The sequence below is a fragment of the Pteronotus mesoamericanus genome, unplaced genomic scaffold (genome assembly GCF_021234165.1).
Source record: "Pteronotus mesoamericanus isolate MK-2021 breed Mesoamerican mustached bat unplaced genomic scaffold, CSHL_Meso_final contig_68, whole genome shotgun sequence".
Taxonomy (NCBI): domain Eukaryota; kingdom Metazoa; phylum Chordata; class Mammalia; order Chiroptera; family Mormoopidae; genus Pteronotus; species Pteronotus mesoamericanus.
Genome location: NW_026555234.1, coordinates 24488240 through 24632418, shown reverse-complemented (window position 1 = coordinate 24632418; position 144179 = coordinate 24488240). Strand labels below are relative to the sequence as shown.

The window sequence follows — 144179 nt, the reverse complement described above, 5'->3', positions numbered from 1 at the left end:
ATGCCACCTTCCCCAAGAGGCCTTCCAGAAACTCCCAGTAAGCATCATTTTTCTCCCTTATCTGAGCTCACGTGTGATCTTTAAATGTTTCTATGTTTACTTTGTTGAATAGTTAATACATACCTACAGTAAAACTCGCAGTGTCCAGAGTGAAACCTATGTCTCCTTCCTATGCAGCTGCCCTCCAGGGTCCCAGGCCATTTCCCAGAAGCCACTATTGTATTAGGTTTCTTAGGCATTTTTCCAAAGCTATTAATTGACATGTATTCCCATGCATATATGTATGAATGCATATGAGTAATTATCATACACACACACACACACTTCTTTTTATATATAAACCACAGCATACTATGCTGCACTCCCTGATGCTTTTCTCACTTAATAATTTATCATGAAACTTTTTCCTTAGCTGCAGATATTGAGTTGCCTGATTCTAACTTCCTGTAGTACAGGGCTAAGCAATTTCTTCTCCATTATAGATAAATCTGAAAATGCAAATATAATACTAAATACAAATGAAAAGTCAGTGTTGCATGGAGAGGCAGCTTGCAGTGGACAGAGGCCTGGACTGAGAGTCAGGTTCGAATCCTAGCTCTACCATGGGACCTTGCTCACGCCTTTTAGCCTCTCTAGACTCCAATGTTCGCATCTGTAAGATTAGGCATTGAACTCGATTGGATCAAAGGGCCCCTCTAGTGCTAATATTTCATGTTTCTATGAAAGCAGTGATATCACAAGGGGCTTTGAGAGTGGGTGTTAACAGAGAAGAGGGCGAGGGGCCAGACAGCTCAGACCTCCTGCCACAAGTGATCTTTCCCAACTCCCAGGCCTTTGCTTTTACTCTTGCCTTGCTTAGCTTGTCCTTCCTTCCCCACCCCCGCCGCCATGACCCAGCGGCACACGCACTAAAACACCCTCAGCAGGGGCTCATCAGCCAAGCTAAACACAAGGAGCCCCCCACGTCTGTGTGCAAGACTATGCTCCATGGCAACCATCCTAGATGTACACCAGATAGAAACAGAATTTGGACCTCTATTCCTGAAAACCTGTCCCAGTCCAATTTAGACTCCACTGGCATAACTTGTTACAGAGAACAGCGTGCCTTGGAGTCTTCAGAGACTGAGTGGAGAAAATACCAGCCCATTTACAGACCTGAGCAGCAGAACAACCAGATGGCCACGGTGGCTAAGGGGCACACAGGTGATTGTCATTTAAGGCCCATAAAATCCCTCCATTCTCTAAGGCACCCTCATGGCTTTTCTGGACCAAAAAAAAAAGGCAACTGTTGTGCATATCATTCATTTGCCTCCCAAATGCTCATACCACAGACAAAAGTTCTCAGGCCTGGTGGAAGCCTCTCCCACAACCTCCAAGCAACTGAAAAAAATCACTGACCAGATATCCAAGGAGGGGCAACTAGGGCCGGTCCCGGCACGGAGGGCTGCAGAATAGCCACCTGCTCTCGGCAGCGTGACTTGCGGCTCTCCCAAGATGACCCACAGCTCCTACCGGAAGTCATCCTTTATGTCAAGTTTCATGGTTCCCCCTGAACAGCTATTATCAACATGTTTGAAAACAGGACGAATGGACTTGCCATCGTTTTATTTTTGCCTTCATTTGTTTTTCACTTTTTAAATACAAGACAGCTTGCCACACAGGGTAAGTTTTCAAAGGAGACAAAAACACCCACCTCCTTTTTCACTGAATTCCTTATCTTAGGAAATATTCAATAATGTAGGAAAAAGTACATGACAACAAATTTACATGAAAAAAAGCCCAAGTTCACAATAGTATCTGTAACATGATCTTGATTTTCAATAAAAAATAGAGGAGTAAGGAAATATATCAGGATATTAATGTTTTCATTGGTGCGATTACATACTTTTTCCCCTTTTTTTGTGCTTAGGTATATTTTCCAAATTTCCTTTATAGACATATACTGCTTTTATAACAAAAAAAATGTTGTAAATAACTCATGATTCTTTGTAAAAGGAAATATAAATATGGCCTGCCATTCCTTCCTGGGTATAAGAAGCATTTTCTGTTATCACCAGATAGTCACTTTCAAGACACCGCGGCACAGGAACCCAGGATCCTGGGCCAGGCTCAACTTCTGACTGACAGAATGACCCTGGACATGTCCAGGACCTCCCTGCTGCCGCAGTCACCTCCGCTCTTAGGGAGAAGGTCTCACTGGATCTGTAAGTCCCTCTCTTATTCAGTCTGATACTCCTCACAGCAGGCCACTGCTCAAGTAAAAAAAAAAAAAAATTAAAAGGAAAAAAATTGGAATACTCCAGTGATTAGGATTGTGCTCAGAATGTTAGAAAAAAAGTCCTTGGGGAGAACTAAGATCCTAAGATAATAAGTTTCTTGAGCAGTAGAGATGGGTGCCAATAATAGGAGTTGTGGGAACTCCTCTCCCCTTGTCACTGAGTACCAGAATGGTCAAGAATGTGCTGAGGTTCACTGGTTCACTTCCTCCCTATGGTCTTGTGAATGAGATCAGAATACAGGAAGTACATTAGCCACCATTCTCTCTCCACTGACAACGCCTGGATAAACACTGCACAAGCGTGATTCTCAGACTTGCTTGTTTCCTCTTCCATGGATGACCATCCCTCTTCTTTCTGATTAACACCACTTCATAAAAATCTAGCTTCTCAAGAAATGCCTCTCCAGTCATCTTCATGTATTAGGCTACCCTAGTCCTGCCTTAGTGGTACAAGCCCACCTGCAATTACTTTCAAAATACGATAGCAAGACTCCAAAAGGAATGACCCTGGGCATCAGCATTAGCTGACCTTCTTAAGTCCACACTCCCAAAGTGAACTGAAATGTACCAGAAAATAATCCCCTCACCTCACTCCATGTCCCTCTAACCACTTGTTCACCATACCCATATCTTGTAACACTCACATAAGCCATGCTGACATCACCAGAAAGCTTCCATCTGCTTTATCATTGCCATAAAGCAGATGGAAGATTACCTGGTAAGATTAAATTTGAAAACCTCCCAGTAAACGCTCCAGTGTTCCATTTCCCACAAGGCTTCACTAGTCCGTGTGTGTAATCAGGCACTAAAAAAGTGAGACAGATGCTTGCTATTTTTCTAAAGTAAGGACCCAGAAAACTTCCCTGTCATAGAGTCAACTATCAAGGGGTGAACGATGCCCCCTCCTTTTTGCACCTCTGGACACACAATGAGATAAATAAAGGGCTTCCTTGCTCTATCACATGTAAGTCTGTTATCTCGTCTTCTTCCAGCAATGATACTCTCTGGGCTGAATTACAGTGCCTTCGCAAGTATGAGTCATCATCACTGCTACTTGTGCACAGAACTGGGTGTTCTGGGCTCCGCATTTTGAGGAAGAGCTGCAGTTCAAAATCATCTGATCAGATCCCCACTGCACGATTTTTGATCTGGGATAATCAAGAGGCCCAGCTCAGGGAAAGGCCGCCTCAGGGAGGTGGCCAAGGAGACAACGCCCCAGCCCAGCAGCAGCAGCCACCATGCCTACTGGTGAGGATCCCTGCACAAAAGTCTGTCCCCCAGCCTTTCCAGCCAGCTGGCATAGCAAGCACCCAGCACGTCCCCTTGAAGGTATCCGCCTACATGGGGTGACATCAGGGTGATGGGAAGTCCCCTCTCTACTGAACATCTCTCCCACCATCAGAACAGCCCTATCTCTAGAGGCTTGGGCCTTTGTTGAAATACGAATGGCCCTGGCAGACCAAGCCCTTTTTGCTGTTTCCACACTTACGTGTATGTGCTCCCAGTCTCACACTTTCCTCAAAGCCAATTTTGATTGGAAGGGGAAGTTTCACAAAAAGCAAATATGTGTACAAAGAGAGGTGAGACGTTGGGAGATCTATTCTATTGGGCATTCATCCCATTCTCTGGGCTGTTTGCAGCTAAGTCTGTGCCCCTCCTAAATTAGCCTACCAGTTTCCTGTACTGTCTGTGGATTGATACTCTGAAGAGTCATTGATCTGACTTCTCAATAATACCATTCATGTGCTCATTTCTCCGGTCTGTACTGCATGCTACATGTCAGGCACTGTACTCAAAGGTGCCCAGGAGACAAAGTAAGCTGAGGAATTCTAATCCATCCCAAAGTCAAGTGTCCAACGAAGGGATAAGGATCACTTGTGCTTATGTCTATGGTGTGTATCATTATTAAGGTGTTAAGGAAGCATTTAGTGTTTATTCACTGCATTTGGTACCTGCCCCACAGTGTTGTGAAGTGCCATTAGCCCTGGGAAGTATCATTATTCACAACTTAAGATAAAGCAGTCGAGGTCCAGGGGGGTGAAGTTGCTGATCCCCAAATGTGAGCGTCATCAAAATTACCCTGGGAGGCTGTTTCAAATGTTTTCCTGGGCCCCCCCATGGGGACATTCTCGTGCAGTGGGTCTAGGAAGAACCAGAGAAACTATTTTTAAAGCTCTGAGATGACTCAGAAGCACAGTCAGATGGGAGGAACACTGTGATACAGCTTTCTCAGACAGCTTTTCATTCTCAGACAGCATTTGGGAAGCAAGTCTTATAATATCATTATTCTCATTTTACATGTGAAGCAGCTTCAGCACAAAAGAAAAAAAAAGTCAGCTCAAAAAACAAAATAAAAAAAAATCTCTGTCCATTTTCTTTTTCATCTAACATAAACAAAGCAATAGAACTGCCATAATTGATCAGCTCATAAACAATCATTTATGACAACGCTGTTTCCAAAACCTCTTTTGGTCTTTGCGTTGCCAATATAAGAGCAAACAAACATCTTGCTTTGAAACTAATAAACCTTCCCCATGACATCGACCAATGTCTTTCTTCATCACTTCATTTTTGCCATTAAAAATAACATTAAAGATACTTTAAGAGACATAACAACCCTACAATGGATGGACTTTGGATACTGAATTCAATGGTAAAAGATATTTTTGAGACAATCAGGGAAATATGATTTTGGATTGGGTATTTGAAGATTCCAAAGGGTTACTGCCAATTCTGTTAGGTGAAATAATGGCAGCACGGCAGTGAAAGAAAATAGTCCTGATTTTAGAGGTGCATTGTGTATATGGGTAAAGTGACATGATGTCTGGGATTTACATTAAACCATTTCAGTGAAAGAAAAAATCCACATGAAACAAATATGGCTATATCTTGACAATTGGTCAATTTGGATGATGGGCATATGGGGACTTCTAGATGTGTTCATAATTTTTATTATAAAAACTTCCTAAAATATCAACTAACTCACTTTCCCCAAAGTACCATTTTCCCCTTGTAAAGGCAAGTTCTCAGTGCTTATAAAAACAGCTTGTGAGTAAGCATAATTATGTATCAGGTTTACCCTGTACACCTGTTTTTTCTAATCTGTTATTCAAATAGGTGTGTTTTTTTTCCTTCACTTAATGATCGTGGAATACACTTGTAATAAAAAAATATTTGTTTATCTGAAATTCAATATCTAAATGGCATTCTGTTTTTTTGTTTTGTTTTATTTTGTTTTTGCTACATCTGGCAACCCTAGACATGGAAAGAAAAAAAGAAAAAGCCCTAATCAGGAGTCAGGGTATCTGGGTTTGATTTCATCTCTGCCACTGGCCTTGGAACCAGGAGCGAGCCGCTCACCTTCCCTGAGGGTGCCTTTCATCATTCATAAAACTACAGGGTTTCATTCCAGCTCAAAAATGTGGATACTACTCTTAGTCCAAGTCTGCGTATAGAAATACCTTTTAAACAAGTACATCTAAGCAACCGCCTCTCTTCAAGGGAATGTTAAGAGGGAAATGCAGTAAAGCAAAGGCATATTGCCGCCCAGAGATCAGGGTGATAAGACAAGCAATCCACAGCGCCATTCACTGAGTGCCGACCGGTTACCAGGTCCTGCAGCAGGCACTAGCATTTTATCCTCACAACAGTCCCACATGGTAGAGAATATTATTCCCATGCTATAGATATGATGACTGAGGCCATCAAATAACTTGTTCCTGGTTAACTTCAGAGCCCTGAGCTTTACATGCAGAGAGGATCAGGCATTGGAAGGCAGAATGAAACAGGGGCATGGCTTCTTGCTCTTAAGTCAGGCCTTTCAATTTTTCTCTTGTGAGTGAATCCCCATCATGTTTGGGTATATTTATGTTAAAATACAAATACAGTAGATTTTAGAACTGCAAAGAAAACAGAATTTCCAACTACTTATTGGCTCTCATTTCATCTATTGATATTTATCTATTTACTCTATTAATAAACCAGTTTTTAGTCATTGTTTCCTAGATGCACAATTACATTGGACAATGTAAAAGATTCCCTGCTCTCCTGGAACTGAGTCTATTCTGGAAACAAGATACAGATGCTTGAGTCAGAAACTGACAAGTAAAGACACTAGGTACACGCAATTACTTAATTAGATACACCAAAGAATGAAAACCAACTAGAAACAATAGAAAGAGGCTGGAGGTATGCAGGGGCTGGGGGCCCTGCAAATAACTTGTGGAGGGCGCAGGACACATCTAGGCTGTGAAGGGAGGGATTGAAAAGGTTGGAGAAGAAGGAAAAGGTCTTCTTGACAGGTGGAACCACCTAATAATTCCCAGAGGAAGTGACTTTGAACAGAGTCTCGAGGGGAAAAGAGTTCAAAGGGTAACAATAGAGGGGACTGAATACACAAAGGCCAGAAGACTGAGTCCAAAGATCTGTTTAGGGCCCAAGTAGATGACTGTGCCTGGGCCCCAACTATATACAGTTGAGGAAGCAGTAGGAAATGAGAATGAGAAGCTGGACCTGTGTCTATGGAATTGGAAATACCAAAGGCTTTGGTGTTGGGTAATGTGCTCAAATTGATATTTGAGGGTAATTGGTCTAGCTGTTAAACATGTTAGGTACAATATAGTCTGTTCCATTAAATCTACAAAATATAAATGTTGAGAGCCTAGTGTACTAATACACAAAGATGAATGGAACATAGTTCCTACTCTTAAGAAGTTTATAGTCCAATAAAGAAAAGACCAATGTTACAGGAGAGTATGAGTTGTTCATTAATTTAATTTATGACATTCTCTATAGCAGACATTGTTAGTTTTCTACTCAATATTTGTCATCGGTAATAGAATCCAATTTTCTTTGTAAGACAATGTTCAAAACCTCAGGAAAAGGATCATGCTTGGGCTAGGTCACGATTTCTCAACTTTTTTTTCTCATTATCACACCCCTAAGAGCATTTTTAGACACCTTTTTCCTAATCACTCCACCCATGAAATTTTAATACCATAGATATACTATATAAGTCTGTTCATGGATCGCATGTGTTATCTGTGCCTTATACATAAAAATAGCCAGAGTTTCTTCTGCACACCTCCTCCCAAATACTATTCTCCCCCTCAGGAATGACAGCAGCACCACCCCACCCTCACCCACCACCCTCCTGCACCCCATCCCCACTACATTCCTCACCCTCCCTCCTGTTAAAAATGTACAGTCTAAGGAAATTGTAACAATTCTATTTCCTGTTTCCCTACCTTCCTCAAAGCCGGGGTGGCCGTATAACCCAGTGCTAGCAATGACACAGGAGCTGGTAACTGCTTTGGAGGTCTCTGGGAAAACCTTGTTTTCCTAGAAAAAGCTACAGCCACTGCCAGGTCAGCCTCCTTTCCACCTTTACCCGACTCTACACCTCTCGATGGAGGCATAGGCTCGAAGCTGCTGCAGCCATCTTGCAACCATCATAAAAGACCAGAGAACTGCAGAGACGGTATCATTGACAGACTGAACCAGTGACAGAAACACAGACCTTCACACTGCTTGTTGTGCGGGAGAAATGAATCTGGAATTTTTTAAGTTACTGTTAGCCAGGTATTGTATAACTTGCATCTGAAAGCATTGGTAACTGATATGATGTCAGTCACATGAACAATAGCTGTCTGTCCTGACTTATTGTGAGTTATTGTGAAAGCGAAGCCAGACAGAAGCATGCACAAAAACAACAGAAAATGTAACTGGGGATATTACACAAATCAAAGATAAAATTTTACTCATGTCTAACAGGAAAACTTTCTCCTTCACTAAACTAACCAACTTTTCAAATAATTTTAAAGTACTCCAATATTTGGCATTTGAAACTAATAAACTTTTAGGTCTTTGATATTACTCTGTAGAAAGATGGCCACATGAAAGCCTACAAGATGATTTTCTACTTTATATCAAAATGAATACCTTTATGATTTGTATAGTAGATATGTCTTTTAAACTATTTGAAAGTCAATTATTTCTAAATTAAATATTTAAGATGCATAAGGAATACATGCTTCTTAAAGGATCCCTTCAGGAATCTTTTCACCTTAAAATTTTTGAAGTAATCATCTATATTCATAACTTGAATGTTTTATATTTTACTTAAATTCTGATACCAGCTAAAGCTAATTCTCTCTTATTTTAAAAACATAACCCATTCAGATACTATTTAATAATTCCAGTACATCTCATTAGAAGTGATTTTCTATGGCTTACCAAGGTTCAAGATAAAAGAAACTCCAGATCTGTCTAAAGCTGAAGATCCTCTAAATCTTAAAAGACAAAATTTAATTATCGGCTTAGGGCTTTCAAAGCATTAATTTTCCTTCAAAATGTCAAAATAATCCTCATAGCAAAATCATTTTACTAATTTCATTATTAACCTCACACCATAAAATGGCTTTCTTTTGAGAAGGATTTTGGCCTTTTTAATTATAAAAAATAATATATGCTACATAGAGAAAATATAGGAAAAATAAAAATCATTTTAAAATCACATGTAATCTTATGTACTAGAAGATAGCTTTCAACAGTGGCTTATCTATCTTCATATTATAAATTTATGTATAAAATATATATAGATCTTTTAAAACAAAAATATACAATTGTATACTCTGATCTTTTACTTGTAATTAAATATTTTTAAAAATATTTTATGAATATTTAATAAGCTGACATATAACTTATTTAATTATACCTTTCTATTAGACATTTTAGGTAGTTTTTAGGTTTCTCTATTATAAAAGAAAACCACTATTGTTGAAAAGCTTTGCTTTTATAATAAAATACCTCATTGTTTTCTTAGGAATAATTCTCATTCAGTCATATGTGGACTATAAAGCAAAAGCAACAAATGAACAAACAAACTCATAGATACAGACAACAGAAGGGTGTTCACAGGGGAAAGGGGGGTGAGAGGAGGACAAGAGAGAAAAGGGGATCAAATACATGGTGACGGAAGGAGCCAGGCTTGGGGCGGGCACGTGCCGACGTATGCAGACGTTGTATTATAAAGTGTACACTTGAAATTCATGTAATGTGATTAACCAATGCTACTCCAGTAAATTTAATTTTTAAAAACTGTATACGATGTCAACTTTAAAACACACACAAACAGTAGGGATAATACATATATAAAATCCATTGTTCATCATCCAGTTTCAAAAGTTATCACCTCAGGTCTAATCTTGTTTTACCTCTTTCCACTCAATTCCTCCATCTTACCTCTTCTCAGCTCCTGATTATATTGAAGAAAGTCCCATGTATTGTATCATTTAATCTGTCAATATTTTAATTGTATATCTAAAATACAAAGGCTATCCTTTTTTCAACATAGCCTCAAAACACTATAGTTTATGGTATAAAATAGAGAAATTATATCTTTAATCTTTTCCTTATTTTATTTCATAAAAATTCACTGATTTTGTTCTAGGATTTTAGTACAGTCTTTGTAGAAAGTTTTAAAAATACAAATGAAGAAGAATGCAGTTGAATCTTGTAACTCATTCATATCACACTCTATAGTATAAAATATATGCTGAAAATATGTAAAATTTAGTTTTACAAAATTAAATCATGTAAATTTGTAACTCGATACTTTATTGTAAAAGTCAGTTCATTTCAATAAATATTGACTGACATTATTTTCCAAAGGTATACAATAAATCATAGTTTATTTTACTCAACACCTTAATGCTAGATATTTAGATTGAGTGAAATCTTTTCCCAATGTAGTGATTAATTAAATATTAAATCCCTACAGTATTTGGCACCAAAGACACAAAGGTGAAAGACACACACACACACGTGCGTAAAGAGTAATTCTTAGAAGTAGTCAAAGAATACGAACATTTTAAGGTTATTCATTCATACTACCCAGGTACTTGCAATTTTTCTGAAAAAAGGCCTTCCTACAGCCATCTAAAAATAATTTAAAATAATAATTTAGAATAGAGCATATTAAATGGTGAGAACAAGGGATCATTGAACTCTTTTTCTGACTGGCTGGTGATACTCTTTATAAATTGTACTTTGGCTAATACTTTATACAAAAGGAAAAAACATGATAATAGTTTTAAAGATCCTGATAAGACGCTAAAAGGCCTTGAAGGTAACTGAATTTGTTTTGTTATTTATCCTGTATTTTATCTTAGTAATTTGTTAAAGATCTAGTGTTTAAGAATTGTTAAGCACTCTCAAAATTGGCAAAGAAATGAAAAGTAATTACAATTAGTACATAAAATAATGAGCTACATACCTGTTGAGAAATAAAACCAGTCACGATCAAATATAGAAAGGAAGAAACACTAACATGTAAATTCCAAATAGCATGTATAAGTGCAGGAATCTTCTAAAAGTCTGATCATTTCAGTTCTTTAAAGAAAGGACCGGTAAATCAGAGGAAACTTTAAGATAATATAACGTTATAAGATTGGTTGGTCACAGGTCAAAAAAAAGGTGAGCAGGAACTTAGCCGAAAAGGCTGGTAATTTTCTTTTTACATGACTACAATTGCACAATCTAGTTTTTAAACTGAAAACCACAGGAGTCTGGCCACTGCTGGCAGAGGAACTTTCATTCCTCCTTCGATGTGTGTCCACTGGATGTGCCCTGCGTGGCATGTCAATGGGCAGCCCTGGGGGAAACCCACGCCTGTTGGTTGGGCTTTGAACTTTTGATCCAAGTTTTACGTAGAATTCTTCTGCTGCCATGAAGGGAAAAAAAAGTCCATGTTTTCATGGCTCTAGAATTTAATAGAATCATCGCCTCAATCCACATTTTGAAATTGCTTTTCCTGAGATGTAGATGATGAAAAAAAAGGGAAGATAGCTATAGATACTCAGAAGAGATACCATGGTTGCCCTTTGTTAATCAAGTGATCCTCTGAAGCATCAGGAAGCCTTAGGAAACAATGTCTAAGCTTCTTTCTATAGATTTTGCACCTTTTGGAGGGCAAGCACTAAGATGATGGCATTTTTAATACATAAAAACTTAATTACACATAAATAAAATGTATACTTAATTTAAAAGCCATTTGCCACATTTGCTACAGTGTACATGTATTACTATTATACTTTTAAATTCAATTATTACAGATATTTATCTGCTCTTACCAGGTATTCTGTGTATAGGAATACAGTGACAATATTATTTTAGCAGATGTAGGAAATTGTGGTACTGTCAACATGTAAGTGTTCTCTACCTTTTCCCCTCCTATTTCCTGTATATATGTCCAACACTCCCTTCTAATCTCTCATCGCAACCAGAGGAAGAAAGAGAGAGAGGCTATCAATATAAATTTCAGCAAGCTACTACTATCCAAAGGTATTGGAGCTTGAGGAAAGTCAGGTTTCACAGAAAAGAACATATATACCAAACAGGATTTCTAGACCTTTTACAGTCTTTTGCCATTGATGGCAGTAGATTTACATTATTTAAATTTGAGTCAAAATACATGGCTTTCCTTTAACTTGTTAGAATAATCGTTGGCATTCTTACACCTCTCTAGCATGGCTGAGATCATTTTGAGCTCACATTGGATTATAGACAGGCAGAATTTTTTTGTGGCAACTGAGAAAAAGGCTCTTGAGGAGAGGTGTGTATTTAGAAGTGCTCAGGAACAACCGGGGGGAAAGCAAAGGAAAAATAGAGATCCTGCCCAGAAGAAAGGATCTTCTGAAACGAAATGAAACACATCAAGGGAGAGAAATGTGCCAGTCCATTCCCTGCATTACAACTAGATTATATGGTGTAATGACAAAGCAGGAGAAGCTGTCTCCAGGAGACAAGAGGGGTAGATTGTTTGCTCTTGGTTTGGTGGACACAGACTATTTCTTTGTGGACTGTAACTGAAAATAATATGATATAATATTATTATTGAAATGTGTGGAAAAATACATTAAACTGAAATTTGCAAGAGACCTAGTCATGGGTGTACAATAATTAAAATAGGTGTAGAAGTTGAGGTGTACTGTTACTTGAGTATGTCTGTTATAGATTTTCCTTTTCAGCCTCAAAGGTTTATAATTCTTACATTATGCCAGACCAAGAGAATCATATTTCACAGTTTATTTAGCCAATTGCACACACTTTCTCTCTGGAGGGTTACGATGGAGTGCAACTCCATCCTGCATCTCCCCACTCTCTGACCATGACAGGGTAACACCATCTTATCAATTTCAACACAGTTGGCCAATATAAACAGATGGGTTTGGGGTAACTCATACTTTGCCTGAGCCCCTATCACAGTACGAGTGGACAGGAGATTAACAAGGCATGAGCTTTCAGCCCTAAATACCCAGTTTCCCAGTTGCAAGTAAGGTACCCACTAACGGAAGATGGCTAACTGGGCTTCTGTGGTCTAAAGGCTACACAGGAAAAGGACTATCTTCATAGTCATCAGAGCCCAACCAGATGTTCAGCTTCAGATAGGAAGGCCTACATTTTACACACAGAAGCAAACATATTACACACTCTCTAAAGCCTTTCGCCTCTACAAGCAGCCTGCTGGGTGCCCAGCACTGGCTGAGGGTGAGGCAGCCCCGTGCCGCTCACCACACTCTGCAGTTGGCCAAACCGGTATTTACAACCCGCCTGCATTCTTTGCATTGTCCAGGTACCTCAGGACAATAAGACATTAAAGTAGAATCTTGAGAGACGGCTTCCCCAAATAGGAATTGACCCTGGCTTAACATGAGAGAATTCAGAATTAAGGACTTAAACCAGCCACATGCTCTCTGAAAAAGAGCAACTCTAGCCTCCTGTTTACTTGCCTTCAGGATCCAGCGCTATAAACGACACACACATCTGCCATCTTGTTTTCATTTTAGTCCTCAGTTGAAGAGTCAGCATTTCTCTTAAGTGGCTAAATCCAACACCAGCAATAACGAGAACTTTCTCAACTTCTTCAAGGCCTCCTCGGCTACATTGATAGCCTCTGTGCGGGAGTTATTTCATACGAGGCCTCTGAACTCGGGGAGCCCGTAGGTGGGCTTTAGAGGGCTCCCGTCTTCTAAAAATTCTAAATGTGCATGTTCCTGTGTATGCGCTTCTTCTCAAGGAGAAGGTCTTTGGTTCTCATCGGATTCTCCAAGGAATTTGTGACCAAAAAGCAATTAGGAAACCCTGCTCTAAGTGTAAGTCAATCAATTCATGAACACCCCTGTTAGGTGGGGACTAGGGCAGTAGCGGGTGCTTGTGGAAGGTGTCAGACCCTTGTCCATCTAAGAGACCCTGAGGTGCACCTCGAGGGCTATGGAAGGGTTGTCGATTTATCATGCTATGTCCCAAGAGACGAGTGACCCTGAGGATAGAAAATGTGAAAACTTTTTTTTTTGTAAGTAAAAGAATCATCTTCAATGTAAAGTTAGAACAACTCAAGATGTTAAAGGCTATTTGAGAGCTTATTGCTATCACTGAAGTTCTTCTGACGCCAGGTGAAGTCGGCACCTCACTACCAAGGCTTCTGCGGCGGCCGTGTCGTTACTCTCAATGTTTATTTTGTGATACTGTTGTTGCCATGGCATGTGTCTAATCACTAAAGGTCTATGTATCAAGTATATTTCATCAACAATTAGACTTTATTTCCTTCCCAAAATGTTTTCTGGACAAAGCACTGCATATTCTACCCAAGTTCATTCTGGATTGCCACCTCCCAGTGGTTTGCAACAGAATGGTTGTGGGTCCTAGACTCTCCTTATGGCCATTTCTCAATGCTAACCGCTGGCCATTCCCCTGTCCACAACTACCTACAGTTCGTCCAAACGCCTGTAAAACTGTGTAAGGGAATTTTGTGATACAAATGATATTCCTTTAAGAAGTGTAAGTACAACCTCCTGTTTTTAGTTTGTTTCTGTAGATTTTACCAATAACTTGTCCCTTCTGGACTTTCTCTATTGTCACACCCCTTTTACATTATAAACCCTCAGATCCTAAGCCTCAAGGTAACAGCTTCATCCCCAGAACGTGCGTGCGAGCACCCACACACATGCAGAGATATACATTCCCTGGGCCAAACCAACCTCTTACCTTCAACATTTCTCAAAGTGTGACCTGCAGACCATCTGTAACAGAATCTTTATGGAGTGGGAGGACTTGTTAAAAACGTATATTCCTGCCAACCCACAGACCAATTGGATCAGAATCCATGGAGGTGGAATTTAGCAAGTTGCATTTGTTAACACGTCCCCCATCTATGCAGATAATTGTTAAATATACTAAAATTTGAGAACCTTGATTTAAAAGAACCATTTCCTCTCTGTTTGAGCCCTATTGTCTTCGGGAATCTAAGTGAAACTATTTTCACATCCATCTTGCTCAACTCTGAGATCAGCATCTCCCTGTTTCTTCCTAAGAAATGTTCTCTTCTCTGTCTCTCTGTCTCTGGCCTTTGCCAGTGGCTCTTTTGTATGCTATTCCTCAGCTTCTGCAGTCCACCTTGGCAAGTCCTTAGTGCCCAACCGGTCACTTCTTCCTTCTCCCTGAGCTGCCCTAAGGAAGCCCCTTAGCATCTATGACCTCAGACTGCTGGGACCCACACTCCCTTCACTATACCTTGCCCAGGGATTCACAGAACATATTTGCTTATAAAAGGCGGGCCCCAGTCTGGTCCATAGTATTCCTCGTAGCTTTCTTTTTAAGTATTAAAACTACTTCAGATCATTTATATACAGGCTTTCTCCACATTTTTTAAAGCACATGCACCACTACTACAATAAATGAAGTAAAAACAAAATTCTACTATTTTACCATTCTAACGTACCAAATTCTCACATTTAATCCTCATTCATAATGAAACCAGAATGTAAGTGAAATTGTTAACCCTGATTTTCTAATTTAGCACCATACAAAAATATTTTTATAACTACCATAACTATGACTTTCTATCACTACAAAATATTCTTTGAAATTAATACTGGCAGAATCACTATTGCTTATTTAGGTTATTCTCAGATTTTGCTGTTATAAATGATAATAAGTGAATGTGTTCACACAGATTATTTTCTCCTTCTTTGAATTATTCATTTAGAGTAAATTCCCAGAGATAGATTTAATGGATCAAAGTGTATGAGTATTTTAATGGCTCTTGACACATATTGCCAAGTTGCCGTATTTGTATTTTACACAGTTCCTTGCTGATAAATGTTTAATAGTCTCTCCTCCAAAAACAAACAAAAAAAAGTGTGAAGAGCCTGATTTAGAGTGTTTGCCAATTTCTATGGTATAGATACTCCTACCATGACCAGTTTCAAGCTACCAACAAAACATCACTGAATGCAAGTTGGAAAGAGAAGCTCAGTAGCACACTATTATATAATATGTCTATCCTACAAATAAAATGGAGTAAATAACTTCAAGAGCAGAATAGTAAAATGGAGTAAATAATTAGGAAGTAATGAGTTTTGAGTATTTATTACCTTTATTTTTAATAAAACTTATTTAACTGTGTTATATAATTTAATTTTAATGGTGGATGTGTTTAACAGCTAGCTTGCAAATTTTCTGGAAATATTACAATCAGCTCTTGCAAGCAAGGACAGGCAGGCGCCTGCACACCACTGCCAATATCTCACTTGATATTTTGCAAGAGCACGTCTTATTTATTTATTTATTTATTTCATTTAAGCCACTGAAATTTCACCTTATTCCCATCTGTATCACAAGCAATAACCACACTTTTAGGGAAGCAGACTATGCAAATACAGAATGAATAAGACATAGTGTAAATAAAAGATAGAGAAGTTCTAGCTGGGTCAATTAATTAGGTCCACCGCCCCCTATACTTTCTTCATGCATTCATCTTCCTAGCATTTTCCCATGAGGTCACTTACAAAAACTACATCGCCGTTTATTTACCTGAAGAATGGCTAAATAGATGACTATACGTAGTTGTCATGGCAAATGTCATGAGAACCCTATTACATGTTACTTAACCACTGTCTTCCTGGGTGTTCTTTTCTATGAAATGGGGAAGAGGCCACTGCTGACTTCATTTTTGCAAGAAACTAAGTGTAGAGATAAGAAGGCTCTAAGAAGCAACTGAGCATTCTGTAATGTTTTGAAATTCTCTCCTGAAATTAATTCATTAGTATTCTGTTTTACTAGAAAAGAGAAATTTTAAGGGTGATTTGGCACTTTCTCCATTGAGAGCAAATTCCTTTCTTTGGGCTCTCTCTGTGTAATAATGAAGAACCTCATACACGTAAAACACTTTAGAATTTTTTAAGTGGCATCCCACCTGAGTGTGTTAAAACATAAATATGGCCGACAGAAACTCTACACATGCTCACACCCTTGACTCAGCCGTCCCACTCCCAGGAGCTCTCCTAAGAAATCAGTTCAAAACAAAGGAAAATACTTTCAAGTGACCATTCAGTCGCAATAGAGGGAAAATTATCCTGCCTCATCTCAGCACTTACTCAACTTACCATCTCTGCTTGCGGCCGTGGGAGGAGGGTTCTGGATTAAAGACTCTTGATTGCTCATCTGTGGAACAGCTGCCTCTAAGTCACCTGGAGGGAAAGAGTTTGTACTTGTTATCACACGGATTCCTGGACCTCACTCCAGGGCTGGGATGTGATACATGAGAATCGCCAGTTTTTAAAAGCTGCCTGGGTGGTTTTAGGAATGACGATTCTGGGCCAGAGCCAGACAAATCAAATGATCTCTGAACAACTGTCCACATCAGGAGAACAGAATGACATCTTATACAAAGCGTCAAGAAGTTGCTCAGGGGATTTGAGCAGCTGCTAGAGTCAAATGTCTGAAGCGCTAGGAGGAGGCTTTGTTTCTGGTACCCTCCCACCTCCCTGTATTCACCCTGCCCGTCTCTCACTGCACCCGTCCCCCGCCCCAGCACCCAGTACTGCCATCCTGCCTGTCGGCATGCTCCACTTTGGCACCCATCCTGACTCGGGGCCATCCCTTTCCATACACAAAGCCCCAAACTTCCCTCTCTTATGTTATCAGTGGGGCTCTAGAGGGGAAACAGTATTACTACTTGACTAAAGTAGCATGTGCATATAAATGAGAATCTCCTGCATCATGAACATACAGGCCGTATTTGAATTTTTTAAAAAGGGGCTTACTAACCCAAAAGAATCTCTAACCTGGAAAAGCAGGATGCTTCTTAACCTTGGCTTTCAGTCAGACCCCAAGCATCTAGAAACCAAACACACTCTCTAGGCACTTGTCAAAATGGCCCCCACTCTTGAATAGCAATGGATATTTAACCATGCGTTGCTAGCACTAAAATTACAATTGAATTCAATAGTTTAACTTAAGCTGACCAAGGAAGGAGAGTCATCCTTTCTGCCTCTAATTCCAAGCCCCTCTGAAATTCTACCCAAAGCCTTCAGAGAGACAGCTCAGCCCCAGATGGCCAAGGTAACACCAAAGTCACTCAGAGTGTTGTCTTACAGTCCAAGACTCTGACACGGAAAGGCTCAAAATACCAGTTTCTAATCTCTTCTCTTTTTCATGTGCATTCTCCCTACTAAACACCCAAACTTGTGCCTGTTCCATGCCTGGTGCTCAAAAGATATTAATTCCCAGCCTCTGCCCATCAGCCCCATTTACTTTATAGGTATCTTATTCCAAGGCCAGGGACCCAATCATTCCAGTGTCCCCAGCTACGTCTTTAATGAGAATCATAATAGCTACATCTATTGAGAGTTAATTTTATGCCTGGCACTAGGCTAAATGCTTTATATATTTTTATTTCATTTTATTCAAAAAACAACCCTCTGACATAGATATTTTCAGTTATTATTACAACTACTTTATAGGGTTTTTTTTCATCTGAGGATTTAAGAAGTAATGTATCCAAGTTTCCCGTAGCTCAGAAGTGACAGACCCAGGCTTCAACACAACGCAATCTGGCTCCAAAGTGTGAGTTTTTGCTCACCATACTATGTTTTTGTTATTATGAGGCCCTAGAGATTTCATGGCCCAGGAAGATAAAGTGCTCCAAATCATTAGGAAAAGAGTAGCAACATGTCCACAACATCTCCTTCAGATATGCAAAGGAAATAACACTTATTTCATGGAATTTTTGGACTGGCTTTTTTTTTTTTTATCCTCTCCTGAGGACAGTTTTTCATTGCTTTTAGAGAGAGGGGAAGGGAAAGAGAAAGAACATTGATGCAAGAGAGAAACATCGATCAGTTGCCTCCCATAAGCGTCAGGACGGAGGATTATACATGCCCAGACAAGGGATCAAACCCACAATCTAGGTATGTGCCCTGGCTGAAAATCGAAACCACAGTCTCTTGGTTACCAGATGATGCTCCAACCAGCTGAGCCACACCAGCCAGGGCTGGACTGCCTTTTAAAGAATAGAGATTTTCTTGTAATTGGCCAATCCACTTGCCCTCCCAAGAGGATGGCTACTTTAATTATCAGATGATTGAAGGGTCTCCTTAAAATGTAGTAACCAGAAATGGAGGTCTTACATGTACCCCAAGCCACACAACCCCTCTCTACATAAATGGCACACTAAAGGAAGACAGTAGAGGGGACCGCAGATGTGGAGATGCTTTATGCATCTCCACAGATGAAGAAGCAAGCATCTCAGGTCTCCCTCCCACGCCGAATGCCGTATGAGCGTGAAAGCTGACAGAGAGGAGCCTGAGGACTGGAGAACACTGGAAAAGGCCGAATGGACTCTGCTCCCCTCAGCAGCCTCTGGCGACTCTCCATAACCTGTCTGCATGCTCATTTCCCAAACTTATTTCTGGCCAGTGTGTAACACAGACTCTCTGCTTTTCTTGGGCCAGTCTCCTCACAACTGGACAGTCATCTCTTCCTGGGTCTCCCCTTCGTGCCTTTGCGCACACGGTCCCCCCTGCTGTGAATTAACCTTCTTCCCCTACTCAAAGCTTATATCTTTCCAAGCCCGTGTCTGCCAGACGACGCCAAATTCAATTCCCCTTCTTGGAACTCCTATAATCTCACAGCTGTGCCGTCCCATTCATCACTTCATTCCCATCTCATACGGCTTCCTGAATTTCACTACTTACATGACTACAAAACAGTAAGGTCCTTCAAATATAAAGAATATAGAAATTCTTTGTATTTATCTTATATCCTTTGCAGCACCAGCTTTGAATTTATAATTATCGACTACTTGTTGTTAACCTTAATGGCAGTTTTAATGAAGTGCCTACAACTAGTGATTTCCCAAATTTTATTTACTTACAACCTAGGCTACTGACTGGCGCCTCACAGCAATATGTGAAACAGAAAAGCCAGAAATTCCAGATCCAAATCTACACCATTTGGATTTTGGTTCTGTTTCTTTTCTGAATTAGAAAATTTTAAAACTCCTATTTGGACAACTGTAGGAATCTTTAGATTTACTTCATCAAATGTAAGGTGATATTTATACTACCAATTTTAAAACTTTTAAAATTACAATTGACATACAATATTGTATTAGTTTCCGTATACAATATAGTGACTAAACATTTATATACCTTACAAAATGATCACCCCAATGAGTCCATCCGGCAGTATACTAACCTACCCAAATACCTGAACTCAGTCAGAGTCGATCACAAGCATATCAGTTCTCTAGGAGAATATCTGAAAAACCAAAGTCCAACTACTATAACATTTGTTGTTTCAAAGGCGATAGGCATTTATTGTTAGGACCTGGTTGGGGAATACTTGGATATCAGAGCAACCCCAGTTCTTCCCATAAAGTCATTCCATGCTTTACAACAGGTACAACAGGATAATTAGTATGTTTACCCTAGAGTAAAAGCTAAATAAAATTAGGAAGATTTCTTTTTATACCAAAGAAATATTTTTAAAGAAGCAAAAGTCTTACCTGCTGTAGAATGCCAAAGATATTCTTGACACCAAAATGACTGACTCCGGAAGTCAAAGTTGTTCAGGGCAGGTAACTAAAAATAAAAGCAGCCAAGCCCTCTCGCTGCGATGATTTCCTTCTAAGATCCACCTTTCCTTCCTCCCCAAGAATATAGCTGATTCACACTGGAAAAAACAAAAAATGTAAGAGCTAAGAGGGAAAAATTCCAACCTAAGACAGTTGGGCCAATGTGCGTGGTGACCAGGGCAGCAGGAACTATTCGAATGTGACAAAAGAGGTTAGCAAGTTCCTGTGCATAAGTCAATTTCCTGTAGCTGGCTTCTCCAAAGAAGGGGTTTCATTTGTGTGGGGTTTCATGGTGCGTGTGTGTGTGTGTGTGTGTGTGTGTGCAGGCGCAAGCGCACATATGCGTTTCCCTCCATGACAACATGAAAATTCCCCAGATAAGAAGCAGCCTAAAACCTTTGCTGTGTGGTTGGATTTGTATTTAATATAGCAGCCCTCCTGGGACATTTCTCCTCCCCCATCTCTCCATTTCCCACCAGCAAATCACCCACATAAAACAGGAAAGAAAGAGTGAGAAACCAAAACAATTTCTTGAGGATGTGAAATGAAGCAAAAAGAAAAGAAAAGTCCACTCCACTGACTGGTCTTGGTTAATTTAAGCCGAGGGAAAAGCACCTTAGAACTTATAACTCAGCCTGATGAACATACTAGGGAGGGAAACCAGTAGGTGGGTGGTTTGCTTTGCTTTCCTTTATTAACAACTACCAAATAATAATTTAGAAAAAACAGGCTACGCCATAGCAAGAGCTCAAGCAGCCCTACCACACATTCACCCTTTTATAGACCAGCACCTGTGTTGTGAGGGACTTGACTATGAGCTGTTTTCAGATTCCTCAGAGTTTCGTTATTTGCCTTCAAACACAAATTTACTTATTTTGTCCTCCAGTGCAATCCAGGTGTAGAGACATCTGCATTCAGATTATGGCTAAATTGCCTAACCCAACAAATTTAACTTTCAGGATGTGTTCACAATGCCCCATGCCTCGAACCCCTGAATAATCACAACTGCTATTGCCCAGGGTGAAATCGTGGTCAAAATACCTACGTGCCTTGAGGATCAAGTCAACTCCATTCAAGTCAGCAAACATTTATAGAGTCCCTACTATGTGCAAAATCCAGTCCTGGGGTGGGATGGGGTCACAAAGATAAAGGAGATGTAATTTCTCACTCATAATGGTCAAAATCAAGTGAAGGAGAAAGACATGGACATAAAGGAGATGCTGTGAGTCAGGATCTCTTTCAGCCGTCGTCACAAAGAATCCTGGGACACAAGAGCCGGGTGAAAGGAAAAGCGTATGAAACCATTTTCCCAGTTAAAATAGCCATTGGACATTTACATGAATTCTCTAATAACTTTCCAAGGAGACTTGGCTGGCTTCCAGGAGGCCCCAAAGACTGTTATTTGTGGGCCATGTTCACTGTCACAGACTCATTTGTTATGCACCCGGTACTGCGCACTGAAGAAAAACACAAAGACCCAAACAGACATATTTCCTGTCTTCGCAGTACCTATCTCCTAGAGTGGGGGAGATAAATAAAAAACACCCAAGTAAATTCAGTAATTATAAAGTGTAGTGACTAGTACAAAGGAATCAAGGAGAAGCTGATTTGGAGAACAAGAAAAAATCTACATCCCAGAGGGGTTAGGAGGGCCTCTTTGAGCAACTGACACATTGAGACCTAAAGCTGTGATGTGTAGACTGGTGTAATGATTAAAATGATCACAGAGGCTTTTAAAAGATACCAGTAACTAGCCCTGACCAGTGTGGCTCAGTTGGTTGGGCATTCTCCCACAAAACAAAAGATCACTGGTTCAATTATGGGTTCAGTCCACATCAGGTGTGTAAGAGAGGCATCTGATCAATGTTTCTCACATCTATGTTCTCTCCCTGTCTTTCTGTCTCCCTTCCTCTCTCGTAGTTGGTTGGAGCACTGTCCCATAACCAAAGAGTTCGATTCGTGGTCAGGGCACGCTTCTGGGTTGTAGGGTCAATCCTCAGCCTGGGTGCTAACGTTCCCCAGCCTGGGTGCATGGGAGAGGCAACCACGCAATGATCCTTGCTCACATCAACGTTCCTCTCTCTCCTTTCCTCTGTCTCTAAAAAGCAATGAAGAAGTGTCTCTGGGTAAGGATAAAAAATTAACTAAAATAAATTGTAAAAAATAAAATAAGTATAAATAAAAATACCAGTACCTAAACTCCACCCTCTCCCAAGACTTTAGTTTAATTTGTCTGGGTTGGGGCCTGGGCATCAATGCAAACTCCCCCAATCATTGTTATCTGTCACTACCACTCTGATAATGAGAAAGAGAAGCCTAGGGAGAGTAGAAGAAAGGACAGTCCAAACAGAGGCAACAGTATGTGCAAAGGCCCTGAGGTAGGGAAGAGCTCGGATTGTTCAAGGGGGTGAATGAGGATTAATGTGTCTGGTGTGTAGCTCTGGCAGGAAAAAACGGTGCAAGACGAACATTCTCAGAGACGAACATTCTCAGAGAAGAACATTCTCAGAGATGGACATTCTCAGAGATGAACACAAAATTACTAAGCCCATGAGAGACTCTTAACGTGAGCCCAAGTGTCAGTTTGTTAATGTGCAGGGAGAACTCAATCTGCCAGGTGAGATCTTTGAGCCCACTGATTAGCACATCATCTTCTTCTAGAAAATTCCCTGTGGAAAGCCAGATCACCACCATGATATTATTAGGTAAGAAGAACACATGGCTGGTGGATACTTTATTTACCTCTAGTTTTGGTCATCAAAAGATTTAAGATAGCTGATAAGAATACATATACCTTGGTAAGATAAACATTTTTTTAAAAAAGAAATGAAAAGATGAGGCTGAAAGAAATAAAAACAAGAAAAATTAAGCTAAAACCAACAGCTAGGTTGATACAGAAAAGGTATGCCCTGTGGTCCCTAAGCCCTTAAGCAACTGACATGAAACTGCAAACACTGCCACATAAAAATCTGAGTATCCACTGGACAGAAGTGAGTGTAGTGTTCAGGATGTTGGGGTCTTCCTGGCTTCCCGGCGCTGAGGCCAAAGAAGAACTGCATTCTCATACAGAGAACATGACCATTGATGTGAAACACCGCCCTTAGACTAAACGCAGCCCACAACAAGCCTTGCGAGGTGGTTCCTTATATTCTCCCTCAGTGCAGGCCGATTTTCTCTCACCAAGGAGTCGAGTTAAAAGAATTCAAGGAATGTGTAGGGGAGGGTGTACCCAGGGATTAATACAGTGTTTTCTAACCCAGGAAGAGGCTTTGATGGGCCAATTTAATGCAGAGATGAAGGGTTGACTTCACATATGCTTCGGTAAATTCAGAATAAAAGAGTTTTTGCATCTGAGCTTCTAAAAGATTGGGGACGGCAAAGGGTTCGAAGTTGGTTGTACTTCCAGCGGGAGATCCAGAGGCTTCCCTGTGCCCAGAGCCCCTGCAGAGAGCAGAGGCGTCAGGCAAGGGCCTTGCCTGCCCGCACAGCCCTCCACCTCCAGCAGGAAGTGTCCTTTGGGAAACAAAGCGAAAGGCACCGCAAGCCTGGCCTCTAAGTCCAGGGCTTGGGCCTTACACATTTTCTTCACAAAAGGCCACGCGTATGCCAGGACCAGGACAGATGGGGGGTGTCTGCAGGTCCACGCACCCGGGATGGTGCTGGGAAGGGCACCGCCACGTCTGCCTGCAGGTCTCCCCTTCCTGTCTTGGCTCCCCGCTGACCACCTCCTCTTCTGACGGCCTGGCTCTCTCCGTGTGTGGATCCGTGACTTTAGCTGTCCTCGCAGAGTCAGGCTTTGTGCTTCCTCCTGCTCCTCACGGCGAGAAACGGTTTCTCTTCACCCATAATTTAGTCTCAGAGTGGCGTGGGAGAGGGCTGGGGACAGCTTGCTACCTTTCTTCCTTACATGGAAATCTCTCTTTTTGCCTCTCTCTCTCTCCACTCGCCCCTCCCTCTGTCCCCCTCATTCTTTCAACAGACAGGAGTAATAGCGAGGGGAAGAAGCAAATGACTTGAAAAATACATGGAGACACTATAGGCCTACACACACACACACACACACACACACACACACACACCCTTGGGTTATTGAGTCCAGCATAACACACACACCCCACGCACGACCCCAAAAAATTGGCGTTCGTCGATCCCCAACCCCACCCCCAAATATTTTGGCGTGTCAGTTCTGATGCCACACAGTCCAGCCTCGGGACGGAGGTGGGGAGAATCCTGGGGAATTCAGAGTGACGGGAAGGAAGGAGCCTTTAGGACGGAGTTCCTAGCAGGAAGCGGACCTTGTTAAAAGCCACATTCCCGGAAGCCTTCCGTGACCACCACCCTCCCCCACTGCAAGCAGGGTCAGGTACCCTCCCTGGAGCTCCCACAACGTCTGTGAGCCCTCGTCCAACAGCCCTGTAACATCCACTTGGGACGCCCTCACGGCCCAGGGCCTGCCTTGCTCACTGGTGCATCTCAAGCAGTAAACAGTCACTTAAGAACCATTTGCTGGGCAAAGGCAGTAGGGGGTGGGGGGGAATTGGGACACCTGTAATAGTGTTAATGATAAAAATAGAAAATAAAAGAACCATTTGCTGAACAATAGATTGATTTTCTCATCTAATCTTCATAATAGCCTTCTGTGGTAAACATTTTTAAGTATATTTTACAGCCAAGAGACCTCAGCTGGTTAAATGAAACTCTTCTCTAACCTAAGGAAAGCAAAATAAAGATTGGCCCTGTCCATCTGTCCTGGCTCTTCACACCACCGTCTCCCAGGGGAGAGGGCTGGGCCGCTGCGGGGAAGGCGAGGCAGCCTGAGCCCAGAGGCCAAGGGTCCATTTCTCTCTCCCGGGTGCCTGTCCTGAGATTCCCAGGCAAACGCAATCTGCTCCAGGTAGACACTTGCTTTCTCAAACCACCTTTGTTTGAAATGTCCTCTGATGAGGCAGAACAGCTGATTTTTTTTCTTTAACAGTCCCCTAAGAACAAGGACCTCCTTTACTGAGGATTTTTAAATAATATGACAACTATCTGTGTACCCCAAACTCATACCTAAGTGGCATCCTTGCTCATTGGAAAGGCTCTGTGCCCCTTGTACCAGAGAGAACTCAATGGCAGTGATCATTGTAATGAATAGGGAATCTTGGGAACCTTGCCATATCAACTATTGACTAAACTATTTCTGTCCTGGGTTAGTAAGATGCCTGCCTTCTTCTTACTATTAGCTTCTTAATTGAAATGACTTAGATTTAGTGGATAGCTTTTAATGTTTACACAGACCCTCACTTATGACATGTCAACTAATGAAATGAAATATTTCAGTGGGTACTCAAGATGGAAAGTATGTACTAAAGCCTTGTCTGAAGGCTTGGAGTTTTATACCCGGAGCATTAGTCATACTGTAATTGTTCTTACCCAGCTCCCCACTAAGTGACGAACAACTGTATTAAACCAAAACATGCATTCCTTGTGAAGGGGAGATATCATGATTGTAAAATGTTAGCTCTTCATAAAAGAAAGCACTTAACTCTGACATATAATACATCAGTGTAAAATGCATTCTTATAAAATGCCCTTGAAAATTCTAAATGTGAAAATATCTTAGAAATGCCACCAGCTAGAAATCACATGAATGATTTCCTCCTTATGCATTTTAATTCATTATGAACAACAGCCTCCAAACCAGACAATATCGTTTCAAACATCGTCTACCTTCCTCTTCCAGCCATAACCATAAAAACATCATTTCCCCTGCTGTTATTCTCAACATCTATTTTCTCTTTAACTGTTTTAACGTAACATAACATACTGCTTTTTGTTTCAGTGAATGTTAGGTTCTCAGGATTCTCAACTGCCATTTGGTCTGCCCTGTGTAACTATATTTATCTAGCAAACATTTACATCCTGGTTCATTTTATTACAGAGCTATAATTCATAACAATGCAGGGTATTGTTGCAGAAGATGATAGCACCCAAAGTAATCATTCAAGCTGTGACTCTAAAGTTAAGGTACAACTCTTTCTTTTTATCTGTCAAAGCACAATTAATGTAGCCAAATGACCATTCCCCTTGGTGGCTGGTGCACTTTTTCAACACTGAAGACACTACTCAGAGCACCTCTAGAACCTTTTTATAACTCCCTTCAGACACAATTTAATATGCTACAAAAGAAAACCAGTTTCACTGCATTCTATGCACAACTTATTTTTGACTCAAAATATAATCTGGCTTGGTCACCCACCTTATTCGCTGGATGGAGCTCCCAGGGGCTGCCTCCCAAAATCAAATCCACCAGAAAAGGACAAAGATTTGCTATTATTGAAGAAATTTAAAAGAATGTTCCTTGGGCCCTGAGAACAAATCCAGAAGAGGAGTTTGAAACATGATGTAAGTAAGAGCAGTATCTTTGGGTCACATGCACGAACTCCCAGGGGACTCCTGCAAAACCAACTCCATTCACTCTGATATAGAAATTCTGCTTCTTCTAAAAAAGAAGCGGGAGGAGGCCTTCACCGCTTCTGCTCACATTCAGGTTTTACCCGTTGCCTTGATAGGGATCTTCGGTTTGGGCTCAAACATCACAGAGTAACTGCAACTCAGCGCACCTGCTCAGAGGGGAGCTTGCAAGTGTTTCAGTTACAAGGCAAAGCCAAGTGAGTGTTAACTTGTCATCTTTTCAAAAGCACAGATCCTCCACACAGCTCCAGAGGGAACAGGTTGGCCCTTGTACCCAAAGACAATCTGAAATTCCAAAGAAGGATTCAACGGGGATTCAGACAAAGTAAGATTCAAATCCCAGCTCCACTGACGAGCAAGGATGAGGCTCTGATCTTCCTATCTGGAAAAGGGGTTATAATAAGGTCTGTCTGAGAGCGGTTTTATAAAAAAGCTGTATAGTCCTTGGAATATAGTAGACAATACACAGTGGCTGTTATTAGCACCCGCGTTTTGGGCTTCAGCCTTCTGGAGTTTTTTCCCTCCGTCCCTATCCCCCTTTGAATAACAACCATTGAATTTCAGGATTTGAGAAGCTTTGCCAGTGCCCGAATTCTCACTGAGTTTGCACATCATGCATAGGATTCTAACGCTAAGGCCTCAGCAGTTTAAAAGGATCTAGAAATTTTTAAATCAAGTTGTTAATGGTACTTCATTCCTTATGCATAATCTGAACAACCACAGGTGCTGTAGAAGTACCTCCTGAAGTCATCTGCTCGCCACACTACAAACACCTTAACGTGAGAATTTATCCTTTCTCTCTTCCTTCAACAAATATTTATTGAATGCTTGCTATAATATGTATTGAGCGCGGTGCTAGGCTCTAGGGAGACAGCAATGAACAGTAACTACAAAAATAAAATAACCTTCTCTCTTGAGTTCACATCTACTGGAGAGATGAGCAGCAAACATGATGCCTTAGTAATACAGTATGTGACACTATGCTGATTACTAAAAGGAAAATAAAGCAAGGACGAGGGATTGGAAGGGGAGTGGACATGTTGCATATTTAAATAGAGCAGCCAGGAAAGTCTTCAGTGAGATAAGAAAGGTAGGTCTTTTTTAAAAAAAACATCCAGCAGCCATTTTAATGTTGAATGGTCCTTAACATCAGCATCCATCCTAGGTTTAGTGAGGGTTTGACTTCGCACTGCTGAGAGCTGTTTTCTCTTCTGGCCGTGCCTGGGCGAGAGAGGAGCTGACCACCAGCTCTGTGTGCAGCATCTCCCGCCTGCGAAGCTCACCGCGGAGCCCCAGCCCTCCACTGACGGCCCATTTCCCCACCTTCTGATCCTTCCTGAGCTCACGGAATCCTTGTAAGTCATTTTCATGATGGATTACTGACATGTAGAGAGAAATATTACCAGAGCTATGTACCGACTAGAAAATTCCAGGATAGTAGAAGCTTTTTAAGGCACAATGTCACAGTGCTGTCCCATCCTTTAGCTAGTCTCATCTCCCTTGATCTTTTTCACCAAGTCACAATAATAACAATAACAATAGTCCTACTGGCTACCATTTTTGAGCATGTCACATGGGCTAGTTAAGCACTTTTCATTTTCTTAACCACCCCAACAAGTATGAGGTAGGTACCATTGTTACCTCTTTTTGCAGAGGAGGAAACTGAGGCACAGAGAGCTCATGTATCTTGCTCAAGATCACACAGGCAATAAATAATGCAGCTTGATTCGATAGTCCATCTTTACATTTCTTTACAACAGTAGCCAGCTGAACTTGGCCAATATCTTCACTACCGTTGACTACAGAATACAACTATATCATTATAATATTATTTGTTAGGTAGGTACCCAGCATCCCAAGCCTGTTTGCCTGATCCTGAATTCCACATGGTTCACTGACAAAGATTAATTTTAAACTTCAACAGCTGCCATTATTCTTGTCCAAAAAAAATATTTTCCTTCTCATTTTTTAAAGAATGGTTCTTTGTTCCCCTTTGTCTTTTTTTCCTAAGCGGCCTCCCATTTCCTGCTTTAGGGTATAGACATGAATTTTAGACACATTCGTTTTTAGATGCTGTTTTTATTATCTATGGCTACCATAAGATAAGCAAGAGGAACTGCTGCATATGTGCTGGACATGAGCGTGAAGGACATGTGTAAAAATAGTTTCATGTGCACTCCTGAGTAAAGCTCTAGATGCTATTACAGATATATACTGATTTACAGAAAAGGCATGGCACTGTCTTCTGAAAATCACAGAAACTAGAATTGGTAGGGCTCGTCAGTTCATAATCTCAACATACATTTTGTAGGGACATATAACTAACACAAAGAAGCTGAAAAGAAGTTGACCAGTGGCGTTTTAATTACATATAGCAGTTTTAAATATTTGTTTTTGCACAAATGCCCAGAATATATGTAGATTTTTGGCCTTGGATGAATGTAGTTTTTTTAAGATTCCATTCACAATACTAAAAATGGCGAAGGATGCTGGGGATCTCTTTAAGCTTACCAGGAAATGGCATAGTCTTTATGCTGCTGTTTATTTTACTTCAAGAGAAAATTTATATTTGACTTGCTGGTAAAGCTGAAATAATTTGGCCTGAGCTTTGGGAAGCCAGATTCAGATTACCAGATCCCTGCTTCCTTACCAATTACTTCTAGCCTTGGAAATACCCACTTGCTCAAATGATAAATGTTGAGTCAACTAAGTAAAACTGTGAATTCCATTCAGCTTAATACTGATGCAGCCTTCATGGAGAGAACTTACTTGAAACATCTGTGCAAACGTTTGTACTTATTTATAAATTGCAATTAGGCTCATAGGTTAAAAAACAAAATCATGTCATCTAGCTGAGACTTGACACCAGTTAGCATTGCTTATCAGGAAAAATAGTTATGAGCTCAATGAAAGAGACAGGTTTGACAGCAGAGGAAATTTTTCTTCTAGAAGGCACTGATTTTATTTCTGTGTTGCTGGTGCCTCAGTCCTTAAACTGAGCCCTCAGTTCACTATAAATCCAAAAATATTTCATGATATAAGAACATGCTCACAATACACTACTGTTAAGTGAAAAATAAACAAGATACAAAACTTGAATTTGAATTCAACTTGTTATTATATACATATATGCAAATGTTAATAGAGGTAACCTCTGGGTAACAGGATATACTTGATTTTTATGTTTTCCTTTTTCTTGCTTTGTACTTCCCAAAGTTTCTTTTTTAAAATTAAATTTGTTTAGGTAACATTAGTTAATAACATTATATAATTTTCAGGTATATAAAATTATAATTCAATATCTGCATACTCCATTGGGTATTTACCACCCCAAGTCTAGCTTCCTTCTGTTACAATATATGTGCCCCCCTTTACCCAACTGTCTCTCCCCCAACCTACCTTCCCCTCTGGTAACCACCATTCTGTTGTCCATATCTATGAGTTTGTTTTTGTTTGTTTTTTGTTTTATATTCCACATGAGTCAAACCACATGGTTATTGTCCTTTTCCATGACTGATTTCACTTTGTATAATACCCACAAGATCTGTTCATGTTGTCAAAAAGAATAAAATACCTAGTTATAAACTTAACAAAAGAGGTGAAGGACCTATACACTACAAGTTATAAGATATTATTCAAAGAAATTGAAAAAGATACAAAGAAATGGAAAAATATTCCATGTTCACATTTTGGAAGGATTAGCATTGTTAAAATGTCCACATAACCTAAAGCAACCTACAGATTCAATGCAATCCCTCTATATCCCACTGGTATTTTTCATAGAAGTTGAACAAAAGATTCTTAAATTGGTATGGCACCATAAAAACCTTGAATATCCAGACCAATCCTGAGGGGGGGAAAAAAAACAAAGCTGGAGGTATCACACTCCTTGATTTCAAACTATACTATGAAGAGATAGTAATCAAAACAACATGGTATTGTCAGAAAAACAGAACAATGAAACAATTGAGAGCCCAGAAATAAACCCACACTTATATGAGTAACTAATTTACAACAGAGGAGCCAAAAACACACAATAAAGAAAGTTTCTTCAATAGATGGTGAACAGCCAATTGCAAAAGAATGGAACTTGACTTTTATCTGACACCATGCACAAAAATTAACTCAAAATGGATTGAGGACTTGAATGTAAGACTTTAAACAATAAATGCATAGAAGAAAACATAGGCACTAAGCCTCTGGGCATTGGTCTCAGGGGTGTTTTTGTGAATTTTAACTCCAAAGGCAGGAGAAATTTATTATAGCAAAAATAAACAAATGGGACTACATCTAACTAAAAAGCTTCTGTATTGCAAAAGAAACCAGATTTCCTACAATAAGCACATATTATTTTTTTAAGCCAGAAGGAAAAATTACTGTTTTTTTTAACTGCATTAAGCAAGTTTACCTAAATTTTCTTCATAAACCCTTGTCGTGGCTTCAACATGTTTTATGTAACAACCCGTGATTTTATAGTAGCTGATTCTGAGGAGATTCAATGAACCACAGCTGAACCTTGCAAAGTCATCTTCTTCTACAGGGTCATATTTAGATGATTCCAACCAGATGCAAATTCCACTGCCACATAGACTCCAAAACAAGAAATGACAGAGGTTTTTGCATTAAACCTCCTTAAGTCCTGTCTTAAATTTCACGTAACATGGAAATCTTAGCTGGGAGATATATCCTAGGTTATCTAGTAGCCATGTCTTCTCACGGGAAAGATAAGGGGGTACTCAGAAATAGAAGAGTAAGGTTTCTGGGAAATTTGTTCAGTGTATGAGCTCAAAAAGAAAGAGGTAGTAGGAAATGCTTGATGCTCATTAGAAGAAAACATGTTTGTGACAAGTGCAGTCAACGATTGCAAGATTTGGTTTCACACTAAAACTGCTGTTTTCTTGTTATTATCACATACATTATTATAGCTGTGTATTTTTTAATCATTTAGGAGAAAGGGGAGTATTTTATTAATTCTCCTTAATGAATCCTTTCTGTTTAAATGACATATAAAATTATACATAAAATTTCAAGGTTAATCAGAAACAAATATCTATTCTTTTTAACCTCATTAGCCTTTTAAAAAAGCAAAATTTCTATTAAAACATTTTTCCAAATAAAAATTTACAGTTCTCAAATTTTTAACCAAAAACAAAAGTGTTCTTATAATTTTTAGCAAAACTCTATGGTGTTTATTATTCAAAATATAAAATAATATTGTTTTTGCTCTCTGTAAATCCTGTTTTTTAAATTAATGAGATTTTAAAGAAATGTTTCAGAAGGGAAATAGTAAATCACCAAGTTTACTTTTAACTTTGAATTTTTGTTTTTTGCAATTAATTTGCAACTTACAAAGTACTTTTTTGTATATTATCATATTTGTTCCTTACAAGATCACTGTAAAATAACAAAAACCACTATTGTTATCATTCTCAGCAGTCTCATTTTATGAGAAAACAGAAACTCAAAAAGGTTAAGCAATTTATATAAGGCCACACAGCCAGTGAATGAGAGAACTCTCTAGATCAATTTACTTCTACAGCATTTTTCCCACCAGAAAACAAATTACTTTTCCCAATTTATTTCTTAAAACATAGTAAGAGGTACACATTGACTTAAAGAAAGATAAGCAAAAATCAAGAAAAATCTATTATTTTAAAAGGATCATAGATTTATTAATATAAAGAGTAAAATATAAAATTAAAGCACCTGTACAATAAAACTCTAATTTCACATGAAAAAATTGTACTATATCTGAAAGACAAAAAATAATTATATAAATAATAGTGATCATCTATGAATGACAAAATTAGAAATAATTTTTCAGTTACTTTTCTTTAATATTTTCACACTGAAAATTTTTCACTATCAATAAATATTAACTCTAAAATCAGAAAAATAAACATTACATGTTATTATTATTGTTTAATCCTCACCCGAGGGCATGTTTCTATTCATTTTAGAGAGAGAGGAAAGAAAAGAGAGAGAAACATCAATTGGTTGCCTCCTGTATGTGCCCCAACCAGGGATCAAACCTGCAAATTAGGCATGTGCCCTAACCAGGAATCAAACTAGCAAACTTCTGGTTCACAAAATGATGCTCCAACCAACTGAGACATGCAGTCATGGCACAAGTTATTTTTAATAAAGTGCTATAAACATACAGTTTATTCTCTTCAGTGATTCTCTAATGCATTGTTTCGCTTCAGTTTTTTGGTGTGCTGGGAATTTTTTATTCAAAAAAAAAGGCAGATGTGGTTTAAATGTTAAAAAAAAAGTATTGTGAAATCACAGTGATGTATTTTGAAGATTTGTTTCTCTATTCTATTCTATGTAGCAATACAGGGCAGGTTTTGAGACCTTAACCTGAAAAACCATTTCTGTGGTTTTCTTTGTCTCCACCATAAGTCCCAGTGTTTAACTGTTGGACGACTACCTGCCCAATAGTCATTTCTTTTTCCTTACTAAAAAACCTCTATTTTGGGATGGACAATATGTCCCAAATCAGGGGATAAATCATGATGTCCAGTCTAAGACACTGAAAAAGAATCTTCTGGTTCCTGGCTTCCCAGCTTCCCTTGCAGCTATTGGTATCCATGTGACATGGTTATAATCAATTAAATGTTCAAGAATATCTTTTGGATGTTCCCAGGAAAAGTGTTCTTAATCAGTTAGATCAGGGAGACACAGTCAGAAAGCACCTGTCTTCCTTTCATGCTTTGGGCATTATCTTATGAGAAAGTGATACTCTGAGAGCTACAGCAGACGTCTTAACATAAGTGGAAATGCCAAGAAAACCATAGAGATGCAGAGATAAAAGCTTGACATTGTAGACCCACTTACCACCTCTTAATTTTTATTATGTGAGATAATTAAATGCCTGTATTATTTAAATGCCTGTGCTATATAAATAAGTTATTTTATTAGAATAACTGACTGTGGCTTAGATAATAAAAGCCATGAATTGAGATTGGAGGAACAAGATAGCAGAAGGTGCTGGGTCCCTGATCAGCTGCTGCCGCACCAGCCCTGGACTACCTGCCTTTGTGTTCCATCTGCATAGAAGAAAGATCTAGACTCCTATCTTGCATATTCCACATATTGTTTTGGGTTTTCTATCACACACAATCTAACATAATCGTACCTGATATATTACTTCACAAGATAAGTGTAAATAATATTTTCCTATATTTTATGATCTACCATTCTTTATAAATCACATGGCAATAATGGAATAGTTAAGGGTATATTCTTCTAGCACCACCCTGCCCGAGTTCAATTCTTGACTACACTGTGTAACCTCAACAAAGTTATTTAGCTTCTTTGTGCCTTGATTTTCTCAACTGTTAAATGGGGGTAATAATAACACCTTCACCTTGTAGGACTGTTGTGAGGACTAGATGAGGTAGCACACACCAGGTGTTTGGAATACCCCAGGCAACACAGTTTCCATACCATCAGTTACTATTATTTTACTGTGTCTTACTGACAGTAATTTTCCAAAATGTTTTCATATCTGATATGGCCCATAAATAAACATTCCAGAAATGCATCTAATCTTCATAAATGGTCTTAACATTTCTGCCACCTGCCCATAACCATAAAAATGAAACTCTGCAACTGAAGGCAGACAGAAAACTGAAGACTGCAAATGAGAAGGGCGGGATGCTACACAGCTGCAAAAACTCAACAAGTAATAAGCAAATAGAAAAAGCATAAGACAAAAATGATGTGTTTCCACTATGAGTCTTGTCCCAATAGGGCTCTCAAGCAGCAGCTGCACAAACCTGTCTTATCCCATATGAGGCAAATGTGCTGCTCGTACTTGAAGGCAGCTCATTTCCTATACAGTTAACCAATACATTTAGCAAGTCCCACTGGACAACGCTTTGTTCAGACCTTTCAAAAACTTTGGTTAGTCCTGGAAACTTCCCATTGTTATCTAAAAAGCCTGATCATTGTCCTCACTGAGTACTGCAGCTGGAAGACCAAGATTGTGCATTGTTTTTACAAGGATGAAATATGCCAGTTTTGTTAATCACTGAAATCTACCCAGAAGGCGCATGCTGCCCTCCATACTGTTAGTTCTTCTTATAGTTCTTTAATCTCTTCCATATCTGTGTGTTTTTTGTGCCTAAAGCTGAATGTGTTTTTCTTTTCTCGGTGAGTCTTGCAAGTTTTCTCTATAACATTTATATATCTTGAGGAACTGCTTTTGATTTTACTTACCAATACTTGTTATACTTTCCTCCTTCGTTCATTTTTTATTTTATCTTTCATTTGTGTTGACACTGACAGGTGACAGAAAGGTAAAGACTGCTTTTAGATTGTGCTCATTTCTGAGCAAAAAATTCATCCTGTTATTTTCTCTGATTTATTTGGTTGCTTGTTTTCTAGTTGCTTAAGTTAAATGCTCAGTCATTTTCTTTTCAGTCACTCTCATTTCATAATAAAAACATTTAGTTGTGGCAATTTTATTTGCATTTCAAAGGACAGGATGACCCCCCGCTTATGTCCAGGTTACACATGAGATAAAAGTAGAGTTGCTCTCTCAAAGTAAGGCCTGCGTGCCTGGTGACTGCGGAGAAAATGGTAGAACGTAGAACTGAGAGCGCCTGGAAGGAGAACCAAAGTCCTGCCCTCTACAAATGAGGGATCTGAGGACGGAGAATGAGATCATTTGTCTGACATTAAGAAATCTCATGTCCTCTCACTGAATCTGGGCTCTAGTTGAGCAAGAAGTATTAAAAAGCAAACCAACAAAGCACTACCTCCTTCCCTCCCATCCCTCCCCATGGTCCCAGATCACCCAACGTCCCACAGAGAGCCTAGTTAACCTTTCACAATTAGCCCAAATTCGGAACAGTGTGGGAATCATGTTTTCAAAGCTGAGCTTCAGCTAGGCACTGCTCCAGCCCGCCTCCTCCGCCCCCCTCCCAGCACCCCCCCCCCGCCCCGGGGGAAATCCTGGAAGGGAGAAAAAGCAAGGCCAGCCCTCGCTGTCGGTGACATCTGCTTTGACTGCGAATTCTAGCGGCAAGCCCATGGAGCTTGAGTAATTGAAGTTCATGCAGTGAAAAAAGATATATCACAATTATTTGGGCCTTTTGTATGGTTCCCAGTCTCATATTCTCTCCCAGTCATGACAGAGCGATTTCACTGCCTTAATCCGAGCTGGGGCAGGGGAAGGGCGGCCGTGAGAGTGGTCATGGGAGTGTTTCCGTTGAAATGGTACACTCTCCACTCCCTGAGAAGTGAGCAATGATCTAATCGAAGAAGAGGGGCAATGACAAAAGATCAAAAGGAATCTAGGAATTTGTTTTGGAAGTGATTAGAAATGGGGACAGATGTTCACCCCATGAACAATGATGAAAACTTTGACCAGCATGACTGTTCAACAACAGAAAAATAATTATGTTACAGTAATCCATATTCTGGAGTATGTGTATAACTATGATAATTACTTTTAATAACATGAGAAAAGATGCATGGTTTAACTTTCATTGCAAGGTGCAGAATACAAATATATATATATATATATATATATATATATGTAAATATTATCTCAACTGTTTGCTCAATTTACATACACAGCAAAAAGTTTAGACAGGAAAATCACCAAAACGTTAGCAGATTTTCGTTTCGAATGGGATAATGGAGGGTTTTTAAAGTCTTTTCTCTTTCTACTTTTTGGTATTTTCAGTGTTTTTCTCACAGGCATTGTTACTTTTAAATTCAGAAATAAATCAAGAAACGTTTGTGGGTAAAAATTTCAAATCTGTGCCTTTTTTCTTGTATCATCAGTTCTGGAGGAACAAAAGAAATAGAGAAGACAGAAAAGGAGAATGGAAGGAAAGGGGAGGGAAGAAGAAAGTTACAACTCAGAGAAAAGGAAATATTGGTGGTTTACCAGTAAGAGTGATATTCAAAATATTTAATAAGAGTCTGACCCAGGCTCTACACAGTGAGAGCACAATCTGACTGTAACTAATTTGGAACATCATAGATTCACTATAATCACTCACTCATTTGGTCAACAAACATTGATGTTGTCGTGGTCAGGCCATGTGCTGGCTATTGAGAGACTGTAATATGTGACAACACATGTGGTTGGGAAGGTTGCAGTGACGACGTTGTCACTCTCAGACTTCAACACCCACAGCTGGAATTAACCCAACCCCACTGCACTGGTCTGCTAGGACCACCATAACAGAGCACGGCCGGCCCGGTGACTCCAACCACAGGAATTTATCATCTCACAGTTCTGGGGGCTAAAAGTCCAAGGTCAAAGTAACAGCAGGGCTGGTCTCTTCCGAGGCTGTGAGGAAAGGATCTGTTCCAGGCCATTCTCCTTGGTTTGTAGCTGGTCATCTTCTCCCCTAGTCTCCTCACATTATCTTCCTTCTATGCGTGTCTCTATGTGCAAATTTCTCTTTTTCATAAGGACACCAGTATATATGGATTAGGGCCCACCCAAAATAACCCCATTTTTACTTCATTATCTCTATAAAGACCCTACCTCCAATAAGGTCACGTTCTGCAGTACTTGGGGTTATGAATTTTGGGAGGACACAATTCAACCCATAATGCCCACCCACATCTTAGTGGATAATCCAAAGCTAAACCTAAATGTCATCAGACAGCCTTGAACTGCTCTCTGGCCGTGTTGCACGAGGACTGCCACCCAGTAATCCCTGGGAGCAAAGGCAGCAGGGACACCAGTCATGGCAGCAACAGGTGCGGTACAAGATGGCACTCATCCTGCTGAAGGGGTGGCAGGCTTGTCCTGGGGCTCAGCTCCTATTTTCCTGTCTAGTTCCTGGCAGCAGGGATAGGCCCACAGCAAACAATGAAGGCGATGGCATGTTCTGGCCTTTCCCCGGCAGGGGCTTGCGAAGGGCAGCAGACAGCCGAGAAAAGCAGAACCCGGGAAAACATGCAACCCAGCGAAACAGGCTACACGTATCTAAACACTTCTACCAACTCCCCAAATAACTGATAAAATCATTAAACTGCACACCACTAAAAAAAAAAAAAGTGCCTATCTGCTTTCAGATTGCCAATCTGAAAGATTAAAACTGAATTCTCAAACAAGTTCCAAAAATTAGTTAAATCTCTCCATTGTAAAAAATATATATATCATATCACTTATTCCCTAGTTTTAATCCCTTTCCAAGACACAAAAGAGGAACTAAAGTAGAAAAGACATAACTGAAGAAAATTAGGGTATTTGAAATACAGTTGTACCGCCTTAAATGGCTCATGACACATTAACTCAATATTTAAGTTAATGCATAACTTGATACAGCTATTGAATGGGAAATGATCTCATTTGGTAGCATCTGGCCAAAAAGATAACAGTTGAAAAAAATATGCAGTCAACAATTTCTAATTAGAACACAAAAATGGATGAGGTCTGCTGAGCTCATGCATGTATTCTTATTAAAAGTCAACCTAGTGCATTTTCTGTTTTCTTGGTGATCTTTAAATATATTACCACCATGAGCTTAATATTGGGGTAGTGAGTGTATAAAGTGTGTACGATGAGTTAAGAAGACAAAAAAATTTTTTGAGGTTAATGATTGAGGGTGGATTAGAGTGAAGAATCCAAGTAATCCAGTTGCTAAAATTTGTTGTAAAAAAAAAAAAAATACAGGGGCTCCCTTTAGATCTCAAAGGCATCTGGTTAGTATTCTGAACCTCATGAGAAGTGAGAACCAAATGAAAAACTCATCAAGTGTTATCTACTCTCCTGATGTTGTGCAGGGTTCATGGGCTAATTTCTGACCTCTAGTGGTCAAGTTGTAATAAGGCCCTCAAATCTCTAAAGGTCTAAAAGGAAGACAGTCACCCACAATGTCAGAGGACATTGGTGTTTTTGACCCTGGATCTTTCTGGGATATTAGTGAATTCCTTGGCTGGCTTCCGCTTAAATCTGACCTCAACCATCATGCAAGCAAGCCTTATCCAAGAACTCCATACAGAGCAATAGTCCTTGGGTTTGCATCCAGACCCTTTTCTCTTCCTTTCCCCAACCTCTTCAGAGTATTAATTATTAGAAGAAAACCCCAAAAACAAGCAGGCAAAAAGAGGAAAGAAAGGTGTGGATAGCTGGTACCCATAAAAGTGCTGACAAGTGCAAATATATCACTTAATCACACATAATAAAGCGTTTCCCAAAACAATAAGCAATACTGATGCACCTAAATGAATGTGACATTTAGACATCTGAAAGTAGTCCTTCTACTACCATTTATAATTAATTGAACTTAAATTTTTGAAACCACAAAGTAAACGTAGCCCTTCATACATTGGTACCAAAGGTCAGAAATTACCCCACTAAAGAGAAAGACTACCAACACAATATTCTCTGTAAAATAATAGCAGACCAAATATAAAGTTTGGGAAGGAGTGTCTTTTTCAAGAAAAACAAAACTATCTCCCCAAATGACAATAGGGTCATCATTTTGCCTCGAATCTATTTGTTAACATAGGTAATGAAACTGGAAATTCCCCAATCTCAATTAATTACGAGCGCTCCACAGACAGAATGCCACTTGCGAGGCTCACTGTATCTGGTCCACGTCACATCTCTTTCCATTGTCCTAAATTTTGTCCTTTCAAATCCACATACACACACAACACGGCCACACCGATGCTCTGCGTTTTTCTTTCCACGGCTAGCACTTTCTTATATTTGTGTCTATGTAGGTAGGCATGCTATACTTTTCTTGTTTACCTCTGCCCTCCACCTAGCCCCTCAACCAAAGTCAACTTCCTGCTTTCTGTCTTCCAGAACCTTGCCACTGGGGAATAAAAATGTGCAATCTATTTCTCGATCTTTGTCCCAGTCCCACCTCGCCCCCCACCCCCAGCTACCACGAGGGAAGCCCATGTGTAAAAGTCCTAGCAGACAGATCCAGCAAAGGTCTCGGTTAACACCCAGACTGCCAGACGTATGAGTGAATGAGCCTTCAGATAATTCCAGATTCCTCCCAGAGTCTCCCCCAGCTCCCACCTCTTCCAAATGAGGCCTCGGACACCATGGGAAACACACCAACACCTTCTCCATGCTCGTAGTCTCTGCTGCTCTCTGTCCAACTTCCGAACTCCCAGAACTCACAAGCATAATGCAATTGTTATTCTATGTCAGTTTGGGGGAATTTTATTACCCAGAAATAGATAACTGGAAAAGGATTAATTCATCCTTTCCAGTGGCTGTATGGGGTCTCACAGGATGGCTATAACATATGTTGTTCCATCATTTCCTTCACAATGGACCTCGTTTCCAGGTTTTGCCCCTACAAACATTACTACAATCAATGTCCTTGAATGTATGTATGTCCTCAGACTTATGCTTTTATTTCCATGAGAATTGTAGGTACAATTGCTGGATTAAATGTGTTTTAATTTTTACTAGATTTTTTTAACCTGCTGATTCATAATGAGTTTATTTTCAGGAGGGGCTTTAGATTTATCTTTTCTACTATTTTCTACATTTCATTAATATAATAAGCCTTTCAAAATAAATTTCCTTTTCTACTTTCTTATATGAGTTTTTTTTCTAATTTTTTAAAGATGAACACTGAGTTCTTATATTTCTGATCATTGTGTACAGCATTGCTGGGTCTTGTAGATTTGATTATGTTAGGTTTTCCTTTTGTGCATTAAAAAGCTTACAATTTTAATTTGAGTTTCTCATTTGACCCAAAGATTATTTAAGGTGGTGGTTTTCTTGAGTTTCAAATAAATTAAATGGTTATATTATTTTTATCTTTTACATTTTTATTCTAATTTCACTAATTTCCTTGAATTTCATTGGATAATGCAACCTGTAAAAATCTTTTAAATTTTGTTTTTTATGGCAAAATTTATGATAAATTTTTATAAATAGTCATTGGCTACTTAGAAATGTATGTATTCTCTGTTTAAAGAGTTTAAGATTCTGTATATATTTCTGCTGATTATATTAGTCTTTGTATGGTCTTTCTTATTTTTTCCTCTGTTCGATCTAGTTCTACAAGAGGTATAGTGAAATCTACTTTAATTTCATGTTTATGAAGTTAACTTACATTGCTAATAATCCTTTGGCTGAAATATATTTAGCTATTTTATGATGTTTGATGTCTCCATATGTTATGTCTTTTACAGGCAATGTTCTTCTTCCTGTTTATCAACAGGTCCACCTTGCCTGATGTTAATATTGCTTCTCATAGTTTAAATGTTTGTTTTCATTTATGTGATACTGCTCTTCCAACCTCTTTTTTAAAATACTTCATGATGTTACATGTGCTTACAATACATAACTGGCTTTGTTTTTAACCTAATGTGACAGTCTGTCTTTTGATAGGGAAATTGAGCTAATTTACATTTACTACAATCACTGATATTTTTTATAGTCTCTCTTATAATTATTAAACTTATTTCATTAATTTTTTTCCTTTCATTCATATTTACTAACAATAAGTTGTAATTTTTTCCTTTGAACTTTTCTATTTTTTCTTTCCATTTTGAATGCATTGTTATGATTTATCCCCTTTCCTATTACTAACTTCAAAATATTATACTTTTCCATTTCACTAGTGGTTACTTTCTTTTTTTAACATGCATCATCAAACATAATTTATTACTATTATATGAAAAGATATTTCCTCACATTTGTCTATTTCCTGATACTTTCCCTCCATTTCAATTAGATATTTTGGAATGTTTTTACTTTCCACTTCCCTCCCTCCAACTCTACCTTTTGGGTTTTGCTGAGAAATTTGCTTTCATTAGGTAAGTCTCATTTATCTCAAGAGTCTTTATTTTAACTTGTAGAGTACACAGTCCTGGTCATTCTATCATTATCCATGTACATTACAAAGCTCATTGCTCACACAGCACTTTCTCCTTTCTGCTTCACCTTCTCCTTTCTCAAGATCTCTGGTCTCATTACTTTGTTGTTCAGTTGGAACGCTCTTTTCATAGTTCCCTCAGGTGAGGCATATCAGTGACCTATTCTTGGGATCCTTACATTTCTGCATCCTGTTCACCCTGGCAGGTGAATGATGCTTGGCTAGGAAGAGTCCTCTTGGGCTACATTCCTTTTCTCTCACTAGGTATAGGTGTTGGTCCAACGTCAGATGGCCATCTGATTTTTTTCCCTTTGTAAATAATTTCTTCTGTCTAGAAGCCTATGATTTTTATATTTGGGATTCAGGAACACTTTCAGAATAGGTTTAAATGTGCGCCTTTTCTCATCAATCCTGCCAAGAATTTAGTGAGCCTTTTAACTGCAGATACAACCTTCACTTAGCTCAGGAAAATGTGTACCTATTAAATTTGTCTTTTTCTTTGCAATTCGTTCTGGAACTCCTACTACTCACATATTAGATGGCCTGGATCTGTCCTCCCTTCTTCCAGCAGTTCAAGTATCCATTTAAGAATTTGAAAAAGTATATTTATTCTTTTTCTGATAATAATTGGGTCACATATCAGCTAAATTATCTGATTATAACATTTGGTACTAGAAAGCAGCGTAAAGTGGAATATAGTAATATACATAAAATTTATACACTAGATAATTCTAGATAATATATTCTAGATAATATAACTAAATTATTCTAGATAATACTAGATAATTCTATCAAGTATATTTTCACCATATCTTTTTAAAAAATGAATCCATTATATCTAGTTTTTAAAAAATAATATTCTAAAAGCAATACAATTTTTAAAAAGTCTGCTCAATGTAAGTAAAATATCCCTCTCCTGCCTCTGACTCCCTAGATCCACCCCTATTCAGTTTCTTATAAGACTGTTCAGAAATTCTTGATGTGTAACACAAAAAATATTACCATGGGTGTATTCATAGCTTCTTTATGCCCTCCTACCTACAAACAAAAAATTCTGACATATACACACTGACTCCTTCCCACCTCCCATATTCCTACCTCCCACTGCCTTATTCTGCAGGTAAGACAAACAGGGAGGCGGCTTACGAGTGAAAAAGCAAAGCTGAGGTAGGAGATTTATATCCAAAAGGCCCATGCCTATTCACTAGAGAGAGAGAGAGAGAGAAAATAAAAGAAATGGAAAGAAAGAGGGAGGGGTGGTAGGTGAGGCCCAGCACTGGCTGAGGCAGCAGGGAGGGTTTTGATGGATGGAAGGGAGTGAGAAAGATGAGAGAGGCTTTGAGGTTTCTACAGGACATGAGAGAGTGGAAGACAGGGAGGCTGTGGGAATGCAGACTTACAGAGGTGTTCGTACAAATTATATAAAAGGATTTAGATAAGACCTTGGAGGACTATAAATAAAGATTAGAATTACTTTTACCATCTTCTGAACATGATACCCCCTGAGGCTGAGTCACTGGGACCCAGGATCTGTTCTTCTCACCGTCAGCGTGGGTTTGCATTTGTGCATGTGTATGTAGAAAGAGATGTGTGGTATATAAGTGCATTTATCTACATACATCTTTTTAAAAAAATACACATGGGATTATACTGTAAGTGTCCTTATGTACCTGGTTTCTTTTCCCCTTAAATGTATAGGTTGATTGATTTATATCCTGCCTACTTACTAAAAAGATCTGAGTTATTTTACAGTGAAGTCACAGGCACAGGACCTAACCTCATTAACCCGACTTCAAGTACAGAAACCAAACAGTGTAACGGCCAAGGGAGAAACTATATTCAGATATTCTAGCTAATCATTTCATGAGCATAATAAAAAATTAATAACATGCTTTAAAAATAGATTCCTAAGAAACCAAATGTCAGACATTATTTTTGGAGGGCAGAAATTAATTTTACCTAAGTCAAGACAGAACAATGGCGGGGGCGGGAGGAAAGCCCAGAGCTTAAAAAGACAGAGCACTTCTTACTATACATCTCCATCCATGTCAGAGTTACCAAAGAGATTCAGGAGCGTGCCATCAATTCTTGTTTACATAAATAGTGGGTAATTTTTAAAGGATATCTCATAGGTTTTCATATATTCAGATGGACTGGAAAGAAGTGACTTCACACAAAACAGGCAAGTACCACTGCAAGGAATTATTTCAGAAAAAGAGCTGAGAAACAGTCTATTTCCTGAATGCTCCATCCATCTCATTCTCATCCCGCCACTGGATGCAAAACAGTTGATTACAGCAGAATAATTCTTACAAATCTTTACTCAAAGCGGGGCTGTGTGAATCAGATCCTGTCATTGTGAAGGATGGGGCTAAGCATATTTTTTAAAAAGAACATTTTTTAATCCATCAATACTTTCAGCAGATTTTCAATCTTTCTTTCCACTCAATTGCCTGTCACCATCCTGGGCAATATGTACATAAATGGATGGTCCAGAAATTTGGTATCAATTCTGTGACTTTCTCCGCTCTGATAACCATCAGCAACAAATCAAACTGTTGAGAACAAACAGCCGCATCCCTAATATCTTGCACTCTGAAGTTCTCTCCCTTCCTACAACCTCCTTCCACTTTCCCTCTCCCTCACACTTTCTCAATCTGTTCTTGACCTGCATACCTTCACTATTTACCTCCATTTCTACCAGCCCCTCTAGATTCCACTTGACTTCTGACTCACAATTAGCCATTTCAACTTTATACACACAGCACCCTAACTTCCTTCTCACTTCCTTCCCACACTGACCCTCTACTATAGCTGTTTGCTAATCACTCACCCTGCTTAACCCAGCTGATGACTTGGTGTCTCTTCTCTGACTTCTGAGACTTGCCAGAGAAAGGTCACTAGATACAACAAACAAGTACCAGGTATTGAGGATATGCAGATCTCAGTCTGAAATGTAGTTCTATTGTTTATTAGCTGGGAAAAGTTTGGGAAAGTGACATAATCTCTCTGAACATCTGTTCCCTAATGTGTAAAATGGGATATTTCCATTAGCATGCTTCCAGCTACAACAGAAAACCCAACGAAAAGTAACTTACTGTCTCCTGTAACAAGGTGACTAAAGATTGGTTCCAGAGTTAATTCAGGGGCCCAATGATGTCATCAAGAACAAACGTTCTTTTCTTTTTATGCTCCATCATCCTTAGCACATTGGCTTGGGTCTTAGGTTTATCTTTTCATAGTTAGAACATTGGCAACTACACTTCCAGGCATTACAAACAGATATAAAGTCTTGAGGGAAAAGAGTGAACTTCCAGGTGCCTCGCTACATTAGGGAGAAAAACCTTTCCTAGAACCCTCCTAGTAGAATTCTCCTGAAGTCCTTTTGGCTTCATTGTACAGCCACCCTTTACCCAATTACTGGCAAAGGGAAATGGGACTGCCAGATTGCCTTTTGGATCAATCACAATTCACCCTCTGGGGCTGGAGAGGGTCAATCTCTCCTGAGCCCACTGTCATTAGACACCTGAACAAAAGTAGTTGTGACAGTGAGAAAGAATGCCTGTTGGGTAGGCCAACCACCTGTGCCACACGGTTATAATGATTATATAATTCACTCATCTACTGATGGACACCTGGGCTGCTTCCAGATCTTGGTGACTGTAAATAATGCTGCAATGAACAAAAGGCATGCTTACATTCTTTCAAATTTGGGTCCCAGAAGTGGTATCACTGGGTCATAAGACAGCTCCATTTTTAATTTTTTGAGGTATCTCCATACTGCTTTCCACAAGGCTGCACCAGTCTGCATTCCCATCAACAGTGCAGAAGCGCTCCCCTTTCTCCACATCCTCACTAGCCCTTGTTGTTGTTGATTTATTGATGACAGCCATTCTGATAGGTGTGAGGTGGTATCTCATTGTGGTTTTAATTCACATTTCTCTGACAATTAGTGATGTTGAACATCTTTTCTGACATTTATTGGCCATCTGTATGTCCTCTTTGTAGAAGTGTCTATTCAAGTTCTCTGCCCATTTTTGTCCATCAGTAGATAAGTGGATAAAACTGATACATATACACAATGGAATACTATTTGGCCATAAAAAAGGCGGGGGGAAGAAAATTTTGCTCTTTGTGACAGCATGGGTGGACCTGGAGAACATTACGCTAAGTGAAATAAGCCAGTCAGAGAGACAAATACCATATCATTCCACTCATATGTGAACTCTAGCGAACAAATTGAACTAACAAGCAAAATAGAGACAGACTCCAAGAACAGGATGACAGCTAATGGTTAGCGGGGAGAGGAGGTGGAGGAGGGTTTGAACAAGAAGGAAAAGGGACTCATGCGCATGGACAACAATGTGGTGCCTGTGGGAGGACTATCAGGGAGATAAATGGTAATAGAAAAAACAAACAAAAAAAATTAGACATATTTGCAAAGTACCTAGCGGTGTCTGGCACATTTAGAAATGATGGTTTTTAAATACATCCACCAATCTTTGACCCTTTTTCTTTTATAAGGTAAAGTTAACTTCCCTATCCTTGAATGTGGACTGAACTTAGTGACTTGCTTCTAACAGAGAATTTGGCAGAAATATTGGCGTGCGGCTTTTCAGACTAGGTCATCAAAGGCATTGCAGCTTCTGCTCTGCCCTCATGGACTGCCCACTCAGGAAAGCTGCCACGTTGTAGGGACATGCGAGCAGTCCGTGGGGAGGTCCACAGGGGGAGAAACTGGGGGTTCCCATCAACAACCAGCCCCAACTTACAAGCCATGTGAGTGAACTCCACCTTGGAAGTTGCCCCAGCCCCAGGCAAAGCCTTCAAATGACTGATAGCCCAGGTGATGCGTTGTCTGCAATTTCATGATATTCCAACCCAGAAGCCCTCAGCTGGGCCACTCCCAGAATCCTGGGCAACTCTGAGGATAATGAAGTTAATGTTGTTTTAAGCCTCTAAAATTTGAGCAATTTTTTACACAGCAAGATACCTAATACAGATTTTAGCACCAAAAGAGGATTCTGCTATAAAAACCTGAAAATGTGGGAGTAGCTTTGGAACTTAGCAGAGGGACAGAAGCTGGAAAAACCTTGAGGAGAGATTTAGTGAAAACTTCACGCGCCTTGAAGAAACTGTTGGTGAGGGCAAATGGGTGTTGAGAAGCCTGCCAGGGAGGACAGTTGGGGTTCATCAGCTTACTTTCCCAGTCCTGGTCAACTGGACCTCGGCTTTGTCCTCGATAAATTGGAAGTTTGGGCTGCTTAGACCACTGCTGAGGTAATGTGCATTATGGTTACGTGCATAGGCTGCAGAGCCGGCTGCCTCAACTTCAATTCCTTCCATCACCTCTTATGTATGCAATCTTGGGTAAGCTGCTAAACCTCTTTGTGCCTCAATTTCCCTCATCAGATTGTTAGGAGAATTAAATAAGTTCCTGAATGTAAGCTTAAAATAGTGTATTTCTTCCTGTGTCCCATGGCAGAATTGATTACAGTTGAGGACCTGCAAACCATTGAGGACCTGCAAACCAGGATTGGGGCGGAAGCTTAGGAATGATCATCACCTTGAATAGCTGAAACCTACCTTGAACAGCTAAGGAAAGAATAAGGTCTTTGTGGTGGGTTGCCCCAACAGGGTGGCATTTCTTAACGTGTGGCACACCTCAATTATCTGGGGTATTAATTTATAATCCAGGGTCCAACTTCTGAGAGTGATTCAGGAAGCCTGAAGGAAGACAGAAAGCTGCATGCTGAGCCTTTTAGGGATAATTTATTGTATACACTTAAATTTGAGAACCAGTACTCTGGGGAAAGGGGAAATGGCCTGGAGATTGTCTTTGAACCCAACTGTGTTATCTCACAAATTAAGGCAAAGCCTTCCATTTATCACAATTTATCCATTTTTTAAATATATAGATAAGCTACATTAAATAATAATTTTACCTTAATTGCCATTGAGTAACATTAATGTTCTGAAAGATATGCTAAATTTATCCTGGACTGTGGTACCTGTGGCATAGCTCTACATACACCACTGTTGACATGCAAGGCTTTTGTGATGAATAAACACATTAACCAATTTTATTTCTAGTACCTGGATGACAAGCCCCATTGGTGTAATAAATGCAAACGGTTGGTAATCCACCCTCTAGCTCCACTTTCTTCTAATGAGCCTTTTTGTACTGCTGGAAAGTTGAAAAGCACATTTCCTAGACTCCTCTTACAGGTAAAAATCTGGATATAAAATAGTTTCTACCAATTAGATACACTCTTAGGCGACATGGGAGGCCGGAGTTAAGTTGGAGGTCATGCATCTGCTGCCACGGCTCACTCTACTCAATAAAAAGCCAAGGTACAGAGATGTCAGGTTTCTCTGCAGCCTTCTCTGGTGTCCAGTCACCACCTCTGGGGATGCTGAGGGCAAGTCGTGCGACGGTGCCAAGGTGGCCTCCTGATTCCTCACCTCATGATGGCAGAGGTGGCGGCTACTGTGGCAGGTCTATTCTGCAGTGTCTTGGAAATCATTACCAAGTTCAAGTCTAGGGCCTGCTACTCCAGCTCTTCTACCAGCTTTTTAAAAATATTGATTAGTTTTAAATATATTCAAAAGTAGAAATTATAGAATGATGAACGCCAGCTTCAACATTTAGCAACTTAAGCCAATCTAATTTAGTAAGTGCCCCCACCTACCTCATCTTATTTTCCAGTAAATCCCAGGTATCATACCATTTTTATGTTAAATATTTCAGGATGCATCTTTTTCAAAAAATAGACTCTTTAAAAAATAGAACCACTATGAAATAACAGAAAACACAGTGTTGGGGCAAAAGTAGGTTTACAGCTGTGAGTACTCAAAACACGTTTATTCTTGTATTATTATTTATTAATCATTGCATTATTTTCCATACAAACAACTGTAAACCTACTTTTACCCTGCCCTGCATATTGGTCTCTGCCCCCAGGTTCCAGCACAGCGTCCTGAAACCCTTGCAATGATTTGAAACTTGGACTTTGCAGCCCCACCCTCATCCTTCAAAGAAGGGAGAAAGGATGGAAACATTAATAATTGATCACACCTACATGAGGAAGCCTTCATAAAATCCTAGTAGTATGCGATTTTAGTATGCCATAAAACACCTAGAAGAAAACATATATAGGAGCTAAGTTCCTTGACATTGGTCTTGGTAGCAAATCTTTAGATATTACACCAAAAGCACAAGCAACAAAAGCAGAAGTCAACAAGTGGGACTACACCAACTAAAAAAAAATTCTGCACAGCAAAGGAAACCACTGACGAAATGAAAGGACAACCTATGAAATGGGACAAAATATTTGGAAATCATGCATCTGATAAGGGATTAATATCCAAAATACACAAGGAACTCATGCAACTCAAGAGCAAAAAAGAAAAAAAAGACATTTAAAAATGAGTAAAAGACTTGAATAGACATTTCTCCAAAGATGACATATACTATGGCCAAAAGCTGTGTTAAAAAAACTGGTCAACGTGTCAAATAATCAGAAAATGTGATCAAAACCACAATGAGACATCATCTCACACCTGTTATAATGGCTATTCTAACAAAGACAAGAGGTAACAAATGCTGGTGGGTATGGGGAGGAAAGGGAACCCTGACACACTATTGGTGTGAATGTAAATTTGATACAGGCACTACAGAAAACAGTACAGACATTTCTCAAAAGCCTAAAAATAGAACTACCATGTGATCTAGCAATCCGATTTCTGGGTATATATCCAAAGGAAACACAATCAGTATTTCAAAGAGGTATTTGTACTCCCGTGTTTATTGCGGCATTACTCACAGTAGCCAAGACATGGAAATAGCCTAAGTGTCTGTCAACGGATGAATGGATAGAAAATGTGGTATGTATGTACACAATGAAATATTATTTGGCCAGAAGAAAAAAAAAAGAAAATCCTGCCATTTGCAACAACAAAGGACACATGATCTCAGTTATGCGTGGAATCTAAAAATGTGGAACTCTTTAAGAAACAGACAGTAGAATGGTGGGTGCCAGGAGCTGGGAGGTGGGGAAATGGGAAGAGTTGGTCAAAGGGAACAAACTTTCAAGAATAACTTCCAGGGATCTAAGATACAGCATAGTAACTAGAGTTAACAAAACTGTAGTGCATACTTAAAAGTTACTATAATGTAGAGCTTTAACAACAAAATGGTAATTATGTGAGATGAAGGATACATTAACTAATCTTATTGCGGTAACCATTTCACAATATATACACGTATCAAATCATCACACTGTACACCTTAAACTTATGTAATGTTCTATGTCAATTATACATCAATAAAACTGGAAAATAAAAGTGAGAACTCCATCACCTCATTTCTTTACCCCACCTCCATACCCTACAGCTGCTCCTGCACCTGACTGGAAACAGAAGTGCCAATTGATCATGCTGTTATTTCGCTACACCAAAATGGTCATTTCTTGTGTTAAGGAATTTGTTTACATTTTAAAATTCTTTGACATTAAAATTAAATAAACAAATTAACACATAAATAGATTACTCAGAGAAGTGCTCCAGAACCTACTGAAAGGTACAACTTTATAGTTATATGAAGTCTGTCCAGGAAAAGTCCAACCATTGTTAATATAGTGGGAATGGTTTGCGTGACATCCATGTAACCTGGTCAAGGAGAGTGGACTGAAATGCACAGGCTTGAACAACGACAACTTCACTGTACTAGTCAATGGAGGTGGTAGATGCCAATGAGTGAGCACATGTACTCTGTGGCTGTAGCGTTCAAAATGGCTGAGTGAGCAGAACAATCAATGCACCTCAGATTCTGTGTTGAGCTTGAACACTCCTCTGCGGAAACTATTCGGATGATTCAGGAGCCGCAGCTCTGGGCAGTGGTGACTGGCAGCTTCCTCACGACAACACACCCGCTCATGCATCACTTCTAGGCGGAGTTTTTTAGAAAAATATCAAATCACCCAGGTGACTCAGCCCTCCTACAGCGCAGATTTGGCGCCTTGTGACTTCTGGATTTTCCCAAAACTAAAATCACCTTTAAAAGGGAAGGTATTTCAGACCCTCAATGAGATTGAGAAAAATATTATGGGGCAGCTTATGGTGACTGGGAGAAATGTGAGGTCCCAAGGTGCCTACTGGGAAAGGGACTGAGACATCATTGTCCTGTGTACAATGTTTTTTGTATCTTCAATAAATGTCTCTATTTTTCATAGTACATAGCTGGATACTTTTTGGACAGACCTCATATATGTATAAAAACCATAACTTTGAAGTGTTTAAGCTTTTTTTTATGGAAAATCATTTAAACATTTCAATCAGAAAAGCAAAGTTCAAATTTACTGCCTCCAAAAAAAATTACTTATTTCCCCCAGTGCTTCCACAGCTCTTTTCTGTGCAGTGCCTAGTCCTTAAAGACATACAAATATTTACATTTCCCTATCCCGCTTCACTTAGCTTTAAATCACTTATCCAAGAATTAAGCTTATTATACATTGATGTGATGGATGTTTAACAAAACACAAAGAAATATGCAAATACATTAACAAAGCAGAAATCACTAGAAATAACTTACATACCTAATCTAGTTGCCACAACTGAGTAATCAGATTAAAAGTGATCCCATTAGCAAATTACATCATCAACTGGAAACCCATTCCATCTGCCATGCTGGTTACTAATATCAACTGGATATTAAGTTAGAAATTAGTAACTTAATAAAACTGTGATTACCTTTTTATTATTCCTAGCACATAATAGTCATCAACAAAGATCTGTTGAAGAAATGTATCAAGAAGTAATTTTTACATTATTTGTATTCAGTGATCAAAAAATGATGTAGCAAAGACTGCTTGCTATTCATTCCTACAAGAGAATGCTAAATTTCAGCTGACTATACAGCAGTCTGAAATAAGGAAAATTGCCTAGCCTCTCTAGCAACTAGGCATAACCACGTGACTAGGTTATGGCCAATAAGACGTAAGTATTAGCGTCCTAAGACAGCTTCCAAAAATTTTGTATGAAAAATTGCTGGCACTTGCCCATTGCTCCCTTCTTTGTCCTTCCTCCAACAGGATGTAGATGTGCAATGATTACAGCTCTAGACATTCACCCTGGGTTAGAAAAATGGGGACCACACCTTGAGTATGGCAGGGTAATGGACTAAAAGGATCTTAGATCCCTCAAAACTTATGTAAAAAAGCACAGTCATCAGTCCTAGATTCTATACCTCTGGAATTTTATATTGAGAGAGATGAATTTTCTCATTGCCATTGGGAAAATCCGTAATACCAGCTTCCTTTGGATAAAGGAGTAAGGCAGATTTTCACAGACACTGTGAAAATACACTGTGGAGCCATATCTCTTTCAGTTGGAAATAAGATATCTCTTTAAGTATAAATTCTTACCCTTATGATAAGGTGCAATTGCTTTATGCTAGGAATCAGAAAACCTAGGTTCAAGCTGTACCTTTGCCACTAACTAGCAAATCCATCAACTTCTCTAAGCCTTTGTGAGACACCCACATAAAACAATTCTTGAGTCTTAAAGTATGATGTATATGAAAGTGTTCCATTGTATATATCACTATACACAAAATAATTGCTGAGAATAATTGAGATAACTGTGGACAGAAACTCTGCCTCACATTATATCCCCCGTAATGAGTATTCAATAACCACTCATCAAATAAATATTTTTAAGTTGTTAAATGTGTAAGTTTTTTTGCTTTGAAGTTCAAGTTCAAAGGTCTTTACTATTAACTAAAGTATTATTTGAGTCAAAGTTTTTGAGAAACAAATCTTAATTTTAGACATATGTCAAAAGATAAAAGGGTTTGAAGAGATAAATCTAGCTAATTCATTGATCTTGTTCAAAAGCAGACCCCCCTCCCCCCCAAAAAAAACAAAAGAAAGAAGAAAAATGTGGACCCCATATTTGTTATAGCAAAATAATTTAAACTAGAATAAAAGTTGTGGTACAGAAATGAATACTTTTCCCTTAAGATTACAAAGGTACACGTAAAAATATGTTTTTTAATATTTAAAACACAAACCATACCACATCAAATAAAAGATTTTCTCACACTGTATGTGGCTAAAGTATTTTATTAAATTAAGTATGTAATTTGCAAATGGTTTCATAAGAAATTCTTTAAAGTAAAGTTATAAAACATTTTCAATAAAAAAGTAGAGTTAACAGCAAAATTACATTTTCTTTATAGTACAAATAAAAACATTTCGTTTCTGATACACTGTCTGAAAATTTTATTATATATTTTCCAACTGATAGCTGCAGTGTTGTACTTTAATGAGAAGTCTCACGGTTAATTCAGTCATTTGTTAATAACAGGTTCGTCATTTGGGCCATTAAAGTCAACTGCTCAACTTCATGGAAAATAATAAAATCTTTCATCATACAATGTGAAGTTCTAAAAGGCTCTTCTGGATATAGATGTATTCAAGCCTTGTTTCCCTATTAAACTGTCTAAAGAGGCATTAATTACTGTAAACTTGAATTACATTTTAAAAATAAGCACCATTAACAAACATTCTACATAAACTTAGTTTACTTTTTTGGCCACACAAACATTTAAATTTGTTTCTTTAACATGTAAATAAAAATAAACAATATTTAACCACTACACAGTAAAATTATCAAACTTCACCTCATTGCACAATGGGAAAGCACTTAGAAAAAGCACTTGGAAAAAAACAGCAAACATTATTTTTGTATCTTTTTTATACATTTTGTCATTTTCTTAAATTGAGAGCAGTTAAGACATTGTCAGAGCAATTTCCTGAGTTTCTAACTTTCCAATTTCCAGCTCAAAGCCAATCTTGTTAATGTGTCCTTTTTCTAAGCATACAAAACACTTGAATTTAAAAAGAAAAAGAACAAAAATAAAGAATCAAAAACAATCTAACACAATTATTTAGCTTTTCTTCTCAAAATGTGTTATAATACACAAGATACTTTAAAATACAAGTTAGGATTTCTACCATATACTATGTCCTGTATTTAAAGGCCACAGAATTGCAAATAAGATGGAAACACTAATAAATTGGAGAAAAACCTCAATTTGAAAATAATATACGAATATAGGAACAACTAATAAACATGAGACAACATGCTTCTATTTCTCAAGTTCAAGTAAGGAAGTGGATAGATTGAAAATACTGTTAAGGGTCCCCTCAGTCCAACTGTCTCCTGTGGTTTCCACATTAGTTCTCTTTTTCCCCCATGACAGACACTGGTAGAGACACTGAAAGATATAATTGTTACTAAAACCTTCCAAACTACAGAAGTGTTGCAGTTTTTAAATATTAATACGTCTGCAAAGAGCCATTTTAATGAATCATGTGCTAACACAAATAAACCAGTATATAAAAACTTTGAAAATCTCCACACTATCTTTACTTTCAACACACAGGATTTAGAAATGGGCAAAACAATAAAGGAGCAATGATAAAAAATTGTTTTAATAATTATGTGTTGCTTAAACTATGGTGGATAGCGGGGTAGGTGGCAGTTTAGGATTTAACAGCTTCATAAAAACACATATGATGTTTAAAATGGGCCTAGACATTTATGAATGAAGATTAAGGAGAAATACCCTAGATTTACCAAAATAAAGCATGTAATTAAAGTTGATGCAATATAAACATAGCTTCTTTCATTTGGTTTCTGCCTCAAAAACCTCACCTCTTGTTCGTTTTTCACTGCTCCCACATTAGTCATAATTATAACAACATTAAAATAAGTCTAGTTGAAGTGCTCAAAAGCAATTTTTAAATGGGATGAGGAAATATAAAAACACAGAAAATGAATATGCAGTTGCACACTCAAATAACTGTAGATTTTAGTGTTGTCACATTTCTTACATCTTACTAATTTTTACATAAAAATATTTTATATCATTAACAACTGTAGTTTTAGAAGCTGTTGAAAGGAACTGTTTTATTTATAATGTATACAACTGTTCTAGTCATTATTAAAAAACATGTCAAACTGTTGGCATTTTTTCTTTTAACAAAGTATTACAAACATAGAATATGAACGCTACTTAAATACTAGTCACTAATCATTTCTAAATAATAAACATTTTTGTTTTTGTGGAAATAAATTCAACAAGACAGCTCTTCTTTTAAAAGCATGCTTTCATAATATATAAAATGTTTTTGAGTTTTATTTTCATTAAAATGTCTGTTATTTTAGGAAATCATTCTGTAATTCAGGATTCTTTCAGTAATGGCTCAATCCTATAATTCCTGATCCAAATTATTTTTTAAGCAACACAACTGTTTGTTAAAATTATATATGTTGAAAGTATTCTCCATATCCAAAGTCAAATTTATTTAACCATTGTCTCCTCCTGGAAAATTACACTTTACCATATTAAATTTGTGTAAAGGAAATTTTAATTGACATACTAACAGAACTTTCTCACTGACCAAAAACCAGAAGTCAGCAAAGGCTTTCTTTCAGAAGTTGGCTCTTTTTAAAAGTAAAGATAAAAAACTTTTAAACAGTAAGGATTCTTTTTATAATTATATAAAAAATGTTTTCTATGTTTGTTTTTAAGTTTACAGAATTTTGACCTCACTGCAGTTTAGCAATGGCAGGCCTCAATATAAAAGATAGCTCTTCAGGACTATCTTAAATCCCACTCACAGAGGCAGTTCCCGGCGCAGTTCAATAAGATGGAAACATCTGGTAGATATTTAACCATTTCTCCTTCTCTGAAAACTTTTCTGCCTATGGAAGGTATAAAACTGCAATAAAATCTCAGACCCCAACTTTCCTCCTACAAAATGCACACACACAGAAAAAAGAAACAAAAGGTTGAAGATCAAGATCATATAGAAATACAAGGCAGAAGAAAGTGCAACAGCATATCTCCCTCCAGGATATGGCAGAATAAAATCATTTCTTTGTAGTTAGTTTTGATCAAAAAGCATTCAAGTGTTTTTGTTAGCTCTCCTTTCTTCCATTACTACTACTATTTCTTTTTTTAACAACAGCCTTTGAAAGGCATGAACCAGGTCTCTAAGCACTTTAAATACCTCTAGTAGATAAACACCATTAGATCTTCACTAAATGTCGAACAACAAGTAATAGAAATGTAACGTTTTCTCTCTCAGAAAGAATTAGCACACTTTCAAACTTTAAAATTGGATCTGGTAATTTTCTTAAGACATTTTGTAATCAATAAAAGTTATCTTTAATATTTTTAATGAACATATTTGGCATTTAATTCAATAAAAATTTTAACTTCTCTTGAATTTTGGAAAACGTAATGTTTTTGTTTTATAACTGGACATTATTTCTAGTAAAATACATGTTGACAGAAAAATTGACTAAATTACTGCACATAAAACTAATTTTAACCTACAAACCTTCACATTTCTAAGTCAAGGACGTTTATTTTACTTTAGCATGACTTTCAAGCACCCTGGTTTAATTTCAGAGAACCTGCAGAAACGAGAAAAGAATCATTTCAAAGACAAAAATTTCAAACTGGTTAGGAAATATATCTTATAATCAATTCCAAATGCCTATGCTAAATATATTTACTATTTAAGTACTCTCCATTATTAAGTCAATATCCAGGACCAATATCTGTACTTATGTTCCTTTTACTCTATTGTCAAAATAAATACATTCCTAAGGCTAGGGTTTACCCCTAACTTAATAGTTATTACAATTTAAGATTTACCAAAACTCTCAAGCCTGAATTTGACTTTCATGAAGAAGGGTATGCTGTTATCAAGGATAAGATAACATCTGAATTACATTATTTCTATGCGTTAAGAAACTGTCAGAAAACAGGTAAATCTGATTTATGAGGCCATGAAATGGTTTCAACACCCTCAGTGTGAAACATTTTTTTAAAAACTAGTATCTAAAATAGATCATTAATCCCAACATGATAATGCTTCAGTCTAAGTACTCCTTTTATAAAAATAACTGAAATGTCATCTGTATTCATGCTCAGAACTAACACTATCATTTTCTACAATGTAGCCAAACAACATATTATTACATGACAAACAAAATATGCTATACTAATTGAAACAAGTAGTAGGGGAGGAGGATACTTAATGATACACATCCTCGGGTGATCTATCCATCAACAGATCTTTATTCTTGGACTTTTCTTGTTGTTTTCTGTTATTTGAATAATAATCACTTATTTTTAAAAAGGCATTTCCTATTTGTCAGCTAAAATCATTAATGGCATTTAACTTTTGAAGATGTACACATTCACAGTGGCTACAGTGTTTCTGCTGAAGTTTAAACAATCCAAATTATAACCATATTTCAGCAGAAGCTCCCTAATTCTTTCCAAAATCCAGATACATATTTCCGTTCAAATGAATAATTAAACAGCAATTTTAAACTATGATATGTATAATCAAATTATTTTGAATAATGTTATCAAAGAAATACAAACATGCTTGCTTTCTTTTAGATTTTAAATTTATGATAGAAATAATCTTGTCAGATGATTACTTCAACACTTTTTTTTCTTTCATTTCTGGTGTGCTGGACCTCATAAATCCAGCAGGGAATGTGAATAAGCATGACTTTGTGGCTAAAATTAGATGATTAAATGTAGTTAGCTACTGTAACAAATAGTTCCGAGCACACTCTTAATGTTTACTATCCATATACATGGGCAGCTGCCATCACTGATAACAGCAATCTGTACGCACCTGAAGCTATGGCTTGTGAGGTATTTAATGACGGCTGGTTTGATGCGAGCCACCCCTCCCTGGCTGTGGGTTCCTCTCCCGGTGATCACAGACAGGTAGGGCTTGCCACCACTCTGCTTAAATTCTGTTATAAGAGGAATTGCAACAGTTAAAACTCACTTAAATTACATTCTCAACAGAAAACAAACCTGAACTACTACTCAAAACACATATAAATTATTTCCATGGGAATTTAGAGATTTATTACATTAAAAGGCCCCCACATTGATGTTTTTAAATGTATATTTCATCTACACTGTTTAAGTATGGAGCCCTCATAGCAATTCATCTGCCTAAAATTTAAGTGGAACTTCATTCCCTGTGGAGGAGATTTCCTTGTGTTATCAGAGTTTCTCTCTGAAGTATTGATAATTACAATATTGATACCTCAAAATTATTACACATATAGAATCAGCTGTTGCTTTAAGTGACTTATATTTATTAACTAAGAATCTTCAAAAGAACTCTATTAGTTAAATACTCTAAAGCCAGACAACTTTGGTCTAATTAGCAGCTCTGCCACTAAATGACTGTATGTTATGACTATGGACAAGTTACTTAGTCTATCTACGCTTGTTTCATAATTGGCAAAATGGAATATAAAGAGACTACTTTATAGACTATCTCCCTCAGGCCCTTACCAGCATGGCTCAATTGGTTGGCCATGGTTCTGCAAAGCAAAAGGTTGCCAGTTCAATTACCAGTCAAGGCACATGCCTGGGTTGTGGGTTTGGTCCCAGGGTGCGGCACCCTCAAGAGGCAGCTGATCGATGTTTCTCTCTTACACTGATGTTTCTCTCCCTTTCTTTCTCACTCCCTTCCCCTTTCTTTAAAAGTAAATAAATTTTAAAAAAAAATTTTTTTAAAGAATGGCTTCAGGAATGGCTACGGCAAATCCACTAATTATAGCACAGACTGCCATCCTTCTGTTAAAGATAATCAATTATTAATTTAAGAAATTCTTCCAAATACTTACTTTTATGAGAAGAAAAAGAATGGAGAAAGAGAGGGAGAGAAACATTGATGTGAGAGAAAACCATCTATCATTGCCTCTAGCATGTGGCCCAATCAGGGACAGAACTTGCAACCCAGGCATGTGCTCTGACCAGGAATCGAACTGGCAACCTCTTGCTTTGCAGGACAATGCCCAACCAACTGAGCCATCTTGAGCAGGGCTGATTTTTAAATTTGAATGAAACTGAGCCTCTTAAAAGACTACATGTAGCTCCTATTCTGGTGATATCCTTGAGAAAATCAAATCTATAAATCCTGAGAGTCAATAATATCTGCAATAAAATTCTAAAAACCTGTCAACAGTAAGAGCTGATTTAATGAATTTAATAAATAATTGTTCCTCAATTACAAATAGCACAAGTTTTGACCTTTAAGCATAAAATACACATACATATAATAAAAACGTTCCATCTTTCTTCTGCTCAATAAGTTGCCCTAAAACTACAGCAGATCTACATACAGATGGTTTTTCAGGTCTCTTATCTCCAGGGCAATATTTAGCCTGGAATTTTAAGAGGATATACTGCTCTTGAGTTTTTATTCCTTCCTTGCTTAAGATCTCCATTTCTACTCTAATCCATATCCAATATTTCATTCAAAATTCAACTGGGCTGGGTGCTGGATACACAAGGGTGTCCACTTTGTAAAAAGTTTTTACCCTATACAAGTATTATTTGTGCATTGTTATTTATGGATGTGGTATTGCAAATAAAAGTTTGCTTTAAGAAAACTTAAACTTCTTGGCTAAGTGTAACCCCTCATCACTCCCTTACCTCTGCTCCTCTGCCAGTTAGGTCCACCATTTATAGTTCCTGCTCTGAAAACGTTCTCTAGTTGAATCACATGCCTTGAATAAAGTAGGCATTCAAAGAATGCTTGTTGATGAATTAATGTATATGTTTATGTTAAAAAATTTCAGGTTATTCCTGCTGTTTAACACCTTTTAAAAAAACTAATCCACTTTTAAGCATATCCTAAATATCTTATAATTTCAACTACAAATATTTCTGTATGTATTTTAAAAAGTACTCTTTAAAAAACACTTATCTTGAGAAATTAAAAATAGTTCCTTAATATATTTCTAAAAATGACTCCTCCAAATAGTCTCAAAAATTGTTTTCAGTGACTTGTTTCAATCAGACTTAAAACAAGTCCCCACATGGCATTTGGTTGATACACTTCTTAAGTAACTTTTAATCTAAAGATTCTCCCTCTCCCTTTGTTTTTCTTTACAATTTGTTGAAAAAATTAGATCATTTATCCTAGATTTCCAAAGTCTGGATTTTACTGACTGTGTCCCCAAGGTGCCATGTAACACGTTCCTCAGTTCCCTGTAAATCCCTAAAAAGTAGTCATGAGATCTAAAGCTTTATGTTTCTGGTTTATTTGGGGGCAAAAATACTTCGTAAGTGGTGGTGGTGGTGTATATTTCAATCATAAAGCACAGAAATATCAAATATCTTTTTTTTCTTTCTTTCTTTCTTTCCTTTGTTTTTGTTACTTCATCCCCAATTTTAACAATCATCTTTTATGACAAAGCAATTCAGGGCAGGGCCACCGATTTTCCCCTGGACACATTTCTATTTAACATTACTACCACCTGGTGGTGACTGATAGTAACTACAGGCCACCACAGGCAGCGGCAAAATGGGCCTTGGCTTCCAGAAGAGATTTCTATCTTGGGTCTGACCAAGTATCTACCACCTTACACAAATTATTTAACTTTTTTTCTTGTAGTTTTTGTATTGCTATAAAATTCACATAACATAAAATTTATAATTTTAAAATGTACAATTTAGCGGTTTTTAGTAATGTTATAATGTGTAACCATCAACACACTCTATTTCCAGAACATTCCACCATCTCAAAAAGAAATTCTATACATGTTAGCAGTCACTTCACATTCCCCCTTTTCCAGCCCTTCCCCCTTTTCTAGCAATCACCAATGTACTTTCTGATCCTGTGGATTTGCCTATTTTAGACATTTCATACAAATATAAAAGGTCACTTATTATATGATTTGCATCTGTCTTTTATCACACAGCACAATGTTTATAAGGGTCATCCATGTTGTGGTGTGTATTCATTTACTTCATTTTTATGGCTGAATAATATTCCACTGTGTGGATATACCACATTTGTCCATTCATCAGTTCATGGACATCTGGGTTGTTTTCACTTTTTGGTTAACATGAACATCCATGTAAAAGCTTTTGTGTAAATGGATTTTTTCAGTTCTCTAAGAGCAGAACTGCTGGGTCATATGGTAACTCTTATGTTTAACCTTTCAAGAGATGCTAACCTTTTCCGTAAGTTGCACTGTTTAACATACCCACTAGCAATATATGAGGGTTGCAATTCTGCACATCCCTATCAACACTTATTATTTTTCACTTCATTAAACTTTTAAAACCAGTTTCCCTACCTACAAAATGAGAGGAATACCTACCCTTTATTTAGTCATTTATTCAAAAGTTTTTTTGAATGTTGAAAAGGCTCTATACATATAAATATAAATGATTCAATCATCACTAACTCGATTTTAGGCCAGAAAGACACTTTTTTAAAATTCTCACCCAAGGATATATTTATTGATTTAGAGAGAGAGGAAAAGAGAGAAAGAGAAAGAGAAAGAGAAAGAGAAAGAGAAAGAGAAAGAGAGAAAGAGAAAGAGAAAGGGAAAGGCGGGAAGAAAAAGAGAAAAAGAAAGAGAAAGGGGGGAAGGGAGGGGAAACATTGATCATTGCCCCCCATACACACCCTGATCAGGGCTCAAACCTGTAACCTAGGTATGTACCTTGACCAGGGATTTAACCTGTAACCTTTTGGTGTATGGGACAACACTCCAACCATTTTAGCCACCTGGCCAGGGCAAGACAGACATTTAATAATCAATTATACAGCAAGCTTTCTTTATAAATATATAGGAGTACTCTGAGAAGCTATTAATACACAGCCTAACTTAGTCTGCAGGTCATGACATGGCAGTGTAAACAAAAAGAAAAGGAGGAGAAAAACATGAGTTGAGAATGGAGAAGCAGGCAAGGAACAAGTTATGTAGGGATGTGGAAATTCATGTTAAATGAAACATGACAACTTGTACTTTCTTATCACATTGCTAATTTTTTGTCCACTGTCATCTACCCTAATAGGTGGCAAACTCCATAGAGAGAGACTGTGTGTCAATTTTTCAGTTTTATTTTTGATGCCTATGATATAAAAAGATAATCAAATTTATTGAGTAAAGCTTTATTCATCCTCTACAGGCAGAAATCTCTTACAATATTGCCACATGACAGTCTGTCTTTTCTCCAGATTAAATCATGTACTAAAAAGGCTCTAAAATTTTCTTTCCTAATATTTATTACTATTGTTTTCTAGATTTTCTCCAAAATCTCAAAATTTCTATTAAAAAAAAAACCCAAAAAACACTGGAGAGGACTTCCGGTCAAGGTGGCAGCACAGGCAGACATGGCTCACCTCTCCACACAACCACATCAAAAATACAACTAAAATATAGAACCATCATCACTCAGAACTGCCAGAAATCGAACTGAATGGAAGTCTGACAACTACAGAATTAAAGAAACCACATCCACCCAGACTGGTAGGAGGGGTGCAGACGCAGAAGGGGCTGGTCCCTCACCCACATGTGGTGGATAAAAATTCGAGAGGAATATCTTCGGAACACGGAGTCCCAGCCACACACCAGGCGCCCCAGACCAGGGTTCCAGTGCCAGGAAGATAAGTACCCCCAATTTATGACTGCAAAAACCAGCCGGGATTGAACTGGTGGAAGAAACTTCTAGAGCCCAAAGGAGTTCCTCTTAAAAAACACACACATACACTCACCTACTCAGACTCACTCCCTCTGAGCTCCAGCAGCAGGGTAGCAGCTTGAAAGGCACCAGTGGCATAAAGGGAGGAACTGAAGTATCTGGCATCAAAGCAAGCAGAGGCCATTGTCCCTCTTCTAAACTCTCCCCCAACAAAGCAACACAGTCAACAAGCTGGTGCCATATCTGAGACTCCATCAACCTGGCTAACACTGACCCTACCTTGGGTATCCTCAGAAACTCTCCCCCACCCAACTACATCCACCCAGACCCAGCTAAACTGCTTTTCCATATGAATGGTTGGTCTTGGCTCATGCGTCACAACTTCCTAAATCCTCTCAAACAAGCAACACTGGCCTCAGTGAGCCCCAGGACCAGCACTAGCAGCAGCCAGTTTGGATTCACGCCTGGGAATCTCCAAGTCTAACACAAGTAGCAGCCATCTCAGACTGCTTTCTAGCTCAGGCAGAGCAGCCCTGGGCAAAACAAAGACGAAGGGTGACCTTGGCCTGCACCACGTGGGCAATCCCAGGACCAGCACACCCAGTGGACAACTACAAACAATGTTGGAGCACCACCACCCTGCCCTGCACTGCTGGTCCTCCATGGATGGTGGAGGTTGGTGGTCAGTGATCACAGCCAATCCCTACAGCTGACTGGCCTGGGTAAATCCCTCCCATTGTTCTGCCAATAACCACCAAGGCTCAACTACAAGAGGCGGGTATACTCAGCACACACAAAGGGTGCACCTCGAGTACCCAGCTTGGGTGATAGGGGAGGCTGTGCCACTGGACCCTACAGGACACCTACTACATTAGGCCACATACCAAGACACGGAGTCAAAGCAACTCTACCTAATACATAGAAGTAAACACAGGGAGGCTGCCAAAATAAGGAGAAAAAGAAACATGACCCAAATGAACAGAAAGGTCAAAACTCCAGAAAAAGAGCTAAACAAAATGGAGATAAGCAATCTATCAGATGCATTGTTTAAAACACTGGTTATTGGGATGTTCAAGGAACTTAGGGAGGACCACAACAGCATAAAAAAAAAATCCAGTCAGAAACTAAGGATACACTAATTGGAATAAAGAACAGTTTACAGGAAAATAACAGTAGAATGGATGAAGTCAAGAATCAAATCAATGATTTGGAACACAAGGAAGCAAAAAACCACCAATCAGAACACGAAGAAAAATAAAATGAGGATAGTATAAGCAGCCTCTAGGACAACTTCAGGCAGTCCAACATTCCCAGCATAAAGTTGCCAAAAGGAAAAGAGAAAGAGCAAGAAATAGGAAGTCTATGTGAAAAAAATAATGAAAGAAAACTTCCCTAATTTGGTGAAGGAAATAGACATTCAAGTCCAGGAAGCACAGAGAGGCCCAAACAAGATGGATGCAAAAAGGCCCACTCTAAGACACATCATAATTAAAGTGCCAAGGGTTAAAGATAAAGAGAGAATCTTAAAAGTAGCAAGAGAAAAGAAGTTAGTTACCTACAGGAGAGTTTCCATAAGACTTCCAGCTGATTTCTCAAAAGAAACTGTAAATTAGAAGGGATAGTCAAGAAGTATTCAAAGTCATAAAGAGCAAGGACCTACAGCCAAGACTGCTATATCCAGCAAAGTTATCATTTAAAATGGAAGGGCAGATAAAGAGCTCCGTAGACAAGAAAAAACTAAAGGAGTGCATCATCACCAAACCAGTATTATATAAAATGTTAAAGGGACTTATTTAAGAAAAAGATCAAAACTATGAATAATAAAAGAGCAAAAAATACATGTCTATCAACAACTGAATCTAAAAAACAAACTAAGGAAACAAGAAGAACAGAGACAGAATCATGGGTACAGAAGGCATTGTGAAGGCTGCCAGGTGGGAGGTGGGTGATGGGTGAAGAGGTAGGAGGATTAAGACATACAAATTGGTAGTTACAGAAAAGCCACGGGGAAGTAAAGAGCAGCATAGGAAACGGAGCAGCCAAAGAACTTATCGGCATGCCCCATGGACGTGAACAATGGCCGGGGCACCGCCTGAGGCAGTAGGGGTGCTAGGTGGAAGGGGACAAAGGGGGAAAAAAATCGGGATAACTGTAATAGCATAATCAATAAAATACAATTTAAAAATATAAAAACAAATGGAGGAGTGGCATCCTATCCTTCATCAAAGAATGTCTGCTAATAAACAGAGAATGGGCGCAAACTATAAAACACCATATGCAACCACCAGTAAAATAACTGATTTAGCCAAGGATTATCAATGGATGCTGAATATGGCCTGTATATGAGACAATATTATTACAACAATGTTAAATGCCTTAAAAGTGAGAATGGTATTGTGATTATGTAGGACAATGAATTTATTCTCAAGATATAAACAAGCTGAGATATTTAGAGGTAAAGTACCACAAAGCTTAACAACTTTTTTTAAATGGTTCAGTAAAAAGCAGTTTTGGAGAGATTAAGCAAATGTGGCCAATGTTAACAACTAATCAATCGAGGTAAAGAACAGATGGGTCTTTATTGTACAGTTCAATTTCTCTGTAGGTTTTAATTTTTCAATATAAAAAGCTAGGAAAAAAGACAGTACCAAGAGTACTCGTACATGTTTACGTACAAAATAAAGCTCACGACCACATTAAAACTAAACATCCACCAACAGAGGAATCACACATTATTGTGCATCCAAAGAATACTAACAGCAGTTAAAACCAGATTGATCAAGCTAAGCAACCTTGAAAGGTCCCACTTACAAGACTCAGAATTCCTAGATTACACCATGCACTTTCTTTAACAAACACATCAAAGGGATACAAATATAACTAAAACAGGGAAATAAAGAAACTGTTACTGGCCATGCCAGTGACAACTCTTTTCCAAGATGGTTCCCTGGAGGAATAAGCCTAATACAAACATCTATAAATGTGGCACAGATATCCCCAGCCTGCACATTCAGGCTCTCCGGAATTTGTAATTTATACCAATATAAGCAAAGACGTATTTTGTATTGAAAATTTGTCATTTTCATGGTCATACCTTCAGTTTTCTGCTGTAAAACTGCCATCAAATGTTCTATAGCTTCATCCACATGCAGTCCATGGAGGTCTAAAACATTCTGGGGCAGCAGGGAGGCATTGACTTTCTCAAAGATCTCCACAGCAGCAAGGTGATTGGCTTCTTTCATCTTCTGCTCATGGAGACTACCCTTTAATTATAAACATATCACCAATAAACACTTGTGATATCTGCTACTTGTTAGGCAAAGAGGAAACAAATAGTGGCTCGCATAAAAAGTAGAACAAAAAAAGAAAACAATTTACAAATTTTTTAAATGCAATAAGACTAATAATATGTAAGAATGCACCAAAATTTTTGGTGAATTGATAAGAGAGTTCTCAAACTACTGAATCATTTCTAACTTATTTTCTGGTCCAAAAGTCAAGAAAACAGAAACTTAAATACCACCCATCTCAAGAAGGAATCCACTGGTTTTATAATACCGAGTCTCACCCTCCTTTTTTTTCTTTTATTGATTTGAGAGAGAGGGAAAGTGAGGGAGAAAGAGGAGGAGAGAAACATCGATGTGACAGAAACTCCACTGGGAACCAAACCCACAACCCAGGTATGTGAATAGAATCTGCAATCTTTTGGTTTGCAGGGCAACCCAACAACTGAGCCACATGGGCTGGGGCCAGAATACCATCCCTTTCAACACTGTCAAAGTTTGCTATTAGGGCTCACAGGGTTATACCAGCTTGATACCTTTCTCTGTGCAATCACAAAAAATAAGCCATGTGGAACCACAAAAATAAAAAGTAAATCAGGCAGGTTTCCTGTAATACTATGCCAAACGAACTCCGGTGGATATTTTACTTCTGTGAAAGATATTAATGTAACTTTCTTTTTCTGCCTATAAAAGCAGTACTTTACTAAAAATTCAAACATGATATAAAGCACAAGACCCCTATAATCTCACCCTGAGATGGACAATATTAACATTCTGCTGTCTTTCACCCAGAAGACTATCTGTTTAAAAGTAGTACTGAATGAGAGAATCTAACCTAAAAGAAAATATGGACTGTCAAACTGCAATTCACATAAACTATAAATGCAAAAGCAACCACAGAAATGGAGCATTTAATTTCAAAGGAGATGAAATTTTCAGAGCCATGAATTTCTTATATATCAAGATACCTTATGTCACTTATATAATCTACATTCCCCAGAATAACTTAATCTAGTCACAGTACAAGCACTATCTGCGCTTCAAGATTATTCAGACATCGTTAAGAGACAAAGGGAAAAACAATAACCAGTTTTCCTCCTTACCTGCTGGGCATAAAATGTGGCAACGTGTTTCTTCCCCATTCGATAAGCTTCTTTTGCCTTGCTGTAGCATTCCATCCTCTTCTGCTGGTGCAGGAAAGCCTCCGCCCTGTAGTCATCGTACTCTGGGTACTCGAAATCCTGGAAGGGTGATTCACTTGGTGTATCTTCAGTCTCTTTCAATTTCTTTGCCTTTAAGGTATCATCCAATAAGTACAATACAGAGAAAGTAAGAATACAGGTTTTACCTTCAGAAAACTATATACAACAACTAGGCTCCACTATTTTTCACCTTTTGTCTCAGAAAAGAGACATATCTCCCCAGTGTCTATATAGTTAAGTCATGTAGTGACTAATGCAAAATTTTTCAAACTTTAGTTTGTAAACCCATTCAAAGGGTCCAGTCACTGAAGGTAATAATGGCATACTTCTTTTCACTCTCTCTTTTTTTTAGTGAGAGCATATTTCTTCTTTTTCTTTTGGAAAGATTTTATTTACTTATTTTTAGGAGAGAGAGAGAGAGAAACATCAACAACATTGATCAGTTGCCTCTCACTCACGCCCTGACCAGGGACCAAACCTGCAACCCAGGCATGTGCTCTTAGTGGGAAATGATCCAGTGACCCCTTATTTTGCATGATGACAACCAACCAACTGAGCCACACCGGTCAGGGCTAGTGATAGCATATATCAATTTATAGTTTTTTATACAACTCAACAACAAAATAATCCACTTAAAAAAATGGGCAGAGGACCTAAAATGACACTTCCCCAAAGAAAACAAATGGCCAACAGATATATGAAAAGATGCACAATTTCCCTAGCTATTAGAGATATGTAAATCAAAATACGAGACACCTTCTCACACCTGTTAGAACAACTAATATCAACAAGACGCTTGTAATAACAAATGTTGGAAAGATTGTGGAGAAAAAGGAAACTTCATTCACTGCTGGTGGGAGTATGAACTGATAACAGACACTAAGGAACAGTATGCAGGTTCCTCAAAAGATTAAGAATAGAGGTACCATATGACCCAGCAACCCCTCTTCTTGGTATCCACCAAAAAATTTTGAAAACTTTTATTTGTAAAGATATATTTACCCTTATGTTCATTGCAGCATTATGCACAGTGGCCAAGAAATGGAAACAACCAAACTGTTCTTTGATAGATAACTGGACAAAGATATATATATATATATATACACACACAATGAATACTACTCAGCCATAAGAAAACATGTAATGCTACCACTTTTGACAACATGGACGGATCTTGAGATTATCACTCTAAGCAAAATAAGTCAGATGAAAAACGGTAAAACCTTATGATTTCACTCATATATGGGATGCAAAACTGAAAGCAACAAATGAAGAAATAAGACAATCAAAAGCTCATGAACAGACAATAGTATAGTCGTTACCAGAGGGAAAGAGGGGTTGGGGAAGGTATAAAGTGGGTCAAATATATGGTGATGGAAGATTTGACTTTGGGTGGTAAACACCCAATGCAATTTACAGATGACATATTACAGAATTGTAACTTGAAATGTGCATAATTTTAGTAACCAATATCACCTGAACATATTTTAAAAAACAATCAATAAAATAATTGAATAATATTCTTTTTACACCAAAAGGATATGTGTAGCAACCATGTCTGGTAGGTAGTAAAAACTGTAAGTGGGTTCATAGGACTTCTCAATCAGCTTCCCACCAACTAGCTACTATGGTAGTGTTGACTCTCTGAACTTTTAGAAAATTATCTTTTAAGCAATTGTTATCCAGAATAGACCCTTACATTAATGAAGCAAAAGTAACTCTAGCTTAAAACACAAGGTAATAGAAATAATAATGCAAATTTGCCTCAATGCTCTCCACCAAATGGAAAATTCCATTTTTCTGAAGAAAATTCTTATATAGTACATCCAGATGTCTCTAAAATACCAAAAGCCAATATTTAAAAAAAAACAGTAAAACATAATAACTTCTATATCCAATTTGGCTTTCATTTATCCCAACCCTCCAAAATGTTATTTGCAAGCAGCAATCTAAGGCTTCTTAGCATGTCCACTGGGGGAGAGGGTGTGGGGTGGAATAAATCAACATGATTTGAGTTGATTTTCTTTTTCATTTTTTAATATTCTATTTGTTTATTTTTAGAGAGACAGGAAGAGAGGGAGAGAAATATCGATCCTCCCAGCACTCAATCCACTGAGCCACACCAGCCAGGGCTTGAGTTGATTTTCTTAAAAGCTTAAAAGAATTCCAAGTATCGGGTGCTATACCAAGTAATTTAATGAACTTTTTATGAACACTCAAATACAAAATCCCCTCAAAAAAATATAATTTTCAATTTCTTACACAAATCATGCTTTTCTGATATAATTAATTGAAAGTAAATTAAATAGTGTAAGTTACTTGTTAAATTTCTAAAAGCTGAAAATTGTCATTACATCAGAAATATTATCAAGGGTTATAATTATAATTTAATATAATCTATCGTACAATCATTAATAAAATTGTCAATTAAAATTTTCATAATTTAACATATTAAATATTATAGAACATTATGTGTATTATATAATATACATTGCTAACTGATAAAAAATACTTTTTTCAAATTTCCTGCCTGTGAATAGAGTTTAGAACCCAAGAAGTAATGGGGAAAAATATGTCTAATATGTAACAGTAGTTGGTTGTATAATTTTTCACTCATTACATTTTGCTTACTTGACCCCAAGGATTCTTTTAATTTTGTATTTATTTATTTATTTTTAGAGACAGGGAAAGTGAGGGAGAAAAAGAGGGAGAGAAACATCGATGTCCAAGAGATACATCAATTGGCTGGGAGAGAAACATCGATGTCCAAGAGATACATCAATTGGCTGCCTCTCACAACCAGGGACCTGGCCTGCAACCCAGGCATGAAAGAGTTAAAGAAAAATTTTTTAAAGAGAGAAGAATAAAATAAATGCATCACCGTACTCCTAACTCATTACCAGAGTCAAAAATCTATAAATATACGATTTATTTTTGTAACAAATATCCAGCTTACTTTATGGAAGAACACAAGGCTCGCTCTGACACAGAATATTCATAGAGCCTACATCCTTATGTCACTCCCGCCAATACTTAATCACAAGCTTGTTTCATATTAATGTTTAAATATTCTACAAGTATACGGCTTGCATTCCAGGGAGGGGATTATAAAAACACTTTTTATGACCTTTGAAAAGCCCACAGTGACCAACACTATGAACATAAATATTTCATTGCAATATAGTCTCTGTTGGTGTTCAGAGTGAAAAATGCAAATCACATCTGGATTTCTGGGAAGAGACCCTTCATTTATTTTTAAAAATAAAAAACAGTATATAAAGAGAAATATTTTCTCTAATAGCTACTCTCTTAAAATAAAACTAAGATTTATTTTTATATCCCTTTCATAGTGATGTGGTTTACTGAAACTTCATTAACCAGGGCCAAGTGAAATACATGCTTCCTAAGAATTCGCCTAATTAGTGCCACTTATTCTACTGAAACCATGATGTCATATAACAACAAAATCATTTCCTATGGTAACAAAATCATAAACTGTCTTAGAGACTAAAGAGAAAAAGCAGTAGTATTAATTAAACACAAATTTAAATGTTAGTTTCTTGAAAACAGATAAACCAAAACATTACTGATTCTATGATACTTCTGTCAAGTATCTGTGTGGTCCCTTACGGTCCCGGGACATCAAAGACAGGCTATTCTCCTCACAAATCTAAGACAGTTTTTATCAGTGTGGTAAGATCTGACTACATTTTGTAAGAAAGGCTAAGAATAATCTCCAAAATAACTTAAAGTTTACATTTTAGCCAACAGTTCCATTAACTCACAAATTCTCCTTTTCTGATTCCAACATTTCCAACCATCTACAACTTGGAGCAAGTACACCTTTTCCCCATCACCTCCTCTAACCGTAGTGACTCACAGGTCATTGCTCTGTTATCAGGAAAGAAAAGAAGTCATCTTCATTCCCAGTTTGGCCTTCAACACCTCATCACCATCTTATACACTCTCTGCATCTTACAATATACGGCACGTATCTATCCATGATTAACACAGGCATCAGTAGTATGGCTTGGTTCCTGCTCCGTGTACAGCACTACCAGGTCACATGAATATCAAAATTACCTATCTCCTACATATCAACTAAGTGATGGTGAAATATGCAAAGAAAAAATGGAGCACACATTACTCTCGAGTGGTCTTATTAAGAAGTAAAAATAGGAGAATGACAGATCTGTAAACACAATTTTTTTTAAAACTCTAAAGCTAATTACAAGATGACTATACAAAACCATTTGTATTTATATGCACTTATAAATCCCAAAAATAAAATTAAAAAAAATTCCATTTATAATAGCTTCGAAAAGAATATTTAAAAATAAATTTTAAAAAATGCACAACTTAATACTCAAAATTACAATACCTTGCTGAATGAAATTAAGACGACCTAAATAAATGGAAAGATATTCCATGTTCACAGACTGGAAGACAGTATTATTAGGATGGCAACACAACTCAAACTGAACTGCAGATTCAACACGATCCCCATAAAAATTCCAGCTGGCTTCTTTGAGGAAATTGACAAGCTGATGCTAAAGTTCACATGAAAATGCAAATGGACCATAACAGCCAAAACAGTCTTGAAAAAAGAACAAAGGTGGAAACTTAACACTTCCCAATTTCAAAACTTACACAAAGCTGTAGTAATCAAGACAGTAGTAATGACATAATGATAAACATACAGATCACTGAAATAGAATTAAGAGTCTAGCAATAAACTTACAGTCACTGCATTGTCAACAAGGGTGATAAGCAAAGTTCACTGGGAAAAAAATAGTCTTTGCAAGAAGTGGTGGTACGACAACTGGATATGCACGCGTAGAAGAATGAACTTGGTTCCCCCCATCTCTCACCATGTACAAATTTAACTCAAAACAGACCAAAGATCTATTTTGTAAGCAATAAGACTTTTAGGAAAAAATAAGGTGTAAATCATGACCTTGTCTTGGACAATGGTTTCTTCAATATGACAACAAAAGTACAAGCAACAAAATAAAAAACATAATTGCACATCATCAAAATTTACAATTTTTGTGCTTCAAAGGACAGCATTTAAAAAAGTAAAGACAACCCTCCAAATGGGAGAAAATTTTGTAAATTGCATATCTGATAAGAGACTAGAATCTAATATAAATAGCTCCTACAACTCAAAAAAGATTTTTTAATGGACAAAGGATACAAATAGACATTTCTTCAAAGATAAAACGAATGGCCAATTAGCACATGAAAAGATGTTCAACATCCCCAGTCATCAAGGAAATCAAAATCAGAACAAGATATCACTTATGTATTAACCATTTCTTTTATTTCCTGAATTCTGATTCTTTGACATCTGAGCCTTGCTAACAACCCCTGGAGAAACAGCATGCCACCCTCGCCCTGGTGGTAATGAATTCCTACAGACAGCAAACAGGGCACCTGCTAGTGCATCTTACATATGCAAAACAACCAATCTAGAGCCCATAATACTTTTGAGGTTCTCACCCTCTGGGCCACCACCATCAACATACTCTAGTCACCTCTGCTAGGTACCAGAAAACTAAAGACAAAACTGTTTGTTCCCATGCTCCAAAGCCTACTGAAATTATTCAAATTAGCCAATCCTAAACCTACTCACCCTGCCTCACCCATTTCTTCACACAAAAACCACAAAAGTCTCTTGCCCACATTTCTTCCCTACTCCAGCTGGCTCCTGACCAACCGTGGTGCTTCCCCATGTAGCCTGGGTGGCAGGCCAGGTCTCCTGCTACCAGGGATCTGTGCATATAATAAACTTCTTCCTTCATGGCATTTCCATGTCTTAGTGTCTTACCATTCCTGATTAAAACAAATCCCAGGTACTCTTACAACAACATCACATCCTCTAGGATGGCTATAATCAAGAAGACTGGTAAATGTCAGGACATGGACAAATTGTAACCTTCATACACTGCTGATGGGAATATAAAATCATGCAGCCACTTTGGAAGAAAGTTTGGCAGTTTCTCAAAGAGTTAAATATTTCTGTCCACATATTTATAGCCAAAGACCCATCCTATTACAACCCCACTGCTATTCAATTAAGCCTCATACTATTGTGTAAAGTCTACACAGAGAAAGTTACAGAAATTCAAGTGCTTGTACAGAATGACAATGACATTGAAGGAAAAAACAATCAGCTATAAATTCACTATTTTGAGTAAACAGACATTCTAAACCAAATATGCTGTTGATGGTTAAATTTCCAATCTAGTCAAAATGGTAAGAAACAATTATTAAATTATCTCAATAAATCAATTATACTTTCATATTTAATTAATATTATAGGAAAAAAATCAGTAATTCTATACCTTTTTCTCTTTAGACTTCTGTGCAGTATAAGAAGTGACATTCTCATTTTGGTGAACAAATTCTTGCGCTACAACTGTTTTTACAGGGTCTCCTTCAAGAACACAGTTTAAAAATTGCACTGTGTGTTCTAATGAATAGCTGTAGAGAGATTAAGTACAAATACAATGTCAATAAATGAAACTAAAAGTTGTGTGGAAACATTAACATAAGCAATTGTTCAAACATTTCAGAAGATAAAAAACTGACTCAAGTTTTAAACATTAAAATTAAAAGCTCATCATGCATCTCAAAGACTCAAGAATGACCAGAGAGAAACTATCAAGGAATAGGCTCTCAAAACTGGTTTTAAAAATGAATACTGCCCTGGCCAGGTGGCTGGATTGATTGGAACATCCCCTTGTACACTGAAAGGACACAGGTTCGATTCCCAGTCAGGGCGCATGCCTATGCTGCAAGTTCAGTCCCCAATCAGAGCACAAACTAAAGGCAAGAGATTGATGTTTCTCTCTCTCATTGATCTCTCTCTGTATCTCTCTCTCCCCACCTCCCCTTTTTCTAATATCAATAACTGTATCCTCATGCAAGGATTTAAAATTATATTATAAAAAAATGAATACCAATAGGTACATACTGATAGTTTATTCATTTTCTGATCTTTTATTCCAGGTAGATTATTCCTAACAAATCTTTCATCTTATCATCTAATACTTCTTAAATCCCTTTTTGGATTCACACATGGTTTCAGTTTCCTTCAATTATCAAAGACAATATATCTTTAAATTGATATTTTTATAGTGTTAAATCTCACTTTTTATTTACACCATGGGATTTTAGTCAAATAAATCTAAGCCAGGATATAGAAAGGAAAAAGTGAAACACTATCTCACGTCTCACCCATACATTATTTGGGTGTGTTTTTATGGTGATACTATATTATCTATAGTATTAAATTCTAGAAGTTGACAAACATCTGAAACACTCACATTTCAATATCTTGACATCATTCCAAGAAATTATAAATAATTTTATACTGCTCATTTTTCACACTATTTATGTCCCTGATTTCTTCCAATGGGCAGGTAATCAAGAAATGACCACTAAGAAATATTTTAGAAAACTTACACACACAACCCATGGACACGAACTAAGCAGAGGGGATTACTGGAAGGAAGCAGGGGTAGTGGGCAGAGTGGGGCAAAGGGAAAAAAACTGGTTCAACTGTAACAGCATAATCAGTAAAATATACTTCTTTAAAAAAAAGAACTATTTTTGAAATGTTATAACGAGTTCTCCAAAACAATGTGATATTTTCCTAGTTTCAGTTTATTACAGGCAACCCTTGAGGGAGCACCACTGGGGACTACCAATTTCCACTTTGGGCCTCTCTCGTCTTGCTGTCTCAGATATGCTCAACATAACTCGTACTGGAGTTTCTAGGGGATGGAAGCTATGGACAACTATCCACATCCTAACTAGCTCCTCAAATCCCGTGGCTCGTGGGGCCACTGGTGTTGGTGGAAGGGCAGAGCCCTAGAAGGTTACTCCTCTGGCATACACTGCAGTGACTGAACCAACCTCCCTTCTAACCAGATGAGGCTGAAGCTACTGCTAAGAAAATTATCCAGCTGTTGGCAGGCAAGTGGAGGCAACCCACCCTGAGGGATCTGACTGACCAATCACAATGGGTATTCCCAAGATGAGCTCGCTCAGACCCCGCTCCTTGCCTAGGGAAACGCAACTCTGAGTTGTTTCACATCAGGCCATCTTGCCCCAGGTCCCCATAGGAAAGAGTTGCCACATGCCAGCACCACACCCCTAACTCCCAGCCCCTTGAGAGATTTTAACACATAACTAAGAAAATATCAGGTTAGGTAGCAAAAAATAAATGTGGAGTGCTCTCTCTGACTTTCTAAATAAACTTTTGCTTGTTTTTTAAAAAAAAAACAACAGGGAAATTATGGATTGGAATAATACCATTAAAAACCTGATTTCAGTGACATATTTAGAACTCTGAATACTAAGCAGAGAGTAAGAGATTATTCTTTTTCAAAAGCACTTTCATGTAATATTTATAAAAACTAATAGTATTAAATCACAAAGAAAATCTCAAATTCCAAAAAGTAGAACTCTCCAGGCCACACCCTTGTACCCCAAAAGAGCAAAACAAAACAAATAACAGCCCTCTACCTACACACTACCACCAAAGCCATCGAACTATTTAGAACATTAAAAATTCTTGGGTAAATGAGAAAATCAAACTGAACTGTTAGAGATTCCTGAGAAAATAATGAAAATGAAAATACTATATATCAAAATACTATACAAAGAAAAAGTCATACTTTTAAATGCATTTGTTATTTAAGACTAAAAGGAAACAAACTAACCAGTTTAAAAAATTATTAACAATTTTAAGAGAATTTTAGCCATCAAAAATAAAAAGAAAAAATCAAAAATACAATAACAATGATTATAGAAAATAAAACAAATATCTTTGATCAATAAACCAAGAACTTGTTCTATAAAAGGGCCAATCTAATAAACAGCAAAAAGAGAAAAAAATGAAGAAAAGAATGTTAGGGGAAAAAATGCAATATGATCAATTGCAAAATAATGTTTTTAATTATAAAAGTATTATATGCCACTTAACAATAATAACCTTGAAAACCAAAGCAAAACTGATGATTTTCCATAAAACAAATTACCAGAAAAGACTGAAAAAAGAAACATCTGAATATAGGCAAGAAACTTAAAAAGACAGTGAAAGGCTCTAAAGACCTTCTCCCTGAAAAGGCTCAGCCCCAGAACATTCAAGGTACTAATTTATTCAAACTTTCCAGAGCACAGAGAAAAACAGCAGTCTTGTCAAATAGCACAGGAAGGGTAATCACATTTAATTACAAAAATCCTAAAATCAATTCCTTTACTGAATTAAATAAAAATCTGAAGGTAAAGTACATTTGATTCCAAAAATCTATTATTGTGATTGGCATGAAATATACTAATAAACTAAAGAAAAAATTTATATTAGATTCTCAAAAGACTCTTAAAAAGCACCTATTTAAAACTCTAGCTACAATAAGAATTTAAGAAATACATAAGAATCAAAGTATGTATTATTCCAACCCGAAGCATTCCTAATGTACCAAACATCAAAACACACTATAACACTATAACACTACAACAATTAAAACAATATGGTGGAAATCTAGGCCCAAACAAATAATTCAATGGAATTGAAGAATCTTTAAAAGAAAATGTTTAGCATAGGAAATAGAGTCAATAATATTGTAATTTGGCATGGTGCCAAATGGGTACTAGATGTATTGGACTAATCTCTTCACACATTATATAAACATCTAACCACTATATTATATACCTGAAACTAATATGTCAACTCTAATTTAAAAATTTTTAAATAATTTTTAAAAACACAATGGGGCATCAGGCCATACTCACTAGAATTAAAATATTTTAAAGTATACTTCCAGTCAAGATGGAGGCATAGATAAACACGCTTCACCTCCACACGCAACTACAGCAAAAATTACAACTAGTCCACAAAACAAGTATCACCCAGATTCGTCAGAAAATCTAGCTGTATGGATGCCCCATAACCAAGAATTTAAAGAAGCCACATTCATCCAGGCAGATAGGAGAGGCAGAGATGCAGAGAGGTGCTGAGAGGGACAGAGACACAGAGTGGCGCAGAGCAATGTCAGAACCAACAGTCCCACATTCACATGTGGTGGATATAGATCGGGAGGGATACCTCAGGAGCATGTGATCCCAGCTTCAGACCAGATCACCCAGCCCAGGGTTCCACCGCTAGGGAAATAAGTCCCCATAACTTCTGGCTGTAAAAACAAGTGGGTGTTGGGGCAGTGGAAGAAACTGCAGAATTCTAAAGAGACTCCTCTTAAAAGGCCCACAACTGACTTAGGACTTATATAGACCCACGCCCTCTGGGATTTAGCCCCAGGGCAACAGCTTGAAGGGCACAAGTGGCATATAGGAAGGAGGGGAGAAAATGAAGTGACTGCCAACAGGGAGGACAGCTTCTTCCCCGGCAACCTCCAGAGACCAGGCAGCCACACTGTCCCCTCTACGAGCCCTCCCTGACACAGAGCCACAAAGCAATGAAACCAGGTTGCCCCATCTGGCAATCACCTAAGGTTCTGCCACATAAAATTTACGAGTGCCTTTTCTACAATAGGCCACACTACTAAGACAGGGAATCAAAGCTGCTCTACCTAAAACACGGGGAGGCTGCCAAATTGAGGAGACAAAGAAATATGGCCCAAATAAAAGAACACAAAAAAACTCCAGGAAAAGGAGTAACTGAAATGGAGATAAGCAACCTGTCAGATGCAGAGTTCAAAACACTGTTTATAAGGGTGCTCAAGGAACTCAGTGGGTACTTCAACAGCATAATGACCCAATCAGAAATGAAGAAGACACTAAGAGAAATAAAAAACAATATACAGGGGGCCAACAGTAGAAGGGATGAAGCCGGGAATCAAATTGATTTGGAACATAAGGAAGAAAAAAGCATTCAATCAAAACAGAAAAAAAAAAATTCAAAAAGAGGACAGAATAAGGAGCCTCTGGGACATTGCCAAATGCACCAACATCCAAATCACAAGGGTGCCAGAAGGAAAAGAGAAAGAACAAGAAATTGAAAACTTACTTGAAAAAGTAATGGAAGAAAACTTCTCTAATTTAGTGAAGGAAACATACAAGTACAGGAAGCACAGAGAGTCCCGAACAAGCTGGACCCAAAGACACATTCTAATTAAAATGACAAAGGTTAAAGATAAAGAGAGAATCTTAAAAGCAGCAAGAGAAAGGCAGATAGTTACCTACAAAGGAGTTCCCATAAGACTGTCAGCTGATTTCTAAAAAGACGCTTTGCAGGCTAGAAGGGACTGGCAAGAAGTATTCAAAGTCATGTAGAGCAAAGACCTACAACCTAGATTACTCTATTCAGCAAAGCTACCATTTAGAACAGAAGGACAGATAAAGTGCTTCCCAGACAATGCAAAACTAAAGGAGTTCATCATCACCAAGTCATTATTATATGAAATGTTTAAGGGAACTATATAAGAAAAAGAAGATCAAAACTATTAACATTAAAATGTTAAATGTTTTAAAATTAAAATTAAAATTAAATAAATGTTTTATTTGTTATATCAAATAAATAACAATAATTTGTTATTGTTATATCAACAATTTAATCTGAAAAACAAATCAAGCAAACAAGCAGTACAGGAACAGAATCACAGATATGGAGATCATTTGGAGGGTTATCAGCTGAGAAGTGGAAGGAGGAGAATGGGATAAAAAGTGCAGCGATTAAGAAATACAAATTGGTAGGTACAAAATAGACAGAGGAAATGTTAAGAACAGTACAGGAAATGGAGTAGCCAAAGAACTTACATGCATGATCCACGGACATGAACTAAGGGAGGGGACTGCTGGAGGGAAAGGGGATACTGGGCAGAGGTGGGCAGGAAAACTGGGACAATTATAGTCAATAAAGTATATTAATTAATAAATAAATAAAATATTTTAAAAGTAAGTAGCAAACGCTGGCAAAAAAGAAAGAAAATGTAAAATTGGGAATGCAGTAAATATTAGTGGGTAAAGATGATGTACTCATCCAGTTAATCATTTGGAAAAACAATTAAATCTCTACCTCATACCATACATATTAAAATGCTAGATAAATTACGAATATTTAACAATTAAAAGTTCTGAAGAAAATATTTATTTAATATTGGTGTAGAACAGACTTCCTAAAGACATAAAACTCAGAAACAATAAAGAAAAAGATTTTCTGATAAAACATTAGAATTAAAACACATATATGACCACATATGACCAAAGTGACTACATCGTGTTAACAGGTGAGTATCAGAGCGGGAAAAGTAACTATAATCTGCATTAACAGAGATTACTACACATAAAGAGTTCTCACAAATCTAGAAATACAAACCAAAAGAAAAACAGGCAAAAAACAAGCAAGCAATTAACAGAAAAAGTAATGAATGAAATAACTCAACCTTACTAACAATTAGGAAAACAAAAATTTAAACAAGAATGAAATGTTTTGCCCATCAGATTGGCAAAATTTTTAAAGATTCTTATTTTCCACCAAGACAGGTTACACAATCAATACATATAACTAACACAGAAAGCCTTTATCGAAGGAAATTCGGCATTAGCTATAAAAATTTTAAATCCAAAACACTCCGAACCAGCAATCTCACTTTTAGGAACTAGCCTACTAAGTAGCATTCACCCACATATGCAAAAATGTATGTTGCTCAAGGATGTTCGGTGCAACATGCATGGCTTCCAATTTTTCTTATAGTCAGAAAGTTCATAAATAGGAGCCTGTTTAAATAAATTAGAGTAACTTAAGAAATGACTTGAACACCATGGAATATTCTACAGACTTTAAAAACAAAAGAGCAGATCACTAAGTATAAACAGGAAAAATAAATACAGCAAAACTACTACAAAACAGTACATAAAACACAACTTCTTTTTTGGTGAAATAGATACTTGCATGTAGACACAAAAGCAAAGAGTTACACATGTATGTACATACATTAGTTTGTAAAACTGCTCTATGAGAAAAAATATTGAAGCGTCATATAAAAACCACCAGCCAGAATATGCTCACTTTCTACATTATGTACGAGTACATTGCATTAAATGATTTATAATATACCTATATTATTTGTTTTCAGGAAAAAACACATTAAAATGTATAACGCATGCTTTCAATGACATCACAGTACAAACTACGGACAGTCCTTCTAGCACTCACTTGTGGTCCTTGAAAATGTCCACTAGAAAATTTTGATTAATGGCTGGAAATATCTTAAAGAGCTGCTTCTCCTTGAGTTTAGTGGCACAATCTTTTTCAAACATAAGTGGTTCCCTTTTCTAAAACAAACAAACAAACAAAAAGACAAAAAAAAAAACATCCTTAAAATGGAATTTATAATACTAATTATGCTGATCCAAAAGCATGGTTATTTTGTTGCAAAAAGACTAACAATTTGAAAGCAATTACAGACCTTTTTCACTGATTAAAGGCTAAAATTAGTAATATAAGTATTCTTGTACTATTTATTTATATCCTATTTTTACAAAGTATTTGAAGCTGCTCAAAAATATATATACACACAATCACACATACACACGTGTGCATGTATATATAAATACATACATACAGAGTCTCACATATACATACCCAACAACACATTCGATCATATTACATAAAACAGGATATAAATAAATGAAGGAGTCAGAATAGAGAAAATAAAGGTAAAAATAAAGAATAAAGCTAGCTAGCAAGCAAAATTAGTATATAAATGCATGCCACAAAATCCTGTACAATTGCTAAAGGTGGGCCACAAATTCAGTTCCAGGCCTCTTAGTGGCCAAAGCAAAGGGGGAAACAGATTCTCAGTGTCCATAAAATAAAAACAAACCAGTTGCTCAGGAGAAGTACAGCTTTTTCTGGTACTGAGACCTGAGAGAAATTTCTCCCATGGCTCCTCATAAAAGGGATGCTGTGTGATGAACAACATCCTCAAAAACATATTTTCCTCAATGGGCAGAAACTATAATGTACAAATAAGTTGCAAATTCAGGTTGACAGAAATTAAAATTCACAATTTTTAAGTTTCACAAGCACATTTACTTCAAAATAATTGTATGAGAACTGCTACTAATTGTTAATTTTTTCACAATTCATATTTGGGCTTCTTCAAATTGCCAAACTAAAAGAACTTTCATAAAATGTGCTATTTTAATCCTAACCTAGGATTATGGTTAACATTGTTAGAGTGATTTCCAACTCTAAGACAATTTATTGACATTGTGATGTAACTAAATATTTTTGTTTGCTACAAAGTTCCTAATGTCTGAAAAATCACTTCCTATAAAATTTCAAAGGTGACTCTGAAAATTCCTAAATATAAAAATTACATAAGTCTAGGACAATCCTAGAATAGTTCCCAGTTTTGAAGCCTAACCACATTTAGGCCATTTACATAACACCGACTAACAATAAAAGAGGAGCCACAGCAGGTGACCATCTGACAAGTGAAAGAATGGACGGGTAAAGCTGATCACAGCATGTGTCACCACCACGACAGAAAGAGCCACCTCAAGAATTAAAAATAGTTCATGTTTTATTTAAAATATGCATTATAATATGAATTTACTAAAATAGTCAATGACCACATTTATTAGCAATCGACCAGGTCATAGAGTTTTGAAACTTCAAATTCAAAAAACTGAAAACTCATGACACAATTAATTACTCTATTCATAAACTATGCCTAAAGTTTATTTTATATTCTTTGCTTTAAAAAAAAATACAAAGTCTATTTCTCCTTTGGGGACAAAAAGTGAGGAGGAAGCATCACAAAATTCTCTTACTAGGGCTCTACCTCAGAGGGCGTCCTTGGGACCACAAGAACAGAACTTCTATTACCCAGTCCACACAAAGACAAGCAACAGTTACTGATATGGAAAAAAGTGCATTAAGTTGGCAAGTCAAAAGTATTCATTTGTTCACTATTACACTGATAGATTAAAAAGGCAGGTTAGAACCGTAAATATAAGTTTCAGTAGTAGAAAATGGCATTTCAACAAAAAGTGTAACACCATTTGGGCATAAGTTCTAGGCGTCCCCTATTGTTTTTTAAGAAAATCCATTTTGTCTAATTTATTACACAAAAAAATTGAAAATGATATTTGAACAACGTTAAATTATAAAATCCTACTGAAGAGATTGTTCCTTGGATTATATAAATGTGCAAAGATGAGAATGCATATTTCCAATTTAATTACCAGGATAACTAGAGAAAATAAATATAAAGGTAGAGTAATCCCTACATTTTTCCTACATACCAATTCTATGTATTTCAACCAAATATAAAGGTGTTTCTTTGGGCATTCAAATAAGTAAGAAAGAAAGTAAAAGTGTTAATACCACCATCTTAGAGGGGTTTTTTTTCCCCTTGTGAACTGGACTAAATAACCTTTAAGGTCTTTTCTCTTGTTATTCTTAAATCCTCTAATACTAATTTGCACAACTTCAAAAAAAGCTAAGAAGAACAAATGTAAAGGAAACCAAATTCACATATAGCTTTATATAATTAGATACACTGAATAAGGAACAAAAAAAAAAAACCCCACAAAGTTCGAAGTGAAGTTTCTGTTTCAACTTGTTTAACTGAAAAGTTACATAAGGGTATATATATTTTTTCATTCAAATTGTTAAGTTTTTAAAACTTTCTCTAAAAAATTTTGTTTCAAATAGGGACACTAATAGAAAGAGAAACATTTCCTATTACTAATTTGTGAATGAAATTATCTTTAAATGAAAGCTTCTTTCATGTTTCCACAACTTAAAAATTACATAAATGTTAAAATGCTAAGAACTATGCAGCTCAATCACCTGAAAAATTAAATCTAAAACAGATTTAACACAGATTGGTTTACTGTTATAGAATATCAACTAATTTCCCAGAAGCAAAAACCTCCAGCTTTAAACTACTATGTTTAAAACATTTTTCAATTTTAACATTAACTTCAATCAAGTTAAAAACAGATTCTAGACTACGAAATAAAAACTCAAATTGAAACTCACAAAGTAAACATATATAATCAATCTAGAGAGTCAGAGACAAAAGACTTAATATTTATACTAACTCATACCAAATCGTGTTTTTCCTGCAAGGCAATTTCTTCTGACATTATTTCTCTGAGTGACACTTTTTTAGTTTGAGTATTCCAATGATCCAGTAAGGGTAGCATTTGAGATGCTGCTAAAGTCTTCAGTAACTTTTTGCCTGTTCTCTGAGATGATTTTTGTTCAGTATTATCAAGACCAATATGCCCGACCATGGAAGGATCTACAAAAGCAGGACAGTGTCAGACCCTCAACAACAACAACAACAACAACAAAATATACAATTTAAGCATTATGCACTGTTACATCTACCTCAGAGAGACTGAGGAAACGTGGTTGTTCACTTTTAGCTTATAAATGTAATACAACTCTTAAGTTTCAAATTCATCTTCCTGCAACTGCAAGCAAGAAATGAAGTGTAAAGGTAGGAATATTTCAAATGAGTCATAATCTGGGTATCACTGTAAATCAACTCAATGCTTCCCACTCCTTCTCATACCACATCAACACACAGAAAATAGTGACACATACTATGGTGAACACAGGAAGTTGCAGCCAGCTCAAAGTTACCACCTAGAGCAGCTCTGGTCAGCTCTGTCCAGCCACTCCAAGGACTGACAAGATCCATATTTTGGCAAATCTGTAACCAACGCACTGGAAGCACCCAGTGAAAATTGAGCAAACAGTATGCAACATAAGGAAAGGACTGAACAGTCTTAAGAAGTTCACAGCAACGTGTAAACATGTCATCATTTCAAAGGGATAACAACACATTCTGATACATTCCTTTGCTTTCCTGGAAAGTGAAAAAACAGTGGATAGTGTTATTGACACAACTCTTGATATCCTTTGGGCACCTCTAGCTCTCAAACAGCTTCAGCTCTTCGAGCTACAACATAAGCACAGGTCTGAACTAAAGCACATCCTGCACATCTTCAACCTGCTGTCCCAGTGTGGAGTCAAAAAAAGTATATGGAGGAATTCACACACAAAAGAAAGACCCTTATTAACAGGTCTGCCACCCTGCATTAATCACTGAGGACAATGCTAAAAAAGAGAAGTCTTCTGGAATCAAATATTTTCAGTTTGACAGATGTACCAAAAAAGCAGGCTGACTTTTGTGCTCAAGAGTAACATCAAGAAAAATTTTGAATAACCAAGTAATATTTCAATGATGCTCTCAAACACGTGAACACTTTCACTGCTCTCAAGGCAGAACAGTTTTCTTTCATTCAGAGCAAAATCTTAACAGGAACACCTGGACTGTATGCATTAGAGCACATCCTACATGTTCCACAGCACTCATGAAAGCTAAACAGTATTATAGGGTCCTTTATCTTCATTATAAAAATAAAACAATTTTTAAAGAACTTTTATTTGCAAATCAAAATTCTTGAGTAACATTTTATGGAAGTATGCTTAAAATGAGTTAAAATTCATACACACACGTGGTCAAGACAAGATCATCAAAAGGAAAAACTAAGTGCTTTACCTCGTATAAACTTGCCACAGGATACCTCTTCTTGTCTTTGTCGCTCCTAAACACAAATACAGAACAGGGAATTGGCAAAGGAGGGAATTATTTTTCTCTAGAAATCATCTCTTCTTGTAAAATTATCAACCATTCTTGCTAAAATCTAAGTAAAACAATAAAATTAGATAAAGTATGACTACAGCTATATTTTTTTTCCACTTAGGGTTGTTACGCTGTATTTGTTTTTGAAATTTAATCAATCAGTACTGTAAGTCTGTAATTTAGGGAGTAAAAACTATGACATTTTCTCTTTAAAAAAAATCAACATATTGAGCTTCATCATTAATTACCTAATTTAACCAGTCTAGAAATAACCTAAAATACTGAAAAAAGGTAAAAATCAGTAATCTGTTAAGTCATAAAAGTTCACTCTCTCTCAAAGTCAAAATTCAATAGAGTTTTCATATAACACATTTATTTCATATAACACATTTATTGAAGAGCAAAGGTGACACAAAAAGGGATACAAGAGGAGCTCTTTATAAAAAGAAGCCTACCAACCATTACAGATTCTTTCCATTTCTCATGAATCACTTTAGCCAGATTCAGATCTATATGAACCACACAATCCTCAACTGTTAGAGATCCTTATAAGGGAGGGAAAAAGAAAAGAAAATATAATCATTACCCAAACATTTGCAGGAAACATACTCAACCACTTTATATATCATAATACTAATTTGTATTATTAATTACTAATCTATGATTCTAGTTCTCTTGGAATATTTTTGAATATGTATTATGTCATTGTTCTCACATCTCTTGGCTGCTGCAAGCATACAATGCTTCATATATTAAGGTATTTGTGTCCATTATTCTAAATAAATTTAATTTACTCATTTCCATTAGTCAAGACTTTTCACTAAATGTGTTCTAAGAAATTAATCTTGCCTTAAATGGATCTGGAGTAGCACCAAAGGGTTCAAAAAGGTTCATCTGTGTAAATAAGTATGCAGTAAATACCACAGAAAATGTTTAATATATGCAAGGTATGAACACAAACTCCATATAAATACTCTCTATTTCTTCAAACTACATTTTTTTAAAACCCTTTACAAAACACTGTGTCAAAAATGAGGTAAACAGCCCTGGCTAGTGTGGCTCCGTGGATTGAGCGCCAGCCTGCAAAGAGCAGTGTTGCCAGTTCGATTCCCAGTCTAGGGCACATGCCTGGGCAACCACACAGTGATGTTTCTCTCCCTCACTTTCTTCCTCCTGTCCCCTCTCTCTAAAATAAATGAATGAATGAATGAATGAATGAATGAATGAATGAATGAATGAATAAAATCTTTTAAAACATAAGGTAAACACAAATTACTTTTACATTTCAGTTAACATATGAAATAATTTTTAAACTGAAATAGATCTATCTACATTCTATTCATATAAAGACACACATATAGTTAATTTACTTTTTCCTTACCTGAATCAATACCAACAGGGCCAAATAATTCATTGAGCTGAAAGGCCAGTTCAGGGGGTAATGCCAATTCCAGGCAGTCTATGGTAAGAGATTTGGCCATCGCTGGCGTGGGATTCATCATCTCAGTTTTATCTTCTTCACTAACTCCAGCTAGCAAAGTACTCCCTGCCATTAGAATTTTTTCCATTTCCTGATCATCTTCATTCACAAATTCTTCTGTGTTTGGAAAGTTCACATAGTCCTTTGGAAGATTTTCATGTTTCTTTATTTCACAAGAGTCAGTAAAATAAATTTCTTCATTTAATTCAAGATCTGAAGTGCTTGATACAGAGTTTAAAATATCAGACAAATTCAAAGAAGAATGCATACTGTCTCCAATTTCTGTGACTTCTAGATTCTTCTCCATTTCACTCACATCTTGAGCAGGGATAGCATTTACAGTACCTGAAAAAGACTGGTTAATGTTATATAAACCTGAAAGTTCTGCCTGACTATTAGGAAGTACTTCATTAGTATTCTTTAGTTCTGTAGTGGCATTAGGAAACACAGTTATTAATCCAGGTTTTTCAGTAGTTACAGCTCTTATTTCTGCCTGCACTGGGTTCCCCTTTTCCAAATCACAGTTAGACTGTACATTAGTGTTAGTGATACCAATCCCATGGCTAAATTCTGGCCCAGAAGAATTAGAACTCTCTGAGCTTCCTCTTTGGCTAATAATTTCCTTCAAATTTAATCCCAGAGAAAATGGCCCAACTTGTGCTTCATCATATGATTTTTGGTTATTCTCAAATTCAGTATCCTCACATAACTTTGTTTCAGAATCCAACAAAAGGCTTGTGGCCCAAATGATGTCTTTGTTACACCTCTCGTATAAGTCTTTTAGGGCTTCTAGTGAAAAGGATCCAAACAGTTTACAAAGAATATTAAGATTTTCAGATTCATCAGCATGGGTAAGCTCACTTTCTTCAACAAATGTGCTTTTATCATGCATTACTCTATATGGAATTGTTTCTTGAATATCTAAGTTTGTGTTAATATTGAAAGCTTTTGGTTTAAATCCATCTATTCTTCCTGATAATACTCTCACAGAATCTGAAACACTAATTTTATTCTTTTCTATTTTCCATAAGAGAGCAAAATCCTGTGGTTCAGTCTGAGTACACACGCCTACTTCTATTCCGGAGACTTCTTTAAGCCTTCCTTCTGGAAGTTCAGCTAAAGTTTGTGGTCCTACTACTCCAGGAATAGTTGGAGCACTATTGGTGAAAGTAAGAGATAATGTGTGTTGCCTATGAATCTTTTTACTTGGACAAATCTTATTCTCACAGGTTATTTCACTGGATAGCATTTCAGAACTCCCTAGAATAGAGCTACCCAATGTTTTTAGTTCTTCAGGGCTTGTGCCCCAACAGGCCTCATGTGCTGAGTATAAAGGTATTTCACTCATAATGCCGTTAGTTCCAAATTCTAGGTTGGGTTCATTTACAACAGCCTTTCGCACTCTTGATCTGTGCTCTCTCTGAGCTAAAGAATCGGATGAAGGCCAGTCACCCACACTACTGAATGAGTTGTTTCTAGTGCTTTTGTAATTGTCATAGTTACAGCCACTGAAAGATTCTGAAGTGTCATCACACTGTGACTTGCCATCCTCTACACTTTCATGTAGAGAGCCTGGTTGCTGGATATGACCTAGATTCTCAGATAGACTATTATCTGATACTTTGCATGATGAAGGATGATTATACTTTTTGTCACTTTGTACAGACGACGCTTTTTCAGTTTTTCGATTCCTTTTTGTCCTCTGACCAATGGTTTTATCAACTGGCCAATCACCAACAAAATTTGATAGTTCATGTCTTGGTAACTTTTCCAAAGGTGACTTGCTTTTTTGTTTTCCAAAGGCTTTTTTCTTTACTGTTGCTCTTTCTTCCAACATTTCACCAGATGAAGAGTTTTCATTCTGAAGTGATATAGCATTTGAAACATCACAGTCTTCTTTTTTATTTTCACCATAGCTAATACTTGGTGACACTCTTTCTACAAAACTATCTGCATCAGTTTTACTATACTCTTTTTCAGAAGCCATTTCTACTCGTTCTTTTTCACTTTTGTCTGTTACTCGTACTTTGCTTTCAGAATCAGAAAAATACATGTCTGGAACTTCCTGAATGTAAGTACTCTGACTGTCAGGATTCATACCACTTATTTCTTTTCTTCCTTTGTTTAAATCTGCATTAGAAAGACATGTAACATGCTCAGGTAACATAGTTTCTTTGGTCAGGTCAAGTTTCTTCTCTTCAATTAACTCTATGTGCTTCAAAGATGAGGATAAAATATTTTCTTCTTTTTCAGAGGTACTGTCTTCATTGTCTCTTGGGCTGTAAGATGTTTTAAGTATTATAAGGCAGTTTCTTAATGTTAGCATTAATCTTATGATTTAAACTAAAGCATTCAACTGAAAGATAGAACACTTAACATTTATTTATTCTAAAAATTCTAGAAATACACTAATTAAAATTATAAAAGCTAATCCTGGTCTTTCCGTAAAACACCATGAACACATCCCTTAGTTGTAACCACACCACCTAGCAAAATGCCTGGCATATAGGAAGCACTAAAACTTTTGAATTGAGTAATAACTATAAGATTTTCAGTTAAGATGTTTACTATGCATAAATATTAAAGTTAAGTTTCTAAATTTATTCCCAGAAGAGAACACCACCTCCCTGGCTTCTTTAACCTATTTAAGCTTAACATAATGTGAAACTAGGTCTGCCTCTGTATTACCTATCTGCCATTTGCTACACAGGAAAATGCTTAAGCTTCATTTACCAAATCACAAAGAGTCAACCAACATGATCTGCACAGTTAAGAGAAATGGGAAATAGGGAAGAGAGATCTCATTTGAGCTGTTACTTGTTAAATTTTTTAAAACCATCCTTAATGTTAATTTCAGACTCAGAGTACTTTTGCCTAAATATTACTTTCAACTGTAGTGCTTTTTCCTTGTTCAATTTGCCAACTCCTCTTCCTTCCTCTCCTTCTTCATTCCAGGAGCTCTCAAAGTCCCACCCCTCCCATGAAGCCTTCCTACTAAAATCACACCTAGCATTGAGTTTTCCACATGCCAGATGCTATTCTAAGTCCTTTACAAGTGTTAATTCATAATCCTTATGGGATCCTTTGAGAAAAGTGTTGTTACTGCCATTTTAGAAATAAAGAGCTAAAGTATAGAGTGATTTTATAGTTACATATTATAAAATTGTAGGATTTGAAGCCAGGAAATAATGCTTAAGAACCCATGTTCTTCACCACTTTGCAACAATGCTCCTCAGTGAAAAAGGCATTTATGAATTTTCTCTTCCCAACTCCCAAATCCTTTTTACTAGAACCTACCCATCCCTTCCCATCATAAAATATAGGCAACTCAGACCTCTCTATATACTTAAGGTTCTTTACTCATTTATGATACTAGCATTAAAGAGTATTTTCACTTTTATCTAAGGAAATTAAGTGATGTGAAATTAAGTGAACTCTCATGTCACTATCACGCAAATAAACTTCTCTTTTCCTGCTCATCACATACATACATCCTGCTTCAGGTGAGACTATACATAAGCCATAAAGTTATCTGGCAGTGATTTCACAAGTTTCAAATTTTTATTTTTTAAAAATTATGTTTTTAATTGAAAATCTGTACATAGAGACTTAGCAACCTACCTAAAACTTCGGTCCTCAAAAGAAAATGCACATAACTCATTACGTTCAATTTTTTCTGGCACAGAAGAACTCATGATTATTGGCACTGAAACAAAACGCTGATAATGTTCCAACATTCTTGTTATTTTTTCTTTGCTTACCCCATGAATATTACGCCTGAAAGTTTCAGAGAAGGGTAAAAGGGATATTAGTAATTAAGCTTTTAAACATATCAGAACATATAATGCCATGAAAAACAATAAAATATTTATAATACATTAAAAAGCTGGTTTATTATTATAATAACATATGCTATTTGAAGTTATTTTCATTTTTTTCAGGATGTCTTAAATAATTGCTTTTTTAATCTTTTCCGAACATTCTTTACCAACTTGGAAAAAAACAAGCAGATCCTAATAACTTTAAAAGTTATTCCCAAGCTCTGCAAAAAATAAAAAGATAAAAAAATAAACTCATAAGAATAAAAAAAGAAAACTTCTAAGAATATGACCATGGACTTCTGGTCAAGACGATGACATAGGGAAACATGGCTCGCCTCCTCGCACCACCATATCAAAATTACAACTAAATTATAGAACCACCATCACTCAGAACTGTTAGAAATCGAGTTGAATGAATGTATGACAACTGCAGAATGAAACCACATCCATCCAGTCTGATAGGAGAGGCAGAGATGTGAAACGGGCTGGTCCCACATCCACATGTGGTGGATAAACATTTGGAAGGGGTATCTTGGGAGCAAGGAGTCCCAGCTCCACACACGCCCCCCATCCCTTGGTTCCATTGCCAGGAAGATAAGTACCCATAACTTCTAGCTGCAAAAACCAGCAGGGATTGTGTCACTTGAAGAAACTACTGGCATCCTGAGCAGTTCCTCTTAAGAAACCCACCCATGGACCTACTCAGACTACCTCACTCTGAGCTCTAGCACCAGGGTAGCAGCTTGAAAGGAACAAGTGGCATGCATGGAGGAAATGAAGTGTCTGGCATCAAGGCGAGAGCTGAAGGACAGCTTTCTCTGAGACAGGAAGATGGGCAGAGGCCTTTGTTCTTTTTCTGAGCCCTCCCCGCAAAAAGCCACAGAGCCAGCAGGCAGTTGCCATATCTGAAACTCCATGAACCTGGCTAACACAGTATGCCCCCACCTTGGAGATCCCCAAAGACTCCATCCCACCCAGTGTACAGCTGTTAACAGTGGCTTTTCCATATGAATGGCTGGTCGTGGCTCGTTCTCCACAACTTCCTAAATCCTTTCAAACACGCAACAGCTGGCCTCAGTGAGCCCCCAGCACCCCTACCTCCTGCTAAGTGACCCCAAACATGGTGCTAGCAACAGCCAGGCTGGATTCACAGCTTGGCTTTGCCTGGGAATCTCCAAGCCCAACACAAGTAGCTGCCATCTCAGAGTGCTTTATAGTTCAGGCAAGGTGCCCTGGGCAAAACACAGGTGGAGGCTGACCTGAGCCTGCACCACCCCGACTACCCTAGGACCTATACAATGGACAGCTACAGACCACATCGGAGAACCAGCACCCTGCCCCTGCACAGCTGATGCTCCATGGAGGGTGAAAGTTGGTGGTCAGTGGTCACAGCCTGGGTAAAACCCTCCCACTGATCTGCCAACAGCAACCAAGGCTCAACTACAAGAGGAGGGGGTACTCAGCACACACACAAAGGGCACATCTTGCATATCCAGCTTGGATGATAGGGGAGACTGTGCCACTGGAGTCTACAGGACGCCTACTATATTAGGCCACGCTACCAAGACAGAGAGTCATAGCAGCTTTACCTAATACATAGAAATAAACACAGGGAGGCTGCCAAAATGAGGAGACAAAAAAACATAATCCAAATGAAAGAACGGATCAAAACTCCAGAACAAGAACTAAACAAAATGGAGATACGCAATCTATCAGATGCAGAGTTTAAAACACTGGTTATTAAGATGCTCCAGGAACTTAGTGAAGACTTCGTCAGCTTAAAAAAGATGCAGTCAGAAACAAAGGATACAAATGAAATAAAGGACAATTTACAGGGAAACAAAAGTAGAGTGGATAAAGCCGAGAATCAAATCAATGACTTGGAACATAAAGAAGCAAAAAAGAACCAATCAGAACAACAAGAAAAAAGAATCCAAGAAAACAAGGATAGAATAAGCAGCCTCTGGGACAGCTTTAAGAGGTCCAACATGCATATCATACAGGTGCCTGACAGAGGACAGAAAGAGCAAGTAATTGGAAATCTATGCAAAAAAATGATGAAAGAGAACTTCCCTAATTTGGTGAAGGAAATAGACATGCAAGTCCAGGAAGCACAGAGTCCCAAACAAGATGGATGCAAAGAGACCCACTCCAAGACACATCATAATTAAAATGCCAAAAGTTAAAGAGAAAATCTTAAAAGCAGCAAGAGAAAAGCAGCTAGTTACCTACAGGGGAGGTCCCAGAACACTGTCAGTCAATTTCTCAAAAGAAACTGCAGGCTAGAAAAGACAGGCAAGAAATATTCAAAGTCATGAAATGCAGGGACCTACAGCCAAAAATGCTCTACCCAGCAAAGCTATCTTTTAGAATCAAAGGGCAGATAAGGAGCTTCTCAGACCAGAAAAAATTAAAGGAGTTCATAAAGCAGGCCTCCTCTGTAAAGAGAATCCTAAAACATCAATATCAGGTGGAAGGAAATTTCCAGATGAAAAATCTATAATGAAAGAAAAATTAAATACAAAGCAATAACTACATGAGTGAAAATAAACAGTATCTGTCCATTCTGAACAACAGCATGTAAGATGGAAGGGCGGTTAAGTGTCAGAGTTAAAATTGCTTAAAAGTCCTCTGTATTGAGGAGAAGGTTAAAAAAATGGTTTAAGTCTAACTTTAAAGTTTGTATGCTAAAAATTTTTATGTAACCACTAGGAAAATAAAAATAATATATATAATTTCCAAATTAGCACAGAAGGAAAAAAATGAATAAGGAAATCTTCATTCAATCAAAAAATCTCAAAATAAAACATAATAGGAGTTCTATTAGTATTAGTTAAATTAACCTTGATAACAAAAATATTAAGAGAAAAATCTCTAGACAAGGATAAAATGTTCAATTAATTAAAGTGATATAAAAATCACTCTAGCTTCTATGTACTTCAAAATACATCCTCAGAATATATAAAATGAAAACAGGCAGAATTATAAGGGGAAACTGATATATTCAACACAATAAAGGAAGATTTCAACACACCTCTCACAGATTACCTCACCGCTCTCTTAAACATTAATCTGTCAGACAAATTTTTTAAGAAAATAAAGTATAGGAGATGTGATCAATAAAATAAGCATGATTTAATAATACATTAACACACTATAACCAGTATATATTCTTATCAAGCAAACACGAAACATTCATTAAAAAATTGACAATGAACTAAAGCATAAAACATCTCTTTAAAAAATCAGGTAATTAGTATCACCCAAACTGCATCATCTTATCTACTACAGTTAAGTTGAAAACCAATTTTTTAAAAAAGATAAATTTGAAAACCATCTGTTCAGAAATTTAAAAGCATAGTTCTAAATAACCCAAGGGTTAAAAAATAAAATTAATCATAATGTAAGTTAGAAAATAAATAATAAAAAGGAAGTGTTATATATTAAAATTCTAGGAGCAGCTAACATCATCTCCCAGGGAAATTTATAACATCAATTTATATTAGAAAATGACCTAATCTTTCAGGTAAAGATTTTTTTAAATAAAAGTACATACAAAGCAAAGTAAGATTTTTTGAAAAGCAAAGAAAGTAGAATAAAAAAAGCAGAAATGAATTAAGTATAAAAAAAACTTATATGAGAACAAGAGTCCAGTAGAGTTATTTATTTGAAAAGGCTAATAAAAATTCAATCACTGGTGAGAAAAATCAAGAAAAAATAAGGAAGATACATATAAACATATTAGGATAAAAAGGAGAACTTAAGTATAGATGCAGCAGAGATGTAGATGGTCAGAGAATATTATAATTGTTTTAATAAAGCTTAGTAAGTTTGAAAATTTTGGTGTAATGGAAAATTTCAGGAATCTAATGAAAATAAACTATTGAGAAAAACAGAACCAGACATGGAAACATGGAACAGACTGATAGCTGTAGGAGGAGGGGAGTGAGGGGGAAGGGTGGAAGGAAGGGGAAGGGATTAGTCAAAGAACACGTATGAATGATTCATGGACATGGACAACGGAGAGAGGACTGACTCTGGGCAAGAGGGATGGGCTGGGTGGAGGGGGGCAAAGGGAAAAAAAATTGGAACAACTGTAATAGCATTAACAATACAAAAACAAATTTCAACTGAAACTTCTCAGAAAGAAAACACCAGAAACAGACAGTTTTGTAAGTAAGCTCTATCAAACATTCAAACTTACATGAACTCACACAAGAGAAGAAGAAGAAATACTTCCCCACTAATTTTATGAACATAAAACCATGATGCCAAAGCCAGGCAAGGCAAGGCAAGGAAGAAAACACTGTAGGCCAATGTCATTCATTTATAGATAATGTATCAAAGAATAAAAAGGAATAAAGCACTGAAACATGCTACATGGATGAACCTTGAAACATTATGCTAAGTGAAAGATAACAGATACAAAAGGCCACATATTATATTATTCCATTTATGCAAAATCAAGAACAGGCAAATTCACAGAGAAAGAAACACAGATTAGGGGAGTGGGGAATTAGGAGTGACTGATAGCAGATAGGAGGTTTCTTTCTGAAGTAATGGTTGCACACATTGTGAATACACTAAAATTAGGCTGTCCTTCAGTTAGTCTATGTCCTGAATAACATTTTTATTCAAGTCAAACAATCAAATAAAGAAGGGGTGGGGGGTGAAATACTTGAACAGCTGAACATTTGCTACCTTTCTCCACTTCCTTCCAGTATTCTAAGTCACTAGGCAGTTATAAAGATTCGTTCCTCCCATACAAGGTTCAGGTATGGCAAACCCTAAAAAGTCTGGCCTAGCTTCAGATATTAACATCATTTTATTAGTAAGTAACAAAGTGCTGACTATACAAGACAACTGGAATTTTTCTATTAATTAAAGGAACAAAACAATACAAACTCTTCATAAACTAAATAAAAAGCTTATATCCAATACAAAATTTGTTATCAATTTTTAAATGACAAAGCTGCAGTTTAATCCATTTTGTTTCACTTAAGGGGGTAAAATTCTAGATAGATTTTTCTGTCACTGCCATGAACTAAAATGTTAGATACTCTCCAAGTTTTACCTTGCAAGTTCCTTTGGTTTGAACTTCCACCATGTGTCCGGTTCTCGAAAAAGTACTTTATATTTATGTTTTTGAGACTACAGACAAAAAAGATAAAAGCATTTTAAAATAATTACTTCTATGAAATTAAGTTCATTGTATCCAAATTCACAGCATGTTAAAACTGAAATAACCTAAAAGATTATCTAATTTGGATGAGTGTGTTAAATTGGTAAAATGACAATCTCTTTGACACAGGAATTAAGTTCCAGAAATTTATGTTACTGATAAAAGACTTATGTAAGAGTGCAAAGGTATATGTACACCAGGATATCTAATTCACCATTATTTGTAACAGCAAAGAAAAAAAAATCAAACAATTCCGTAGCTTATGGAACTAACTAAATAAATGCATGGACAACCATACGATGAAAATATTATACAGTAATTTTTTAAATTCCCTATGTATTAATGAGACAAGGTCCTTAATATAAATGTTAAGACAGATACAGAATTTTCAGTTGGGTAAAAGGGGATTACTCATACATTTGTACATGTATAGACAACTTCTGGAAAGACTCTCAAAAATACTTTGAAAGTATCTACTTCAAGGCAGTAAGATTTTTTAGCATTCTTCTTTATGGTCTGAATATTTACCATATGCATGCATGACTTTTATAATTTGAAAACTATTTTAAGTAATATCTCATTCTATTTTTCCAAACTCTTTATATGGCTACAATCTAAAAAGCCAAGCTCTACACTAGTGCGCTGACTAGATCCATCTTCTCTCTCCATCTCAAGGATAGTTAGTTTCAGCAATTCTACCCTCTTTCTGAGGCATCATTCATTTTTCCCTCCCTCTTGAATCAATCCCATCACATTCAGTTATTTCTCCCTTCTTACCTCCACCACCCCTGCCAGCTATCTTCCCATTGTCCTCCCCTTTTTAGAAAAATGCCTCAAAATAATTACTATATTCTCTGTCTCCAATGTTTCTCCTTGCCTTGTAAACCCACACCCATTGGCTGCTCCACAGAAACTGGGCACCCAGATCATTAAGTAAGTCCACATTGAAAAAGTGAGTCCTCTTACTTGACCCTCAGCAGCAACTATCAGAGTTCCTTACTCTCTTCTCCTTACACTTTTCACTACACAGTACTGCTTTTCTTCTTCTCCTACTGAGTAGATTTTCTCAGTCTTTTCTGCTAGTCCCTCCATTTCACCCAGACCCCTTCTCACAGTGGAATGTCCCAGGCTTAGTCCTTGGGACCTCTACTCTGATCTATACTCACTCTCTCATTTGTTGGCTTTAAATATCCTCCACATGGTAATAACTCCCTTGTGTACATCTTTAGCCTAGAACTTGTTCCTGAACTCCAGACTTTCAGATCCAACTACCTATTTAGCAAACTTTGACACAGTCAAATTTAAACTTTTTAAAACCATTACCCTACATCCACCCCAAAACTATTCTACGTGAACTCTTCTTCATCTCGGCTAATGACAAGCTCCAGTTACAGAGGCCAAAAACCAACCTTAATGGCTCTCTTGTCATACGTGACTCCTCCCTTTCTTTCACATCCATATCAACTTGACAAGAAATTCAGATGGCTCTACTTTCAAAGTATATGTAGAATCTACTCACTACTCACTGTTGCCTGCACTGCTACCACGTTGGGCTGGGCCACTTTGCTCTCTCACTGTATCACGACAGCCCTCTGCCTCTAGCTAGTCTCCCAGCTTCCGTCCTCACCCCCACCCCACACTGAATGATCCTGTTAATAGTCAGACCATGTCACTACCCGGACCAAAACCCTCTTTTATGGTCTGAATGTTTGTATCCTCTCAAGCCCCATATGTGAAAACCCAAATCCCACCATGTGACTGTTTTAGGACACAGGACCTTTAAGGAGATAATTAAGGTTAAATGAGGTCATAATGGTGGGGTCTTGATCCTTATAAGCAGAGACACGAAAGAACTCACTCTCTGCGCCTTGTGAAAATACAGGAAGAAGGTGGCCATCTGGAAGCCAAGAAGAGAACTCTCACAGGAAACCAACCATACCAGAACTATGAGAAAATAAATTTCTACTGTGTAAGCCAGCCAGTCTGTGGTATTCTGTTATGGCAGCCTAAGCAGGCCAATACATCTTCCATGTCACTCAAAGCAAAATCCAAAGTCCTTACAGTGATCTATGAGCTCTTTCATAATCTGCCCTACCATCTCCCCAACCACCATTATCTCTCTGATCTCATCTTGACCTTGGTGACAAGATGCCAAAAGTGAGTGATCAATGCTACTGTCTGTCATTACTGAGGAAAAGTCCAAAAGTCAACCCAGCAGACACTGAGGGAGGAGATGACATAACACCCTGAAATGAGCCCAACTCACTTTCCTCTCCTCACCTCGGCACCAAATTTCATGTAGCTTATTCAGGGCCTGGCCTGGGTCTCTAATTACCTAAAGGGATGTCATGTAGCTCCTAAGATCAAATTAATTTTAAATGCGCACACACACAGAAAAACAGAAAGACTATAAATTTAAAGACTTTTTCAGTTCCCATATCAATAGAAAAATCTTAACAATATATCTTGAGAGGATTCTGACTTGTATCAAGTTATATAATAGCACATAAGGGAAGATGTACATATATATTTAAGACAAAGTAATAAGTTTTGCCAGCTGCTGCTAAGCATATGTGACTGGCCCCTATTTATCCCCAACTCACTGCCTAGCTACATTTGTAAATGACAGTCAAGATAGGAAGAGGTGGTTATTGCCCATCTATTCTACTCTTCCACAGCTCTTGTTGTCTTGTGACTAAGAGAAGGAAAAAGTGATCCTCCTTCTCTACAGTAATTCCTATGTCTACTTCTTTATAAAGAAAAATTGAGTATGATATTCTATGATAAGCAAGAGTCCTTTATACTTCTGAGTTGGGAAGAGGAAAGGAATCAAAACAGGAAAAAAAGCTTATATTTTCAATTATTTTATAAGAAAAAAGGAAAAAGAAAACATAGAAGGTAGAAGGCTAAATGAAAACCAAAACCACAGTAATTCAAGGTCACCTTTTTTCTCTAAATAGGAGAATAAAGTGTTAAAGAACTTTCTAAGATGACTTCAGAAAACCAAGAAAAACCTACAGAGAAGCCCTGTCAGGTTAAGGGGGAAAGCATGAACCCTATGATGAATATATTAGTGTACAAATTAGGAACTCCTAAGGCCAGAAAGCAAACAAAATTTCAGTTCTCAATACACTAAAATTGAGTCTTTTTATTTTCTCTGCACAGCAGTTAAATCACATTTGCTTTCAAAGGACACATAATTTTCAGAAAAGTGAAGAATCACACCTTCAAGACAGTACAAGTGCACTAGACACAGCAAAGGAGGTACAGGCTAGATGTGTATGACATTCACTCACTAAAGATGCACAAATTGATCTTTATGTGCCAGGTATGTGTTAATCCTGGGGAAATAAACCAAACGATACCCCATACTCACAAACACTTCATTCATCAATTTACTAAGGAATATATATTTACTATATGCCAACCATAGTGCTTTGTCATCCAATTAACAACATTGTTAATTGGAAGACAAAGAAAACAATAATCCTACCATCAAGAATATATAGATGGCCTAGAGCCAAATTCAGCCCATCAGCCAGTATCTGTACAGCCTAGGAGTGAAGACTAGTTTTTTACATCTTTTAAAGTTTGTTTAAAAATAAAAAAATGCAACAGAGACTATATGTGGCCTGTAAAATCTAAAATATTTACTATCTGGTATTTTACAGAGCCAACTCCATGGCCTACTGATAAAAACAGTGTGCTTAACGTTATGACGAAATAAGCCAGGATGCCACGAAAGCCGAAATATGACTAACTCAGCTTTTCAGTAAGTTAATTAATGTTATCTTCCTAAAAAAAGTGACATCAAAGCTGGGGAAAAAGGAATCTGGCAAACATGATAAAAATAGTTGAGTTTACAAAATTCTGCATTTCTCACAATAGCAAAATTTTAAAAGAAATTTAGAAAATAACAAGGACCACAAAATTTTTATTCTGCCAAATAAAAGCCATAAGAAAAATAAAAATAAATACATATACACAAACATATCTATATTCACACACAAATGTAAATTTATAATTCCATTACCTTTTCATAAAAGGAATCAAAAAACAAAAATAGCCCTGGCTGCTGCGGCTCAGTGAACTGAGCAACGGCCTGTGAACCAAGGACTGACTGGTTTGATTCCCAGTCAGGGCACATGCCTGGGTTGCAGGCCAGGTCCCCAGTTGGAGGTGCACCAGAGGCACCGGACATTGATGTTTCTCTCCCTCTCTTTCTCCCTCCTTTCTCCTCTCTCTAAAAAATAAATAAATAAAATCTTTAAAAAATAAAAATAAAGTCTTAGAATTTAAAAATTAATTCTCAGAACTTGAAAACTGAAAAAATTTAGCTTTATGGAAAAACTATTCCCGCTTTCTATTTTCAGAGAAAGCTTAGTTACAGACAATCCAAGGACTGTTTGCTTGAGATTCACTTATGTAATTAACATACCCAATAATTTCAAACCCACTATTATAGACTTATAACAATACATGGTACAAACCAAAGCAACATATGGCTTCATTTCCCACGCCTGTAGGTTTGTATTATCTATTATTATAGGAGATACCTTCTTTTCAAATGCTTCTTTTGCTGAAAAACACAAACAGAAAATCATTTTTAATAAAAAGTATGACCTCTATATTTTAAAAATCTGTTTTTTCATAGTTTGAAAATTATAGATATATGCCAATTTTATTCACAATTCTTTCTAAATATCAGTTCTGAGTATACAAAAAAAAGTACAGGTAAACACTGAATAACGCTGAATAATAAATACTAAAGTAATAACAAGAGAAAATTATTAAATTTTCTAAGATTTACATATGACATGTATTAACAACGTAAATGAAAAAAATAGCTATCATTAAAAATATCATGTTAAGTCCTGGCCAGGTGGTTCAATTGGTTGAAGCATCATCCCACACACCAAAAAAGCTGCCGGTTCAAAACCTGGCCGAGGCACAGACGGGAGGCAACCAATCAATGCTTCTCTCTCACACTGATGTTTCTTACCCCCACCTTTTTTAATAAGTTAATAAATATACTAATAAATAAATAAAAATGAATAAATATACCCTTGAGTGAGGGTTTTAGATATATATCATGCTATTCCTGGTTAAGATTCTTAACAGAAAAGGACTTGAAGAAAAACTAAAATCCAAATAAAGCATGGAATTTCTTTAATAGTAATGTACCTGTGACATTAAGATGTATAATAAAAAAATAGATATTTGGTCTTCATCCTATCTCTGGCACAGAGCTCCTAAAACCCTTGGAATTTCCTAAGTGTTAAGAGCTTAAAGATGTTTCTCATGTTAATAAAGTGACTTTTGGAATGCAGCTAAGGATGCAGGCTGGTTTCCAGTGGCACTAACCTGGTGATTAGGATATTAGAACTACCAGCCTCACTCCAAGACCTAGGAGTTGGAGAGAGGGGGTGAAGACTGAGTTCAATCACCTGTGGCCAATGATTTAGTCAATCATGCCTATGTACTGAAGCCTCCATAAAAACCCAAAAGGACTGAGTTCGCAGAACTTCCAGGTTGGTGAACACGTGAAGGTGCTGGGAGAGTGGTGAGCCTGGACTCCAGGGCACAGGTGTTCCACGCCTTGTCCAGTGGCTCTCTTCCCTCTGGCTGTTCCTGAGTTAATCCTTTTACAATAAATTGGGAATCTTGTGAGTAAACAGGTTTTCCTGAACTGTGAGACACTCGACAATTTATCAAACCCAAGGAGGGAGTCAATGGAACCTCCAATTGTAGCCCATAGGTCAGAAGCACAGGCCAACCTGGGCTTGCAAATGGCATTTAAAGTGAAGGGTGGTCTTGTGGGACTAAGCCCTTTACATGTGGAATCTGATTCTATCTCCGGGTAAATAGTGTCAGAATTGAAACGAATTTTCAGACACCCTGGTGTGTCTAAGAACTGCTTACTGGTGTGGGGAAGAGCGCGCGTGCACACACATCAGAACCAGATCCAGGTGCCCTTTCCAGTGCCAATGTTAATTTCTTAGTCTTGACAAAGGTACCATGGTTAAATAAGATGCTAACAGGGAAAAATGGGTGAGTGGTATATTCAATAGAAACTCTACATTGCCTTTGCAACCTTTCCATAAATCGAAAATTATTCCAAAACGAAGTTTAAAAACAAACAAAAAATATAAACAAACATCAAAAAAAACTAAGATGTAATGCTTTGAAATATAGAAAACATTATTATACACTGTTGTGTAAGAGATTTTCTTATAAAACTACCTTTTTCCCAAGAAATTACCCTGTTCAGGAAATTAATAATGAACCATAATAAATAAGCCTTACAAGGAAATTATTTGAAAGTTTTAAAAGTTCTGTATACTCTTGCAACTCAATAATGAAAAGACAAATAATCCAATTTAAAAATGGCAAAAGACTTGAACAGCTCTTCAAAGCAGATAAACAAATGGCCAATAAGCACACAAGATTCTCAACATCATTAGCCATCAGGGAAATGCAAATCAAAACCACAATGAGATACCACTTGACAGCCACCAGGACAGCTATAATCAAAAAGGGAGAAAATAATAAGAGTTGGTGATGATGTGGGTAAGTTGGAACCCTCACAAACTACTAGTGGGGATGTGAAATTGTACAGTTGCTTTTGGAAAACAGCTTAACAGTTCCCAAATATGTCAGACGTACACATGTATGTTTACAGCAACATTATTTGTAATAGCCAAAAGGTGGAAACAACCTAAATGCTCATCGACTGATGAATGGGTAAATAAAACATAGCATAGCCAAACAATGGAGTATCATTCATCCATAAGAAGGAGAATGGATAAATAAAACACAGTATATCCACAGAATGGAATATTATTTGGCCATAAGAAGGGCTGAGGTACTAGTACACACTACAATATGGATGAATTCTGAAAACATTATACTAAGTGAAAGAAGCCATTTACAAAGGCCATATATCATGTAATTACATTAATATGAAATGTCCAGAATAGGCAAACCTATAAAGATAGACAGTAAATTAGTGGTTGCCTAGGACTGAGAGAGGTTGGAAAGAAATGAGAAGTGGCTGCTAATAGGTAGAGGGTCTTTTTAAGGTGATGAAAATGTTCCATCAGAAAGATGATTGTTGTGATGGCTGCACAACTCTGGCTATACTAAAAACTATGTGCACATATCTCAATAAAGTTGTTTAAAAGAGTTCTGATTATTAATTAAATAGTATTACTGGTGGGGTTGTTGCTTTAGTAAGAGCATGTTGATCAACTAACTGTTAAGCATTCTTCCTTCTCCTTTAACCTTTACAATAACCTTTACAGTGAAGACAATGGTGGGACTTGGAAAGTGTAAACAACTTGCACAATTTGTACAACTAGTAACTGGCAAATCCAAGACTGCTCTTCAATCCATCATACTGTTTCTTTTATTTTTAGTTGTGTTGGTATTTTCATATTCATATTTAATACAGGGTGGGAAAAAGTAGGTTTATAGTTGTTAGTATGGAAAAAGCCATAATTAATCAATATATAATACACGAAGAAATTGTGTTCTGCATACTCACAACTGTAAACCTATTATTTTCCTATCCTTGTGTTTAGTTCAAGAAGAAATACAAAAAAAGTTAACAATTCTGGAGATGGCAAACTCAAGTATCTCCTACACAGTGCATTTATCATAAAAGAAAGGCTAAGTAAAATATTATTTATATGTCTCAATAAGAATTCCCCATATGGACCTGACTGGTATGGCTCAGTGACTGAGCACTGGCCTGCAAACTGAAAGGTCACTAGTTTGATTCCCAGTCAGGGTACATGCCTGGATTTTGGGCCAGGTTCCCAGTTGGGGGCATGTAAGAGGCAACAGATAGATGTTTCTCTCATACATCGATATTTCTTTCTCTCTGTCTCCCTCTCCGTCCCCTCTCCCTAAATAAATAAATACAATTAAAAAAAAAGGTATTCCCTATATGAAATTCAAACTATTCATATAACTAAACATTTCATGATAAAAACCATCTTCAATGGACACTTACACTAAGAAAGAAATGCAAGTTTTACCTATGATCTCCCTACAGATCCAGTTAAAGGAGAGCCATTTTTACTCTTATAGTATCCTCCATAAAAATTAAAACAACCTAGGAAAAGGTTGGTGGTTAACAATGCAAATTCCATTTCAGCACACCTGTAACCCTCTGAAGCTACTCTTGAGACCCAAGTAGAATTTCTGATTTACTTCTGACAAGATCCCCATTGATTAAATGAAACTTAAACATGCCATGCAATGTTCTATGCATATTACAAAAATTACCTCATTTACTCCTCATAACAGTTTTGAGATGACTCTCTTTTACTTTATTATGTAACATAAGAATAGTTATAATTTTACATATATTATAAATCTAATTATAAATTAAAGTTAATTATAACTTTTTTAAAAGTTATATGTCTCTCAAAATACTAAGAGAATTTTTTTCTTTATATTACTCATTATTATCTGGAATCTGATGTCTATTCTTACCACGATTCTGGTTCCATTCATGTGCTTCTCCTAAGTACTTTACATCAAACTGGTACTGTCCATTTATGTAAAAATAATCATCAGTACTAAGAATGACTCCACTCGGATTATCCTCTTGCAAAGTCCTGTAAATGACAAATGGAATTATTTTCATTAATTTTTCTTCTAAATTCTAATTTTCATAAGGTCATAACCCAAATTAAAAATTCAAGTATCATTATTTAAAAGAGTGAGGATATTGAGATATTCAAACAAATCACATTAGAAATCCTCTAAGCAGAAATTTGACTCACAAGGAAACTGACCTAATTCAAGTCTATTTTGCTTTATGTAAATCATTACTTCAAAAAGTGTTTTAATGTTATCAAGTCCTTTATCCTTAACTGTAAAGGTTTAAAGATTAACAAGTTTTTAATTATCAAGGAAGCCTGGTAACTTAAAATGCCTCAGAATCGCACCCCCCTAATCTGGTCACTTGATACACAATGATCCTCACTTACCCAAGTGCAAGGTCACTTCAAGGTAGGCGGCTACCTTGGTAATCAATAGGTTTTCAAAAGCAGATGCTCTTTATATGTACATTGCTATAAATTCAGTGAGTGTGCCAAAAATATAACGTTAACAGTCTGTTAATTTAATGTTACATTATACAAAGCTAAATAGTTTTGTGGGGATTTTTTTTTGATCCCTATCTTTTCCAACTTTGGAATGTATCTTCTATATAATTGAAATACATGCAAAAGCTAAACAAATAGAATCCATAGAAGTAAAACAATGCTATCATTCTTGACCACTTGTAAAATATCACTATTCTTTCCTCTAAAATATGTGTATCTAAAGCTAAAATATCTTTTGAAATAACTTTATTAGCATCTACTAAGTGCCAAGCACTGAGCATACATCAGTGAATGAAAAAGGTAAAAATTTTTACACTCATGGAACTTACACTCCAGTGAATGCTCACTTGATCTCACCACCTTCTGAGACTCCTATATTTATCCTCTTCTATCTCAAGTTTTCTCTTCTCTGACATTTCATTTTTCCCTTTAATAAACATGTATACAACTCAGCTATCTCCAAAATTTTCACCACAATTTAAGGACCCCTTTCAATGATTACCTACCTTCTTTCCTTCCCGTAACTGCTTTATTATCAATGCTTCCCTTACCCTTTTGTCCCCTACCTTCACAGTGAAACATAACTGTTTTTAAGATAGCCATTCATGAACTTTCCAATAAGCCCAAAAGCCTTTTTCATCCCTTATTTTCCTTGGGCTTGCACACTAGTTTAATACTGTACACTATTCTCTCTGAAAAAACTCAGCTTCTATGTCTCTAAACTTCCCTGTTATTATTCTCTATTCATTCAAAAAAGTATTAGTAAGTTCCTACTTTGTGAAAAGCGCTTTTTTGTTGTTGATGTTAGAGAAAAAGGAAGGGAGGAAAGGGGTTGAGAAAAAGAGAAGATGGGAGGAAAAGCGGGTAGAAAGAAGGAGAAACATCGATCAGTTGTTTCACATATTTATGCATTCAGTGGTTGATTCTGGTATGTGTCCTGACCAAGGACTGAACCAGCAACCTTGGTGTATCAGAATGATGCTCTAACCAACTGAGCTACCCGGCCAGGGTGTAAAGCTCTTCTTTCTCTTCCCATTTTCTAACTGTGGCTGCCCGTTGTTCTAAGGTCCCTAAAATATAACCTGTGTTACAGTTCTATTACCTTTTAAAATAACATCTTTCATTCCAACCTCTTTCACAAAATGTTAATATCATGATTGATTTCAATATTCATAATATTAAGTTAAAATGTTTTATTATTGTTGTCATTAAATCAATAAGAAAAAACCTGTACTATGTCTATAGACGTGTATGAGTAGAAAATGTGGAAATTTACTGGGAGATAAATCTGGACAAGGAAAGAGTATCAAAAATCAACTGAAAATGAGTTTATCAAGGACATTCCCAAGCATATACATATACTCACTAAGGCTAGACACAGCCAGGATCAAATGAAAAAGATCCAGCTAAGAATGGCTATGGGAAATGAATTAACATTTGAAAGAAAAAGAAAGAACTGGCAAATAAAATATATTAGATATAAAAATCTTGGGGAAATTAAAGACTTTGCGGGGGGCGGGGGGAGACACTTTGAAAACGATGCTCTTTAACTAGTACCACTGAAAACACAACAAGGCTGCCTACAACCCTGACTCCAGTCTCTCAAACTAAGGTACCCACACCCTACCTTAACTACAAAAGGGTCACAGATGGATATATGAGATAAAATAATGGAGGGTACCACATTTTACAAGCTCTCTAACTACAAGTGACTCATCCTATGCTCTCTCTTCCTTCAAATCACACGTTTCTAAAACCATTATTTAACAGCATGCTACAATCCCAAATTTCCAATTACCAGTATAATTCTTGTACCTAAAACTTCCTTGAATTCAAAATCAATTATGGCTCCTTAACTCTAATCAAAGATGAACTCATCTTTCTCCCACTCAAATTAGTTTTCTTTCACATAAAGCTATTTCTCACAATCTTGGAATCTAACTTTTAATTTTTTCTTCTATTCCATCTCTTAAAATGATAATCTAAGATGAAAAATTGAATAAAAACTTCTGGTGAAAATAGCACAATTAGCCACAAAGTCAGAAAAAAAATCAGTAGAAAGAAAACATTTTAGGGGTTACTAAACATCTCTATTAAGCAAAAGCACATATTCATTCATACTCTATATAAATGCTCAGGTTCATGCACTATACTTTTAAAAATTAGATTAAACCTCATACCTTGCCAAAAAAGATTTTCCTGATCCCGGGAGCCCTCTGAGAAGAACAAGAACTAGTCCAACATAAGATGTCTTCTTCCTTACAACCTGAGAAACTGGAGTTTCTTGTACTTGATAAGCACTTGTTCCCTCTTTATTTCTCCATACCTTTGTTGGGGAAGGGTGAGAAATAACTGGGGAAGGAAATGTATAGTTGACAGGTCTCCAGTGTGCAGCGGTGGTAACAACAGGAGCTACAAAGCCGTGGTTTCCTTGAAAGAGGTCAAAAGCAGGAAGCATGGGATTCCACATTGGTGGAGGTGGAGGAGGCAGCAGCAGTGGGATAGGGGTAAGTACTGGGCAGTAATTCACATCCTTCCCCTTTGGTGGCAATTCACTATGCTTGTGTGGCTTGAAACTGAATTCTTCAGAAGGTACAAACACATCAGGGACAGATGTAGATTTCTGATCCCCACCTGTACCTAGTAAACCAAGCCCTGGATTTTGCCCAATATGGTTTAAAGGAGCCTGAGGTTCACTGGCTTCCAAATGGACAGGGGCTTGAGAGAACTCAGTCTCAGTATACTCAGATTCTAAAAGCTCTTTTTCTCTTAGATTGACACTGCTACATCCCACCGCAGTGTCATTTGCCACATGTGAAGAACTACTGGGAAGAGAATCTTCCACTGTGTTATCCTTTATGCAATTTTTGGACTCATTTGAAATTGACTGTGAAGTTAAGGGGTTTGAACTTAAAGTAGAGGCAGAATTCTCTAAACTTTCACTGTTCAAATCTGTATCTTCTGTAGAAAGAATGGGAGTCAAACCACTTGAATCTGAATTTATAAATGCACTCGGGTCACTAAAACTAATATCTTGCAAAGGCAAAAACGAGTATTCTTGGTCATCAGGAGAAGAGTTCAATTTCTCAAAAGCATTCTGGATTAAAGAATCCAAGTCTTCAGTGAGCTGCATGTCCAAGAATGAATCCATTTTTGAATCTTTACTCTCTTCTTCAGGACACTTTTCCATTATTTCATGTCCTGCTGCACTTACTTGATTCTCAGAAGCAATGATGCTTTTTGAAGATGATTCTTTTATCTTGGTATCAGAGGCAGATAATTCTAATAAACTATCCATGGCATTGTCAACTGTACAACAATAAGAACAATAACAGCAATAAAATATATACCTATATGTATTGAAAATAGTAAAATAAAATTTGATTAAAATACACGTATAATTATACTGGATTTTGCACTGACTATAGAGAAATTTATAAATATTCAAATTTTAAAATTAATATTTTACTAATATACCAGTCTGTATTAGTGAAAGGTCCAAAAGATAGAGGCGTGCAATGTTGTTACTAACAAACAGTAACAAATTAGGCTAATAAAAACTGCCATCAAATAGATAGTCTCAGTTGAATTTATTGAGTAAATATAAAAAAATCTATAATTTTATGTATTGGGATTATTTCTAAACATCCTGAAACCAGTTGATTTAGACAACAAACACTTACCTACAACATGTCCTTGAAATATTAAGTATTTATAGTTCTCTCTAGTAAATCTAATTTGATTATGTGGCCCACGCTATGAATCTCACTTAATAAAAAAATATGTAACAGCATGTACCTGCATTGTCAGACATGCTTTGTACTAAGATAAGTAAGACATTGTTTTTACTACACTTAAAGACATTGTACAGATTAAGAAATATAGGCTGCCAGTTATAAAGACAGTCACAGGGATAAAAAGTACAGCATAGGGAATAGAGTCAATAATACTGGATTAACTGTATATGGTGCCAGGTGAAGACTAAATTCATCAGGGAGATCACTTTATAACATATGTAAATGTCTAATCACTATGCTGTACACCTGAAACTAATAATATCATTTGTCAACTGTAACTGACATATAACTTCTAAAAATAAACTTTTTAAGGATTTTTTGCAGTCAATGGAGGCAATTAAAGATAACTACATTAGACAAAAATTACATTATAGATTAAATAATGCACACTTTTAATATACAAATGCCATAGCAGCCTTATAGGAGTGAGGAAAGATTTCATATGGGTAATTTGTGAATTAGGACTTGAGTAAAAAAGAAACCCATCGCACAAGGAAGAGAAAGGCAAAGCCAGTCCTGAAAACACGAAGCATGTTTAAAGTATTAAAAGAAGTTGGTGGACACACAATAGTATAGTGGATAAGAGAAGGGGATAAAACTGGAAAAAGGGTATCAGGGGAAATTAGGAGGTATCCTGTATGTCATGGTAAGAAATATCTATTTTATTTCTAAAGAAAACTACCTGTCATAGAACTTGGGCTAAAAGTTTTATATTTATCACCTCACTGAATCCTCAAATAATGCTATGAGGTATAGAATTCCTAACAAATAGGTAAAGAAAAGCAAGTTCAAGAAGTACATTAACTTGGCCCAAGTCACACAGACAGTAAGTGGCAGACCCATGACTGGTAAGTCTGACTCCAATGCTGAGCTCTTTCCATTGTAACACAAACAGGGAGCCACTGGAACTCTGAGGCATTTGAAATTTGGGGCTTTTCTGTTTTATTTTTGTGTTTTGTCTTGTGTTCTTTTAAGGAAGATAAATATGGAAACAACACAGCACATCAGGTAATAGCTGTCATATGGAGTCAGAACACCAGCATTTAAATTCCTAATTGTTAGCTATGACATTTTAAACATGTTGCCTAACTTTCCTAAGCCTGCTTTTCTCATTTGCAATATGGGGATAATAAAAGTACCTACCTCATAGGGTTGCTGTGAGGATTAAATGAGATAATCCGTGAAAAATTGCTGTGCACAAGGACTGGCACCTAGTAAGCACCCAATTAATGTTCCCTTAAGAAGAAAAACAAAGACGGATTGGAGGGGACAAGCCTGACAGAAAGATCAGTTAGGAGATCACAGCAATACTACTACAAAAGCTGGAAGCCCTAAACGCGGAAAAAAGAAAATACAAGAGGTATCTCTGTGAAAGAAAATATACATGATAGAAAAATCACAAAAGAAAAGATGAACCAAAAAAAAATTAATGTGTATAAAAGGAAAAGCAGTATTAAATTAAAATAAATAAAAGGTCAAGAAATAGACCACACAAATGAAAAGTCCTTACACAGATTGAAAAATAATTGAAACAATGGGAAACAAACAAAACCACATAAACAAACAATTCGCACAAAAATTAATAAACAATTTAAACACAAAGTACTCAAAATTCCTCTTTATTTAAAAAAACTTAAAAAAAAAACCCAACTTAAAAGTAATTTTATTCCTATTAAAATCTTAAAACACCACTACACAATTCTGAAAAGACTATGATGAAACCGCTACATTTATACAGTGCTGGTATCATTACACCTCCCTGGCAGGCAGGTTTGCAGTGTTTCCAAAAGCTGAAAACTTTTCTGACCCACAACAGAAATAAAACCTGAGGACTAAGAAGAAAAGTCAAAAGAAGGAAAAAAATTATTCATACCAAGATGGTCTCTGAAATATTAATTATTCATGAAAAACTTAGATATAATTAAATAACTTAGAGCACAACAACTCAATGGAATATTAGAAAGCTAATAAAAATAAATTTAAAGATTCCAGAAACAGAGGAAAAAAAATGCTTATGTTAGGTTAAGGTTAAAAGGCTGAATACACAATTTCATCAATGCTACTATTCAAACTACTCAAAATTATCAGTAGTTATGAGCAAGGTGTAGAGAGATCCTAGAAAAAATTATTTTTGTTAGGACTGAGGGTAATATATTTTTCTAATTCCTCATTCCTGTTAGTTTATGTGCAACAAATAAATTTTTAAGACATCAAAATTAGGAAATAAATACTGAAGTCACATAAAATTCTACACATCATTTCTGAGCGTCATAGGGACTGCTGAAAACTCGTTTTTCTGCATATATATCAGACCAGGATAGATACGTAATACATATAACAAACCATGTATTAAATAAAAATGGAAGTTTATCATACATTACCAAAATGTTCCAAATCTAGAATAATTTTATCTTATTCTAATCATAGCCAGTAACAATACTAAGCATCAACATTTACTCATCCAGTCAACTTTGATACTGTCCCCTCTAAAGCAAACATACTTCTAAATAATGTATTACAAGTCACTAATAACATACTATGTTGAAGTCTTTACCAACACACACACACCCCTTTATCCTCACCAAATAAGTACTATGAGGCACATACTATAATTTTTCTCATTAATAGGTGAGAAAACTGAGACCCACAGAGGTTAAGTTGCAGAGCTGGAAATCCAATCCAGGCTTCTTGACTCCAAAACCAATGTTTTGAAACCATACTGCCTTACTAGCCTCAGTCCTTATCAGCTCTCATTCCCACGATTACAATTACCTTTTCACTCAATAAATATTTACTGAAGTCCTACTATGAGTCATTTGCTATATTAGTGGCTAGGGAAACAAAACAGTTTTTAAAATCTGTCTTTATGGAGCTTGCGCTCTTGGACAGTGGTTCTCAACTGGGGATGATTTTGGCTCCCAGGAAACAATGACAATATATGGAGACATTTTTGATTATCACAACTAGGGGACGGGGGAGGCTACTGGCATCTAGTGGGTAAAGGCCAGGGATGCTACTGAATATCCTTCGATGCACAAGAGGGCCAATCACGGGAAAGAATTATCTAGTTCAAAACGTCAATACTGCCAACCTGGTCTAGCAAGGAGGTAAAAAACAAATAAAACAGAATATGGTAATTATACATATACATCTTACATCAAGAACTGTACATTTCTTGAAAGCAGAAACTATGCTTCATTTTTCTTCATATCCCTCATAATATCAAACTTAGAACCTTTCCCACAACAGGTGCTCAATTAGTGATAAACAAAAGAAATAAGGCAGTCATTTTTCTACAATACTACTGTTCAAGGTATAGTACATGAAGTCTTCTTACAAGATACAAAGGGTTCAAACTAAACTTTTTCTCACCTTTGAAATCACATTCAGAAAGCATCAAATATACTACATCGGGATCCAGATCAGAAAACATCTCTGAAATATTGATGAAGAGTTCTTCCTTATCTTTTGTTTCACACATGGAAGGAAGAGTAGTTGGCTCCTCATGACTAGCAACACTGGATACAACTTCCTTAAAGTTGGCAGTCTTCCGAAAAGGATTTCCCCCAAGATTTTTCCTTCTCCTTGGCATTCTGACTTCCAAAACTAAAATGTCTCCCTTTTATTACGTAAGGTGTTTAATATTTAAGTCATACCTCAAAGAAAACAGGGTTAAATATCTTGCACAATCCAGCAGTAATAGGACCTAAAATAGAAAGCAAGTAGAAACACTGAGACTATATAGTTATTTTTCATTTCTAAAATTGGAATAATATTGTTATTTAACTCTAAGGAAGTACCATCAACACTGGCAGCAAAGCCAAAAAGCAATCTAACAATTTCTTCCTCTCCAAAATATTCAAGTTTTGCCAGGATCAACATGTTATAAACAGTAAGATCTTAACAAATGTAACATTTCCAGAACAGTGAGTACACTGTTTTAATATCATTATTTCTATTAAGAAAACCTTAAGACAGTACTGAACACCCGTGTTTTGGTGTCTAATAAGCATCACAAACTCACCATGTCCAAAACTGAGCTCCTGATTATCTCTTTCCAACCTGCTCCTCCCAGTCCTTCCCATCTCAATGCAACTCTATCCTTCCAACTGCTCAGGTCAAAAATCTCAACTCTTCTCATCCCACTTCCAATCAGTAAGCCAATTTTGTCAGTACAACCCGTAAAATGCATCCAGAATCTGATCATTCCTCACCATCTCCAGTGCTACCACAGTCTCTTGCCTGGATTACTGTAATAGTCTTCCTGCTTCCACTCGTGCCTCTTCAGTCTACTTGGCAAATCAATCAGAGTGACTTAGTTAAACTGTCGGTCAGATCATGCCTCTCTTCTGCTTAGCAACTACCTTCCTATCGCATTCAGGGTAAAAGCCAGAGCCCTTAAAATGGCCTATAACCCATATACTTGCTACCTCAATGATGTCATCCCCAAGCGTTTTCTTCATCACTCCAGCCACATTTCGCCTCCTTCCTCTTCTTCAAACATACGAGCCAGGCTCCCACCTGAGATCCTTCACATCTTGGTTCCCTTTATCTGAATTACTATTCTCCTGGATATGATTCCTCATGGCCTTCCCTTCATTACCCAAATGTTACCTCCTCAGAAGTCAGTCCCCTAACACCACTTCATCATTTTTCCCTTATTTGAATTTTCTCCATAAGACTTAATTATCTTCTAACATAGTATATTACTGTATTCATTTGTTTTACTCATTTATTGTATTTACTACCTATATCCCAGTAAAGTGTAAGCTCTCCAACAGCAGGCAGGCAGCCTCCTTGCTTTCTCTGCCTGTCCAATAAACATTTCACACTTATCATATCCAAAACTAAATGTTTGGTATTATCCCAACAATCTGCTCTAACCACTTGATTGGCTACCGTCACCTGTATTCTTGTCTCCTAAATGGTCTGATTTCAACCCTTAAACCCTACAGTTTTTAACTTACCAGCCAGAATGATCTTCATTCAACATAAGCCAGAGCGATTCAGGATCTGCTCTAAATCCTCAAGCGGTTCCCCATGTCACTCAGAGGAAACACTAACATTCTCACAAGGGCCCACCTCCCTGTTGGCCTTTGAGGCTCTTCTCCAAGGTATATGCATTGCTTTCTCACACCTTCAACTCTTTGTTCAAGTGTCACATTCAATAATTTCTTCCTTGATTACCAATTTACAATCATATCCCCTACTCCCTCTGCCCCGTTTTCCTTTTCCTGCTATCCACCCATTGCCCTTAACACTTCCAGCATACAATAAATTTTACCTTTTAATTAAATTTACTGTATCATAGCTCTCTCCATCTTCCAAAACTGCTCTATTATAGCAGCCACCAGCCACATGTGCCTATTTAAATTTAAATTAACATCACATTTTTATATATATAAAAAGTCAAATTTTTATAGACACACACACACACACACATACACACACCCAGATAAAGTAGAATTTAGAGCAAAAAAAATTACTAGGGAAGTACATTATATAACCACAAAGGATTGATCCACCAAAAATATATAGCAACCCTAAATGTGTAGGACCAAACAACAGATGAATGAAATCTAAACTGACAAGAAATGAAACGAATAGACAAATGCACAATTACAGTTAAGAGACTCTAATACCCACTCTCAACAAATTATAGAATAACTAGACAGAAGATATGCAAGGATATAGAACTCATAACACCATTAAAAGATCTAATCAACATTTATAGAACACACCACCAAATAGTTGCAGAACATGCATTCTTCTTCAAGTGTTCACAGAACATAAAACAAAGTAGACCATATCTTAGGCTATAAAACAAACCTCAACAAATTTAAAAGAACTGAAATCATACAAAGTATGTTCTCTGACCACAATGAAATCAAACTAGAAATTAGTAACATAAAGATAATGAGAAAATCTCCAAATACTTGGAACCTAAGCAATATATTAAATAATCCATGGGTCAAAGAGGAAGTCTCAAGGAAAATTTAAAAATACATTGAAATAAATGAAAATAAAAATACACCATATCAAAATTTGTAGGAACAGCTAAGCAGCAATGACAAAAACTTATAGCACTACATGCATACATTAGAAAAGGGGAGAAGTCTCTTGCCCTGACCAGTGTGGCTCAGCTGGTTGGGTGTCACCCGGTTTGATTCCCAATCACAGGCCTGGGTTACGGTTTCAGTCCCAGTTAGTGCACATATGGAGAGGTAACCCATAGATGTTTCCCTTTCACATCAATGTTTCTCTCCCTCTCCTTCTCCTTCCCTTCCCTTCTCTCTAAAACAGTAAATAAAATATTTTTTAAAAACTTTAAAAAAGGGAGTCTCAAACTGATACTCTAAGCCCCACCCTGAAAACCTAGAAAAAGAAGAGCAAATAAATCCAGAGCCAGTTGAAGGCAATAATAAATTTAAGAGCAGAAATAAATGAAACACAAAAATAAAGAAAAAAGATCAATGAAATAAATTGATGGCTCTTTGAAAAGATCAGTAAAACTGAAAGTCTCTAAGCAAAACTGACAAAGGAAAAGAGAGGCAACACAAATTACCAATATCAGGAATTAAACAAGGGATATTACTACAGACTCTGTAGACATCTTAGGACAAATAAAGGATCCTTTAAAGAAACTAAATGAAAAGTAAAGCTAATAAGGGAATCCTATGAACAACAGTACACACAAAGGTTTAACAACATATATGAAGCAGACTCATTTCTCAAAAATCACAAACTACTACAATTTACCCAACCAATGGCTCTTAATGAAATTTGATTAACAATTTTAAAATTCCCAAAATAGATATTCCAAGCTATAAATGGCTTCCATGGAGAATTCTACCAAAGATTTTTAAGGAAATTAACTTTACCTCTATACAATTTCTTCCAAAAATAGAAACAGAAGGAACACTTCCCAGTTCATTTTATGAAGTTAGTATTCTGATATAAAATCAGACAAAACCAACTAAAAAAAGAAAACAACAACAACAACAAAACAACAACCTACAGCCGTGGCTGGTATGGCTCAGCGGATTTCAGTGCCAGCCTGTGAACCAAAAAGTCACAGGTTCGAGTCTCAGTCAGGACACATGCCCACCATAGGGGCACACGAGAGACAATCACACATTGATGGTTCTTGCTCTCTCGCCCCCACTTCCCACTCTATAAAAATAAATATATAAAATATTTTTTTAAAAAAGTTACAAACCCATATCTTTTATGAATACAGATGTAAAAATCCTTAACAAAATATTATCAAATATAAATCAGCAATAAAGAATTTTTTCCAGGGACTTACTGAAGTTTATTCCAGGGATGCAAAGCTGGTTCAATATTTTAAAATATCAGTGTAGCCCACCATATCAACAGGCTAAAGAAAACAATCACAGACTTCTGGCCAAGATGGAGGCATAGGTAGATACACTTTGCCTCCTTGCACAAGCAAAAGATGAACAACTAATTTAAAAACAAGAAATAGAACTGCCAGGAAATCAAACTGTAAGAAAGCCCAACAACCAAGGAGTTAAAGAAACATTCATCCAGATCGGTAGGAGGGGCGGAGACAGGCAGCCAGAGCAGAGAGGACAGCAGCAAGGGACCAGCTGGAGAGCCAGGTGGACGAGGCGGCAGACGGACCAGGTGGTCCCACATTTGTGTGCAGATAAACTGGAAGGAACAGCTGGGGAACTAGACAGACCACACAATCCAGGGTTCCAGTGCAGGGGCAGGGGAAAGCCTCAAAACCTCTTGCTGTAAAAACCTGTGGGAGTTGCAGTAGTGGGAGAAACTCCCAGCCTCACAGGAGAGTTCACTGGAGAGACCCATTGGGTCCTAGAACATACACAAACCCACCCACCTGGGAATCAGCACTAAAAGGGCCCAATTAGCTTGTGGATAGTGGGGGAAGTGACTGAAAGGCCACTGAGAACCGAGCAAGTGGGATTGCTCCCTCATGGACCCCTCCCTGACATAGAGCATCACAACACAGTGACCTGGGTTGCCCCGGCCCTGGTAAATACCTAAGGCTCCACCCCTTCCAAAGTAACAGGCACACTGAGACAAAGAAATAAGACCCAAATAAAAGAACAGAGCAAAGCTCCCAAAACAGAACTAAGCCATGAACAGACAGCCAACCTATCAGATGCACAGTTCAAAACACTGGTAATCTGGATGCTCACAGAAATGGCTGAGTATGGTCACAAAATGGAGGAAATAATGAAGGCTATGCAAAGTGAAGTAGAGAAAAATATACAGGGAACCAACAGTTACAGGAAGGAAACCAGGACTCAAATCAATGATTTGGAGCAGAAGGAAGAAATAAACATTCCACGAGAAAAGAATGAAGAAACAAGAATTCAAACAAAGGAACGCTGACCTCTGGGACAACTTTAAACATTCCAACATCCGAATCATAGGGATGCCAGAAGGATAAGAGGAAGAGCAAGAAATTGAAAACATGTCTGAAAAAATAATGAAGGAGAACTTCCCCACTCTGGCCAAGGAAACAGACTTTTCCAGGAGATTCAGGAAGCTCAGAGAGTCCCAAAGAAGTTGGACCCAAGGAAGCACACACCAAGGCACATCATAATTACAGTACCCAAGATTAAAGATAAGGAGAGAATCTTAAAAGCAGCAAGAGAAAAGGAGACAGTTACCTACAAAGGACTTCCCATAGGACTATCAGCTTATTTCTCAAAAGACACTTGGCAGGCAAGAAGGGGCTGGAAAGAAGTATTTAAAGCCATGAAAGGCAAGGACCTACATCCAAGGTTACTCTATCCAGCAAAGCCATCACTTAGAATAGAAGGGCAGATAAAGTCTTCCCACATAAGGTCAAGTTAAAGGAGTCCACCATCACCAAGCCTGTATTATATGAAATGTTAAAGGGACTTTCTAAGAAAAAGAAGATCAACAACTATGAACAGTAAAATGATAACAAACTCACAACTATCAATAACTGAACCTAAAAAAAAAAACTAAGCAAACGACTAGAACAGGAACAGAATCACAGAACTGGAGATCAGAGGGGAGGGGCAGGGGGAGAATGGGGGAAAGGTACAAGGAATAAGCAGCATAAATAGTAGGTACAAAATAGACAGGGGAAGGTTAAAAATAGCATAGGAAATGGAGAAACCAAAGAACTTATATGTACAACCCATGGACATGAACTAAGATGGGGGGAATGCTGGTGGGAGGGGGGGTGCAGGGCAGAGGGGTACAAAGGGGAGAAAAAAAATGGGACAGCTGTAATAGCAAAATCAATAAAATACACACACACACACACACAAACACACAAGAAAAAGCACAAAAAGAAAAAAATCACAACCATATCAATCAAGGAAGGAAAAAAAAATGACAAAATTCAATATCCACTCGTGACAAAAACTACCAGAAAAATAGGAATAGTGGAGAACTTCCTCACCTTGACTAAAAATATCTATAGAAAGCCTAGAGTTAATATCATATTTAATGGTGAGATACTAAATGCTTTCATCCTAAAATTGAGAACAAGGCAAGATATTCACTCTCACTGCTGTTATTCAACATAATGCTGAAAGTTCTAGCCTGTGAGATAAGAAAAGGAAATAAAGGGCGTACAGACCAGAAAGGAAGAAACAGAACTGTCCCTACTGGCAGATGACATAGTTGTCTACGTAGAAAAATCCCAAGAAATCTACAAAATCTCCAACAAATAATTCGTTTCAGCAAAGTGCAGAGTACAGGAATACCTTGGAGATATTGCAGGTTCATTTCCAGTACACTGTAATAAAGGGAATATCGTAATAAAGCAAGTCATACATTTTTAGGTTTCCCAGTGCATATAAGTTATATTTACACTAATCTATAGTCTATTAAGTATGCAATAGCATTATGTTTAAAAAAAATCTACATACCTTAATTTAAAAATACTTTATTGCTAAAAATTGCTAACCATTATTTAAGTATTTAGAAAGTCCTAACCTTTTTGCTGGTGGAGGGTCTTGCCTTGATGTTGATGGCTTCTAAGCGATCAAGGTGGTGGTTGCTGAAGGCATGGTGACTGTGGTAATTTCTTAAAATAAAACAACATGAACTCTGCCACATCAATTGACTCTTCCTTTCATGAATGATTTCTCTGTAGCATGTGGTGCTGTTTGATAGCACTTCCCCGCCAGTAGGACTTTCAAAATTGGAAGTCAATCCTCTCAAACCCTGCCACTGCTTTAATAACTAAGTTTACATCATATTCTAACTCCTTTGTTGTCATTTCATTAATCGTCACAGCATCTTCACCAGGAGTAGATTCCATCTCAAGAAACTACTTTCTTTGCTTACCCATAAGAAGCAATTCCTCATCCATTAGAGTTTTACAATAAGATCGCAGCAATTCAGTCAAATCTTCAGGTTCCACTTTTAATTCTAGTTCTCTTGCTATATTCACCAATATCTGTAGTTAGTTCCTCCACTAAAGTCTGGAACCCATCAAAGTCATCCATGAGGTTAAAATAAACTTGTAAACTACTGTTAATGTTTATGTTGTGCCTCTTCCCATGAATCACAAATGTTCTTAAGGCATCTAAAATGGTGAAACCTTTTCAGAAGGTTTTCAATTTACTTCACCTAAATCTATCTGAGGAATCATTATCTACGGCAGCTACAGGCTTACAAAATTTATTTCTTAAATAATAAGATTTAAAAGTCAAAATTACTCCTTGATCCATGGGCTGCAGAATGGACATTGTGTTAGCACAGATGAAAACATTAATCTTGTTATACATCTCCATCAGAGCTCTTGAGTAACCAGGAACATTGTCAATGGGCAGTAATATTTTAAAAGAAATCTTTTTTTTCTGAGCAGTAGGTCTCAACAGTGGGCTTAAAATATTCAGTAAATCATATTATAAACAGATGTGTAGTAATCAAGGCTTTCTTGGTCCATTTATAAAGCACAGGCAGAGAAGAATTAGTATAATTCTCAAGGGCCCAAGGATTTTCAGAATGGTAAATGAGCACTGGCTTCAACTTGAAGTCACCAGCTGCATTAGCCGCTAACAAGAGAGTCAGCCTGTCCTCTGAAGCTTTGAAGCCAGGCATTGACTTCTATTTTCCACCTATGAAAGTCCTAGATGGCACGTTCTTCCAATATAAGGCCATTGCATCTACACTGAAAATGTCATTTACTGTAGCCAATAATTACCTTCATTAATTATCTTAGCTAGATCTTCTGGATAACTTGCTGCAGCTTCTATATTAGCACTTACAGCTTCACCTTGCACTTTCATATTATAAAGACAATTTCCTTCCTTAAACCTCATGAACCAACCTCTGCTAACTTCAAACTTTTCTTCTGCAGCTTCCTCACCTCTCTCAGCCTACATAGAATTAAAGAGAGTTAGGGCCTTCTTCTGCATCAGGCTTTGACGTAAGGGAATGTGACTGGTTCTATCCATACTACTAAAACTTTCTCCTTTTCCACAATAAAGCTGTTTCACTTTATTTTCATTCATGTGTTACTCAAGTAGTACTTGTAATTTCCTTCAAGAACTTTTCCTTTGCATTCACAACTTGTCTGGCGAAAGAGACCTAGCTTTCAGCCTGTCTTAGCTTTTCAACATGCCTTCCTCACTAAGCTTAATCATTTCTAGCTTTAAAGTGAAACATGAGAAACTCTTCCTTGCGCTTGAACACTTAAGAGTCCACAGTAAGGTTACTTACTGGCCTAATTTCAATATTGTTGGTTCAGAGAATAGGGAACAGGGAAACCGCACCCCCCCCCCACCGCCCCACTAGTGAGGGAGAGAGAGGAGGGAATAGCTAGGTGATGAAGCAGTCAGAACACATACAACATTTATCAGTTAGGTTTCCTGTTCTCTATCAGCATGTTTCGTGCACTCCAAAACAATTACCAACACCAAAGTTCACTGATCACAGATTACCATAACAATTATAACAATGAAAAAGTTTGAAATATCACAAGAATTACCAAAATGTGACACAGAGACAGGAAGTGAGCAAATACTGTTGGAAAAATGGTGCTGATAGACTTGCTCAATGTAGGGTTGCCATAAACCTTCAATTCATTACAAACACTGTGTCTGAGAAGTACCAATAAAACGTATGCCTGTTACAAGGTAAACATTCAAAAGCCATAATATTTATATATTTTATCAATGAACATGTGGACACTGTAATTAGAAATATAATATTCACAGACACTCAAAAATATAATAAATGTAACAAAATATATACAGGACTTGTATGCTGAAAATTGCAACACAATGAAAAAATTCAAAGATCTAAACAAATGAAAAGACTGGAAGACTCAATGTAGCAAAGATGTCGGTTCTCCCCTAATTGATATATCAGTTTAACACAATTATATCAAAACCCAGCAAGATTTTTGTGGATACAGACAAGATTATTCTAAAATTAAAAGAAGGGGCAAAGGAACTGAAACAATTTTGAAAGAAAATAGACTGGGAGGAATCAGTCAACTCAATTTTAAGACTTGTTATATGGCTACACTAATCAAGACTGCATGGTATCAGTGGAGGGACAAACATAGATCTGACAACAGATCATACATTTGGAAACAGAAGCGAGAACCCAGAAGTAGACCAACGTAAGTATGTCCAGCTAACTTCTGACAAAGGTATAAAGCAATCCAATGGAAGAAAGACAGCCTGAAAAACAAATAGTGAGAAGCAAGTGGACATCCATGATAAAAATAAATAAAATTTGACCCAAGTTTCACACTTCAACTCAAAATAAGGTGCAGGCTTAACAAAACTATAAACTTTTAAGGGGGGAGGGGAAACAGGAAAAGGTTTTTAGGATTTAATCTAGGTAAAAACACCAAAAGTGTGATAACAAAAGAAAAAAACTAATAAACTATATTCATCAAAATTAAAAACTTTTACTCTATAAAGAGGCTAAAAAAACAAGCTACAGACAGACTAGGAGACAACATGCATCCAATCGGCTAATATCTAAAATATAAAAAGAACTTATCAAAACTCAATAATCCCTAACTGGTGTGGCTCAGTGGGTTGGGTGTTGTCCTGCAACCAAAAAGTCGCTGGTTCAATTCCCAGTCCCGGCACATGCCTGGGTTGCGGGCCAGGTCCTGGGTTGCGGGCCAGGTCCTGGGTTGGGTGCATGTGAGAGGCAACCCATTGATGTTTCTCTCCCTCCCTTCCCCTCTCTCTAAAAATAACTAAAAACAAAATATTTTTTTAAAAAAACTCTGCAATAAAAAAATTTCCTTAGAAAATGGGCAGAAAACAGTAAAGAACGTTATACCAAAAGGTTATATAGATGGCAAATAGGCAAATAAAAACTACAGTGAGATTAATTACCCATACATCTATCACACTGGCTAACATAAAAAACAGTGACAGCCCTGACTGGTGCCCATCACTTGGCTGAACATCATCCTGCAGGGCAAGAAGCTGCCACTTCGATTCCCAGTGGAGACACATGCCTGGGTTGCAAGTTTGGTTCCCATTCAGGGGGCATGCAAGAGGTAACCAACCGATGTTTTCCTCTCACATCAGTGCTTCTCTCCCTCTCCTTCTCCCTTTCTTCCACTCTCTCTAAAAATAAAAACAATCTTTTAAAATTTATTAGAAAAGTGACAACACCAAAAAGTGGCAAGGACACAGAGAAACTGGGTGGCTCATACGTGGCTGATGGAAACATAAAATAGTACAGCCACTCTAGAAAACAGTTGGACAATTTCTTTTAAAAATTTAACAGGTAACTACCTGCCACACAACTCAGCAACTGCACTTCAGGGCATTTATCTCTGAGACACAAAAAATTACATTTACCCCAAAACCTATACACAAATGCTTATAGCAGCTTTATTCATTATAACTAAACACTAGAAAACAAGTCAGATGCCCTTCAATGGGTGAATGGTTAAACAAACTACAGTAATTCCATTCCATGAATATTAGTTAGCAATAAAAAGGAACATACCATTTACTGATATGCAAAATAACCTGGATGAAATTCCAAAGAACTACCCTGAGTGGAAAAAGCCAATTCAATTTATTTAACATCATGAAATGCCAAACTTATAGAGAACAGATGAGTGACTGCCAACATCAAAGGACAGGGGAGCAGGTATGGCGATACAAGGTTAAAGGATAGGGGAGCGGGTATGGCTATACAAAAGGGGAAAAAAGTAGGTGTAAAACTTGAGAGGTTCTTGTGGTGATGGAAATATTCTGTATCTTGACTCTATTCATGTCTGTATCCTGGTTGTGATACCATACTATAGTTTTGGAAAAATGTTTCATTAGGGGAACTAGGCAAAAAGCACAGGAGGTTTCTTTGTATTATTTATTACAACTCAAAATAAAAAGTTTAATTTTGAAAGAAAAAGCACATGTATTAAAAATCCAGTTCTTCAGCCACATTAATCAAATTTCAAGAGCTCAACAGCTACATGTGGTTAGTGACTATCATTTGGACAGCACAAATAGAGCTTTTCAATCAATGCTGAAAAGTCTGTAGAACAGCATTGTTCTAGAACATAAGTTCCATAGGCCAAAGGAATATCCCACCTTAGGAAGTCAAGAAGCTTTATAAACAAAATGACATAAATAGGAAATAATTTTTTAAAAATAGTAACACATCTGGGCACATTTAAATGTAAAATACCTATATCATAAAACTTAGAAGAAAATATGTATAATTATGGCAACTGTTTCCAATTTCTCTCCCTCCATTCTTTCTTAAACAGGACCTTGCCCTCACTATTTCTACCACTATACTAAAATTGTTCTTAGCTAAATTTTCATTGACCTGCTTGTTACTAAAGTCAATGATAAAAGGTCCAATTAACCAGGAAAATAGAGCATTTCTAAGTTTGTATTCAGCTAATACAACTCCTCCCTGTAAATATTAGAACAGGAGCCCAGCCCCCCGTCAAAAAATGGAGGAGAACAAACAGAAAGGACATAGAAGGTCTGAGCCATGCAATAAATATAACTGCACTTAATAGCTAGAGAACACAGTAGCCAATAACCACAAAACACACTTTATTTTCAAACACATATAAAATTACGCTAGAAATCTAGGAAAAATATAATTAGGAAACCTAATTGTTTAAAAATTAAGACAAACGCTCTACATATGAGTCAAAGAAGAATCCACTATGTTAATCAGAAAATATTTTGAACCAAATAAAAATGTTACATTTCCAAACTTGTGAAATACAACTGAAGTCATATGTAGATGAAGATGCATACGAATGCATGTATCAGAAAAGAAGACAGGCTGAAACACCGATGATCTGAGCATCCAATCTAAGCACACACAGATATACACATACAGCAAATTAAACCCAAAGAAACTAGAGAGAAGGAAAAAATAAAGAGCAAACAGAAAATAGAAAACAAATATACAGTAAAAAGGACCAACATAGTCAAGAGACAGTGCTAGGGGTGGCGGGGGGGGGCGGGACTTTTTTTTTTAAACTAGTATTAATGATGAATCCCTGCCAAGAGTGATCAAAGAGAGAGAAGGTATAAATAACCAATATCAGAAATGAATAAGGGGATTATCACTTTCAAGACTACCGTTAAAAAAAAAAGATATCATAAACAATTTTATGCCAGTAAATTTTAAACCCACATGAAACTATCCATTATATTAATGAACACCTCCATTTTGTGTATCTAACAGACATCTCACACCTGGTGTGTCTAAAAGTGGTATGATACTCTGCTGCAGACCTGCCCTAACTATAGTCCTTTCAATCTCAATTAATGGCAATTTCCAGTTGCTAAGACCAAAAAACTAAGAGTCTTTTTCGTCTCTTCTCTCCCTCACACTTCCTGTCTGATCATTCAGCAAATCTTGTCAGTTCTAAATTCCATGTGTTTAATATATTCAGGTAATATGATAACTCTATGTTGAATCTTCTGAGGAATTGCCAGACTCTATTCCAAATGGCTGCATGATTTTCTATTTCTAACAACAATGTATGGGGGCAACAATGTTGCCATTTCTCTATATCCTCACCAAACACGTTATTGTACATTTCTTTACAATGGCTACCTTAATGGCATCTCATCCTGGTTTTGACTTGTATTTCCCTAGTGACTAATGTTGTTAACCACCATTAGAGGTGCTGACATTTGAAAAAACGTCTGTCCAGATCCTTTGCCTGTTTTCAAATTTAAGGGTGACTTATCTATATTACTGAGCTACAAGAGTTCTTTATACATTCTGGATGCAACTCCCTTATCAAATAATTTCTCCCATTCTATGAGTTGTCTTTACACTTTCTTGATGGTGTCCTTTGAAGCACAAATATTTTTTATCTTGATGAATTTATCTATTTTTTTTAAATTACTTACATTCTTTGACCCAATAATTCTACCTCTAAGAATTCATCAAAAAAGTCATATTTATATAAAGTTATATAAAGAGTTTCAAAATACAGTAGTTTTTTACAAATAAAAACTGAAAAACTAAATAATTAATGAGAAAGCAGTAATGCAATAATTTCTGATAAGTAAAATTTATTAAATACTTAAAACACCAGCCAGAATACAAAGATCATGATTTTACTTAATTCTTAAAATGTAATACTGTGCCTATTTTACAAATAAGAAAACTAAGGACTAGAAAAAAGCAAACATCAGGTTTAAGGCTCTCAAGTAGCAAAACTGGTTCTTTAAATTCCACTAACTACATTATCCCTTTAGATTTGTAAGATGAAATTTTATACAGCCATTAAAGACTATCATTTTAGATAATATTTAATTGGTTTTTTTTAAAAGTGCTAGAAAAGAAAGACACAAAACTAGGTGTAATTTATACAGATACCAAATGCAATTAGATTAGACTGTAATGTTAGACTGGAAAGAAAATCTCTGGATAATGGGATTCAAATTAACTACTTTTAACACATTGTTTTTTATATAGTACTTTTGTATTTTCAAAATAATCTATAATACATATATTCTTTTCATAATCAGGGAAAAAACAATCACTATTTTCAAGTGAAGTTTAATCTTGGACTTCCCTCTATACCTCCCCCAGCTTGCAAACTATGTATCTCTCCCACCCACTTTTTTTCATGTATCTACTGTATGTTAGGTAATTTGAGTTCCAACCAATATTTAGTATACTGGAGAAACTCTTACATATAAAAACGTATAAATACATAGCTAACACGACTTAACTTCCAATTACCAATTTTACTTCATTTATCTAGTTTATTTCAATCCATTTATTCACTTAAGTAAAGTTCATATTTAACTTTTATCACCTGATCTTATGTATCTCCTTTTTTCCATAAAGAAAGCCTTATTAATATACTAGTTTAAATAAGCTTGTGAAGCTTCTTCACATACATTATATCTGATCTAAATAGACAGTGTATTCTAAAAGGGTATGGGAAATTAGGATGGGTAAGTAAGGTTTGATATACTACGGAGAAATGTGAAAGGACTGGCTCAAATAAAGAAACTAAAAACCAATAATATAAATTTAATGTACACATTTTCCAAGCTCTTCCACCTCTGTAATTCAATTTTAACCTGATAGAGAATCTAACCAATCCATACTTGTTTACTGATAATCGTCGAAAAACAAGGTAAGCAGAGGTCTTAACAACCCTAGTTTTGTTTTGTTTTTAAACAGATAACAATATATGTTCTTTTAACCATTAAAAAAATATTCAGGGTGAACAAAAAAAATCTATAAATAGTAGTAGAGTGAACACAAACTCTAAAAATGGTATGGCAATGGTCAGTATTGCCATTAGAGTGGATATACCAATATATACCACTTAAAAAAAAAAACCTTTCTACTGAAAAAAGAAAAACCTTCCTATCATCAACACAACATTAAAAAATTTCCCATATCATTGTATGAATAAATTTGTTATATGTATATAAGGAGTAATAATTTTAAATAACTTACCTTTACAAAAAAAAAACTAGAAAAAAGATTTCTATAATGACTAAGATTCTATTTAATATCAACCATCTAAGAAGAATAGGCCTAAGAAAAATGACACTATCAATAAAATATAATAACACTTTAGCTCTTTAAAACCATCAGAAAGGGAACAAAAACAAAAAAACATCTCTCTAAGGAATACATAGGAAAGTTACAGGACCCAAACATGGAATGATCCCAGAGAAAATCAAAAAACATTTTCCTCAGACACAAATTTTACCAAGAACCAATGAAATCAATCTTTACTGGAAATTAAATTATCTAGAAGATAATTTAAGTATGCTATGATAAGGGTAAGGTAAGTACTAAATTTCATCAAAACACAAAGAGTATGTCACTAAAAAAGACAGCTTTTACAGAAAATGTAATCAAATTAAGATAACCAATAATCTTTTATGTACCTATAGATCACTAAAAATATCTTACTATTAATGGATAAGAGCATGATTAAATAAATTATGGCAAAATCACCCTCTGGAATACTATGTAGCTGTTAAAAAACAACTAGAAAGATCTCTGAGACATATTCTCAAAGGGGAAACTCAGTTGCTGAACAATATACAGTCTGTGGCCAAAGAATGGCAGGAAGGTCTATTTTTCCATTATTCTTCGTTTTCTATAATCCCTCATTACTTATTGTCAGTACTAGTTTTGCTTCATTATTTTAGAGCCTCAGAATGTTGGTTTCACCGACAAATTTTCGTTTGTATGAATGTATTTCCCAAATTAGCCATGCTCCTTGAGGACATGGATTATTACATATAGTCCAATCTAGCACTTAGCCTGAATCCCATACACAAAAATAGATGCATAAATATAATTTGTGGGTGGCTAACAAAGTGTAAAATATAAAACAGTAAGAAGGGGCATTTTAGGACCAGAGAAACTAAAACACACATTAAATGGGAAAACCAGGACCACAATATAGTGTCTTTAGGCTTTTTGCGTCAACCTAGTTTATGTAATCGCAAACTCTTTGAGAAACTCTAGTAACAAAATCTGTTAAAAGTTTGAAAACCTATGTGTAAAATATTTATACTCTATGACTTGAATAATACTTACTGTCTCTATGGATGCTATCAATGCACTCATTAAGGCCACAGTTGATATCTGCAAACTCTACGGCTCTTCCTTATTATCCAATATAATGTCTTCTTACTATAAAAAATATATATAAATTATGTATAATATATACAATAAAGGCAAGTTTATATCAAACTATCTTAAATGAAGCCAAAGCCCAAAAACATATAATATTTATAATATAAATATATGATAGTCCAAAGAGAAAGCAATAAAAATAAAGAAAAAGAAAAAAGACCAACCTCAATTGCCATCACTGGAATGACTATTACACTCTGGAAATGATTATACAATAAAAAGGGGAGAAACTAAGCATTAATTCTGGCTTTTAAGTAAAACATTATTTCAAGGTAAGCAAAATAGCCCTAGTTAATGAGGGAAACCTCTTTATAGAAGAAGACTATGTTAAAGGAATGTAAAAGGAACAACAGAATCCAAAACTAATTACCATTTTTAACCCGTAACTAAAGAGCTAATCAAAAATCAACAGTTATCAATGAAGTCTAAAGTTATTAGGAAAGAAAGAAAGAAAGACAGAAAGTCAGTCAGTCAGTCAGTCATTAGGTGAAAGATGGGTAAGAGCTTTATCTGTTGCCAAAATAACATGCCACAGGTTACTTGTTAAATGCAAAAAAAAAACAAAAACCAAAAAAAGAAAACAAAATATAACTTTACTATAAAATGATCTGGCTGTTACAATCTTTGCCTGGTAATCAAACACTGTCAAAATGGTGGGGCAACTACACATTACATACCTCTTAATGTGAAACAGTATGAATACACAGCATTACTAAATGACATACTCTTCCCAAAATGTTTAACTTGAATCTGAAACACTTTTAGCTCTAACTCCCAATTTACAGGAAATATAAGGGATAGAAAAAGAAGTTGCATTACACCATGAGGAAATGATTGGCAATATTAAGTATCAAACACGTCAACAGGGCTAACAAAAGATTCTCAACACAGCTATATCATGGGGGAGAGGGAGGGTGTAAGAGACACACTTCTATATTAAAAGACATGAGATTTTAATTTCTTCCAAAGAGTAAATTTCAAATTTTGATAAATTAAATTTATCAAAGTCCAAACTATATATATTTACAACACATATGCATAATACTGAAGTAGGAAAAAAACAAAAAACTCTCATTTTCCCCTATTAATTTACTTTTAAATGGTTGAGGAAATTTATACATACATATAAATTACATAGAGATATGGCAAACGTGGCAAAAATTATTAACAATTATTACATCTAGGAGGTGAGTATTCATGAGTTCAATGTATGGTACTATTCTATTTTTCTATATGTCTAAGCATTTTGCTAATATAGGTTTTTTAAATGTACCCTGCTTTAAGTAAAGTCGTTTCTTTACTTCTACAAAGAAAAAAAATTTTTAATTCAAATACCAGCCCACAATTTGAAATTTCTAATTCAAATATGCCAAATTTTCATTAAGCAAAGCACATGCCATATTTTGAAGGTTTTATCTGGTTATCAATCCATATGAGTTCTCAAAGATAAAGAAAAATTCAATCATGCATGCTATAAGAGAAAAGGAAGAAAATGAAAAAGTTTTTAAAAGGTAAAAAATTTAAGAGAACTCCAAATAGCAAAGCAAACTTGAGAAATAAAAACAAAGCTGGAGGCTTCATACTTCCTGATTTCAACATATGTTACAAAGCTGCAGTAATCAAAACAATATGGTACTGGCATATAGACAGACATAAGACCAATGGAACAGAATATAGAGCCCAGAATAAACTCTCACATCTATGGCCTAACAATCTTCCATAAGAGTGCCAAGGCTAAACAATGGAGAGAGGGTTGTCTTTTCAACGAATGAGTCTGGGAAAACTAGATAGTCACATGTCAAAGACTGAAGCTATATCCTAGCCAGGTAGCTCAGTTGGTTAGAGGGTCCAGATATGCCAGGGTTGTGGGTTAGATCCCTGGTCAGGGCACATACAAGAATCAACCAATGAAGGCATAAATAAGTGGAACAACAAGTCTCTCTCTCTCCCCCAACCTCAATCAATTAAAAAAAATTGAAACTGAACCCTTTAAACCACATTCAAAAATTAACTCAAAATGACTTTAAGATCTGAAACTACAAAACTCCTAAAACAGAGGGGGAGTGCTTCATGATATTGCATTTGGCAATTACTTCTTTCCAAAGATGCAGCACCAAAATTACAGGGGGAATAAAAGCAAAAATAAAAGGAAACATCAACAAAATAAAAAGAAAATCAACTGAATAGGAGAACATATTCACCAGTGATAATATCTAATAAGGAAGGGGTTAATATCCAAAAATTATAAGGAACATAAAAAACTCAACACCAAATAAACAAACAACCCAATTAAAAAATGGGCAAAGGACCTGAAAGGACTTCTCCAAAGAGGACATACAGATGACCAATACACACATGAAAAGATGCCCAACGTCAGTAATCATCAGAGAAATCCAAATTAAAACCACAATGACGTATCATCTCACAATGGTCAAAATGGATGTCATCAATAAATCAACAAGCAACAAGTGTTGGTGAGGATGTGGAGAAAGGGTAACCCTTTTGCACTGTTGGTGGGAAGGCAGACTGGTGCAGCCACTGTGGAAAGCAGTATGGAGATACCTCAAAAAATTAAAACTGGATCTGCATTTTAACCCACTGATCCCACTTTTGGGAATATACCCGAAAGAACCCAAAACATTAATTCGAAGGAACACAAGCACTCCTATGCTCCCTGCAGCGTTTTTACAATCATCAAGATATGGAAGCAGCCAAACGTCCATCAGTAGATGAGTGGGTAAAACAACTATGGGATATTTATTTACACAATGGAATACTACTTGGTGTAAAAAAAAAAAAAAAGAAAGTTTTATCTTTTGGGACAGTATGAAGGGATGTGGAGAACGTTATGCTAAGTGAAATAAGCCAGTCAGAAAAAGACAAATCCCATATGATGTCACTTATATGCGGGATCTAATGAACAAACTGAACTAACAAGCGAAATAGAGACAGACTCACAAATAGAGCAGGATGACAGCTAAGGGGGCAGGGAGGGGAGGGGGTAGAGGGATTAAGCACAAAAGAAAAAGGACTCATGGACAAAGACAACAGTGTGGTGACTGTGGAGGAGGTTTCGAAGAGGGGTATAAGGGGACTAAATGACAATGGAAAAAATACAATAAAAAAATAAAAAAACAGGACTAAATCAAACTTAATTTCTGCATAGCAAAGGAAACAATCAACAAAATAAAAAGGCAACCTACAGAATACTTGAAAACCATATCTGATAAGCAGTTAATATCCAAAATACATAAAGAACTCCTACACCTCAACCAAAAAAATAACTCAATTTTAAAAATGGCCAAAGGACATGAAGAGATCTTTCTCCAAGATGATATTCAAACGACCAATAAGCATATGAAAAGATGCTCAAATCACTAATAATCATGGAAATACAAATCAAACCCATTAGAATGGTCACTGTCAAAAAAAGAAAAGGAAAATAACAAGTGTTGATGAGAATGCTGAGAAACTGGAACCCTTGTGCACAGCTGGTAGGAATGTAAAATGGTGCAACTGCTATGCAAAACAGTATGGAGGTTCCTCAAAAAATTAAAAATAGAATACAATCCAGCAATGTCACTTTTGGGCATATATCCAAAAGAATTAAAAACAGGATCTCAAGATATCTGGACACCCATTTACACAGCTACATTATTCACAATAACTAACAGGTGAAAGTAACCTAATTGTCCATGCAACCTAAATGTTCAACAGAAGAATAAAAAAAGAAACTGTGGTATGTATAAACACACATACACATACCCACTCAAGGAGTATTATGCAGGCTGAAAAAAGAAGATCCAATCATATGCTATAACATGGATAAATCTTGAGGACATTATGCTGAGTAAAATAAACCAGCCATATAATGACAAATATTGTATGATTCCACTTATACAAGGAGTTAAAGTATTCAAACGCTTAGAGACAGAAAGTGGGATGATGGTTGCCAGGGACTGGAGTGGGGAGCAAAGGAGAATTGTTCAATGAGTGTAGAGCTTCAGTTTTGCAAGAAGAAAAGGTTCTAGGGATCTGTTGTATTAACGATGTACATAGAGTTAACATTAATGTACTGTTCACTTAAAATGGTTAAGATGGTAAATTTTATGTTATAGCTTACTACCTTTAAAAAAAACTATAAGGGGTTTAACTACAAAGAAAAAATAAGAGAAGATGATTTAGCAGGGAAAGAAAATATTCAGTCAAAGGAAGTCAAGTCAGAAGAACAGAAAAGAAAATCACAAAAGAAAGCCTGAGAGATAAACTAAATTTAGTTAAAACTACACAATCAATTATCAACTCTGGATCTCCTGGTAAAATACAATAGATTTACTGTAATTTTATAGCTTAAGAAACTATGTGCAAAATACTGTGTACTCTGTATTCCCCAATATGACTGATACTACATATATCACATACATCTCCTACTCACTCACTTCTTTCCTACCAGTCACCACCCACCAGAAGCTTCCATCCTCTCCTTCCTCTCTTCAAAGTTTCTAATTCTAATAGTTTAAATTCCTACACTGGAAAGACTGTTCAGAAACTTGATTTTCTCAATGTATCCACAATTAATAATGATCAGGTGAATTTTTAACTCAGACTAAATAAACAAACTCTTGATTATCTCCTATACAGGTTCAGTTCCTTAAAATAAAAGCAGTTTACATTTGTGGTGGCAACATCCCACTGCAATCTGCCCCTACATCTACTAATGTTTGTCTGGCTGCCCATTCTCAGTCTCCTTCACTGATTGCTTTCCTGCTGCTTACTCTTGGAACGTCATTGCTCCCCTGGGTTCTGTCCCCGACCTTCTGCTCCACCAGTTTTTACTAGGTCCATCCAAAACCTTGGCTTTAAAGCCTCTAAGTGTGACTCCAGACAAGAATTCTCTACCAAACTCCAATATAATAACTGCCTGACAGACATACCCACTTGGGTACTACACAAAGGCATTTCAAGCCTGGGAGGTCCAGCTTAAAATCCTTAAAGGATTCTCTATAATTTTCAAGATCAAGTTCCAATTCCTTGGTAAAGCACTGAAGGACTTCTATGATCTAGCCCTAACCTAACCCTAGCCTCCTCTTCCTCTACTTCTTCTACTTCCCCTCAGGTATTCTCCGCTCCTCATGTATTCAACTATGTGTTTCCCACACAAAGTAGGGCATTTCACCATCTCTGTGCCTCACACATGTTCTGCGCAAAGTCCTTCTACTTCCACCCACTCATCTCCTATTTTTTCACTCAATTCACTTCCCTTCAGGAAAGTTTCCCATTATCCCAAAGTCTGACTTAGACACAGCTCCCACTGCACCCTAAATATACCTCTATCTTGGCAACTCTGCATTTATTTGTTTAGACCTCTAGTCTATAGGTATCCTATAAGCATAAGCACCTTGTAGATATGTCTTGTTTAGCAAACAACTCAACAAAATTTTGTTATATGCCAGCAAAACCCAAAAAGCCATTTTAGTTTTTTCAAATACTGGACTTACCTGGAATACTCAGGTCCATAGTACAGAGCATCTCTTTCCCACAAAGAAAGTACCTAGGAAAATAAATTTATAATCAGAAGGCTGACTGAAAATTATAGTGGATATTCTTTGTGTCTCCCCAGAACTCCTTCTTCTCCTCCCCAACCCCACTAGGTATCTTTTTCTGCTAATAGACCCCTGGCCACATAAATGAGCACATCACATGACCTAGGCTGAACTAAGCATAGCACCTCATGCCCTCAGCTGCAGAAGTTGGACAAGGGATGGGCATGAGACCAACTCTATCTAGAGCCACTGGCATGAGACTATAAGTAGATAAGCCTGTGCTGCCAAGGAACACGGTCCTACCAGGTTAAGAAGCATATCGGCAGTAGGAGAAATGACTCCAGTATACACAGACTGGAACTATAGGAAGGATTTAACTATGGGCAAGTTCCCAACTTAACACCTTAGAGCAATCTCTACCCATACAATTTCCATTATAGAGGGAAAAGCAAAAGTAGGTTTACAGTTGTGACTACATGAAAGTTTATTTTTGTATTATCATTTACTTATTGTATTATTTTCCATACAAACAACTGTAAACCTACTTTTTTCCCACCCTGTAGGGTTATTAAACCAGTAACTTTTCGCTCCATACATTATCTCAAACTGTACCTCCATTACTTGCAATCCAACAAGTCCTAACTAATAAACAGAAAAATGAAATAGATGGAAATTATATGCCAAAAGATATAATTCATTGAAGCTATAAAAGGGTCTGCCTAGTATGCCTTTCCTGACTTAGAAAACTTTCATCTATCAAATATAGTGTCTCCTTCCTTTCCCTATTAGGTAAACCCCCAAACTACTACTTAATTCCCTTTTTAATATATTCTGTGCAAATTACATCATTTTTCAAGATAGTCAATATACCTCTTTCTTTCACCCTAACAAGTACATAGTTAGATGACAAATAAACAAGCAATTACAATATGATAACAGAAAAGAGAGTTGTAGGGAAACAACTTGAAGGCGAGATATCAAAGGGGGCTTCCCTCCATAGAGGTATCACCTCAACTGAAACCTGAAAGACAAGTATGAGTTAATAAAACCAAAGGGAGGAAAGCAGGGAACTAGGGAAGGCATTCCAGACAAAGGGGAGCTTTGGTACTCAGGCCTAGATTTAACGACCTTGGCATCTTAAGGGAGAAATGCAAATACCTGCATATGACTAGCACATCAAGGGCAGAGAAAAAGTGAAAAGGGATGAAGAAGTAAATAAGCCAGATCATGAAAATCCTAAAAGCCAAGTGAAGTTCAGCCTTGTCCTAAAGGCAATGAAAAACCACCAAAAAAAAAAAAAAAAAAAAAAGGTTTTTAGCAAGGGAGTTACATGCTTGAATGTGTTAGACAAATTACTCTGGCTACAGTGGGAAAAATGGATTGGACGGCAAGACTAGAAGAGGGTAACCACTTAGGACACTATTGCAGCAATCCAGCTCAACAAAATGATGATGCTAACCATGAAGTAGGATGGTAGCCTTTAGAATAAAGAAAAGGCAGAGATTCAAGAGATATTAAGGAAAAAGAATCCAACAGAGTTTAGTGATCAAACAACATAAAAGGAAAAAGAGAAGACAGAGACCAGCCCATATTTCTGCCAAGTTATTAGCAGTGTCTACTACTTACTAAATTCTTACCACACATGCAGTATCTCATTTAATCTTCCCCTCAAAGGAAGACAGAAAACAGGCAGTGTGGTTCATCTTTTTGGTTTGAGGATGGGAGAGGAAAGGCTTATGACTTCAGTTTCTAATATGCCAAGTTTGAAGTGTATGCATAAGCAGACAAATGGACACATCATAAACATAGATGACAGAAAAATCCAGTTATCAGGAAAAGAACTTTGCGTTGGAGATTAGATAATTAACAGCAAGGAGACAGAAATATCCTTAAAATTAAAATAGCTCCTTTATTTATGCCAATATGTATTTAATATCTCGATACTTAGTGCTGGGATGTGTGTCAGGCAAAGGAAAAAAGTAAGATTCAGTGAAGCTCAGTTACTGGAGGAAAGTAGTAGTTCTATATGTGGTATTATGGTTCAGAACAAGTCACCCCCAGATGTGCTTCTGTGGTATGCAGATTATTTTGAGCTAAAGGCCACTGAAACCCAGGGGGCGGGGTGGGGGGAGTGGGGGGAGAGGGCATAAGGAGACTAAATTGTAATGAAAAAATATATATAATAAAGATTATATTTTAAAAAATTAAAAATAAATAAAATATAAAGGCAACTGAGACCTGTGGGCTCAAGGGAAACTTCTGCCCCCTCTCCCTTAACTATCTAGAAGAATTTGAATTAGGGGCCTTGCCCATGACAAGAGATTATCAGATATAACCTTTTCTGACCTATCTATATGGCAGGGCAAACTAATAAATACTGAACACTTGTCCTTCTTGTCATCCTGCAAGTCACACTCTGAAGCAAGCAAATCCAACTTGTCTCATCCTTAGCTCAAAAAGTCACTTCTACCTCATTTTCCCTTTCTGTCTCTGAATCTCTCATATATGTGGGTTCCCATGCACACAAAATTTAATTCCCTCTTGTCAATCTGTCTCATGCCAATTTGATTATTCAAATTCAATCAGCCTAAAGATCCAGAGGAGGGAAGGGGATCTTCTTTTTCCCCACAACAGCAAGTAATGAAAATACATAAAAGGTTCAGAGGTAAGTGATTATCTCTACTGGGGAAAAAAACAAAGACTAACAAACATCACTTAAATCTTAAAGTAGGTTAACAGAGAATTTAGGGGAAGCAAGGCACCGAGAGTAGTAAACATACTCCAGACAGAAGAAACAATAAATTCAAGGGCAGAAAGGAATTTAAACAAAAAACAAAAAAACCAATGCCCTGCTTCAGAACTGAAAAATTAAGTATTATTCATGTCAGTCTCCCTAATTCTTAAATTTAAAGAATAGAGCGAATGTATAAAAATGTTAAAAAAAAAAAAAAGACGGGGAGGAAATTTATCCTACTAAATACTAGAGATTATGAAACACAGTGAAATTAAGTGGTAGAGCTACAAAAACCCAATGAAAGATCAAAGAACTATTATAGGAGTCCAGAAGTGTTCTTAACCACAATACACTCATAAGTTATATGTAATAAGATAGGCTTTCTAAAACAAGAAGGTAAGAGTGAATTTCTAATAGTGTTAAAATGATTTCACAGTAATTTGTAAAACAGTTAAAAGTGGTGTCACACTTTATACTAAAATAAATTCTGATAAGTAATTGTTTTAAAATGTTAGAAAAAACTGATTATCATATCTGTGGAAAAACAAAAATTTCTTAATTTGGGAGTATGGAGCATTGACAAAGGAAAAGAATAATAATAAATGTATGAACATTTTAAACTTCTGACGATAAAAGATAACCAAAAGGTAAAACAGCAAACCAGAGAAAAGTACTTAACAACAACAAAAAAACCCATAACCATATGTTTAAGTCTTGCTCAAAGCTTTAAAAAAAGTTAGACCCAACAGATGATCAAAGGATATGAACAGACACAGTTAGAAAACTACAGCGTCCACCATCAGTCAGGAAGGTTTAGTGAAACTGGTACACCAGAACCAATGCTTGTGCAAATGCAACATGTGGGTTTTTTGATTCAGTAGTTCACTAATAGTTACAAAAATCTAGCTGGCTTAGCTAGTTTATTTCCCCATGGAAATTAATGAAATGCTTTTAACTTTTGACATTATGTGAGTTTGGATAGCACGAATTGATAAACTTAAATCTAGACATCCCAATACAACAATTTCTGGAGGACAATTCTGAGATTGTTCCAACAGCCTGCCAACCTTCCATCTAGCCATATTTTAAAGACTTTACTACAGTGGACAGAAAGGTACTTAAAAGTAAATTCAATAATGTAATGTTAAAATCTATATAAGATTTTAAATAAGCAAATTGAATTACTCATTGTAAAGAGGGAAATATTCAGGTGACAAATCAATACAGCAGTTCCCCCCTTAACAAAAGGGATGCATTGCAAGACCCCAGAAGATGCCTGAAACTGCAAGTAGTACCGAACCCTATATATACTTTTTTTCCTATACATACATGTCTAAAGAGTTTAATTTATAAATTAGGCAGAGTAAAAGATTAACAATAACTAATTACAACATAGGATAATTATAACAGTATACTGTAATAAAAGTTATGTGAATATGGTCTCTCTCCCAAAACATCCTACTGTACTGTACTCATTCTTATTCCTGTGATGTGAGATGATACAAGGCCTATGTAATGAAATGAAGCAAGGTACTCAGAATGGCACACAACTGAAAACTTACGAATTGTTTACTTCTGGAATTTTCCAGTTAATATTTTTGGACCACGGATGACTGTGAGTAAAAATGGAGAAAGCAAAACTTTGAATAAGAGGGGACCCATGGTACATATATATATATAAATGGTAGCCGTTTTTATTACACTGAGGATGAGGGTGGTGGGGATGTAATGACATCTGGCTTACTCACTGCCTGGCATGAAATATTTTTTAAAAAGTTCAATCTCTTCTTTAATTCCTAATAGAAACTTCTTCTAAAGGCATTTAACAACAATGTAAGATTCAACGCTTGACCTCACAAATTGAGATTCTTCCCTAAGACTTACAATGTTAATTTGCATATAAAAGGGTGAAAGGAAGGAAAACAAAGGTGGTGCAGCTATTATTTAATTCACGTGGTTACTGTTTGCTTAACAAGAGACAGGCATAATCATAAATAATCATAAAGCGATTTTAAGAGAAAAATCCTGTTAAAAAATTCACCTACACTAAACATATTTATTTAGCTTCTATTGTGTTATAAGATACTATGCCTACTTTAATAAAAACATTCCTTACCCTAACTTAAATCCATTTTTCTATGAAGTCCAATACTCCCGGTCCTTTTTATTCTTCCCCTCAAAGCAACTAAAGTCAACAGTTACATAAACTGGCACTCCTAAGTATTACATGCTGATTTGTACTGGAGTTGGTCTTTCTATATGTTAATTTTTTTTCATGAACTTAACTACAGCCTCCTTGTAGAAAAAAAGCAGCCGTTACTTTTCTATTATTCGTACCATCTCCATCACTGCAGCCCCCACACTAGCAAAACCACTTAAACAATAAAGGCTCTGGCATAAGAACTAAAAATGGTTCATTTCATTTCTAATCTTTAAAAACGGACAACATAAGAAAACTGAACCACACTTATCATCAAAACACAAATCACATGATGTTTACATTTCAAGCGTGTAAGGCTTCTTTCATTGAAAACTGAAGGATGAGAGTTAAAACAAGTTACAGAGAGGTTGTTTGGGGGGAAAAAAACAATTAACAAAACGGAAAGAAAAGGCTGATGTTGGGGTGAAAAGACAGTATTTTTAAAAGTAGGAGAAAGAAGCAGCTGCAAATCAATCAGTTTTCTGAGAGCCCAGGTTGATCTCCAGGATTCTCTTCTCTGAGCTCTACCAATCCCCACCTTTTCTGAGTTAACCAGTCTCCGGGCAAGAAGCGCGGCTTGATTGGCTTAAAAATGTCGAGTAGAAAATCCAGCCAATCCTGCCTTCCAGTCAGAACTGTGCTATGGAGACATTACAACCACTGCATGGCAAGAATGTGTACAAACCTGTCCATGCCACAAATAGCAGATCCTAGTTCTAAAGACTGTTGCCGAAAGATTCTTTAAAAGCAATACTAAGCGTGATCTAACATCAACACGTTTTCTTATTACTCTAGCTTTCTTTCTGTGGGGAAGAAAGTGTGTTAACCAAAAGAGAATAAGGAATGAACTGCCCCGGTCAGATGGCTGACTCTATGAAAAACTGATATCCAAACGGACATCTCGGAGAGGGTCCGGATGACAGCAGGGTTCAAGGAGGGTCCCAGCGAGATCAAGACTACGGTTGAGGGAGGTGGGGACCAGGGTCAAAGAGGCACACAAGCCAGGAACTGCGAATGTCTCCCCGCAGTATTCAGAATCAAAACGTGTAAAGAAGTGAGTAAATAAACGGCTTTGCTAGACTATGCTTGGAAGGTTGGGCCGAAGTTCCAAGAATGCCCTGCCTAGGAAACGCCAAAGGCGCTCCGAGGGGCGCGAGGTCGAGCACAGGCGGGAAGCGAAAAAGCCCCCAGTGGGGGGAAGGGTGTGTCTGGGGCCTGGAGACCCGCCAGGAACTCGAAGGCCGGGAAACAGCCACGGCCCCCACCTTCGCCTGGGCTCGGGCTGCGCGCCAGGGCCCGCCTCTCGCCGACGCCTCACTTCCCTTCTGTCCTGGAGCCCAGGCCCGCGAGCCAGGCTGGAAGAGGCCGGTACCGGACTCCGCATTTTGAACTTTAGATTCCGGTCGCAACGCTGCACGTCCCTGCCTCCGGCCCTCTGCTGCGGCTCGGCGCCCCGGGATATCTTACCTACGGGACCCGCACCCGGGACCCACCGCTCCACTCCCACCCGCCGCCTTTACCTGCTCCAGGAGCTGGCGGAGGGCGCGGAGGCCGGGGCCGCGTCGTCGAGTGCGCAACGCGAGTCCGCAGCCCTTTCCCGCCGCCAATGCGCTCTCAGGCGCGGCGCTGGGCTGGCGAACAGGGGCGGTCGCGCGGGGGAGACGCGCGACGAACACCCGGCGGGGAGACACTGCCGCTCGCTGTCGGACCGGGGAAGAGCAGCCTCACAGCAGCCAGCCCAGAGAGGGCGGGTGGGCGGCCGAATGGGGAGGGGTCTCGAGGAGCAGGGATTAGCTGCCACGTCGCCCAGGTGGATCACCGCCCTCCCCCTCCCTCGCCGCAGGCTCCCGCCGCGACCTCTGGTTCGTCCCAGGCTCCGCTGAGGCGCGTGGGACCGCCCCCCCGAGGCAGGCCTCAGCGACCCGGGCCCCCGGGCGTGCCCGCCTCCTCTACTCCTTTTAGAGAGCGAGTCCCAACCTGGCGGGTCCTGCCACTTGGGACGCGTTCTCTCCTTACCCCCAAAAAAGCTTGCCCGAAAGCCTGACTAGTTTTCCCCTTCTCCCGTCAGGGGTCGTGAGCGGGGGGAGGGCGAGTCACATGGAGGAACAAGCCCTCTTCAATGTGTCAGGTTTTCGAGGATGGCAGGAGCTGTGTTGCACTGCTGAACAAGACAAAAAGGGCCCGAAATACATGTCAATATAAGCAACGCAGTCAACCACACCAGTTCCCAGCCCTTCTCACTCTCTTCTAAGCCAAAAAGCAAAATAGAAACACAAGGTCGTACTCGCTGGTGGAGGCGGGGAGGAAATGGGAGCCAGGGAGAGCCCGCCCCCGCCCAGGCCCGAGTTACAAATCCGGGGGACCGCAAGCCTAGACAGTCGGTTTCAGCGTTGCCTAACTCGGGCGTGCAGGGCGACAGCGGCGGTGGCGGCGGGCGCGCGAACCGCGGCTCTGCGCGTGCGGCGCTGCGGGCGGAGGTTTCCGGGCGCGCGTCCCTGGGTCGCTCTGCGCGCTTGGGCGATGGACACAGCGCGGATGCCTTCGAGCCCGGAGACAAAGGGACCTGCCACGGCTTTGTCGGAGGATGTCAGGTTCCAACCCGCGCTTCCAAAGTGCGGTCTAAACATGCTGGCGGAAGCACAAAAAGTGTGCACGTGAGCTTGTAGAACTGCAGACCCTGACCTTTGCTCCACATAGAGCTCCTTTGAGCAGCCAAGTAAAAGCAAAGGTGTTTATTTCCTTTTTGCGATCACTGCATTATCAACGCGTCCCCCAGGCCTGCTCCATTTTTTTTTTTTTTTATTCCTTCCTAAACTCGGCTTTCCTTGGTTTGTTACTTCTGTGGTCTGACGTCAAATATTCAGTGATTTCAGGTATAAGAAATTTAACGCTTGCTTTCTGGTAGTGGTGGATAATGGTTTTGCTTATCTTTTTTCCTCTGCCTCCCTCCCTTTGCAGTTACTTTTTTTCCATTGTCAATATTTTTCATAGAGAAATGAATAATTAGCCTCATGACAGAGTATTCCTCTGAATCTAAGAGACAGACTAGCTGTCGATGTTGTCACAGTAATTGCTTTAAACTGAGTAGAAATTTGGGAAAATGGCAATGGATTCTTCACTTAGGTCTAATTGGAACATTTCATACTCAGTGGAAACAGTCTAGTGTGTTTTGTTTTAGAAACCAGGAAAATTTAAGTAGAGACCTCGGGATAGTAAATTTTCTGATGAAATCGACCACACAGGAAAATTCAAAGGAAAGGGGTTTTCTTTTGTGTGATTTTTTTTTTTTTTTGTATTTTTAAAGATTCCTCTCCATCCCAATGTTAAGAAATTACAATGCAAGCACCCTTATTAGTGCTTTTATTAATTTCAAAACAGCGAAAATTTTAAAGTACCCAGAATCTCAAGATGTTGCTGAGAACCTAGAACCTAATACTAACTCTGCCTCTGAACAGGCATTAATAGAGATTAATAACAGTGATATATGCCACTTTACAAATAAAGAAACCTGTCAGAGGTTCAGAAATAGCCAAAGTAAAACTAATGAATCATTAAGTAGTATTTATTAAAAAGTTTTTGTGCGTGCACCAGAAAGACAGTTCGCAAACTGGCAGCACTCAAGCCAAAACTTGGAATGAGGCTCAGGGATATATTATAAAGCAGCTTATATAGTGAGAAATCAGTGACTTTTTTTTCCACAGTGATTGGTTAAAATATTAGAACTCTCAGTAGTTATGTCATATCAACCTCGGGAAACAGTTCAAGTTTGTTTAGGATTTCCAGAAGCATTAGCAAGCAGTGACCAAGGTCAATATAGTCTTGAAAAATATGCTAAATAAAGCTGTATCTGTATAACTAAATTGTTTCTGTCTGCTCAGGGAGTCTTTAAGGTTAATCTCCATTTGTTTTTGATTTTAACAAACCCTTTTAATTTTAAACTTCAAACAAATCTAGAAATTAATTTCAACTTTGTTTATATGAAATATGTCCACAATGGCCATAAACACTGGCATTTGAATTCTTGATTTTCCTTTGTACCATTGTTAAGGATTCATCACATCATAAGTCTGAACAATAGGAAATAAAATGTTTTTAACATTGGAAAATATATTTCAAGCCACCAAGACATCACCCAGGCTGAATATTTTTTAAGTGGTGCTTACTACATCAATAAAGGAAAAACATCAATACTATAAAGTTCTGAAACTCTGACTCACATTAGGAACAAAGCAATCTTTTTTCTCAACTTTCACAACGTTAGCCTGACTTTGTGAATATTTTAAAAGATTTCCTCTTTCCTTATTGGTTTAAATTCTAAGCCAATAGGTAAAATACAACACGTTTTTTAAAGGATGAGATATCAGCATTAGATTGAAACAGTGGATGAATGGATTGTTTATCATACTCATTCAAGATCATGTATCTTTCCATTTTAAAGAGGAAATTTAAGAATTTTTTAATTATTGAATATCTTTATGTACTTAAATACCAAAATTCTACTCCTGATCACACTCTGCTCTCTATAATCTTCCAGTTGGTTAGATTACAATTGATTTTGTTAAAATATTTAACTCTATTAAACATCAGATAAATCAGAAGAATGGCAAAATATCTACTACTTAACACTACAAATAAGATGAACCCTGGCATTTCCTTAGGTGAAAGGCTGGCCTTTAAAGTAATAAATTTATATTTTAGAAAGTGTCTTGGATTTGTATAAATAAAATGGCCAATACATTATAAATAAACCTTCTATCTTCACCTAAAGCCATCTTTGGTCTATTTAACAGCTAAATTCTAAATATACTTGCTTATGTTTAGATTTATTCCAAAAATAACCTATACTTTGATTTTGACTTGGAGCATTCTGCCTAATTTTAATTATTTACATATTTATAATTTCCTTTAGTAGATCATCAATTCCTTGAAGATAGGTTCTGTTTTCCATTTAGCTTCTTATTCCTCACTGCGAAACTCAGAGCCTTGTACAAAGTAAAAACTCCATGGATATTTTCTGAGGGAAAGAAGAATGAATAAGCATTACTCTGTGACACAATGTATGGCAAATCAAAAGAAAATCTGTCTCAGGACTTTTTCATTCTCTACATAATAGCTGATACATACTTGTTTACATTCCCAGTTAAAATGAGAATAGCATTGTGCAAAAAGTTTTGTGGATAATAAAAAGGGGTTCTGTGGAAAATAACCTCACAGGGTGATGTGCTCATAAATTCCTAACTGGGCAGGTCATGGTGGGTGGTCACACCCCAGGAATATAACTTTTTTGTTAAAGGTTTATCTTTGCTGAAAGCAAACCCTGCCCGTTGTTTCTGTACATCTAGATTAACACACCTTTGAAATAAACCATAACCACCCTCAAGAGAGCAAAAATCTTTTTTTAGCATTTTTTAATTTTTATTTTTTCAATTACAGTTTATATTCAGTATTATTTTGTATTACTTTCTGGTGTACTTCACAATGGTCAGACAATCATATACTTCACAAAGCATTCCTCCTGATATTTCCAGTACTCACATGGCACCATACATAGTTATAACAATATTATTGACTGTATTTCCCATCTGTACTTTACATCCCTGTGACTGTTTTGTAACTGCAAATTTGTACTTCTCAATATCTTCATGTTTTTCACCCAGTCCCCCAAACTCCTCCCCAGCAACAATCAGTCTGTTCTATCTATGGGTTTATTTCTGTTTTGTTTATTTATTTATATAGTTCTTTAAATTCCACAAAAAGTGAAATCATATGGTATTTGTTTTTCTCTGGATGACTTATTTTGCTTAGCATAATACCCTCTAGGTCCATCCATGCTGTTGCAAATAGTAAGATTTCATTCTTCTTTATGGCCAAGTAATAGTCCATCATATATGTGTACTACTAAATTTTTTATCCATTCGTCTATTGATGGGCACTTGAGTTGCTTCCATAGCTTGGCTATTTTAAATAATGCTGCAGTAAACATAGGGGTGCATGTATTCTTTTGAATTACTGTTTTGGGTTTACTGTTTTGGGTTTCTTAGGATATATACCCAGAAATAGGATCACTGGGTCATAATGCAGTTACATTTTTAATATTTTGAGGAACGTCTATACTGTTTTCCACAGTGGCTGCCCCAATCTGCATTCCTACCAACAGTGAACAAGGGTTCCCTTTTCTCCACATTCCTTGTCAACACTTGTTTGTTGTTTTATTGATGATAGCCATTCTGACAGACGTGAGGTGATAGCTCATTGTGGTTTTAATTTGCATTTCTCTGATGATTAGTGATGTTGAGCATCTTTTCATATGTCTATTGGCCATCTACATGCCCTCTTTCTATTCAGTTCCTTTGCCCATTTTTTAATTGGATTTTTTTTGGTGTTGAGTTGTATGGGTTCTTTATAATTTTTAGATATTAACACCTGATCAGATGCATCATTGGTGAATATGTTCTCCTATTCAGTTGATTTTCTTTTCACTTTGTTGATGGTTTCTTTTGCTGGGCAAAAACTTTTTAGTTTGACATAGTCCCATCTGTTTATTTTTTTTCTTTTTTTTTCCCCTTGACCAAGGAGATATATCAGAAAAAAATGTCACTAAGAGAACTGTCTGAGATCTTACTGCCTGTGTTTTCTTCTAGGAATTTTATGGTTTCAAGTCTTATATTTAAATCTTTAATTTATTTTGAGTTTATTCTTGTATGTGGTATAATAAGGTAGTCTAGTTTCTTTTTTTTTTTTTTTTTGCTTGTATCTGTTCAATTTTCCCAACATCATTTATTGAATAGACTGTCTTTACCCCATTGTATGTTCTTAACTCCTTTGACAAATATTAATTGACCATGTAGGCATGAAAGAAAGCACATAATCTTTTTTGGGTTTTTTTTAACTTTTATTTTATGATGCATTTACTCCCAGGGCATAAGTTTTTGTTTCTTCAGTTTCTACTGGGATATCTTTTTCTTCTGTACAACCTCCTCTTCTGCT

General features: G+C 37.0%; 1 protein-coding gene and 1 pseudogene across 4 annotated transcripts; both read right to left on the bottom strand.

Moving 5' to 3' along the window:
- Positions 1–53639: 53639 nt before the first annotated feature.
- Positions 53640–138957, bottom strand: N4BP2 (NEDD4 binding protein 2). 4 transcript variants are annotated; one of them, XM_054582079.1, is made up of 21 exons: positions 138713–138957; positions 132214–132266; positions 126617–126712; positions 111235–111284; positions 110951–111013; positions 108722–108814; positions 105962–107090; positions 103165–103289; positions 99153–99241; positions 94555–94631; positions 89281–89436; positions 85561–87938; positions 84639–84724; positions 84096–84141; positions 82630–82826; positions 79721–79839; positions 72885–73023; positions 66439–66627; positions 65146–65314; positions 57220–57343; positions 53640–55975 (listed from the first exon to the last, which is right to left on the bottom strand). In XM_054582079.1, exons 7-21 carry the CDS (start codon positions 107077–107079, stop codon positions 55930–55932), a joined length of 5058 nt encoding a protein of 1685 aa, XP_054438054.1. In that variant the 5' UTR covers positions 107080–107090; positions 108722–108814; positions 110951–111013; positions 111235–111284; positions 126617–126712; positions 132214–132266; positions 138713–138957; the 3' UTR covers positions 53640–55929. The 4 variants fall into 4 exon arrangements, with proteins under 4 accessions (XP_054438054.1, XP_054438052.1, XP_054438050.1 ...); XM_054582077.1 differs by lacking the exon at positions 108722–108814; XM_054582075.1 differs by lacking the exon at positions 108722–108814 and having other exon boundaries at positions 110951–111284.
- Positions 138958–144100: 5143 nt separating this feature from the next.
- The window catches only part of LOC129077705 (60S ribosomal protein L17-like), a 618-nt pseudogene continuing 539 nt past the window's right edge, over positions 144101–144179 (bottom strand).

What these genes read in the sequence shown, in the direction of transcription:
- N4BP2 (XM_054582075.1), bottom strand. Translation starts at nt 111,170, where the DNA reads ATGCCAAGGAGAAGGAAAAATCTTGGGGGAAATCCTTTTCGGAAGACT. An exon ending in TGAAGCCATATGTTGCTTTG is followed by an intron (nt 94,632 to 99,152) that starts GTTTGTACCATG and finishes TTTTGTCTGTAG; the next exon opens with TCTCAAAAACATAAATATAA. An exon ending in TTTACAGCAGAAAACTGAAG is followed by an intron (nt 57,344 to 65,145) that starts GTATGACCATGA and finishes CTCTTATAACAG; the next exon opens with AATTTAAGCAGAGTGGTGGC.